Consider the following 144,179-nt stretch of genomic DNA (forward strand, 5'->3'; position numbering starts at 1 on the left):
CCGGGTCGTCCTCGGGCGCGTCTTCCGCCTCCTCATCTTCCATGTAATCTTCATCGGATGGAGGAGGGTTCGGGTCCGCGACGAAGGCGCCCTTGTCGACGAAGTCGGCGATGGCGCTGGCTCGGGCAAGACGGGCGGCCTTGAGTTCGGCTGGGAGCTTGTCCTCCACACCGGCTCGCCGGAACTCAAGCTGCCCCAGATCCACCTCGTTGTACCAAGAGAGGACGAAGGACAGCGCCATGTCGGCGCCAGCGCGAGTGGCCGACTCCTTCCAGTCGAGGAAGCGATCCGGCGCCCGCTCCATCAGGGAGGCGAGGCTGGAGATATCTTGCGGCACCGCCTCCTCAGGCCACAGCATCGGCGCCAGCTCCTCAACCGCCTTCCGGAGCTCCCAGCCGAGCTTGGTGATGGGCTCGACGCGGGCAGCCATGGACGCCATGTGATCCTCCATGGAGAAATACTCCGAGCTGCCCTCGCCGGTCTCCTGCCTCCTGGACTCGCGCGCAGCGCCAACGGCTGCCAAAGCCGCGTCCTGCGTCTCCGGGAAGGCCGCTGCAAGAAGAAGCAAGTCAGAAACCATCGAAGCCGAAATAAGCTGAAAAATGCAAATTTTCGAAGTCCTAAGCCAAAAGGAAAAGCCTGGCGGCAGCCGGCAAGAACCGACTGCCACCAGCCCGAAGATGGAGATAGCAAAGACATCAGAAGTTTCTGCTGCCGGCTGCCAACGAAAGCCGGCAGCCGACAGCCGAAAGCCGGCAAAGGGAAAGGAACATTAAGGTGCACTCACCCGCCAAGCCGCGATCAAGTGCGCCAATCTCATCCGTCCAGCGCTTGGCGGTAGCCTTCAGCTCCGTGGACTTGGCGGTGACCTCCTCTTGCAGCGCAAGCCGCTGCTTCTCCACCTCCGTTAGCCGCCGGCTCAGATCGTCCACCTTCTCCTTCTCCGCCATCCTAAGGGAGTTGAGCTCAGAGAGGTGGTTCTGCTCCAGCAGGCGCAGCCGTGCCAGCTCCTGCTCAGCTAGCTTGAGCTTGGCGGCTGAAGAACGGCCCGCCTCCTCGCTCTCGGCGCACTGGGCGCGAGCAGCCCGGAGATCTGACTCCAGCCGCGGGACCTTGGCAGCTTCAACTGCGAGGCAGCCGGAAAGAAACGTCAGCCAACAAAGATTCAAAAGAAAACAAGACATCGAGTCGAAAGAAGCAAGAGCTCACCCTTGGCGGTTTCCAGCTCGCGGGCCAAGTCGGCCCGGTCCAGCTTGGCCTTGTGGTAATGGGTAACGGCGCAATTGTACAAAGTGGTGCGCCGATCCATCACAGCCTAGGGAAAAGAGAAAGTCAGTCAGCTAGGCGAAACCCGGGCCGGCTCCAAGCAGCCGGCCCATGCCTCGGAGGGCTACCAGGATGATAACCAAATCAAAAAACAGATAAAGCTTACCTTGCCGGCTTCCTCCACCTTGGCAATGCTGGCCGCGGTCTCGGCAGCCCTGGCCTTGAGGTGGGCCTACAGGCTGGAGAAGAACATCTCCACCGATGCTTGGCCAGGGTTCCCCTCCCGGCTGGTCACCTCGTAGGAGTCGGCGCGGAGCCACGCCTGCTCCATGGTGGCAGCCGAGCCGAGGCTGGAGTCGGAGGCGGATGGCACCTGAAGAAGAAGTGCGCCCTTGGCCACATGCAGGCCCTGCTGCGACGCCGATGGGGTCTCCGTCCTCACCAGTGCGCGCGAGTCGGCGCCCTCCGTGCGCGCCGGCTCATCCCTTGCCGGCTCCCGCCTGGTTGGCTCACCCCTCGTCGGCTCTGGCGGCGGCGACGCTCCGGGCGCAGCAGATGGCCCAGCCGGCGCAGCTGTCTCCGGCGCTCGAGGTGCCCCCACCGGGCTCTCGTCCAGCTCCACCACGTTGGGCCTGGTGCCGGTTCCGGTCGCAGGCGGCGCAGCTCTGCCGGCTCCGGCTCCGGTCGCAGACGGTGCAGCCCTTCCGGCTCCGGCTCCGGGTGAAGGCGGCATGCCCTGGCCGGCCCCAGCAGCGGGGTCCAGAAGGCGAGTCCGGCGCGGGAACATGTCGTCCAGCGTCGGCCGCCGAGTCGGCTCGACCCGCGTGCCGCGATCAGGCGCTGAGGCCAGCGGCACGGCGAAGGAAGGTGCCCTGCGGAAGGCACGCACCCGCAGCGGCGGTGGCGTAGGAGCGCGCGACGAAGGCTGCGGCGTCGGCTCCCTCCTTTGGCGCAGCGGCGGCGACGCGACGCGCGGAGCTTGCCGGGAGCCGCCGCCCTGGGCAAACTTGATGGGAGCCCTAGCCGGACAAACAAAGAGAAGATAAGCATAAAAAAGTAAGGAAAGAAAAGGAATCAAACAAGAAAGAGAAAGAAAACTCACCCGGCCTGCTCCGGAACCTTCTTCGGCTGCTGCCGGCGGAGCTTCTTCGCCTTCGCCTCCAAGGCGGCAGTGGAGCGAGGCTCGCTGGCCCGCTTCTTCCCCTGGCGCGCCGAAGTCGCCGTGGTGCTTGGCGGCCTCACGCGCAGAGGCACGGCCGGGATCGGCCCCGTGCCGGATGTCGCCGGCTCCTCGTCCTCCTGCTGCTCTGGTGAGGGGGGCGGATTGTGCTCCCCCTGGCCGCCTAGATCAGGCACCTGCAGCAGGTCGTCATCGCCGGCCCGGTCGCCGGCTTGGTCAGCCGGATCGACGTGATCCGGCGTCCACCTCCTCGTCGCCAGGTCGCCGTCCTCGGTGTTCTGGCGCTCAAAGAGCTAGAAAGACAGAAAAAGCATGAGCAAACGACAAGCCAAAAATTGGCGGAAGCAAAAGGAAGTCGGCCTCGCAGCCGCAAGCCGGAAGCCGGCGAAAAACACAAGCTTACCTGCTCAGGTAGGTGGTCCCTGTCGTGGGGCGCCAGCCCGTAGCTCCAGTCGTCCGCCACGTTCGCCTTGGTGATGTTGTTCACCCGGCTGGCCACCTGGGCCTTGGTGAGCACCGCCCTGGACGTCCGGTTCGGGTCGAACCGGCCGGACATGTGCCCGATTTTGTGGGTGCGCCTCTGGAGCGGCAGCACCCGGCGCTCAGCGATGGTGCAGAGGAGATCCTCCGCAGTCAGCCCGCTCTCGACGGCTGCCCCCAAGAAGTCCCAGAGCTGGTTCACCTCGGCGTCCGGATCCGACGTGCGGGCGTTGTAGCTCCAGTTGATCCGGCCGACTGGAGGGGCCGGATTGTACTCCGGCAGGTTGATCCGGTCGACGAGCTGCCCCTCGTTGCGCACATAGAAGAACGACATCTGCCAGTTCTTCACCGAGTCAACGGTGGGGATCTTGGGGAAGGGCGTACCAGGCCGGGTGTAGATCGAGGCGGCGCCGCAGGCCCGCAGGCGGCCCTCGGTGGTTTGCGCCTTCAAGTAGAACAGCCGGCTCCAGAAGTCGATGTCTGGCCATAAGCCGGCGTAGGCCTCCATGAACACCACGAAGCAGCTGAGGAGGACGCACGCGTTGGCCGGCAGGTGGTGCGGCTGCAGGCCGAAGTTGTCCAGGAACTGCCGGAAGAAGGTTGAAGCCGGCAGGCCCAGCCCGCGATCCAGATGTGCGCCGAAGACGACGCGCTCGCCGGGCCACGGCTCGGGCTCCATCTCCTCGCCGGGCGCCCGCCAGACCACCGCCGACGGGATCCGGCGGAGGCGCACCAGCCGCTCGATGTCATCCTCCCGCATGTATGAGCCCCTCCACGATCCGCTGGGGGAGGCCATTGTCGACGAAGAGGAAGAAGTCCAGGAGAGGCGAAACGGCGACGAAGAGCCTTGCGACGGCGGCGGCTGAGGACGCTCCGTCGAGACGCGCGGCCCCGTGGCGCCGGATTGGTGGAGAGGCGGCGGCGGCCCGGCGGGAGAACGTCGGGGCAGCTGCTCGCCGGAGTTTGCCAGGAGTGTTGGCGTGCGACGGAGCGCTCGAGCGAAGAAAAGAAGAAGTTTGAGCGAAGAATGCGAGGAAGAAGAAGGGCGCCTCGGTACCGCTACCGGGGGCATTTATAGCCGCCTGGCGCGCCAGTTGCGCGGCCACGTGGCGATCGTGGGCCACGATCGGGATTTACTGCGCCGTAACTCCTCCCACGACCACGGCGGTTACCGAAAACGGCCACACCACGTCGCCCACTACCGCACCGGATCCGGAGGAACATTGATGTGACCAGACGAACCGACCGCAGCGCCAGGCGTCAGACCGGTCAAGTCGGGCGTGGGACCCGAGGCGGCGGAGGCTCCGGTGCGCTGCAAGCCGGAGCCGGACAATAAGTTCAACCCGGACTAAAAGTCGTCGACAAGGCGGAGACTCCACCAAAACTTGCGAGAAAGCGAAAGCTGTATAAGTGTAAAAAGCGGCCGGCCAAAAGCAGCCGGCAGGAACGAGCCGGATGAGGGCGCAGCCGGCTGAATGGAAATTCTCAGTCGGCCCCTCCAAGTGCCATCAAGTATATTCGAGAAGCCAGGAAAACCTGCCTAGGTCCTTCTAGACGCAGGACCTTGCCAGCTTCGGGGGCTAATGTCGGGGGGAAGACCCCGGATAGGGCAATGGACGCGGAGCAGCCGGCTGGCCACTGGCCAGCTCGCAGCAAAGGCCGGCTGAGGAGCAGCCGGCTGGCGCCGTGGCCGGCTGGTCCGGAAGCCGGCTGGCTCTAGGTCCTAGTCGGCCTGGCTACGGCCACCAATGCTGTAGCTGGGCCGGCTTCTACAAGCCATATCCGACTGGGGTTTGTACCTCAGACCGACTCGAGGCTGGCGAGTCTTGCACTGGAAGGAACCGGGTTGGTGATCCGGGTTCCTAAAGTCCACGCTGACTCCATCTTCCGTAAAGCGCGGGGCACTGTGGAGCAATAGTGCCGTGCGCCGGACAGGCCGTCAGGGCTTACGACGATCCGTACCGGCTACAGTGGCTGACGGCGACAGGGACACCTCCTCTCCATACCGCTGACCGTGGCAGCCGGATGGGACAGGCCACGATGCCTCAACTGCTCCTGACGTCACCGCCTCGGGAAGGAGCGGAAGCCGAAGCCGGCCAAGCCGGCCAGTAAACTATAGGGTCTTATATGTAAAGTGCCGGCGCCTATATAAGCCGCACTACCCCCTCTCGTGTAGGGGATCGATCGATCATTCTTACTTCACTCCACCCATAGAGCTGCCCAGAGAGAGAGACCATCGTCTCCCTTAGCCTCCCAGGAGCAGCCGGACACAGCTCTAGGAGCACCATTGTATTGTGTGATCATCATATACACTCATAGCAGGAGTAGAGGTTTTACCTCCATCGGAGGGCCTCGAACCTGGGTACATCGCCGTGTCGCTCGTGCCCATACCCGCATCCGGATACCGCCGTGAGATCCCGCAGGAACCACTTCGATTAGCCACCCTATGGCATATGCCGTGACCATACCACGACAATATTTGTGCTAGAGCTTTTATTTTGAAAACATAAAGAGAGCATAAAAATAAAGTTTTGAGAGGTGTATGTTGTTGTCAACGAATGGTAGCGGGTACTCTAACCCCCTTGCCAGACAAACCTTCAAAGAGCGGCTCCCATTTTATTTTATTTTTGGATGGCACTCCTTCCAACCTTTCTTTCACAAACCATTGCTAACCGAATCCTCGGGTGCCTGCCAACAATCTCATACCATGAAGGAGTGCCTTTTTATTTTAGTTTTATTATGATGACACTCCTCCCAACCTTTGCTTACACAAGCCATGGCTAACCGAATCCTTCGGGTGCCGTCCAACAATCACATACCATGGAGGAGTGTCTATTTTTGTTAATTAATTTGGGACTGGGAATTCCATTGCCAGCTCTTTTTGCAAAATTATTGGATAAGCGGATGAAGCCACTAGTCCATTGGTGAAAGTTGCCCAACAAGATTGAAAGATAAACACCACATACTTCCTCATGAGCTATAAAACATTGACACAAATCAGAGGTGATAAATTTTGAATTGTTTAAAGGTAGCACTCAAGCAATTTACTTTGGAATGGCAGGAAATACCATGTAGTAGGTAGGTATGGTGGACACAAATGGCATAGTGTTGTTTGGCTCAAGGATTTGGATGCATGAGAAGTATTCCCTCTCGATACAATGTTTAGGCTAGCAAGGTTGTTTGAAGCAAACACAAGCACGAACTAGTACAGCAAAACTCACATAAAAGACATATTACAAGCATTATAAGACTATACATCGTCTTCCTTGTTGTTCAAACACCTCACTAGAAAATATCTAGACTCTAGAGAAACCACTCATGCAAACCAAATTTTAACAAGCTCTATGTATTTCTTCACTAATAGGTGCAAAGTATATGATGCAAGAGCTTAAACAAGAGCACAACAATTGCCAAATATCAAGTTATTCAAGACATCATACCAATTACTACATGTAGCATTTTCCGTTTCCAACCATATAACAATTAACGAAGCAGTTTCAACCTTCGCCATGAAAATTAAAAGCTAAGAACACATGTGTTCATACGAACCAGCGGAGCGTGTCTCTCTCCCACACAAGCATTTATTCAAACAAAAACAAAAACAAAAGCACACAGACGCTCCAAGTAAAGCACATAAGATGTGACCGAATAAAAATATAGTTTCAAGAGAAGGAACCTGATAATTTGTCGATGAAGAAGGGGATGCCTTGGGCATCCCCAAGCTTAGATGCTTGAGTCTTCTTAAAATATGCAGGGATGAACCACCGGGGCATCCCCAAGCTTAGACTTTTCACTCTTCTTGATCGTAGTATATCATCCTCCTCTCTTGACCCTTGAAAACTTCCTCCACACCAAACTCAAAGCAAACTCATTAGAGGGTTAGTGCATAATCAAAAACTCACATGTTCAGAGGTGACACAATCATTCTTAACACTTCTGGACATTGCCCAAAGCTGCTGGAAGGTAATGGAACAAAGAAATCCACCCAACACAGCGAAAGAAGCAATGCGAAATAAAAGGCAGAATCTGTCAAAACAGAACAGTCCGTAAAGATGAATTTTAAAATGGCACCAGACTTGCTCAGATGAAAATGCTCAAATTGAATGAAAGTTGCGTACATATCTGAGGCTCACTCACGTAAATTGGCATAATTTTCTGAGTTACCTACAGAGAATTTTGCCCAGATTCGTGACAGCAAAGAAATCTGTTTCTGCGCAGTAATCCAAATCTAGTATGAACCTTACTATCAACGACTTTACTTGGCACAACAAAACACAAAACTAAGATAAGGAGAGGTTGCTACAGTAGTAAACAACTTCCAAGACACAAATATAAAACAAAGTACTGTAGCAAAATAACACATGGGTTATCTCCCAAGAAGTTCTTTCTTTATAGCCATTAAGATGGGCTCAGCAGTTTTAATGATCCACTCGTAGGAAATAGTATTTGAAGCAAAAGGAGAGCTTCAAGAGACAAATTCAAAACAAATTTAAGTCTAACATGCTTCCTATGAAGAGGAATCTTGTACACAAATGAATTCATGAAGAACAAAGTGACAAGTATAAGAGGATAAAACACGAGTAACTTCAAGATTCTCAACATAAAGAGGGGAAACTTAATATTATTAAGATGCATATAACCATATTTCCCTCTCTCATAATAACTTTCAGTAGCATCATTGATGAAATCCACAATATACCCATCACTTAAAACATTCTTATCATGGTTCATATGCATAGAAGTATCATTAAATTTGGCATAAGAAGAGTTATTCTCATTAATAGTAATTGGAGTAAGATTATTATCAAGAATTTGAACATGGTAAACAAGTTGCATATTAAGGGAATTGTTTTTGGTAACCCAATCATGACTATAACAAGTTTCATAAGGATAGTTAGAACCTATATCATAGCATTCTTTGTAATAATCATCAGAGATCGGAGGCACAGTGTCATCATAGGAAATAGAATAGTTATCTTTCACAGTCGGTTTATCTGTGTCCACACCATCATTGTTATTAGAAGGAGATGTATCAAGAACATAATGACCAGTAGCTAAAGGATTTTCAAACACCTCTTCCCCAAGCTTAGAGCTTTCTATATCATTATGGGAAGAAGCATGGATAGCACTGACACTATGGCAATTATTATCATCATCATTTTCAGAATTAATTTCCCAGAGATTTGCAATATCAAAAGTAGTGTGCACATTCAAATCATGATTGCTAATGTATGTAAAGGGCATAGGAAGATCATCGTATTCAGATTCATTATCACAATAATCGTTAGGAGCAACATACTTACGGTTACCTAGCGTTATCTCATTCACGTGGGGATACGCCGTTACCTCTTTCTTTTTATTCTCCTTCTTCTTCTTCTTCGTTCCTTTTTTCTTCTTCTTCTCTTCCTTCTCCTCGTTCCCTTCTTTAGGAGGAAGAGGCTTGAAGGGTGGCTTGTCCGCATAACCTGATTTACTTTCAGAAACAATAGAAGAAACTTGGGAGGATCCCTCCTTTTCATTAATTAGTTGAAAACACACAGCGGTCCTATCATATTTTGGCAAGGTGTCATCTTCTAAAATATTTTGTATGTAAGTATTTGTATGGCTATTATCAATGCAATAAGAAAAACACCCATGCAGGACATCATCAATATCAAGATCACTCATATGTAACAAAGAGATTTTTCTCGACAGTTCTTCACACCCCAAAAATAAAGTAAGTTCATCATGCTGATTAGGAGTAATTTCATCATCACAATACAAATTTGCAGCACTCATTGGGTTCAAATTATCATTGGAGGAGCATTGAAAATTAAAATGACCCACTTCATGGCAAACTTCACAAATAAAAGGATAGAGGGCACAAACTTTTTTACCAAGATCATCTAGAGCCCTAAACCACTTTCTAGTTTTTTCATTAGCATGATGGATACAATATTCATCTTTGATTTGATTAATTCCACAAGGTCTATGTATTCCACAAAAATTAACATGCTTATAGGAAATAGCATTCTTAGGAGTTTGAGCATGCTTATTGCAATAATTAACAACAATTTCATTCTTCATGCAAGCCTCTTTAAAAGGTTCGTGATATTTATCAAAATTCTTTTTAGGTAATTCAAAATGAGAAGCAAAGGCTTTATAAAGATTTGCAGCAACTTGAGAGTCAAGACCATAAGTAGCACTCATATTTCGAAATTTATCGGTATCCATAAAAGCTTCAATGCATTCATAATCATAATTTATACCTGACTCTTTACCTTTGTCGTTCTCCCATCCTTCGGTGTTCTCCTCAATTCGATCAAGAAGATCCCACCTAGCTTCAACCTCCTTGCTTGTGAAAGATCCCTCCGAACACGCGTCCAGATAGTCCTTGTGTTGTCCTGAAAGCCTCGCATAAAAATTATTAACAATAACATTACGGGGGAGCTCATGAATGGGACATTTGAGCATTAGTGATTTCAATCTCCCCCACGCTTGAGAAATACTCTCTCCATCACGAGGATAAAAGTTATAAATATAATTCCTATCAATATGCACTTCATGAGGAGGATAAAATTTAGAATAAAAGAGAGATGCAATTTCCTCCCAACCAAGAGAATGACTATTCTCCAACAATTTATACCAATGCGCCGCTTTACCGTGACAAATAAACAGAGAATAGCTTCTTCCTCACTTCATCCATAGAGATACCTGCACACTTGAATAACCCGCATAATTCATGCAAAAACAGTAAATGATCTCTAGGATGGACAGTTCCATCCCCTTTATAGTGGTTATCCATAACACGTTCAATAATTTTCATAGGTATTTTATACGGAATACTTTCAGTAGGTGCATTTAAAATATCACAAGCATCATTAGAGTTATTGCATATGGGAGATAAAGTATTATCAGAGCAAATTTTCTCCCCTAAAGATGGGAAGCTAAAAAGATCACAAAAACTAGCTTCCCCAAGCTTAGACTTCTCCATAGCATTAGCAGTAATTGCATTCATACTAATAACATCGCTACTAGCATGCAAATAAGGTTCCATAGGTTTTTAAATTTTCGCATCAAACAATTCTAAATCAGGAAAAAGATTAAAAAGCTCACCAAATTTTTTGTTGTTTTCCATTATGCCTAACTAGTGAAAATAAAAACAAGAAACAAAAAGATGCAATTGCAGAATCTAAAGGAGATAGCTTCGAGCACTCACACACCGGCAACAGTGCTAGGAAATAGCTTAGTAGTCGGAGGATGTGAATACCTTTTACCTTACCTCCCCGGCAACGGCGCCAGAAAAGTGCTTGATGTCTACGGGAGCCTTTATTCTTGTAGACAGTGTTGGGCCTCCAAGAGCAGAGGTTTGTAGAACAGCAGCAAGTTTCCCTTAAGTGGATCACCCAAGGTTTATCGATCTCAGGGAGGAAGAGGTCAAAGATATCCCTCTCAAGCAACCCTGCAGCCACAAAGCAAGAAGTCTCTTGTGTCCCCAACACACCTAATACAATAGGTGCACTAGTTCGGCGAAGAGATAGTGAGATACAAATAATATGGATGAGTATGAGTGATGATAGCAATCCGAGTAAAATATGGCAGCGAGTAAACATTCAACAAAACAGTAAACAAACAGAGATTCGATGCTTGGAAGCAAGGCCCAGGGATCCTGCTTTCACTAGTGGACACTCTCAACAATGGTCACATAATAGGACTACTCTACACCCTCTTGTTGGATGATGAACACCATTGTGTAGGATTACACGAACCCTCAATGCCGGAGTTAACAAGCTCCACAATATTCAATGTTCATATTTAAATAACCTTAGAGTGCAAGATAGATCAACACAACCAAACCAAGTACTAACATAGCATGCACACCGTAACCTTCACACTATGAAAGGAGGAATAGATTGCATCAATACCATCATAGTAATAGTTAACTTCATAATCTACAAGAGATCACAATCATAGCATAAACCAAGTACTTCATGATGCACACACTGCCAACATTACATCATGGAGGAGGAATAGACTACTTTAATAACATCACTAGAGTAGCACATAGATGAATTGTGATACAAAACTCATATGAATCTCAATCATGTAAGGCAGCTCATGAGATTATTGTATTGAGGTACATGGGAGAGAGATGAACCACATAGCTACAGCGGATCCCTCAGCCTCGGGGGTGGATTACTCCCTCCTCATCATGGAGGCAGCAATGGCGGTGAAGATGGCGGTGAAGACGGCGGTGGAGATGGCTCCGGGGGCAATTCCCCGTCCCGGCAGGGTGCCGAAACAGAGAGTTCTGTCCCCCGAATTGGACTTTCGCGATGGCGGCGGCTCTGGATGGTTTTCTCTGTTTTCGTCGAACTCGTCGATGTTTTTAGGTCAGGGACGAATATATAGGCAGAGAGGCGGCACAAGGAGGCGGCTGGGGCCCCCACACCATACGTTGGCGCGGCCAGGGGGCCACCCGCGCCGCCTTATGGTGTGGGCCCCCTGCTGCCCGCCTCCGACTCTCCTTCGGTGTTCCGGAAGCTTCCGGGAATTCTAAGACTTTCGGTGTTGATTTCGTCCGATTCCGAAAATATTTCCTTACTAGGATTTCTGAAACCAAAAACAGCAGAAAACAGCAACTGGCCTTTCGGCATCTCGTCAATAGGTTAGTTCCGGAAAACGCATAAATATGACATAAAATGTGAACAAAAATGTCGGTATTGTTATAAAACAAGCATGGAACATCAGAAATTATAGATACGTTGGAGACGTATCATGCATCATGTAGTACTTGGCGTAGGTTATGATTGTGATCTCTTGTAGATTATGAAGTTAACTATTACTATGCACTCTAGAGTTACTTTAATATGAACTCCGGATTCACTCTCCATGGTGTGACAGTGACAGTGTTTGCATCGTGTGTGATTCCTTTATGACGTTGTGGAGCTTGTTTACTCCGGCTTGAGGGTGCTCTCGTAGCCCTACACAATGAATGGTGTTTGTTATCCAACAATAGAGTCTTTGAAAGTAGTACAAAGGAAGAGAACTTATTTATTTATGTGATCATTGTTGAGAGTGTCCACTAGTGAAAGTATGATCCCTAGGCCTTGTTTCTAAGCATTGAAACATCGTTTCCAACAAGTTCTGTTACATGTTTGCTTGCTGCCATCTTTATTTCAGATTGCAATTACTACTTACAATCATCCATTATACTTGTATTTCACTATCTCTTCGCCGAACTAGTGCACCTATACATCTGACAAGTGTATTAGGTGTGTTGGGGACACAAGAGACTTCTTGTATCTTAATTGCAGGGTTGCTTGAGAGGGATATCTTTGACCTCTACCTCCCTGAGTTCGATCAACCTTGGGTGATTCACTTAAGGGAAACTTGCTGCTGTTCTACAAACCTCTGCTCTTGGAGGCCCAACACTGTCTACATGAATACAAGCGTGCGTAGACATCAAGCTATTTTCTGGTGCCATTGCCGGGGAGTTAAGGTAAAAGGTATTCACATCCTCCGACTACTAAGCTATTTCCTAGCACTGTTGCCGGTGTGTGAGTGCTCGAAGCTATTTCCTTTAGATCCTGCAATTATATCATTTTGTTTCTTGTTTTCACTAGTTAGGCTTAATGGAAAACAACAACAAAATGAGAGATCTTTATGAACTTTGTCTTGAATTAGGACATGATGTGTTTGAAGAGAGAATTAAAAAACCCATGGAACTTTATATGCATGCTAATGGGAATGTTATTAGTATGAATGCTTTGAACACCATTGTTGCTAATGCTATGGAAAATTCTAAGCTTGGAGAAGCTGGTTTTGATGAGCATGATATTTTTAGTCCCCCAAGTTTTGAGGAGAAAATTTTCTTTGATGATACTTTACCTCCTATTTATGATGATTATAATGATAGTGGTATTTTGGTGCCACCTACTATGGAGGATAAAGGTTATTATGATTATACCATGCCTGCAATTTATGATGATTACAATGATGGTTATGGTAGTTTTACTCCCACTATTACTAATAAAATTGATTATGCTTATGTGGAGAGTAACAATTTTATGCATGTAGCTCATGATAAGAATGTTTCATGTGATAGTTATTGATGCGCTTGAGACACACGTCCGTTGGGAACCCCAAGAGGAAGGTGTGATGTGCACAGCAGTAAGTTTTCCCTCAGAAACAAACCAAGGTTTATCGAACCAGTAGGAGCCAAGAAGCACGTTGAAGGTTGATGGCGGCGAAGTGTAGTGCGGCGCAACACCAGGGATTCCGGCGCCAACTGATGACCCACAAGTATAGGGGATCGCAACAGTCTTCGAGGGTAGTATAACCCAAATTTATTGATTCGACACAAGGGGAGGTAAAGAATACTGATAAGCCTTAATAACTGAGTTGTCAATTCAGCTGCACCTGGAAAAGCACTAGCAACAGGGGTGATGTGAAAGTAGCAGTAATATGAGAGCAATAGTAACAAAGAATACAGCAGCAGTAATAGCAATATGAGAGCAATGGCACCGGAAAATAGTTGATACTACTTCCAATGACATGTAGAACAAGTATATAATGATGAGAGATGGACCGGGGTTCCCAGCGATCTACACTAGTGGTAACTCTTTAATAATAAGTAACAAGTGTTGGGTGAACAAATTACAGTTGGGCAATTGATAGGAATCAAAGCATTAAGAAAGAACATCAGGCTTATTAATTATGTAGGCATGTTTTCCGTATATAGTCGTACGTGCTCGCAATGAGAAACTTGCACAACATCTTTTGTCCTACCAGCCGGTGGCAGCCGGGCCTCAAGGGAAACTACTGGATATTAAGGTACTCCTTTTAATAGAGTACCGGAGCAAAGCTGTAACAGAACCACTTTGTTAATCAAATAAATGTTGTTAGTTGCTCATAAGCATGCATGCATTTGCATTTAAAATTTGAGAAATCTTGCACTCAAATGCTTTGAAACATTGTTCCAAATGTTGTATTTTGCTCTAACAAAATTTTGTGCAAAAATCCCCTCCAAATTTGGGTCAAAATACCCCAAAAATCCCAAATTCTCTCTTATCTAAAAATTTCCAGGGGTTTCCCGAAAACCCAGGGGGGTTTTCAGAAAACCCCCTTTCTTCTTCCACGCAGGCAGGCAGCTGCCTGGCGCGCCCCTCGCCGTCGATGCTGCCGGCGGCCTGGATGGCCTCGCCGCCCCCTGGGCGCATATAAAGGTCACCGCCGACCAGGGGAGAACCCCCATTTCGCCACTTCTCTCCTCCCCTCCTCTCTGCGCGCTCGCCGGGCAAACCCTAGCCGGCTAGAGCTCGCCGTCGTCGCCGTTTGGCGCCTCCCCGCGCCCAGCCAACACCGCCACGAGCTCCGCCTCGCTCCCCTCGTCCTCCCCCTGCAGTGAATCGACCGGAGACGCCCCCAATCGCCGCCACCTCCCTATTCTTCTCCGCAGCCGGGAGGGATTTCGGCGACCACCACCGCCGCTACCGAGCTCCTCCGGCCACGCCGTCTTTGCCAACAGCTCCGCGGTGAGCTTCTGAGCGTCGTGGTACCCGCCGCTAGCCCTGGTTCGCCGTGTAGCACCGCCGCGTCGTGAGCCTGCCCGGCCCTCCGCGCGAGCTCGCCGGAGACGCCCCTCCGGCGACCATTGGAGGGCGGCGCCGCCCTCTTCTTGCTCGCGGGAGCAGCGCGCGTCTAACGCGCATGTTGGCGCAGGCCCTGGCGCCCCGCAGCATCGAGGCCGTGGCCAATCTGGCCGGCCATGGCCAGTGTGACGTCGTGCTGACGTCATGATGACATCAGCCGACTCTTTTATTTTCTGTTTTATTTAATAATTCAGAAAATGATGTATTATATATCAATTTGCTCAGAATTTAAAATCCTACATGTTTATGAGCATCTCATACATCATTACAACCTTTAAACTTGCAAATTTAGCAAAACCCTAATCGAACCCTCTCATATGTCGGGGTCCGATGCCGGAACCCCTTTAATCCGATGTTGCACCTAGGGTTGACCAAATTCTATTAACCTGACATGTCATTCATATTGTATGCGCACCGCATTATGCCATGTCGTGAATGTTTGTTTCCCTTTCCGGTATTTGGTTCTTCGTGATAGGATCTGAGCCGGAGTCCGACGTCAACGCCACCGAAGAACAGTACTCATCCGCTGAGGGACAAGGCAAGCCCTAACCTGGTTCATCTATGTTTTCGAAATGCTTTTATCTGTGGTTCCTACATATCGCATACGATTCAACTGTCTTTTATCGGTAGATAGAGTTACCCTATCTATTGCATGTCCGACCTTTGTAGCCTCGATACCCTGATCCACTGCTCCTAGCATAACTAGGTTTGGCATGTGTGCGTCGCGAGAGCCTTTATCTCTTATGCTTAGCCATGCTTAGTTTGTTACGCTACTACTCCGGTCTTCGGACTGGAGCTGTACAATGATATGAATCTAGCATGACAGGTTGATGTGGTAAGTATAGAGATGATGATGATAAACATGATTAAAGGCTCAGACGAGAGGCCACATTGGGATGTGGTGGGTTGTTTCGTTTCTGCCGACCCTAGGAACTGAGTTCTCGCCTCTTGAACCAAGACCGAGCGTACAACCACACGAGGCCCTATTATGGTACCCTCTTGACTCACTAACTTGCCTAGTAGATTCCATGAGTCACATAGTTTGCGCGTTACCTGGTCATATGCATTGCATTTTGCTTGGGGGTTAAAGGTACATAACAGGCAGGTAAGCATGGTCGTGGTGGCTGGGGGTTGCGGCCTCTGGGGAAACCCACCTCGGCTCACATCGTTAAGGACCGACTTCGGGACTTGACCCGTTACGGCGGAATAATCCTTAGCGCGTGACTCATGGTCTCGGCGACAGCAAGGTAAAGGTCGTGGTCGACCACCCTCTGCCGGCTTTCCACGGAAGAGAGCTAATATATTGGCATTAAGAGTCGGTTGGCACGTGTGGGTAAAGTTGTGCACCCCTGCAGGGTTATGAATCTTTTCGAAAAGCCGTGTCCATGGTTATGGACGACTTGGGAACGGACGTGGAGATCATAGAGAACATGAACCTAATCGTAAAACTTGGCAACCAATGTGTGCTTACAGACATCTTCTTCGGGTGTTGAGGGGGTGATCCGAGGATAGTGGTTCGAGATGATGACGTTTGGTGGATACAATATGATGATCAATAGAGATAGAGATGTCGCTCTCTTATCCCCTTTCAAAGGTTCTGAGTAGTCGAGCTTCTCTTCTCTCTTATCTTACAAAGGAAAACTGGCTTTACGCAAAAGAAGATCTACCAGAAAGCCCACATACCCGCTTTGCTAAAAGGTTGTACTAAGTCTTGCTGAGTCCCTGTACTCAGCTTTGCATGCTTTTGTTTCAGATGAAGTTGCTGCAGCCGAAGGTGGTTTCTACGTTAACATCGATGGTTAGTTTGGAGTTCCCAGGCAGCAGCCTGCGACTTATGGGCTGGGACGTCGCTTTATGTTATGGCTTCTTAAGCCCTTTGCTATCTTGTTATTTAGAATAACATAATTTGCTTCCGTTGCTTGTTGAATGTTGGGTCGTTGACCTCTCGCGTATAATAATTTGGATCTTACTCTGTTAAGAGTTGTAATATATTCTTTTGAGTCGTAGAGTCACTGTTGTGTTACCGATTCTCTCACTGTAGTCTCTCGAGCTCAAGGTTAGGCTTATGTCGGACGAAGATCTGGTATTTGTCTAACCCTGATCCCGGGGGTGCCACAGGTTTTGGTATCAGAGCAGGACTGCCTGTAGGAAACCCTTGTTCACTGGTCGATGTTGAGTCTAGTTGTTGCGAAAACTATTTGAAAGCTAAAGTTTATTTGCAAAACTCTGAATAGGATTCTTTTTACTCCTTACCTGGTGTCACTTTATGCTGAGTCATCTTATCTGGTTTTGATTGGAAAAAGGTTTCTCTTCTTTCCTATCAATTCAATATCTAGGATACACGGGTTTGGGTTATTTTTTCTCCAGTACTCCGTATCTGGTTGCTTGTCTCAGAGTTTCCAGAATGCCTCAGTTAATCTGAAGCATTGTTCCTTTATTCTTGCTCCGGGTGCTTAGCATCCAATTGTTTGTCTTTTTTCTCGACATGGTGATGGTATGTCATCTTTGCATTCCATCTTCATGGTTTGTGAGTCGGTTAGTAGTGTGTACATTTTGTATGCTTGTTTAACTACTATGATCGATACGATGATATATCTTCATATCACATGTCTTGTCCTTCAGCATGCACATTGCATTCGGTACATGCTATCCTTTTGTTAAATCTTTCCGGTGAATCCGTGTCTCATGGTTTTTGTCTTCTCCTCAGGATGTCAGGCGGTACTAGAAGTGGTGCTGGTCGTGGTCATGGTCGTGGTCATGGCCGTGGCAATGGCCGTGGAGATGGCCACGAGGAGAATCCTGACCTTCCTCCTCCTCCTTCTATGGTCCAACTTATGGCCATGTATGAAGCCAATCGCGCAGACAACATCAGGCTCCTTGAAAGGATTGAGCGGAACACAGCTCAGCGTCATGAGGAACAAGTGGGGATCCGAAGCTTCATCCGCCTCACCCCACCAGTGTTCAGTTATTCCACTGAGCCACTTGATGCTGACTACTGGCTCCGTACCATCGAGCGCAAGCTTGAGGTTGCCCACGCTGCTCAAGCAGATTGGGTGAACTTTGCCACCTACCATCTTGAAGGAGCTGCTGGTTCATGGTGGGAAAATTTCCTGTTGATGCAGTCTGCTGGTCATGTCGTAACTTGGCCAGAGTTCAAAGCTGCTTTCCGTGCATATCATATCCCAGGGTCCGATGGATGAGAAAAGAGAAGAGTTTCGAAGCCGACGCAGGCGGTGGTTCTATCTCGTGATTATCAAGGTAATTTCTATCGTCTTGCCTCGCTATGCTCCCCGAAGAAACTTCCACCGATGCCAAGAAGCAAGCCTTGTTCCGCAAGGGACTGGATCCTGATCTTCGTCGAGATCTTCATCTCCTGGATTTCCCAACCTGCCAAGATCTTGTCAACAAGGCTATGAAGGCAGAAAGAGGAAAGGTGGAGTATGAGGAAACTCGTAAGCGTCCTCGAGATACTTCTCGCCTTTCGGATCGTGCAATCAGCGCCGTCGTGTTTTCATTCCATACAGTGCTGTGCCTCGTGCTCCTAATGCACCGAAGTCTTCTGGTTATGCTCCTCGCCCACAAGCTCCATACAATGCCGGTGGAACCAACTATCGTCCCGCTATGGGTACTCCAGGCAGTGGTGCGTGCTTCACTTGTGGTCAACCTGGTCACTATATGAAAGAGTGCCCCCACAATACTTCTGTTCGTGGTGCTCCACCACCAAAGAAGTTTACCAAGCCCCAAGTTGCTGGTCATGGTCGTCTGACCCATGTCACTGCTGAAGAAGCTGAAGCAGATCCAAGCGTCATAATGGGTACGCTTCGAATCAACTCCATTATAGCTACAGTTCTGTTTGATTCTCGAGCATCGCATTCATTCATATCCCAAGAGTTTGCTCGGCTTGCATGGGATTCCTTTTAAAGATATGCCTACCCCTCTTATGGTTCATTCCCCTGGTTCTAATTGGTATACCAATATGGTTAGTCATGGGAATAAAATCGAGATTGGATATCTTCTTTTTCCGATTCCCCTCATTGTCCTCAAGTCAACCGACATTGATATCATTTTGGGCATGGATTGGCTAGCTAAATATCAGGCTGTCATTGATTGTGGAGTCAGGTCTCTTACTCTGACCGATCTTTCCGGAAGCTCCATTCTGTATTGGTCTTCGGCAGCAACATCTCCATCAGCAGTACATATTCCTGATGCTGAGTTGTATGCCCTTGATGTCTTACCTCCGCTTGAAATTTCTGATGTTCCGGTGGTTTGTGACTTCCACGATGTCTTTGGAAGAATTACTCGGCATGCCACCCGATCGAAGCGTGGAGTTTGTCATCGAGCTGGTTCCCGGAATCGCTCCTGTTTCTCGACGTCCTTATCGTATGCCTCGAGAAGAGTTGGTTGAATCGAAGAAGCGATTGGAAGAGTTAGAAGGGAAAAGATACATCCAACCTAGTACTTCTTCTTGGGGATGTCCCGCACTCTTTGTCAAGAAGAGGGATACCAATGTTCCGCGTCTCGGTTGTTGATTACCGGCCGCTCAACGCAAAGAACCATCAAGAACAAGTATCCTCTACCTCGAATCAATGATCTTTTTGATCAATTGAGTGGTGCCACAGTCTTTTCCAAGATGGATTTGAGATCAGGCTACCATCAAATCAAAATCCGAACGGAGGACATTCCAAAAACGGCGTTCATGACTCGTTATGGTCTTTACGAGTACACCGTCATGTCCTTTGGCCTCACAAATGCTCCAGCCACTTTTATGCGGCTCATGAACTCAGTGTTTATGGAGTATCTTGACAAATTCGTCATTATCTACATTGATGATATTCTGGTCTACTCCAAAACCGAAGAAGAACACACTGAACACTTGCGTTTGGTGCTGACAAAGCTTCGTGAACATCGTCTCTATGCCAAGTTTTCTAAGTGTGAGTTCTGGCTACAAGAGCTGATCTTTCTTGGCCATGTGGTCTCTGCAAAAGGTGTTGCAGTCATTCCAGATAAAGTTCAATCCGTTCTTGACTGGAAGACTCCTAAGTCAGCCAAAGAGATTCAGAGTTTTCTTGGATTGGCGGGTTATTACCGTCGATACATCGAGAATTTCTCCAAGATTGCCAAACCAATGACTGATCTTCTGAAGAAAGATAAGAAGTTTGAGTGGTCAGAAAAGGCTGAAGAAAGTTTTCAGACACTGAAAATAAAGCTGACTACCGCTCTGGTACTTGTCCTTCCAGACACAAGCAAAGACTTTGTCATCTTCTGTGATGCATCTCTTCAAGGGCTCGGATGTGTGTTGATGCAAGATGGCCATGTAGTGGCTTATGCCTCTCGACAATTGAAGCCACATGAGCTCAATTATCCAACTCATGATCTAGAGCTTGCAGCTGTGGTCCATGCTCTTAAGCAATGGCGACCTTACCTTTACGGTAATCGTTGCGAGTTATACTCGGATCATCAAAGCCTGAAGTATCTCTTTACCCAACCGGATCTGAATCTCAGGCAGACAAGATGGTTGGAACTCATCAAGGACTATGATTTGGGTCTTAACTATCAGCCCGGCAAAGCCAACGTCGTTGCTGACGCGCTAAGTCGGAAGTCATATTGCAACAATCTGATGCTCAAGCAGTGTCAACCTGCCCTCCATGAGGAATTTGCAAGACTCAGTCTTGAAGTTGTTCCTCAGGGATTCCTTGCCAACTTAGAGGTGAAATCCTCTCTTGAAGACCAGATCAAAGACGCTCAGAAGCGTGATTTGGGTATCACTAAGATCAAAGAGAACATTGCTAGCGGAGATGCTAAATGTTTCTCCGTCAACGATCAAGGTGTTGTCTACTTTGGTAACCGCTTGGTGGTGCCGAAGAAAAAGAATCTGAGAGAGCTTATCCTCCGAGAAGCTCATGAGTCTCCTCTTTCTATTCATCCTGGAAGTACAAAGATGTATCAGGATCTTCGCCAAAGGTTCTGGTGGACCCGGATGAAAAGAGAAATTGCTCGCTTCGTAGCTGAATGCAACGTTTGCCGTCGCGTGAAAGCTGAGCATCAAAGACCAGCTGGTACTCTTCAACCTATATCAACTCCTGAATGGAAATGGGATGAAATTGGCATGGATTTCATTACCGGACTTCCCAAAACTCCAAAGGGAAATGATTCCATATGGGTAGTGGTGGATCGTCTATCCAAGGTTGCTCATTTTCTTCCTGTTCGGGAAAGTATTCGTGCTAGTCAACTAGCAGATCTCTATATATCCCGGATAGTCTCTCTTCACGGTGTTCCGAAGAAGATCATCTCCGATCGTGGAAGCTTGTTTACCTCGAAATTCTGGGAAAGCCTTCAAAACTCCATGGGGACAAATCTTTCCTTCAGCACGGCCTATCATCCCCAAACCGGTGGTCAAACCGAAAGGGTGAATCAAATCCTTGAAGACATGCTCAGGGCCTGTGTTATATCCTTCGGCAAGAATTGGGAAAAGTGCCTTCCATTTGCTGAATTCTCCTATAACAACAGTTTCCAATCTAGCCTGGGCATGGCGCCTTTTGAAGCTCTTTATGGACGGAAATGTCGAACCCCTCTGAATTGGTCAGAAACCGGTGAAAGACAGTTCTTTGGATCGGACATGATCAAGGAAGCAGAAGATCAAGTTGGCATTGTCCGAGAACGTTTGAAAGCTGCTCAGTCTCGTCAAAAGAGCAATTATGATCGTCATCATCAAGAAGTTCGCTATGAAGTTGGCGAGCAAGCTTATCTTTGAGTCACTCCTTTAAGAGGTGTCCATCGTTTCGGTATAAAAGGCAAACTAGCTCCTCGCTACGTTGGTCCTTTCCGCATCCTTGCAAAACGAGGTACACTTGCCTACAAGTTGGAACTCCCTCCAACCTTTCCTGAAGTTCATGACGTCTTCCATGTCTCCCAACTCAAACGTTGTTTCAAAGATCCCATCCGTGGTGTTGATCACGAAACACTTGATCTCCAAGAGGATCTGACCTATCGAGAGTATCCTGTTCGTATCCTTGATGAAGCTGAGCGTAAAACTCGGCGTCAAACCATCAAATTCCTGAAAGTTCAGTGGTCTCATCACTCTGAGTCAGAAGCAACCTGGGAACGAGAGGATCGTCTCCGATCTGAGTACCCTACCTTCTTTTCTAAAACTTAGGAATCTCGGGGACGAGATTCTTCTAAGGGGGGTAGAGTTGTAACAGAACCACTTTGTTAATCAAATAAATGTTGTTAGTTGCTCATAAGCATGCATGCATTTGCATTTAAAATTTGAGAAATCTTGCACTCAAATGCTTTGAAACATTGTTCCAAATGTTGTATTTTGCTCTAACAAAATTTTGTGCAAAAATCCCCTCCAAATTTGGGTCAAAATACCCCAAAAATCCCAAATTCTCTCTTATCTAAAAATTTCCAGGGGTTTCCCAAAAACCCAGGGGGGTTTTCAGAAAACCCCCTTTCTTCTTCCACGCAGGCAGGCAGCTGCCTGGCGCGCCCCTCGCCGTCGATGCTGCCGGCGGCCTGGATGGCCTCGCCGCCCCCTGGCCGCATATAAAGGTCGCCGCCGACCAGGGGAGAACCCCCATTTCGCCACTTCTCTCCTCCCCTCCTCTCTGCGCGCTCGCCGGGCAAACACTAGCCGGCTAGAGCTCGCCGTCGCCGCCGTTTGGCGCCTCCCCGCACCCAGCCAACACCGCCACGAGCTCCGCCTCGCTCCCCTCGTCCTCCCCCTGCAGTGAATCGACCGGAGACGCCCCCAATCGCCGCCACCTCCCTCTTCTTCTCCGCAGCCGGGAGGGATTTCGGCGACCACCGCCGCCGCTACCGAGCTCCTCCGGCCACGCCGTCTTCGCCAACAGCTCCGCGGTGAGCTTCTGAGCGTCGTGGTACCCGCCGCTAGCCCTGGTTCGCCGTGTAGCGCCGCCGCGTCGTGAGCCTGCCCGGCCCTCCGCGCGAGCTCGCCGGAGACGCCCCTCCGGCGACCATTGGAGGGCGGCGCCGCCCTCTTCTGGCTCGCGGGAGCAGCGCGCGTCTAACGCGCATGTTGGCGCAGGCCCTGGCGCCCCGCAGCATCGAGGCCGTGGCCAATCTGGCCGGCCATGGCCAGTGTGACGTCGTGCTGACGTCATGATGATGTCAGCCGACTCTTTTTATTTTCTGTTTTATTTAATAATTCAGAAAATGATGTATTATATATCAATTTGCTCAGAATTTAAAATCCTACATGTTTATGAGCATCTCATACATCATTACAACCTTTAAACTTGCAAATTTAGCGAAACCCTAATCGAACCCTCTCATATGTCGGGGTCCGATGCCGGAACCCCTTTAATCCGATGTTGCACCTGGGGTTTACCAAATTCTATTAACCTGACATGTCATTCATATTGTATGCGCACCGCATTATGCCATGTCGTGAATGTTTGTTTCCCTTTCCGGTATTTGGTTCTTCGTGATAGGATCTGAGCCAGAGTCCGACGTCAACGCCACTGAAGAACAGTACTCATCCGCTGAGGGACAAGGCAAGCCCTAACCTGGTTCATCTATGTTTTCGAAATGCTTTTATCTGTGGTTCCTACATATCGCATACGATTCAACTGTCTTTTATCGGTAGATAGAGTTACCCTATCTATTGCATGTCCGACCTTTGTAGCCTCGATACCCTGATCCACTGCTCCTAGCATAACTAGGTTTGGCATGTGTGCGTCGCGAGAGCCTTTATCTCTTATGCTTAGCCATGCTTAGTTTGTTACGCTACTACTCCGGTCTTCGGACTGGAGCTGTACAATGATATGAATCTAGCATGACAGGTTGACGTGGTAAGTATAGAGATGATGATGATAAACATGATTAAAGGCTCAGACGAGAGGCCACATTGGGATGTGGTGGGTTGTTTCGTTTCTGCCGACCCTAGGAACTGAGTTCTCGCCTCTTGAACCAAGACCGAGTGTACAACCACACGAGGCCCTATTATGGTACCCTCTCGACTCACTAACTTGCCTAGTAGATTCCATGAGTCACATAGTTTGCGCGTTACCTGGTCATATGCATTGCATTTTGCTTGGGGGTTAAAGGTACATAACAGGCAGGTAAGCGTGGTCGTGGTGGCTGGGGGTTGCGGCCTCTGGGGAAACCCACCTCGGCTCACATCGTTAAGGACCGACTTCGGGACTTGACCCGTTACGGCGGAATAATCCTTAGCGCGTGACTCATGGTCTCGGCGACAGCAAGGTAAAGGTCGTGGTCGACCACCCTCTGCCAGCTTTCCACGGAAGAGAGCTAATATATTGGCATTAAGAGTCGGTTGGCACATGTGGGTAAAGTTGTGCACCCCTGCAGGGTTATGAATCTTTTCGAAAAGCCGTGTCCACGGTTATGGACGACTTGGGAACGGACGTGGAGATCATAGAGAACATGAACCTAATCGTAAAACTTGGCAACCAATGTGTGCTTACGGACATCTTCTTCGGGTGTTGAGGGGGTGATCCGAGGATAGTGGTTCGAGATGATGACGTTTGGTGGATACAATATGATGATCAATAGAGATAGAGATGTCGCTCTCTTATCCCCTTTCAAAGGTTCTGAGTAGTCGAGCTTCTCTTCTCTCTTATCTTACAAAGGAAAATTGGCTTTACGCAAAAGAAGATCTACCAGAAAGCCCACATACCCGCTTTGCTAAAAGGTTGTACTAAGTCTTGCTGAGTCCCTGTACTCAGCTTTGCATGCTTTTGTTTCAGATGAAGTTGCTGCAGCCGAAGGTGGTTTCTACGTTAACATCGATGGTTAGTTTGGAGTTCCCAGGCAGCAGCCTGCGACTTATGGGCTGGGACGTCGCTTTATGTTATGGCTTCTTAAGCCCTTTGCTATCTTGTTATTTAGAATAACATAATTTGCTTCCGTTGCTTGTTGAATGTTGGGTCAGTGACCTCTGCGTATAATAATTTGGATCTTACTCTGTTAAGAGTTGTAATATATTCTTTTGAGTCGTAGAGTCACTGTTGTGTTACCGATTCTCTCACTGTAGTCTCTCGAGCTCAAGGTTAGGCTTATGTCGGACGAAGATCTGGTATTTGTCTAACCCTGATCCCGGGGGTGCCACAAAAGCATTAACACACCGTGAAAACATGTGATCCTCACATCACCGCCATCCCCTCCGGTTGTCCCGATTCTTGTCACTTCGGGGCCTTTGGTTCCGGACAGTGACATGTGCATACAACTTGTAGATACAATCTAAGCAACAAGTATAGAGCTCAAATCTAAGATCATGCCACTCGGGCCCTAGTGACAAGCATTAAGAATAAAAAGATTGCAGCAACAATAACTTCACAAACTTTATAGATAGACTAATCATAATGTATCATCCATCGGATCCCAACAAACACAACACCGATTACATCAGATGAATCTCAATCATGTAAGGCAGCTCATGAGACCATTGTATTGAAGTACATGGGGGAGAGTATACCGACATAGCTACTGCTAGAACCCGTAGTCCATGGGGGAACTACTCACGGAGCATGGCGGAGGCGGTGGCGTTGATGGAGATGGCTTCCGGGGGCACTTCCCCGTCCCGGCAGGGTGCCGGGACAGAGTTCTGTCCCCCGAATTGGAGTTTCGCGACGGTGGCGGCGCCCCTGGAGTCTTTCTGGAGTTTCGTCAATTGGTACTGCGTTTTTAGGTCGAAAGGGATTTTATAGGCCAAGAGGCGGCGCAGGGGTGCACCTGGGGGCGCCACACCATAGGCCGGCGCGGCCAGGGTCTGGCCCGCGCCGCCATGTGGTGTGGTGGCCCCCTGGCCCCTCTCCGACTCTTCTTCGGTGTTCTGGAGCCTTCCGGGAAAAATAGGAGGTTTGGCGTTGATTTCGTCCAATTCCGAGAATATTGCCCGAACAGCCTTTCTGGAACCAAAAACAGCAGAAAACAGGAACTGGCACTGTGGCATCTCGTTAATAGGTTAGTTCCGGAAAATGCATGAAAACATCATAAAGTGCAAGCAAAACATGTAAGTATTGTCATAAAATAAGCATGGAACGACAGAAATTATGGATACGTCGGGGACGTATCAGCATCCCCAAGCTTAGTTCCTGCTCGTCCCGAGCAGGTAAACGATAAAAAGAATAATTTCTGTAGTGACATGCTACTTACATAACCTTGATCATACTATTACAAAGCATATGAAATGAATGAAGTGACTCAAGGCAATGATCTATAGTTGCTAACAAGTAGATAACATATAGCAAAACTTTTCATAAAGAGTACTTTCAAGACAAGCATCAAAAGATTGCACAAGAGTTAACTCATAAAGCAATAGATTCAAAGTAAAGGCATCGAAGCAACACAAAGGAAGATATAAGTTTCAGCGGTTTCTTTCAACTTCCAACATGCATATCTCATGGATATTGTCAACATAAAGTAATATGATGAATGCAAATATGCAAGTATGTAAGAATCAATGCACAGTTGACACAAGTGTTCGCTTCTAAGATGGAAGAAAGTAGGTATACTGACTCAACATAAAGTAAAAGAATGGCCCTTCGCAGAGGGAAGCATTGATTGCTATATTTGTGCTAGAGCTTTGGTTTTGAAAACATAAAGAGAGCACAAAAGTAAAGTTTTGAGAGGTGTTTGTTGTTGTCAACGAATGGTAGTGGGCACTCTAACCCCCTTGCCAGACAAACCTTCAAAGAGCGGCTCCCATTTTATTTTTATTTTTGGGTGGCACTCCTTCCAACCTTTCTTTCACAACCCATGGCTAACCGAATCCTCGGGTGCCTGCCAACAATCTCATACCATGAAGGAGTGCCTTTTTATTTTAGTTTTATTATGATGACACTCCTCCCAACCTTTGCTTACACAAGCCATGGCTAACCGAATCCTTCGGGTGCCGTCCAACAATCACATACCATGGAGGAGTGTCTATTTAGGTTAATTAATTTGGGACAGGGAATCCCATTGCCAGCTCTTTTTGCAAAATTATTGGATAAGCGGATGAAGCCACTAGTCCATTGGTGAAAGTTGCCCAACAAGAATGAAAGATAAACACCACATACTTCCTCATGAGCTATAAAACATTAACACAAATTGAGAAGCATTTTGAATTGTTTTAAGGTAGCACTCAAGCAATTTACTTTGGAATGGCAGGAAACACCACATAGTAGGTAGGTATGGTGGACACAATTGGCATAGTGGTTGGCTCAAGGATTTTGGATGCATGAGAAGTATTCCCTCTCGATACAAGGCTTAGGCTAGCAAGGTTGTTTGAAGCAAACACAAGTATGAACCGGTACAGCAAAACTTACATAAGAACATATCGCAAGCATTATAATACTCTACACTGTCTTCCTTGTTGCTCAAACACTTTACCAGAAAATATCTAGACCTTAAGAGAGATCAATTATGCAAACCAATTTCAACAAGCTCTACAGTAGTTCTCCACTAATAGGTTTAAACTACATGAAAACTTAATCTATTTGAGAGCTCAAAACAATTGCCAAGTGTCAAATTATCCAAGACATATGAGGCATTTTCTTCTTCCAACCAAATAATAATAAGTATTGTAGCTTCCAACTTTTATCATTGAACATTAAAAGTAAAACGAAGAACAAGTGTTCATATGAAAAAGCGGAGCGTGTCTCTCTCCCAAACAAGGATTGCTAGGATCCGAATTTATTCAAACATAAACAAAACGAAAATGAAAACACAGACGCTCCAAGTAAAGCACATATGGTGTGACCGAATAAAAATATAGTTTCAGGGGAGGAACCTGATAAGTTGATGAAGAAGGGATGCCTTGGGCATCCCCAAGCTTAGACGCTTGAGTCTTCTTGAAATATGCAGGGATGAACCACGGGGGCATCCCCAAGCTTAGACTTTTCACTCTTCTTGATCATATATCATCCTCCTCTCTTGACCCTTGAAAACTTCCTTCACACCAAACTTCTCATAAACTTCATTAGAGGGGTTAGTACTAAAAAAAATTTAATCCACCTTGGTCCTGTAGTGGCACATTGCAAGAACTCAATAAAACATCAGTTACAGCTCTCTACGTCTAGAAAACCTCGCTTAAAGTCCACAAGAGACAATGGAAAAAACAGAGACAGAATCTGCCAAAACAGAACATCCAGTAAAGACGAATTTTAATAAAATACTTCCGTTGCTCAAATCAGAAAACTCAAAACTAATGAAAGTTGCGTACATATCAGAGGAACACGCACGTAAATTGGCATAATTTTCTGAGTTTCCTACAGAGAATTAGACCCAGATTCGTGACAGATAGAAATCTGTTTCTGCGCAGAAATCCAAATCTAGCATCAACCTTCGATTAGAGGCTTCACTTGGCACAACAAAACACAAAACTAAGAAAAGGAGAGGTTGCTACAGTAGTAAACAACTTCCAAGACACAAATATAAAATAAAGTACTGTAGCAAAATAACACATGGGTTATCTCCCAAGAAGTTGCTTTCTTTATAGCCATTAAGATAGGCTCAGCAATTTTAATGATGCACTCGCAAGAAATAGTATTTGAAGAGAAAGAGAGCATCAAGAGGCAAATCCAAAACACATTTAAGTCTAACATGCTTCCTATGCAAAGGAATCTTGTAAATAAACAATTTCATGAAAAGCAAAGTAACAAGCATAGGGAGATAAAACAAGTGTAATTTCAACAATTTCAGCATATAGAGAGGTGTATTAGTACCATGAAAATTTCTACTACCATATTTTCCTCTCTCATAATAATTTTCAGTAGCTTCATGAACAAACTCAACAATATAACTATCACATGCAGCATGCTTCTCATGATTTCCAAACATATAATTTTTATCAAGTTCAAGAATAGTGGAATTAAAACTTTCAAACTTACTTTTATTAATAATATAACAAGGTAGTTGATCAATCTCAAGAGATATGGGACACATAGATAAAGTCAATAACTCTCCAATCCCATTTTCATTAGTAGTACAATTAATAGTATCAAGTAACATAGGACCATCATCTAGAGCTTTATCATAAATATTTGCTACGCAAAATTCTTTAGTACCATGCATTTCGACATCAGGCACAAACAAAGCATTATCATAAGATTTATCAAAGTAGCATGGATTATCATAAATAACAGTAGCATAATTATTCTCACAAGTTTTACTCGTAGGTACTATTTCAAGAGAATCCATAGGAACATAACATTCAACCTCTTCCGGTAAGCATGGAGGACAATCAAATAGTGTAAGAGATAAAGAGTTACTCTCATTAGAAGGTTGGCATGGGTAGCTAATCCATTCTTCCTCCTTTTGTTCGTCGCTCTCCTCTTCCTTTTCATCCAATGAGCTTTCAGGTTCATCAATTTCCTCCTCTTTTTCATCCAATGAGCTTTCAGGTTCATCAGTTTCTTCTTCCACCGGTTCCTGCAAATTGTGAGTGCATTCTTGTGCATTAATGTGTCTCTCTTTATAATCAAGGATATAAGGATTCCTACTGTAGCATTCTATACAAGAATTAAGGATAGTAGAGACATAATCTTTAAGGTCCTTACAAATAGCACAAGTTTCATAATTCTCAACCATGAAGGATTCTATCTCGGAGGATCCCATAAATAAGACAAATTGTTCTACCTCTTCAAACCCATAATGAATATAGCAATTCCGATTATAGCTCTTAATAAAATAGTCCTCACTAAAGCCACATTGAAATTTAAGATGTTTAGTATCTTGTTGAGAGCAACAGTTTATATCATGGCGTCTAAGCAAGATTCTAGCAATTGTATTTAATTTTTCTATCATAGCACTCATTACTTTACCAGTTCTTGATTCTCTATAACAATTATAACATTCCATAAGCTCCAAGTAGGTTGTAGGTTCTCCCATAACAGCAGTTTTTAATTTTTTTGTTTTTCAAATTTTTATGGATTTTTGGGTATATGAGACAAATAAAACAAGACAAAAATAAACTAAGCAAAAGTAAACTACGCAAACTAATACTAGACAGAAATAAACTAAGCACAAATAAACTAGGAAAAAGTAAACTAAGCAAAACAAAATAAAACAAAATAAAATAAAAAAACAGAGAGAGAGGTAGAGTGTACTCCCCAGGTGAACTTATGAGTAGAGCTATGCCTCCCCGGCAACGGCGCCAGAAAATAGTCTTGATGACCCACAAGTATAGGGGATCGCAACAGTCTTCGAGGGTAGTATAACCCAAATTTATTGATTCGACACAAGGGGAGGTAAAGAATACTGATAAGCCTTAACAACTGAGTTGTCAATTCAGCTGCACCTGGAAAAGCACTAGCAACAGGGGTGATGTGAAAGTAGCAGTAATATGAGAGCAATAGTAACAAGAATACGTTGCAGCAGTAATAGCAATATGAGAGCAATGGCACCGGAAAATAGTTGATACTACTTCCAATGACATGTAGAACAAGTATATAATGATGAGAGATGGACCGGGGTTCCCAGCGATCTACACTAGTGGTAACTCTCCAATAACAAGTAACAAGTGTTGGGTGAACAAATTACAGTTGGGCAATTGATAGGAATCAAAGCATTAAGAAAGAACATCAGGCTTATTAATTATGTAGGCATGTTTTCCGTATATAGTCGTACGTGCTCGCAATGAGAAACTTGCACAACATCTTTTGTCCTACCAGCCGGTGGCAGCCGGGCCTCAAGGGAAACTACTGGATATTAAGGTACTCCTTTTAATAGAGTACCGGAGCAAAGCATTAACACACCGTGAAAACATGTGATCCTCACATCACCGCCATCCCCTCCGGTTGTCCCGATTCTTGTCACTTCGGGGCCTTTGGTTCCGGACAGTGACATGTGCATACAACTTGTAGATACAATCTAAGCAACAAGTATAGAGCTCAAATCTAAGATCATGCCACTCGGGCCCTAGTGACAAGCATTAAGAATAACAAGATTGCAGCAACAATAACTTCACAAACTTTATAGATAGACTAATCATAATGTATCATCCATCGGATCCCAACAAACACAACACCGATTACATCAGATGAATCTCAATCATGTAAGGCAGCTCATGAGACCATTGTATTGAAGTACATGGGGGAGAGTATACCGACATAGCTACTGCTAGAACCCGTAGTCCATGGGGGAACTACTCACGGAGCTTGGCGGAGGCGGTGGCGTTGATGGAGATGGCTTCCGGGGGCACTTCCCCGTCCCGGCAGGGTGCCGGGACAGAGTTCTGTCCCCCGAATTGGAGTTTCGCGATGGTGGCGGCGCCCCTGGAGTCTTTCTGGAGTTTCGTCAATTGGTACTGCATTTTTAGGTCGAAAGGGATTTTATAGGCGAAGAGGCGGCGCAGGGGGCACCTGGGGGCGCCACACCATAGGCCGGCGCGGCCAGGGTCTGGCCCGCGCCGCCATGTGGTGTGGTGGCCCCCTGGCCCCTCTCCGACTCTTCTTCGGTGTTCTGGAGCCTTCCGGGAAAAATAGGAGGTTTGGCGTTGATTTCGTCCAATTCCGAGAATATTGCCCGAACAGCCTTTCTGGAACCAAAAACAGCAGAAAACAGGAACTAGCATTGTGGCATCTCGTTAATAGGTTAGTTCCAGAAAATGCATGAAAACATCATAAAGTGCAAGCAAAACATGTAAGTATTGTCATAAAACAAGCATGGAACGACAGAAATTATGGATACGTCGGGGACGTATCACCAACGTGGAACCTGCACAACACAACCAAAGTACTTTGCCCCAACGTAACAGTGAGGTTGTCAATCTCACTGGCTTGCTGTGAACAAAGGATTAACCGTATTGTGTGGAAAATGATTGTTTGCGAAGAACAGTAAAGAACAAGTATTGCAGTAGATTGTATTTCAGATGTAAAGAATAGGACCGGGGTCCACAATTCACTAGTGGTGTCTCTCCCATAAGATAAATAGCATGTTGGGTGAACGAATTACAGTTGGCAATTGACAAATAAAGAAGGCATAACAATGCACATACATATATCATGATGAGTGCTATGAAATTTAATCAGGGCATTACGACAAAGTACATAGACCGCCATCCAGCATGCATCTATGCCTAAAAAGTCCACTTTCAGGTTATCATCCGAACCCCTTCCGGTATTAAGTTGCAAGCAACAGACAATTGCATTAAGTATGGTGTGTAATGTCATCAACACAAATATCCTTAGACATAGCATCAATGTTTTATCCCTAGTGGCAACAGCACATCCACAACCTTAGAACTTTCTGTCACTGTCCCAGATTTAATGGAGGCATGAACCCACTATAGAGCATAAATACTCCCTCTTGGAGTCACAAGTATCAACTTGGCCAGAGCCTCTACTAGAAACGGAGAGCATGCAAGAACATAAACAACTCATATATGATAGATTGATAATCAACTTGACATAGTATTCAATATCCATCGGATCCCAACAAACACAACATGTAGGATTACAAATAAACGATCTTGATCATGATAGGCAGCTCACAAGATCGAACATGATAGCACAATGAGGAGAAGACGACCATCTAGCTACTGCTATGGACCCATGGTCCAGGGGTGAACTACTCACACATCGATCTGGAGGCGATCATGGCGATGAAGAGACCTCTGGGAGATGATTCCCCTCTCCGGCAGGGTGCCGGAGGCGATCTCCTGAATCCCCCGAGATGGGATTGGCGGCGGCTGCGTCTCTGGAAGGTTTTCCGTATCGTGGCTCTCGGTATTGGGGGTTTCGCGACGAAGACTATATGTAGGCGGAAGGGTAGGTCCGGATGAGTCACGAGGGGCCCACACAGTAGGCCAGCGCGGCCAGGGCTTGGGCCGCGCCGCCCTAGTGTGGCGTCGCCTCGTGGCCCCACTTCGTTTCCTCTTCGGACTTCTGGAAGCTTCGTGGAAAAATAGGCCCCTGGGCGTTGATTTCGTCCAATTCCGAGAATATTTCCTTACTAGGATTTCTAAAACCAAAAATAGCAGAAAACAACAACTGGCTCTTCGGCATCTCGTCAATAGGTTAGTGCCGGAAAATGCATAATAATGACATATAATGTGTATAAAACATGTGAGTATCATCATAAAAGTAGCATGGAACATAAGAAATTATAGATACGTTTGGGACGTATCAAGCATCCCCAAGCTTAGTTCCTACTCGCCCTCGAGTAGGTAAACGATAACAAAGATAATTTCTGAAGTGACATGCTATCATAATCTTGATCATACTATTGTAAAGCACATGAGATGAATGCAGCGATTCGAAGCAATGATGAAGATAATGAGTAAACAAATGAATCATATAGCAAAGACTTTTCATGAATAATACTTTCAAGACAAGCATCAATAAGACTTGCATAACAGTTAACTCATAAAGCAATAAATTCTAAGTAAAGGCATTGAAGCAACACAAAGGAAGATATAAGTTTTAGCGGTTGCTTTCAGCTTCAACATATTTATCTCATGGATAATTGTCAACACAAAGTAATATAACAAGTGCAATAGGTAAACATGTAAGAATCAATGCACACAGTTGATACAAGTGTTTGCTTCTAAGATAGAAAGAATAGGTAAACTGACTCAACAATAAAGTAAAAGATAGACCGTTCGCAGAGGGAAGCATGGATTACTATTTTTGTGCTAGAGCTTTTCATTTTGAAAACAAGAAACAATTTTGTCAACGGTAGTAATAAAGCATATGAGTTATGTATAAGACATCTTATAAGTTGCAAGCCTCATGCATAGTATACTAATAGTGCTCGCACCTTGTCCTAATTAGCTTGGGTTAACACGGATTATCATTGCATAACATATGTTTCAACCAAGTGTCACAAAGGGGTACCTCTATGCCGCCTGTACAAAGGTCTAAGGAGAAAGCTCGCATTGGATTTCTCGCTTTTGATTATTCTCAACTTAGACATCCATACCGGGACAACATAGACAACAGATAATGGACTCCTCTTTTAATGCTTAAGCATTCAACGACAGTTAATATTCTCATAAGAGATTGAGGTTTTATGTCCAAACTGAAACTTCCACCATGAATCATGGCTTTAGTTAGCGGCCCAATGTTCTTCTCTAACAATATGCATACTCAACCCATTTGATTGTGAAAACCGCCCTTACTTCAGACAAGACGAACATGCATAGCAACTCACATGATATTCAACAAAGGTAAAAGTTGATGGCGTCCCCAGAAAACATGGTTACCGCTCAACAAGCAACTTACTAAGAAATAAGACACATAAGTACATATTCTTCACCACGATAGTTTTTAAGCTATTTTGTCCCATGAGCTATGTATTGTAAAGGCAAAGAATAGAAATTTTAAAGGTAGCACTCAAGTAATGTACTTTGGAATGGCGGAGAAATACCATGTGGTAGGTAGGTATGGTGGACACAAATGGCATGGTTATTGGCTCAAGGATTTGGATGCACGAGAAGAATCCCTCTCAATACAAGGCTAGGCTAGCAAGGTTGTTTGAAGCAAACTCAAGTATGAAATGGTGCATCAATACTCACATATAAACATATTGTAAGCATTATAAGACTTTACATCGTCTCCTTGTTGTTCAAACACCTCAACCAGAAAATATCTAGACTTAGAGAGAACAATCATGCAAACCAAATTTTAACATGCTCTATGTAGTTATTCATTAATAGGTACAAGGTACATGATGCAAGAGCTTAAACAAGATCTATATGAGCACAACAATTGCCAAGTATCACATTATTCAAGACATTATACCATTTACCACATGCGGCATTTTCCGTTTCCAACCATATATCAATGAATGAAATAGTTCAACTTTCGCAATGAACATTAAAGATAAAGCTAAGAACACATGTGTTCATACGAAATAGCGGAGTGTAATATCTCCAATATAAAGGATTGTGGGATCCAATTTTATTCAAACAAAAACAAAAACTAAAGCAAACAGACGCTCCAAGTAAAGCACATAAGATGTGACGGAATAAAAATATAGTTTCACTAGAGGAACCTGATAAGTTGTCGATAAAGAAGGGATGCCTTGGGCATCCCCAAGCTTAGACGCTTGGGTCTTCTTAAAATATGCAGGGATGAACCACGGGGGCATCCCCAAGCTTTGACTTTTCACTCTTCTTAATCATATTGTATCATCCTCCTCTCTTGACCCTTGAAAACTTCCTCCACACCAAACTCGAAACAAACTCATTAGAGGGTCAGTGAATAATTCATATATTCAGAGGTGACATAATCATTCTTAACACTTCTGGAGATTGCACAAAGCTAATGAAAGTTAATGGAACAAAGAAATCCATAAAACATAGCAAAACATGCAATGCGAAATAAAAGACAGAATCTGTCAAAACAGAACAGTTCGTAAAGACGAATTTTAAAGTGGCACCAGACTTGCTCAGATGAAAATGCCCAAATTGAATGAAAGTTGCGTACATATCTGAGTATCACGCACGTAAATTGGCAGATTTTTTTAATTTTTCTACAGAGAATGCTTCCCAGATTCGTGACAGCAAGAAATCTGTTTCTGCGCAGTAATCCAAATCTAGTATTGGCTTTACTATCAAAGACTTTACTTGGCACAACAATGCAATAAAATAAAGATAAGGAGAGGTTGCTACAGTAGTAACAACTTCCAAGACTCAAATATAAAACAAAGTACTGTAGTAAAATCATGGGTTGTCTCCCATAAGCGCTTTTCTTTAACGCTTTTCAGCTAGGCGCAGAAAGTGTGTATCAAGTATTATCAAGAGATGAAGCATCAACATCATAATTTGTTCTAATAATAGAATCATAAGGTAACTTCATTCTCTTTCTAGGGAAGTGTTCCATACCTTTCTTGAGAGGAAATTGATATTTAATATTACCTTCCTTCATATCAATGGTAGCACCAACAGCTCGAAGAAAAGGTCTTCCCAATATAATGGAACAAGATGCATTGCATTCAATATCCAAGACAACAAAATCAACGGGGACAAGGTTATTGTTAACCATAATATGAACATTATCAATCCTCCCCAAAGGTTTCTTCATAGCATTATCAGCAAGATTAACATCCAAATAACAATTTTTCAATGGTGGCAAGTTAAGCATATCATAGATTTTCTTAGGCATAACAGAAATACTTGCACCAAGATCACATAAAGCATTACAATCAAAATCATTGACCCTCATCTTAATGATAGGCTCCCAACCATCTTCTAACTTTCTAGGAATAGAGGTTTCAAGTTTTAGTTTCTCTTCTCTAGCTTTTATGAGAGCATTTGTAATATGTTTTGTAAAGGCCAAATTTATAGCACTAGCATTGGGACTTTTAGCAAGCTTTTGTAAGAACTTTATAACTTCAGAGATGTGACAATCATCAAAGTCTAAATCATTATGACCTACAGCAATGGGATCATTGTCCCCAATGTTGGAAAAAATTTCAGCAGTTTTATCACAAGCAGTTTCAGCAGTTTTAGCAATTTCAGGTAATTTTGCACGCTTTGCACTAGGACTAGAAACATTGCCAACACCAATTATTTTACCATTGATAGTAGGAGGTGTAGCAACATGTGAATCATTATCATTACTAGTGGTGGTAATAGTCCAAACTTTAGCTACATTATCTTTAGCTAGTTTTTCATTTTCTTCTCTATCCCACCTAGCACGCAATTCAGCCATCAATCTTATATTCTCATTAATTCTAACTTGGATGTCATTTGCTGTAGTGACAATCCTATTTTCAATATCCTTATTAGGCATAACTTACAATTTTAAAAGATCAGCATCAGAGGCAAGTCTATCAACTCTAGAGGCAAAATATCGATTTTATCAAGCTTTTCCTCAACAGATTTGTTAAAAGCAGTTTGTGTACTAATAAATTCTTTAAGCATAGCTTCAAGACCAGGGGGTACACTCCTATTATTGTTGTAAGAATTCCCATAAGAATTACCATAACTATTACCATTAACAGCAGGATATGGCCTATAGTTGTTACCAGAATTATTCCTATAAGCATTGTTGTTGAAATTATTATTTTTAATGAAGTTCACATCAACATGTTCTTCTTGGGCAACCAATGAAGCTAAAGGAGCATTATTAGGATCAACATTAGATCTACCATTCACAAGCATAGACATAATAGCATCAATCTTATCACTCAAGGAAGAAGTTTCTTCAGCAGAATTTACCTTCTTACCTTGTGGAGCTCTTTCCGTGTGCCATTCAGAGTAATTTGTCATCATATCATCAAGAAGCTTTGTTGCCACCCCCAAAGTGATGGACATAAAGGTACCTCCAGCAGCTGAATCCAATAGGTTCCGCGAAGAAAAATTCAATCCTGCATAGAAGGTTTGGATGATCATCCAAGTAGTTAGTCCATGGGTTGGGCAATTCTTTACCAAAGATTTCATTCTCTCCCATGCTTGAGCAACATGTTCATTATCCAATTGCTTAAAATTCATTATGCTACTTCTCAAAGATATAATTTTAGCGGGAGGATAATATCTACCAATAAAAGCATCTTTACATTTAGTCCAAGAATCAATACTATTCTTAGGCAAAGATAGCAACCAATCTTTAGCTCTTCCTCTTAATGAGAAAGGAAACAATTTTAATTTTATAATATCACCATCTACATCCTTATACTTTTGCATTTCACATAGTTCAACAAAATTATTAAGATGGGCAGCAGCATCATTAGAAATAACACCAGAAAATTGCTCTCTCATAACACGATTCAGTAAAGCAGGTTTAATTTCAAAGAATTCTGCTGTAGTAGCAGGTGGAGCAATAGGTGTGCATAGGAAATCATTATTATTAGTGTTTGTGAAGTCACACAACTTAGTGTTTTCAGGAGTATTCATTTTAGCAATAGTAAATAAAACAAACTAGATAAAGTAAATGCAAGTAACTAATTTTTTTGTGTTTTTGATATAGAGAACAAGACAGTAAATAAAGTAAAGCTAGCAACTAATTTTTTTTTGTGTTTTGTTTAAGTGCAGCAAACAAAGTAGTAAATAAAATAAAGCAATACAAAAACAAAGTAAAGAGATTGGAAGTGGAGACTCCCCTTGCAGCATGTCTTGATCTCCCCGGCAACGGCGCCAGAAAACAGTCTTGATGCGCATGAGACACACGTCCGTTGGGAACCCCAAGAGGAAGGTGTGATGTGCACAGCAGTAAGTTTTCCCTCAGAAAGAAACCAAGGTTTATCGAACCAGTAGGAGCCAAGAAGCACTTTGAAGGTTGATGGCGGCGAAGTGTAGTGCGGCGCAACACCAGGGATTCCGGCGCCAACGTGGAACCTGCACAACACAACCAAAGTACTTTGCCCCAACGTAACAGTGAGGTTGTCAATCTCACCAGCTTGCTGTGAACAAAGGATTAACCGTATTGTGTGGAAGATGATTTTTTGCGAAGAACAGTAAAGAACAAGTATTGCAGTAGATTGTATTTTAGATGTAAAGAATAGGACCGGGGTCCACAGTTCACTAGTGGTGTCTCTCCCATAAGATAAATAGCATGTTGGGTGAACGAATTACAGTTGGCAATTGACAAATAAAGAAGGCATAACAATGCACATACATATATCATGATGAGTGCTATGAGATTTAATCAGGGCATTACGACAAAGTACATAGACCGCCATCCAGCATGCATCTATGCCTAAAAAGTCCACTTTCAGGTTATCATCCGAACCCCTTCCGGTATTAAGTTGCAAGCAACAGACAATTGCATTAAGTATGGTGCGTAATGTAATCAACACAAATATCCTTAGACATAGCATCAATGTTTTATCCCTAGTGGCAACAGCACATCCACAACCTTAGAACTTTCTGTCACTGTTCCAGATTTAATGGAGGCATGAACCCACTATCGAGCATAAATACTCCCTCTTGGAGTCACAAGTATCAACTTGGCCAGAGCCTCTACTAGCAACGGAGAGCATGCAAGAACATAAACAACTCATATATGATAGATTGATAATCAACTTGACATAGTATTCAATATCCATCGGATCCCAACAAACACAACATGTAGGATTACAAATAAGCGATCTTGATCATGATAGGCAGCTCACAAGATCGAACATGATAGCACAATGAGGAGAAGACGACCATCTAGCTACTGCTATGGACCCATGGTCCAGGGGTGAACTACTCACACATCGATCCGGAGGCGATCATGGCGATGAAGAGACCTCCGGGAGATGATTCCCCTCTCCGGCAGGGTGCCGGAGGCGATCTCCTGAATCCCCCGAGATGGGATTGGCGGCGGCTGCGTCTCTGGAAGGATTTCCGTATCGTGGCTCTCGGTACTGGGGGTTTCGCGACGAAGACTATATGTAGGCGGAAGGGTAGGTCAGGATGAGTCACGAGGGGCCCACACAGTAGGCCAGCGCGGCCAGGGCTTGGGCCGCGCCGCCCTAGTGTGGCGTCGCCTCGTGGGCCCACTTCGTTTCCTCTTCGGACTTCTGGAAGCTTCGTGGAAAAATAGGCACCTGGGCGTTGATTTCGTCCAATTCCGAGAATATTTCCTTACTAGGATTTCTGAAACCAAAAACAGCAGAAAACAGCAACTGGCTCTTCGGCATCTCGTCAATAGGTTAGTGCCGGAAAATGCATAATAATGACATATAATGTGTATAAAACATGTGAGTATCATCATAAAAGTAGCATGGAACATAAGAAATTATAGATACGTTTGGGACGTATCAGTTATATTGTTGAATTTGTTCATGATGCTACTGAAAGTTATTATGAGAGAGGGAAACATGGTTATATGCATCCTAATAATATTAAGTTTCCCCTCTTTATGTTGAGAATCTTGAAGTTGCGCTTGTGTTGCCTTTCTATGCTTGTTGCATTATGCTTACATGACTTGTTTATTTACAAGATTCCTTTTCATAGGAAGTGGGTTAGACTTAAAAGTGTTTCTTATTTGCTTTTGATGCTCTCTTTTGCTTCAACTCTTATTTCTTGCGCGAGCATCATTAAAATTACTGAGCCCATCTTAATGCCTATAAAGAAAGCACTTCTTGGGAGATAACCCATGTTTTTATTTTGCTACTGTTTTGTTGTGTCTTGGAAGTTGTTACTACTGTAGCAACCTCTCCTTATCTTTATTTTATTGCATTGTTGTGCCAAGTAAAGTCTTTGATAGTAGGGTTGATACTAGATTTGGATTACTGTGCAGAAACAGATTTCTTACTGTCACGAAATTGAGCAGCCCCGTCTGTAGGTAACTCAGAAAAATCTGCCAAATTACGTGCGTGATCCTCAGATATGTACGCAAGTTAATTCAATTTGAGCTTTTTCATCTGAGCAAGTTAAGTGCCCCTGAAAAATTCATCTTTACGGAATATTCTGTTTTGACAGATTCTGCCTTTTCTTTCGCATTGCCTCTTTTGCTATGTTGAATGGATTTCTTTGTTCCATTAACTTCCAGTAGCTTTGGGCAATGTCCAGAAGTGTTAAGAATGATTATGTCACCTCTGAACTTGTGAATTTTTGATTATGCACTAACCCTCTAATGAGTTTGTTTTGAGTTTGGTGTGGAGGAAGTTTTCAAGGATCAAGAGAGGAGGATGATACAATATGATCAAGAAGAGTGAAAAGTCTAAGCTTGGGGATGCCCCCGTGGTTCATCCCTGCATATTTCAAGAAGACTCAAGCATCTAAGCTTGGGGATGCCCAGGGCATCCCCTTCTTCATCGACAACTTATCAGGTCACCTCTAGTGAAACTATATTTTTATTCAGTCACATCTTATGTGCTTTACTTGGAGCGTCTGTTTGTTTTTATTTTTGTTTTTGTTTGAATAAAATCAAATCCTAGCATTCTTTGTGTGGGAGAGAGACACGCTCCGCTTTTTCATATGAACACTGGTGTTCTTAGTTCTATCTTTAATGTTCATGGCGGAGTTGAAACTGCTTCATTAATTGCTATTTGGTTGGAAACAGAAAATGCTTCATGTGGTAATTGGTATATGGTCTTGAATAATTTGATACTTGGCAATTGTTGTGCTCAAATATATCATGTTTAAGCTCTTGCATCATGTACTTTGCACCTATTAATGAAGAACTACCATAGAGCTTGTTGAAGTTTGGTTTGCATGATTGGTCTCTCTAAAGTCTAGATATTTTCTGGTGAAGTGTTTGAACAACAAGGAAGACAGTGTAGAGTCTTATAATGCTTGCAATATGTTCTTATGTAAGTTTTGACGTATCGGTTCATACTTGTGTTTGCTTCAAACAACCTTGCTAGCCAAAGCCTTGTACTGAGAGGAAATACTTCTCGTGCATCCAAAACCTTGAGCCAAAACCTATGCCATTTGTGTCCACTATACCTACCTACTACATGGTATTTCTCTGCCATTCCAAAGTAAATTACTTGAGTGCTACCTTTAAAATTTCATTCCTTGTCTTTGCAATACATAGCTCATGGGAAAATAGCCTTAAAAACTATTGTGGTATTGAATATGTTGCTATGTATCTTATTTCTTATAAGTTGCTTGTTGAGCGGTAACCATGTTTCTGGGGATGCCATCAACTTTTTACACCTTTGTTGAATATCATGTGAGTTTCTATGCATGTTCGTCTTGTCTGAAGTAAGGGTGATTTATCATGATCAAATGGTTTGAGTATGCATATTGTTAGAGAAGAACATTGGGCCGCTAACTAAAGCCATGAATCATGGTGGAAGTTTCAGTTTGGACACCAATCCTCAATCTCTTATGAGAATATTATCTATTGTTGAATGCTTATGCATTAAAGAGGAGTCCATTATCTGTTTTCTATGTTGTCCCGGTATGGATGTCCTTGGTTGAGATTTATCAAAAACGAGAAATCAAATGCGATATATCTCCTTGGACCTTTGTACAGGCAACATAGAGGTACCCCTTTGTGACACTTGGTTGAAACATATGTTATGCAATGATAATCCATGTAAATCCAAGCTAATTAGGACAAGGTGCGAGCACTATTGGTATTCTATGCATGAGGCTTGCAACTTATAGGATGTCTTATGCATAACACATATGAATTATTACTACCGTTGACAAAATTGTTTCTATGTTTTCAAAATAAAAGCTCTAGCACAAAAATAGTAATCCATGCTTTCCTCTGAGAAGGGCCTTTCTTTTACTTTATGTTGAGTCAGTTTACCTACTTCCTTCTATCTTAGAAGCAAACACTTGTGTCAACTGTGCATTGATTCTTACATGTTTACTTATTGCACTTGTTATATTGCTTTATGTTGACAACTATCCATGATATATACATGTTACAAGTTGAAAGCAATTGCTGAAACTTAATCATCCTTTGTGTTGCTTCAATGCCTTTTACTTTGAATCTATTTCTTTATGAGTTAACTCTTATGCAAGTCTTATTGATGCTTGTCTTGAAAGTACTATTCATGAAAAGTCTTTGCTATATGATTCAGTTGTTTAGTCATTATCTTTACCATTGCTTTGAATCACTTCATTCATTTCATATGCTTTACAATAGTATTGATCAAGATCATGTTGGTAGCATGTCACTTAAGAAATTATCCTTGTTATCGTTTACCTACTCGAGGGCGAGTAGGAACTAAGCTTGGGGATGCTTGATACGTCTCCAACGTATCTATAATTTCTTATGTTCCATGCTAGTTTTATGACAATACCTACATGTTTTATTCATACTTCACATCATTTATATGCATTTTCCGGAACTAACCTATTAACAAGATGCCGAAGTGCCAGTTCTTGTTTTCTGCTGTTTTTTGTTTCAGAAATCTTACACAGGAAATATTCTCGGAATTGGACAAAATTAATGCCCACGATCTTATATTTCACGGAAGCTTCCAGAGAGCCAGAGAGGGACCAGAGGGGAGCCCTGGGGGCCCCACCCCACATGGCGGTGCGGCCAAGGGGGGGGGGCGCCAGCCTATGGGGGGGCCACCCCCTGGCTCCTCCGAGGATGCCCTTCCGCCTATATATTCTCTCCGCCTCGAAAACCCTAAAAAGAGAAGCCACGGGACGAGAAAAGTTACGCAGCCGCCGCCATCGCAAAGCCAAGTTCGGGGGACAGAAGTCTCTGTTCCGGCACGCCGCCGGGACGGGGAATTGCCCCCGGAAGGCATCTCCATCGACACCACCGCCATCTTCATCGCCGTTGTTGTCTCCCATGATGAGGAGGGAGTAGTTCTCCCTCGAGGCTAAGGGATGTACCGGTAGCTATGTGGTTCATCTCTCTCCCCCATGTGATCTTTATGTGATCAAGAGCTTTGTATCACTATTAATCTATGTGCTACTCTAGTGATGTTATTAAAGTAGCCTATTCCTCCTTCATGATGTAATGTGGACAGTGTGTGCATCATGTAGTACTTGGCGTAGGTTATGATTGTGATCTCTTGTAGATTATGAAGTTAACTATTACTATGCACTCTAGAGTTACTTTAATATGAACTCCGGATTCACTCTCCATGGTGTGACAAAGGATGTTGTTTGCATCGTGTGTGATTCCTTTATGACGTTGTGGAGCTTGTTTACTCCGGCTTGAGGGTGCTCTCGTAGCCCTACACAATGAATGGTGTTTGTTATCCAACAATAGAGTCTTTGAAAGTAGTACAAAGGAAGAGAACTTATTTATTTATGTGATCATTGTTGAGAGTGTCCACTAGTGAAAGTATGATCCCTAGGCCTTGTTTCTAAGTATTGAAACACCATTTCCAACAAGTTTTGTTACATGTTTGCTTGCCGCCATCTTTATTTCAGATTGCAATTACTACTTACAATCATCCATTATACTTGTATTTCACTATCTCTTCGCCGAACTAGTGCACCTATACATCTGACAAGTGTATTAGGTGTGTTGGGGACACAAGAGACTTCTTGTATCTTAATTGCAGGGTTGCTTGAGAGGGATATCTTTGACCTCTACCTCCCTGAGTTCGATAAACCTTGGGTGATTCACTTAAGGGAAACTTGCTGCTGTTCTACAAACCTCTGCTCTTGGAGGCCCAACACTGTCTACATGAATACAAGCGTGCGTAGACATCAAGCTATTTTCTGGTGCCGTTGTCGGGGAGTTAAGGTAAAAGGTATTCACATCCTCCGACTACTAAGCTATTTCCTAGCACTGTTGCCGGTGTGTGAGTGCTCGAAGCTATTTCCTTTAGATCCTGCAATTATATCTTTTTGTTTCTTGTTTTCACTAGTTAGGCTTAATGGAAAACAACAACAAAATGAGAGATCTTTATGAACTTTATCTTGAATTAGGACATGATGTGTTTGAAGAGAGAATTAAAAAACCCATGGAACTTTATATGCATGCTAATGGGAATGTTATCAGTATGAATGCTTTGAACACCATTGTTGCTAATGTTATGGAAAATTCTAAGCTTGGAGAAGCTGGTTTTGATGAGCATGATATTTTTAGTCCCCCAAGTTTTGAGGAGAAAATTTTCTTTGATGATACTTTACCTCCTATTTATGATGATTATAATGATAGTGGTATTTTGGTGCCACCTACTATGGAGGATAAAGGTTATTATGATTATACCATGCCTGCAATTTATGATGATTACAATGATGGTTATGGTAGTTTTACTCCCACTATTACTAATAAAATTGATTATGCTTATGTGGAGAGTAACAATTTTATGCATGTAGCTCATGATAAGAATGTTTCATGTGATAGTTATATTGTTGAGTTTGTTCATGATGCTACTGAAAGTTATTATGAGAGAGGGAAACATGGTTATATGCATCCTAATAATATTAAGTTTCCCCTCTTTGTGTTGAGAATCTTGAAGTTGCGCTTGTGTTGCCTTTCTATGCTTGTTGCATTATGCTTACATGACTTGTTTATTTACAAGATTCCTTTTCATAGGAAGTGGGTTAGACTTAAAAGTGTTTCTTATTTGTTTTGATGCTCTCTTTTGCTTCAACTCTTATTTCTTGCGCGAGCATCATTAAAATTACTGAGCCCATCTTAATGGCTATAAAGAAAGCACTTCTTGGGAGATAACCCATGTTTTTATTTTGCTACTGTTTTGTTGTGTCTTGGAAGTTGTTACTACTGTAGCAACCTCTCCTTATCTTTATTTTATTGCATTGTTGTGCCAAGTAAAGTCTTTGATAGTAGGGTTGATACTAGATTTGGATTACTGCTCAGAAACAGATTTCTTACTGTCACGAAATTGAGCAGCCCCGTCTGTAGGTAACTCAGAAAAATCTGCCAAATTACGTGCGTGATCCTCAGATATGTATGCAACTTTCATTCAATTTGAGCTTTTTCATCTGAGCAAGTTAAGGGCCCCTGAAAAATTCATCTTTACGGACTGTTCTGTTTTGATAGATTCTGCCTTTTATTTCGCATTGCCTCTTTTGCTATGTTGAATGGATGTCTTTGTTCCATTAAATTCCAGTAGCTTTGGGCAATGTCCAGAAGTGTTAAGAATGATTATGTCACCTCTGAACATGTGAATTTTTGATTATGCACTAACCCTCTAATGAGTTTGTTTTGAGTTTGGTGTGGAGGAAGTTTTCAAGGATCAAGAGAGGAGGATGATACAATATGATCAAGAAGAGTGAAAAGTCTAAGCTTGGGGATGCTCCCGTGGTTCATCCCTGCATATTTCAAGAAGACTCAAGCATCTAAGCTTGGGGATTCCCAAGGCATCCCCTTCTTCATCGACAACTTATCAGGTCACCTCTAGTGAAACTATATTTTTATTCAGTCATATCTTATGTGCTTTACTTGGAGCGTCTGTTTGTTTTTTTTTTGTTTTTTTTTGAATAAAATCGGATCCTAGCATTCTTTGTGTGGGAGAGAGACATGCTCCGCTTTTTCATATGAACACTGGTGTTCTTAGTTCTATCTTTAATGTTCATGGCGGAGTTGAAACTGCTTCATTAATTGCTATTTGGTTGGAAACAGAAAATGCTTCATGTGGTAATTGGTATATGGTCTTGAATAATTTGATACTTGGCAATTGTTGTGCTCAAATATATCATGTTTAAGCTCTTGCATCATGTACTTTGCACCTATTAATGAAGAACTACCATAGAGCTTGTTGAAGTTTGGTTTGTATGATTGGTCTCTCTAAAGTCTAGATATTTTCTGGTGAAGTGTTTGAACAACAAGGAAGACAGTGTAGAGTCTTATAATGCTTGCAATATGTTCTTATGTAAGTTTTGTTGTACCGGTTCATACTTGTGTTTGCTTCAAACAACCTTGCTAGCCAAAGCCTTGTACTGAGAGGAAATACTTCTCGTGCATCCAAAACCTTGAGCCAAAACCTATGCCATTTGTGTCCACTATACCTACCTACTACATGGTATTTCTCTGCCATTCCAAAGTAAATTACTTGAGTGCTACCTTTAAAATTTCATTCCTTGTCTTTGCAATACATAGCTCATGGGAAAATAGCCTTAAAAACTATTGTGGTATTGAATATGTTGCTATGTATCTTATTTCTTATAAGTTGCTTGTTGAGCGGTAACCATGTTTCTGGGGACGCCATCAACTTTTTACACCTTTGTTGAATATCATGTGAGTTGCTATGCATGTTCGTCTTGTCTGAAGTAAGGGTGATTTATCATGATCAAATGGTTTGAGTATGCATATTGTTAGAGAAGAACATTGGGCCGCTAACTAAAGCCATGAATCATGGTGGAAGTTTCAGTTTGGACACCAATCCTCAATCTCTTATGAGAATATTATCTATTGTTGAATGCTTATGCATTAAAGAGGAGTCCATTATCTGTTTTCTATGTTTTCCCGGTATGGATGTCCTTGGTTGAGATTTATCAAAAACGAGAAATCAAATGCGATCTATCTCCTTGGACCTTTGTACAGGCAGCATAGAGGTACCCCTTTGTGACACTTGGTTGAAACATATGTTATGCAATGATAATCCATGTAAATCCAAGCTAATTAGGACAAGGTGCGAGCACTATTGGTATTCTATGCATGAGGCTTGCAACTTATAGGATGTCTTATGCATAACACATATGAATTATTACTACCGTTGACAAAATTGTTTCTATGTTTTCAAAATAAAAGCTCTAGCACAAAAATAGTAATCCATGCTTACCTCTGCGAAGGGCCTTTCTTTTACTTTATGTTGAGTCAGTTTACCTACTTCCTTCTATCTTAGAAGCAAACACTTGTGTCAACTGTGCATTGATTCTTACATGTTTACTTATTGCACTTGTTATATTGCTTTATGTTGACAACTATCCATGATATATACATGTTACAAGTTGAAAGCAATTGCTGAAACTTAATCATCCTTTGTGTTGCTTCAATGCCTTTTACTTTGAATCTATTGCTTTATGAGTTAACTCTTATGCAAGTCTTATTGATGCTTGTCTTGAAAGTACTATTCATGAAAAGTCTTTGCTATATGATTCAGTTGTTTAGTCATTATCTTTACCATTGCTTTGAATCACTTCATTCATTTCATATGCTTTACAATAGTATTGATCAAGATCATGTTGGTAGCATGTCACTTAAGAAATTATCCTTGTTATCGTTTACCTACTCGAGGGCGAGTAGGAACTAAGCTTGGGGATGCTTGATACGTCTCCAACGTATCTATAATTTCTTATGTTCCATGCTAGTTTTATGACAATACCTACATGTTTTATTCATACTTCACATCATTTATATGCATTTTCCGGAACTAACCTATTAACAAGATGCCGAAGTGCCAGTTCTTGTTTTCTGCTGTTTTTGGTTTCAGAAATCTTACACAGGAAATATTCTCGGAATTGGACAAAATTAATGCCCACGATCTTATATTTCATGGAAGCTTCCAGAGAGCCAGAGAGGGACCAGAGGGGAGCCCTGGGGGCCCCACCCCACATGGCGGTGCGGCCAAGGGGGGGGGCGCGCCAGCCTATGGGGGGGCCACCCCCTGGCTCCTCCGAGGCTGCCCTTCCGCCTATATATTCTCTCCGCCTCGAAAACCCTAAAAAGAGAAGCCACGGGACGAGAAAAGTTACGCAGCCGCCGCCATCGCAAAGCCAAGTTCAGGGGACAGAAGTCTCTGTTCCGGCACGCCGCCGGGATGGGGAATTGCCCCCGGAAGGCATCTCCATCGACACCGCCGCCATCTTCATCGCCGTTGTTGTCTCCCATGATGAGGAGGGAGTAGTTCTCCCTCGAGGCTAAGGGATGTACCGGTAGCTATGTGGTTCATCTCTCTCTCCCATGTGATCTTTATGTGATCATGAGCTTTGTATCACTATTAATCTATGTGCTACTCTAGTGATGTTATTAAAGTAGTCTATTCCTCCTTCATGATGTAATGTGGACAGTGTGTGCATCATGTAGTACTTGGCGTAGGTTATGATTGTGATCTCTTGTAGATTATGAAGTTAACTATTACTATGCACTCTAGAGTTACTTTAATATGAACTCCGGATTCACTCTCCATGGTGTGACAGTGACATTGTTTGCATCGTGTGTGATTCCTTTATGACGTTGTGGAGCTTGTTTACTCCGGCTTGAGGGTGCTCTCGTAGCCCTACACAATGAATGGTGTTTGTTATCCAACAATAGAGTCTTTGAAAGTAGTACAAAGGAAGAGAACTTATTTATTTATGTGATCATTGTTGAGAGTGTCCACTAGTGAAAGTATGATCCCTAGGCCTTGTTTCTAAGTATTGAAACACCATTTCCAACAAGTTTTGTTACATGTTTGCTTGCCGCCATCTTTATTTCAGATTGCAATTACTACTTACAATCATCCATTATACTTGTATTTCACTATCTCTTCGCCGAACTAGTGCACCTATACATCTGACAAGTGTATTAGGTGTGTTGGGGACACAAGAGACTTCTTGTATCTTAATTGCAGGGTTGCTTGAGAGGGATATATTTGACCTCTACCTCCATGAGTTCAATAAACCTTGGGTGATTCACTTAAGGGAAACTTGCTGCTGTTCTACAAACCTCTGCTCTTGGAGGCCTAACACTGTCTACATGAATACAAGCGTGCGTAGACATCAAACTATTTTCTGGTGCCGTTGCCGGGGAGTTAAGGTAAAAGGTATTCACATCCTCCGACTACTAAGCTATTTCCTAGCACTGTTGCCGGTGTGTGAGTGCTCGAAGCTATTTCCTTTAGATCCTGCAATTATATCTTTTTGTTTCTTGTTTTCACTAGTTAGGCTTAATGGAAAACAACAACAAAATGAGAGATCTTTATGAACTTTATCTTGAATTAGGACATGATGTGTTTGAAGAGAGAATTAAAAAACCCATGGAACTTTATATGCATGCTAATGGGAATGTTATTAGTATGAATGCTTTGAACACCATTGTTGCTAATGCTATGGAAAATTCTAAGCTTGGAGAAGCTGGTTTTGATGAGCATGATATTTTTAGTCCCCCAAGTTTTGAGGAGAAAATTTTCTTTGATGATACTTTACCTCCTATTTATGATGATTATAATGATAGTGGTATTTTGGTGCCACCTACTATGGAGGATAAAGGTTATTATGATTATACCATGCCTGCAATTTATGATGATTACAATGATGGTTATGGTAGTTTTACTCCCACTATTACTAATAAAATTGATTATGCTTATGTGGAGAGTAACAATTTTATGCATGTAGCTCATGATAAGAATGTTTCATGTGATAGTTATATTGTTGAGTTTGTTCATGATGCTACTGAAAGTTATTATGAGAGAGGGAAACATGGTTATATGCATCCTAATAATATTAAGTTTCCCCTCTTCGTGTTGAGAATCTTGAAGTTGTGCTTGTGTTGCCTTTCTATGCTTGTTGCATTATGCTTACATGACTTGTTTATTTACAAGATTCCTTTTCATAGGAAGTGGGTTAGACTTAAAAGTGTTTCTTATTTGCTTTTGATGCTCTCTTTTGCTTCAACTCTTATTTCTTGCGCGAGCATCATTAAAATTACTGAGCCCATCTTAATGGCTATAAAGAAAGCACTTCTTGGGAGATAACCCATGTTTTTATTTTACTACTGTTTTGTTGTGTCTTGGAAGTTGTTACTACTGTAGCAACCTCTCCTTATCTTTATTTTAATGCATTGTTGTGCCAAGTAAAGTCTTTGATAGTAGGGTTGATACTAGATTTGGAGAACTGCGCAGAAACAGATTTCTTACTGTCACAAAATTGAGCAGCCCCGTCTGTAGGTAACTCAGAAAAATCTTACGTGCGTGATCATAATCTTGATCATACTATTTGTAAAGCATATGTAGTGAATGCAGCGATCAAAACAATGTATATGACATGAGTAAACAAGTGAATCATATAGCAAAGACTTTTCATGAATAGCACTTCAAGACAAGCATCAATAAGTCTTGCATAAGAGTTAACTCATAAAGCAATAATTCAAAGTAAAAGTATTGAAGCAACACAATGGAAGATTAAGTTTCAGCGGTTGCTTTCAACTTGTAACATGTATATCTCAGGGATAGTTGTCAATGCAAAGCAATATAACAAGTGCAATAAGCAAGTATATAAGAATCAATGCACAGTTCACACAAATGTTTGCTTCTTGAGGTGGAGAGAGATAGGTGAACTGACTCAACAATAAAAGTAAAAGAATGGTCCTTCAAAGAGGAAAAGCATCGATTGCTATATTTGTGCTAGAGCTTTTATTTTGAAAACATGAAACAATTTTGTCAACAGTAGTAATAAAGCATATGTATCATGCAAATTATATCTTACAAGTTGCAAGCCTCATGCATAGTATACTAATAGTGTCCGCACCTTGTCCTAATTAGCTTGGACTACCGGATCATCACAATGCACATGTTTTAACCAAGTGTCACAAAGGGGTACCTCTATGCCGCCTGTACAAAGGTCTAAGGAGAAAACTCGCATTGGATTTCTCGCTATTGATTATTCTTCAACTTAGACATCCATACCGGGACAACATAGACAACAGATAATGGACTCCTCTTTTATGCATAAGCATGTAACAACAATTAATAATTTTCTCATTTGAGATTGAGGATATATGTCCAAAACTGAAACTTCCACCATGGATCATGGCTTTAGTTAGCGGCCCAATGTTCTTCTCTAACAATATGCATGCTTAACCATAAGGTGGTAGATCGCTCTTACTTCAGACAAGACGAACATGCATAGCAACTCACATGAAATTCAACAAAGAGTAGTTGATGGCGTCCCCAGTAAACATGGTTATCGCACAACAAGCAACTTAATAAGACATAAAGTGCATAATTACATATTCAATACCACAATAGTTTTTTAAGCTATTTGTCCCATGAGCTATATATTGCAAAGGTGAATGATGGAATTTTAAAGGTAGCACTCAAGCAATTTACTTTGGAATGGCGGAAAATACCATGTAGTAGGTAGGTATGGTGGACACAAATGGCATAGTGTTGTTTGGCTCAAGGATTTGGATGCATGAGAAGTATTCCCTCTCGATACAAGGTTTAGGCTAGCAAGGTTGTTTGAAGCAAACACAAGCATGAACTAGTACAGCAAAACTCACATAAAAGACATATTACAAGCATTATAAAACTATACATCGTCTTCCTTGTTGTTCAAACATCTTACTAGAAAATATCTAGACTCTAGAGAAACCACTCATGCAAGCCAAATTTTAACAAGCTCTATGTATTTCTTCACTAATGGGTGCAAGGTATATGATGCAAGAGCTTAAACAAGAGCACAACAATTGCCAAATATCAAGTTATTCAAGACATCATACCAATTACTACATGTAGCATTTTCTGTTTCCAACCATATAATAATTAACGAAGCAGTTTCAACCTTCGCCATGAAAATTAAAAGCTAAGAACACATGTGTTCATACGAACCAGCGGAGCATGTCTCTCTCCCACACAAGCATTTATTCAAACAAAAACAGAAACAAAAACAAACCGACGCTCCAAGCAAAGCACATAAGATGTGACTGAATAAAAATATAGTTTCAAGAGAAGGAACCTGATAATTTGTCGATGAAGAAGGGGATGCCTTGGGCATCCCCAAGATTAGATGCTTGAGTCTTCTTGAAATATGCAGGGATGAACCACCGGGGCATCCCCAAGCTTAGACTCTTCACTCTTCTTGATCATAGTATATCATCCTCCTCTCTTGACCCTTGAAAACTTCCTCCACACCAAACTCAAAGCACACTCATTAGAGGGTTAGTGCATAATCAAAAACTCACATGTTCAGAGGTGACACAATCATTCTTAACACTTCTGGACATTGCCCAAAGCTACTGGAAGGTAATGGAACAAAGAAATCCACCCAACACAGCGAAAGAAGCAATGCGAAATAAAAGGAAGAATCTGTCAAAACAGAACAGTCCGTAAAGACGAATTTTAAAAGGGCACCAGACTTGCTCAAATGAAAATGCCCAAATTTAATGAAAGTTGCGTACATATCTGAGGATCACTCACGTAAATTGGCATAATTTTCTGAGGTACCTACAGAGAATTAGGCCCAGATTCGTGACAGCAAGAAAACAGTTTCTGCGCAGTAATCCAAATCTAGTATTGACTTTACTATCAAAGACTTTACTTGGCACAACAAAACACAAAACTAAGATAAGGAGAGGTTGCTATAGTAGTAAACAACTTCCAAGACACAAAATAAAAACAAAGTACTGTAGGTAAAATAACACATGGGTTATCTCCCAAGAAGTTCTTTCTTTATAGCCATTAAGATGGGCTCAGCAGTTTTAATGATGCACTCATAAGAAATAGTAGTTGAAGCGAAAGAGAGCATCCAGAGGCAAATTAAAAACACATTTAAGTCTAACATGCTTCCTATGCATAGGAATCTTGTACATAAACAAGTTCATGAAAAGCAAAGTAACAAGCATAGGAAGATAAAACAAGTATAGCTTCAAAAATTTCAGCACATAGAGAGGTGTTTTAGTAACATGAAAATTTCTACAACCATATTTTCCTCTCTCATAATAACTTTCAGTAGCATCATGAGCAAACTCAACAATATAACTATCACATAAAGCATTCTTATCATGAGTCTCATGCATAAAATTATTACTCTCCACATAGTCATAATCAATTTTATTAGTTGTAGTGGGAGCAAATTCAACAAAGTAGCTATCATTATTATTCTCATCAAGTGTAGGAGGCATAGTATTATCATCATAAAAATTACTCTCCATAGTAGGCGGCAACAAAAGACTACTATCATTATAATCATCATAAATTGGAGGCAAAGTATCATCAAAGAAAATTTTCTCCTCAATGCTTGGGGGACTAAAAATATCATGCTCATCAAAGCCAGCTTCCCCAAGCTTAGAATTTTCCATATCATTAGCAACAATGGTGTTCAATGCGTTCATACTAATATCATTGCTACTAGCATGCAAATAAGGTTCCATAGGTTTTTTAATTTTTGCATTAAACCATTCATGTCTTGACTCAGGAAATAGTACAAAAAGCTCACAGATGTTTTCCATTATGCCTTACTAGTGTTTAACAAGAAACAAAAAGTTGCAATTGCAGGATCTAAAGGAAATAGCTTCGAGTACTTGCAATGGTGGAAAATAGCTTGGTAGCCGAGGTCCGGAGTGTGAGTACCTTTTACCTTTCCTCCCCGGCAACGGCGCCAGAAAATAGCTTGATGTCTACGTTCCCCCTCCTTTCCTGTAGACAGTGTTGGGCCTCCAAGAGCAGAGGTTTGTAGAACAGCAGCAAGTTTTCCCTTAAGTGGATCACCCAAGGTTTATCGAACTCAGGGAGGAAGAGGTCAAAGATATCCCTCTCATGCAACCCTGCAACCACAAAGCAAGAAGTCTCTTGTGTCCCCAACACACCAAATAGGTGCACTAGTTCGGCGAAGAGATAGTGAAATACAGGTGGTATGAATATATATGAGCAGTAGCAACGGTGCCAGAAAATAGCTTGCTGGCGTGTAGTTGATGGTGGTAGTATTGCAGCAGTAGTAACACAGTGAAACAGTAAACAAGCAGTAGTAACGCAGCAGTATTTAGGAACAAGGCCTAGGGATTAGACTTTCACTAGTGGACACTCTCAACATTGATCACATAACAGAATAGATAAATGCATACTCTACACTCTTGTTGGATGATGAACACATTGCGTAGGATTACACGAACCCTCAATGCCGGAGTTAACAAGCTCCACAATTAATGTTCATATTTTAGTAACCTTATAGTGTAAGATAGATCAAAAGACTAAACCAAGTACTAACATAGCATGCACACTGTCACCTTCATGCATATGTAGGAGGAATAGATCACATCAATACTATCATAGCAATAGTTAACTTCGCAATCTACAAGAGATCATGATCATAGCATAAACCAAGTACTAACACGGATGCACACACTATCACCATTACATCGTGCAGGAGGAATAGAACTACTTTAATAACATTGCTAGAGTAGCACATAGATAAATTGTGATACAAAATACATTGCAATCATAAAGAGATATAAATAAGCACCTCACTATGCCATTCATCAGTGAATAAGTATTCTGTGAAATATAGCCTAAGAGACCCACACGGTGCACACACTGTCACCTTTACACACGTGGGACAAGGAGTCTCCGGAGATCACATAAGTAAAACTCACTTGACTAGCATAACGACATCTAGATTACAAGCATCATCATATGAATCTCAATCATGTAAGGCAGCTCATGAGATTATTGTATTGAAGTACATAGGAGAGAGATGAACCACATAGCTACCGGTACAGCCCCGAGCCTCGATGGAGAACTACTCCCTCCTCATGGGAGCAGCAGCGGTGATGAAGATGGCGGTGGAGATGGCAGCGGTGTCGATGGAGAAGCCTTCCGGGGGCACTTCCCCGTTCCGGCAGCGTGCCGGAACAGAGACTCCTGTCCCCCAGATCTTGGCTTCGCGATGGCGGCGGCTCTGGAAGGTTTCTGTGGGTTTCGTCGAACGCATCAGGGTTTTCGCGACGGAGGCTTTATATAGGCGAAGAGGCGGCGCAGGAGGGTCGAAGGGGTGCCCACACCATATGGCGGCACGGCCAGGGCCTGGGCCGCACCGGCCTATGGTCTGGGCCCCCTGTGGGTCCACTCTGGCGACTCTCGGGTGTTCTGGATGCTTCCGGGCAAAATAGGAACCTGGGCGTTGATTTCGTCCAATTCCGAGAATATTTCGTTACTAGGATTTCTGAAACCAAAAACAGCAGAAAACAGGAACTGGCACTTCGGCATCTTGTTAATAGGTTAGTTCCAGAAAATGTACAAATATGACATAAAGTGTGCACAAAACATGTAGATAACATCAATAATGTGGCATGGAACATAAGAAATTATCGATACGTCGGAGATGTATCAGGGGACAGAAGTCTCTGTTCCGGCACGCCGCCGGGACGGGGAATTGCCCCCGGAAGGCATCTCCATCGACACCACCGCCATCTTCATCGCTGTTGTTGTCTCCCATGATGAGGAGCGATTAGTTCTCCCTCGAGGCTGAGGGCTGTACCGGTAGCTATGTGGTTCATCTCTCTCTCCCATGTGATCTTTATGTGATCATGAGCTTTGTATCACTATTAATCTATGTGCTACTCTAGTGATGTTATTAAAGTAGTCTATTCCTCCTTCATGATGTAATGTGGACAGTGTGTGCATCATGTAGTACTTGGCGTAGGTTATGATTGTGATCTCTTGTAGATTATGAAGTTAACTATTACTATGCACTCTAGAGTTACTTTAATATGAACTCCGGATTCACTCTCCATGTTGTGACAGTGACAGTGTTTGCATCGTGTGTGATTCCTTTATGACGTTGTGGAGCTTGTTTACTCCGGCTTGAGGGTGCTCTCGTAGCCCTACACAATGAATGGTGTTTGTTATCCAACAATAGAGTCTTTGAAAGTAGTACAAAGGAAGAGAACTTATTTATTTATGTGATCATTGTTGAGAGTGTCCACTAGTGAAAGTATGATCCCTAGGCCTTGTTTCTAAGTATTGAAAAATCATTTCCAACAAGTTCTGTTACATGTTTGCTTGCCGCCATCTTTATTTCAGATTGCAATTACTACTTACAATCATCCATTATACTTGTATTTCACTATCTCTTCGCCGAACTAGTGCACCTATACATCTGACAAGTGTATTTGGTGTGTTGGGGACACAAGAGACTTCTTGTATCTTAATTGCAGGGTTGCTTGAGAGGGATATCTTTGACCTCTACCTCCCCGAGTTCGATAAACCTTGGGTGATTCACTTAAGGGAAACTTGCTGCTGTTCTACAAACCTCTGCTCTTGGAGGCCCAACACTGTCTACAGGAATACAAGCGTGCGTAGACATCAGTGTTCCATTCCGAGACTTATTACAGAAGCTGGGGAGGTTTCTGAACAGGCGGATCTGGTGGACCATGTGTACCAGTTCTACCAGAACCTGATGGGCTCAGAGGGAGAGACGAGGGCGTTCTCTTTAGCGAACGATCTGTGGCTGGAAAATAAAAGGATCTTGGACCCGGAGAATGTGGAGTTGGAGGTGACCTTTACTCCAGAGGAGTTGGATGCGGTGCTGGCAGATATGAAGCCGGATTCAGCTCCGGGGCCTGACGGATTGCCGGTCTTATTCTTCAAGAAATTCTGGAGAATCTTGAAGGAACCAATTCTCGCAATCCGGAATGATTTCGCCCTAGGGAGGGTGGATGTAGCGAGGCTGAATTTTGGGATCATTTCCCTGATTCCTAAGGTGAAGGACGCGGACAACATCAGACAGTTCAGACCGATTGCCTTGATTAATGTTATCTTTAAGTTTTTGGCGAAAGCGTACACTATGAGGCTTGCTCCGATTGCCCACAGGACCATAGATAGGAGCCAGTCGGCTTTCATTAAGGGCCGGTGTTTGCATGAGGGGGTTCTCGCGCTTCACGAGATTGCTCACGAGCTGAGGGTTAAGAAGATGGGAGGTCTTTTGCTTAAGCTGGACTTTGAGAAGGCATACGACCGGGTCAGCTGGGATTTCCTGCGGGAGGTTTTGCTCAAGAAAGGGTTCTCGGCAATGGTGGTTCACCGCCTCTTGCAGCTAGTCTCCGGAGAGCAAACGGCGGTCAATGTCAATGGGGAGATTGGGGGTTTGATGGCGTGTAACTCACACGTTCGTTGGGAACCCCAAGAGGAAGGTATGATGCGCACAGCAGCAAATTTTCCCTCAGAAAGAAACCAAGGTTTATCGAACCAGGAGGAGCCAAGAAGCACGTTGAAGGTTGATGGCGGCGGGATGTAGTGCGGCGCAACACCAGGGATTCCGGCGCCAACGTGGAACCTGCACAACACAACCAAAGTACTTTGCCCCAACGAAACAGTGAGGTTGTCAATCTCACCGGCTTGCTGTAACAAAGGATTAACCGTATTGTGTGGAAGATGATTGTTTGCAGAAAACAGTAGAACAAGTATTGCAGTAGATTGTATTTCAGTAAAGAGAATTGGACCGGGGTCCACAGTTCACTAGAGGTGTCTCTCCCATAAGATAAACATCATGTTGGGTGAACAAATTACAGTTGGGCAATTGACAAATAGAGAGGGCATGACCATGCACATACATATTATGATGAGTATAGTGAGATTTAATTGGGCATTACGACAAAGTACATAGACCGCCATCCAACTGCATCTATGCCTAAAAAGTCCACCTTCAGGTTATCATCCGAACCCCCTCCAGTATTAAGTTGCGAAGCAACAGACAATTGCATTAAGTATGGTGCATAATGTAATCAACAACTACATCCTTAGACATAGCATCAATGTTTTATCCCTAGTGGCAACAGCACAACACAACCTTAGAACTTTCTCACATCGTCCTGTGTCAATGCAGGCATGAACCCACTATCGAGCATAAATACTCCCTCTTGGAGTTACAAGCATCTACTTGGCCAGAGCATCTACTAGTAACGGAGAGCATGCAAGATCATAAATAACACATAGATATAACTTTGATAATCAACATAACAAGTATTCTCTATTCATCGGATCCCAACAAACGCAACATATAGAATTACAGATAGATGATCTTGATCATGTTAGGCAGCTCACAAGATCCGACAATGATAGCACAATGGGGAGAAGACAACCATCTAGCTACTGCTATGGACCCATAGTCCAGGGGTAGACTACTCACACATCACACCGGAGGCGACCATGGCGGCGTAGAGTCCTCCGGGAGATGATTCCCCTCTCCGGCAGGGTGCCGGAGGCGATCTCCTGGATCCCCCGAGATGGGATCGGCGGCGGCGGCGTCTCAGTAAGGTTTTCCGTATCGTGGCTCTCGGTACTGGGGGTTTCGTCACGGAGGCTATTTGTAGGCGGAAGGGCAGGTCAAGAGGCGGCACGAGGGCCCCACACCGCAGGGCCGCGCGGCCAAGGGGGGGGGGCCACGCCGCCCTAGGGTGTGGCCCCCTCGTGGCCCCTCTTCGTCTCTCCTTCGGACTTCTGGAAGCTTCGTGGCAAAATAGGACCCTGGGCGTTGATTTCGTCCAATTCCGAGAATATTTTGTTACTAGGATTTCTGAAACCAAAAACAGCAGAAAACAAAGAATCGGCACTTCGGCATCTTGTTAATAGGTTAGTTCCAGAAAATGCACGAATATGACATAAAGTGTGCATAAAACATGTAGATAACATCAATAATGTGGCATGGAACATAAGAAATTATCGATACGTCGGAGACGTATCAGCATCCCCAAGCTTAGTTATGCTCGTCCCGAGAAGGTAAAACGATAACACAGATAATTTCTGGAGTGACATGCCATCATAATCTTGATCATACTATTTGTAAAGCATATGTAGTGAATGCAGCGATCAAAACAATGTATATGACATGAGTAAACAAGTGAATCATATAGCAAAGACTTTTCATGAATAGCACTTCAAGACAAGCATCAATAAGTCTTGCATAAGAGTTAACTCATAAAGCAATAATTCAAAGTAAAGGCATTGAAGCAACACAAAAGAAGATTAAGTTTCAGCGGTTGCTTTCAACTTGTAACATGTATATCTCCTGGATATTGTCAACATAGAGTAATATAATAAGTGCAATAAGCAAGTATGTAGGAATCAATGCACAGTTCACACAAGTGTTTGCTTCTTGAGGTGGAGAGAAATAGGTGAACTGACTCAACATTGAAAGTAAAAGAATGGTCCTCATAGAGGAAAAGCATCGATTGCTATATTTGTGCTAGAGCTTTGATTTTGAAAACATGAAACAATTTTGTCAACGGTAGTAATAAAGCATATGTATCATGTAAATTATATCTTATAAGTTGCAAGCTTCATGCATAGTGTACTAATAGTGCCCGCACCTTGTCCTAATTAGCTTGGACTACCGGATCATCACAATGCACATGTTTTGACCAAGTGTCACAAAGGGGTACCTCTATGCCGCCTGTACAAAGGTCTAAGGAGAAAGCTCGCATTGGATTTCTCGCTATTGATTATTCTTCAACTTAGACATCCATACCGGGACAACATAGACAACAGATAATGGACTCCTCTTTTATGCATAAGCATGTAACAACAATTAATAATTTTCTCATTTGAGATTGAGGATATATGTCCAAAACTGAAACTTCCACCATGGATCATGGCTTTAGTTAGCGGCCCAATGTTCTTCTCTAACAATATGCATGCTTAACCATAAGGTGGTAGATCTCTCTTACTTTAGACAAGACGAACATGCATAGCAACTCACATGAAATTCAACAATGAATAGTTGATGGCGTCCCCAGTGAACATGGTTATCGCACAATGAGCAACTTAATAAGAGATAAAGTGCATAAGTACATATTCAATACCACAATAGTTTTTAAGCTATTTGTCCCATGAGCTATATATTGCAAAGGTGAATGATGGAATTTTAAAGGTAGCACTCAAGCAATTTACTTTGGAATGGCGGAAAATACCATGTAGTAGGTAGGTATGGTGGACACAAATGGCATAGTGGTTGGCTCAAGTATTTTGGATGCATGAGAAGTATTCCCTCTCGATACAAGGTTTAGGCTAGCAAGGTTTATTTGAAACAAACACAAGGATGAACTGGTGCAGCAAAACTCACATAAAAGACATATTGAAAACATTATAAGACTCTACACCGTCTTCCTTGTTGTTCAAACTCAATACTAGAAATTATCTAGACCTTAGAGAAACCAAATATGCAAACCAAATTATAGCATGCTCTATGTATTTCTTCATTAATGGGTGCAAAGCATATGATGCAAGAGCTTAATCATGAGCACAACAATTGCCAAGTATCACATTACCCAAGACATTTATAGCAATTACTACATGTATCATTTTCCAATTCCAACCATATAACAATTTAACGAAGGAGAAACTTCGCCATGAATACTATGAGTAGAAACTAAGGACATACTTGTCCATATGCTACAGCGGAGCGTGTCTCTCTCCCATAAAGTGAATGCTAGGATCCATTTTATTCAAACAAAACAAAAAACAAAAACAAACCGACGCTCCAAGCAAAGCACATAAGATGTGATGGAATAAAAATATAGTTTCAGGGGAGGAACCTGATAATGTTGTCGATGAAGAAGGGGATGCCTTGGGCATCCCCAAGCTTAGACGCTTGAGTCTTCTTGATATATGCAGGGGTGAACCACCGGGGCATCCCCAAGCTTAGAGCTTTCACTCTCCTTGATCATGTTGCATCATACTCCTCTCTTGATCCTTGAAAACTTCCTCCACACCAAACTCGAAACAACTCATTAGAGGGTTAGTGCACAATAAAAATTAATATATTCAGAGGTGACACAATCATTCTTAACACTTCTGAACATTGCATAATGCTACTGGACATTAATGGATCAAAGAAATTCATCCAATCATAGCAAAAGAGGCAATGCGAAATAAAAGGCAGAATCTGTCAAAACAGAACAGTTCGTATTGACGAATTTTAAAATGGCACCAGCCTTGCTCAAATGAAAATGCCCAAATTGAATGAAAGTTGTGTACATATCTGAGGATCACACACGTAAATTGGCATAATTTTCTGAGTTACCTACAGGGGGATTTTGCCCAGATTCGTGACAGCAAAGAAATCTGTTTCTGCGCAGTAATCCAAATCTAGTATGAACTTTTCTATCAACGGCTTAACTTGGCACAACAAAACACAAAACTAAGATAAGGAGAGGCTGCTACAGTAGTAAACAACTTCCAAGACACAAAATAAAAACAAAGTACTGTAGGTAAAAACATGGGTTGTCTCCCATAAGCGCTTTTTTTTAACGCCTTTCAGCTAGGCGCAGAAAGTGTGTATCAAGTATTATCGAAAGGTGGTGCATTCTCAGCGGGGTGCGGAGTTTTCTCAACCAGGCATAGTATATTAGATACATAAGTTTTAGCATCTCCCTTTTCATTAGTCTTAGGCGTGCTACTCTCATCAAACAAATTTTCAGGAACAAGCCAAGCATAGTTATTTTCTAGTGCATCATTCATAGCTAGGAGCTTACATGGTATTGGTGCTTTGATCTCCCCACCATCATCAATATTATTAGTGTATCTTATTCTATCCATGTCCATCTTTTCAAGGAGACTAACAAAATTAGTATGAGAACCAAGCATATTAAATTTAGCAAAGACCTTTCTAGCTTCTCTTGCTAGACCTCCAAATTCTCTAAGAAGGGTTTCTAAAACAAAGTCTTTCTTTTCCCCTTCTTCCATATCACCAAGTGTGAGAACCATGTGTTGGATTATAGGATTAAGATTAACAAATTTAGTTTCCAACAGGCGAACTAAATGAGCAGCAGCAATTTCATAAGTAGGCGCAAGATCTACCAAGTGTCTATCTTCAAAATTTTCAATGGTACTAACATGATTGAAGAATTCTTCTATATTATTTCTCCCAACTATAGACCCACGTCCTACCGGTATGTCTTTTGTGGTAAAATTAAAAGGAAACATGATGAATCAAGTAAAGTAAATGCAAATAACTAATTTTTTTGTGTTTTTGATATAGCAAACAAGATAGCAAATAAAGTAAAACTAGCAACTAATTTTTTTGTATTTTGATTTAGTGCAGCAAACAAAGTAATAAATAAAACTAAGCAAGACAAAAACAAAGTAAAGAGATTGAGAAGTGGAGACTCCCCTTGCAGCGTGTCTTGATCTCCCCGGCAACGGCGCCAGAAAAAGAGCTTGATGGCGTGTAACTCACACGTTCGTTGGGAACCCCAAGAGGAAGGTATGATGCGCACAGCAGCAAATTTTCCCTCAGAAAGAAACCAAGGTTTATCGAACCAGGAGGAGCCAAGAAGCACGTTGAAGGTTGATGGCGGCGGGATGTAGTGCGGCGCAACACCAGGGATTCCGGCGCCAACGTGGAACCTGCACAACACAACCAAAGTACTTTGCCCCAATGAAACAGTGAGGTTGTCAATCTCACCGGCTTGCTGTAACAAAGGATTAACCGTATTGTGTGGAAGATGATTGTTTGCAGAAAACAGTAGAACAAGTATTGTAGTAGATTGTATTTCAGTAAAGAGAATTGGACCGGGGTCCACAGTTCACTAGAGGTGTCTCTCCCATAAGATAAACAGCATGTTGGGTGAACAAATTACAGTTGGGCAATTGACAAATAGAGAGGGCATGACCATGCACATACATATTATGATGAGTATAGTAAGATTTAATTGGGCATTACGAAAAAGTACATAGACCGCCATCCAACTGCATCTATGCCTAAAAAGTCCACCTTCAGGTTATCATCCGAACCCCCTCCAGTATTAAGTTGCAAAGCAACAGACAATTGCATTAAGTATGGTGCGTAATGTAATCAACAACTACATCCTTAGACATAGCATCAATGTTTTATCCCTAGTGGCAACAGCACAACACAACCTTAGAACTTTCTCATCCTGTCCCGGTGTCAATGCAGGCATGAACCCACTATCGAGCATAAATACTCCCTCTTGGAGTTACAAGCATCTACTTGGCCAGAGCATCTACTAGTAACGGAGAGCATGCAAGATCATAAACAACACATAGATATAACTTTGATAATCAACATAACAAGTATTCTCTATTCATCGGATCCCAACAAACGCAACATATAGAATTACAGATAGATGATCTTGATCATGTTAGGCAGCTCACAAGATCCGACAATGATAGCACAATGGGGAGAAGACAACCATCTAGCTACTGCTATGGACCCATAGTCCAGGGGTAGACTACTCACACATCACACCAGAGGCGACCATGGCGGCATAGAGTCCTCCGGGAGATGATTCCCCTCTCCGGCAGGGTGCCGGAGGCGATCTCCTGGATCCCCCGAGATGGGATCGGCGGCGGCGTCTCAGTAAGGTTTTCCGTATCGTGGCTCTCGGTACTGGGGGTTTCGTCACGGAGGCTATTTGTAGGCGGAAGGGCTGGTCAAGAGGCGGCACGAGGGCCCCACACCACAGGGCCGCGCGGCCAAGGGGGGGCCACGCCGCCCTAGGGTGTGGCCCCCTCGTGGCCCCTCTTCATCTCTCCTTCGGACTTCTGGAAGCTTCGTGGCAAAATAGGACCCTGGGCGTTGATTTCGTCCAATTCCGAGAATATTTCGTTACTAGGATTTCTGAAACCAAAAACAGCAGAAAACAGCAACTGGCACTTTGGCATCTTGTTAATAGGTTAGTTCCAGAAAATGCACGAATATGACATAAAGTGTGCATAAAACATGTAGATAACATCAATAATGTGGCATGGAACATAAGAAATTATCGATACGTCGGAGACGTATCAGGGTTTCTTCCGGAATGCACGGGGAGTGCGACAGGGTGAACCCCTATCTCCGATCCTGTTTGATTTCATGGTAGACTCGCTGGCGGCTATCCTTTCGAGGGCCAGGGAGTCGGGTCACATACAGGGTGTTGTGCCTCATCTCATACCAGGTGGTGTTACACACCTACAGTACGCAGACGATACCATGATCATGATCGAACCCTCTAGGGTGGGGGTGGCCAACCTCAAGCTCATCCTGCTATGTTTTGAGAACATGTCGGGACTCAAGATTAATTTCTTGAAGAGCGAGGCCATTGTAACAGGGGTTACAGAGGCGGAGCGGAGGTGGGTGGCCGATGGGCTTAACTGCAAATTGGGCTCTCTCCCAATGCAGTACTTGGGTCTGCCGGTGAGTGACAAATCTCTCTCGGCGGTAGACTGGGCCTTCCTGATTGAGAAGGTGGGTCATAGGGTTGACCCATGGCAAGGCCTCTTCCTGGCCTCGGTTGGTAGGCTCGAGATCACTAACTCCTGCTTATCTAGCCTGCCAATGTTTGCAATGAGCATGTACCTTCTCCATGACAGGACTCACGGAGCAATGAACAAAACTAGGGCTAGATTCTTTTGGGAAGGGGTCAACGCCAAACGGAAATACCATATGGTAGACTGGGAAACGGTGTGTAGACCAAAGGCATTTGGGGGTCTGGGGATCCTCAATACCAAGCGCATGAACATTGCGTTGATGGTCAAATGGATTTGGAAATTGTACCAGAATGAGGAGGGTCTGTGGGCAGACCTTCTTAGAGATAAGTACCTGGGCAACAATGACCTTTTCTCCCCCGAGGTTCCTACGAAGGGCTCCCAGTTTTGGAATGCCATTCACAAGATCAAATGGTACTTTAAGTTGGGAGCTAAACACCTTGTGCAGGATGGGAGGAAGACGTTCTTCTGGTTAGATTGGTGGACGGGCAGGGGTCCCCTCCGCGGCCTATTCCCGGGGCTATTCGCTTGCTGCGATAATCAGTTCGCGACGGTCGCCGGGGTTCGTTCTGAGATGGGATGGTGCATCCGCTTTAGGCGCAGCTTCACGCTGCCGGGACGAGTGGAATGGGAAAATCTGTGTCGGATCTTTGATCTGAACCCGATGAGGACGGGTGAGGACAAAGTGTCATGGGTGCTGGAGGGGTCGGGTTGCTACTCCACCAATTCCCTGTACCTCAAATTGTCGCACGGGGCGGCGATCACACACTTCAAGCAAGTGTGGAGGACTAGGGTTCCCCCGAAGATCAAGGTCTTCCTTTGGCAGTTGATCAGGGGGCGACTACCCTCGGGAAAGCAGTTGGCCAAGCGTCACGGCCCATCGAATGGGGACTGTGCGCTATGTGGGGAGTTTGAGGATTGTAATCATATTTTCTTCAACTGCCACTTGGCCAAGTTTATGTGGGCAGGGATTAGGGAGATCCTGTCGTGCGCTTGGAACCCAACAGGGGTTGGGGATTTTATCGCTATTGTCCAGGGTTTGTCGGGGCGCCTGTTATCACCAGAATTTGACCAAGTCAGAGGTGGGCCACGATCAAGATGGGCTTGGAGATTATATACGGAGAAAATACGTAGATCGGCCTTATATGCAAAGTTGGGCTAGATTGCCCTTATATCTGTAATATAGTAGATCGTATCTTAGATAGAGTTTTACCCGTGCACGGTTAGGTGCACGCCTAAATTAGAAAGTCCGCTGGACTATAAATATGTATCTAGGGTTTATGGAATAAACAACAACAAACGTTCAACCAAACAAATCAATCTCGGCGCATCGCCAACTCCTTCGTCTCGAGGGTTTCTATCGGTAAGCGACATGTTGCCTAGATCGCATCTTGCGATCTAGGCAGCACAAGCTCCACGTTGTTCATGCGTTGCTCGTACTGAAGCCTTGTTGATGGCGAGCAACGTAGTTATCATAGATATGTTAGGGTTAGCATAGTTCTTCGCGTAACATGCTATTGTAGTGCAACCCTTGCATGTCTAGCCGCCCTCACACCTATCTTAGGTGTGGGGGCGGCACCCCGCTTGATCGTTATTTAGTAGATCTGATCCGTTACGATTGCTCCTTGTTCTACAAGGATTAGTTTAATATCTGCAATAGTTAGGCCTTACAAAGGGGGGGAGGATCCAGCGGCACGTAGGGTGTCGTTCGCTAGTCCTAAACAGGATGTTCCGGGGATCAACTTCGTGTTGGTTTTTAGGCCTTGTTTAGGATCGGCTTACGATCACCGTGCGTGGCCGCGAGGCCCAACCTGGAGTAGGATGATCCGATTATGCGGTGAAAACCCTAAATCGTCGTAGATCTAATTAGCTTTATCTTGATCAAGCAGGACCACCATATATTCGTGCACCCCGTACGAATCATGGGTGGATCGGCTCCTTGAGCCGATTCACAGGATAACCTGAGAGCCGATCGAGGCTCGTATTTAATGTTTACATGTATGCCATGCAGGAAACTAAGCGAGGCATCTCCATCACCTTCCTGACCAGGTATAGGTCAGGTGGCACGCCCTTGCATCAGCATCGGACGTGTGACCAGAAGGCTTTGCGGGCCGTCGCTCGGAGGGACCTCAGCCAGCCGCAGCTCTAGGTTGTTCCCGGCTCTACGGTGTTGCCCGTCGCTGCCCGCCGGTGGGTTTCTGACGACAACACATTCTGGCACGCCCGGTGGGACAAGCTTCTACATCAACCACATCGCCATCTACATCTGAGATGGCGGACGGCACGCCAGTCACGTACGAGGATCTGACGGACGAGCTCAAGAAGAAGTATGACGAGATCAAAGTCATCCTCGAAGCCGACCTCATCGGCTCATATCACAGAACCCGTTCACATGGCATCAGGTGGAAGGGGTTCTCACCGGAAGGCGCACTCGATGGAGTGGACCTATCTGTCCCGTCGGAGGAACGCACCAGGGCTGTGCGCCAGGAGATTAGTGGCATGGTGACTCACTCGTTGCATCGCCATTCTGAGAGCCTGGTGAATACTCTGGAGCATGTCGCCGTTCGGATGATCAAGGAGGTCATGAAGAATCAGCGCTCTCTATTAGGACCAGCTCTCGGGACCTACCAAGGAAAAGTGCCACTTCAGTCCCGTCCACCGTCGTCATTCACATCGGCGGCACCAGAAGTGCCTAATTCACCGTCGTGCGCCGTTGACAGGGTTAACGACACTTACCCTGGGAGGTGCCAACCAGGATACTCGTTCAACATCAACATGATAGAACTGGGGCACCCCCCTGATGAGGATGGAGGCGAGGGCAACTGCTCTCATAACGAAGATAAGGAAGAAGCTGCTCCACGCGATCGGCTCCGACACTGCCGAAAGATCCTGGTGATGATCAAGATGGAAGCCGATTCTAGCGATCGGCCTGTATCATCCGTACCACCTGCTCTCCCGGTATATGGCGTCGACCTCACAGGGGACGGAAAGCTAGGGTATGGGTTTACATCGGCTGACGAGCTGGAGGAAGTCGACATTGGTCCTGGGGATAAGCCGCGACCGACTTTTATCAGCAAGAAGCTAGATCCACAGCTCAGGGGACAGATGATAGCCCTGTTAAAAGAATACCCAGATTGCTTTGCATGGGATTACACGGAGATGCCTGGGTTGGACAGGAGCATCATTGAACATCGGCTCCCCCTTAAGAAAGGATTTCGGCCGTTCCAACAACGAGCACGTCAGATGAGGGCCGAAATTCTCGAAGAAGTCAAGAAAGAGATCGAGAAAATGTTGGCCGCCGGATTCATCAGGCCATGCAGGTATGCTGAGTGGATCTCCAGTATCGTTCCTGTGGAAAAGAAGGACGGCCGATGGCGCGTGGCCATCGATTTCCGAGATCTTAACAGAGCCACTCCAAAGGACGAATATCCAATGCCCGTGGCAGAAACGTTGATAAACGCCGCTGCTGGCCACAAGGTGTTGAGCTTCATGGATGGCAACGCCGGTTATAACCAGATTTTCATGGCTCCGGAAGATATACACAAGACCGCATTCAGAGTACCAGGGGCAGTAGGCTTGTTCGAGTACGTGGTCATGACCTTTGGGTTGAAGAATGCTGGTGCAACGTACCAACGAGCCATGAATTATATATTTCATGATCTGATCGGCAAGTTGGTGGAGATCTATATCGACGACGTGGTCGTCAAATCAGTCTCCATGGAGGGACACTTGGACGATCTACGGCGCGTCCTAGACCGAACTCGGAAATTCGGGCTGAGAATGAATCCGAAGAAGTGTGCCTTTGGCGTGACGGCTGGTCAATTCCTAGGTTTTCTGGTTCATGAACGGGGAATTGAGATCGGCCTGAAAAGTCAGGAGGCGGTGCGTACCATGCAGCCGCCGACCACGAAAAAGGAGCTCCAACGCCTCATCGGCAAGATCAATTTTGTCCGGCGATTCATCTCTAATCTGTCAGGACGAATCGAGCCGTTCATGGCGCTGGTGAAGACTAAATCTGATGACGAGTTTCACTGGGGGGCAGAACAGCAACAGGCGTTTGATGAGATTAAGCGATATCTGACGACGCCGCCTGTGCTAGTTCCGCCCCAGCAAGACAGGCCGTTCTACATCTACCTGTCAGTAGCTGACACGTCCATCGCTTCGGTGGTGGTGCAACTCTACGATGGCGTTGAGAAAGTCGTTTTCTACCTCAGCAGAAGGATGCTGGACGCGGAGACAAGATATCCTGAGGTCGAGAAACTTTGCCTCCCGCTCGTTCTTTACCTGCACCAAGCTTCATCACATCCTTTTGACGGCAGAGATCATCGTCATATGCAAATCAGACGTTGTCAAGCACATGTTGTCGGCCCCTGTTTTGAAAGGCCGACTTGGTAAGTGGATGTTTGCGTTGTCAGAATTCGATCTCCGGTATCAGCCTGCGAAAGCAGTCAAGGGACAAGCGGCGGCGATCTTATCGCTGAACGGATCAGCACCAATATAGCAGCACTATCTATACGTGCATGGGCTATGTTCTTCGATGGATCGGTTTGTGACGATGGTTGTGGAATCGGCATTCTGCTCGTGTCGCCTCGGGGGGCAGAATACTCCTTCTCCATAAGATTATCTACCCCTTGCACCAACAACGTAGCAGAATATGAGGCAATACGTAAGGGAATGGAGTTGCTACTGGAAGCCGGAGCTGAAGCAGTAGAGCTTTTTGGAGACTCAAAGTTGGTGATTAACCAGCTCACGGAGGAGTATAAGTGCGAAAGTGAATCGCTTTTCCCATATTGGGTGGAATGCCGTGAGTTGATGACACAGTTTTGGTACATCAACTTTAATTGGGTCCCAAGATCCCAAAATACCGACTCCAACAATCTGCAAGCACAAATGGCGTCGAGGCTATATGGATATATCGACGGATCAGAGGTTCAGGTACAATTCCTGGAACAGGATGATTGGAGAGCCGAAATCTTCAACTATTTAAAAGATTCGGCTCGGGGGGCACCTAAACGGATAAGGTACAAAGCCATGAAGTATGTCCTCATAGGAGACGATATGTTCTACAGGACGTTGGAAGGGTTACTACTTAAGTGCCTGGGGCCAACTGAGTCTAATCGGCTCTTACATGAGGTGCATGAAGGCGCCTGTGGAACTCATCAATCGGCTCATAAGATGAAGTGGTTAATCAGGCGATCAGGGTTTTATTGGCCCACCATGCTTGAAGACTGCTTCAATTATTACAAGGGGTGCCAAGCGTGTCAGATGTTCGGGAAGATTCAGGTGGTACCAGCATCAGCGATGAACCCCATCATCAAGCCTTGGCCGTTTCGGGGGTGGGGCATGGATATGATCGGCAAAATCCATCCGGCGTCGAGCAAAAAACATGAATGGATTTTGGTTATCACAGATTACTTCACCAAGTGGGTGGAAGCCGTCCCTATGAAAAAGGTTAAATCAGAAGATGTGATCAAGTTTGTGAAAGAACACGTCATTCATAGGTTCGGGATTCCCCAAACTATCACGACCGATGGAGGTTCGGTCTTTATTTCTAAGGAATTTAGGAAGTTCTGCGATGACATGGGGATTAAACTGATCCGATCATCCCCGTACTACGCTCAAGCTAATGGGCAGGCTGAGGCGTCCAATCAGAGTCTGATCAAACTGATCAAGAGGAAAATTGACGAGAACCCTAGGGATTGGCATGAGAAGTTGTCAGAAGCATTATGGGCCTACCGCATGTCGTGCCATGGAGCTATAAAGACTTCGCCATACCAGCTCGTCTATGGACAGGAAGCCGTATTGCCTTGGGAAATTACGGCTGGATCAAGACGTGTCACGTTTCAGAATGATTTGACAGCTGAAGAATATGCAGCTTTGATGAGCGACACCATTGAGGACGCAACAGAACTTAGGCTTTGGTCGTTGGAGAAGATTAAGGAAAACAAAGCCAGGGTGGCTCGTGCTTACAATAAAAAGGTTAGGCCAAAGGAGTTCCAAGTTGGTGATCTAGTATGGGAAGCTGTGTTGCCATTAGGAACCAGGGACAAGGCATATGGCAAATGGTCTCCTAATTGGCACGGTCCGTACAAAGTTGTCCAGGCCTTGAAGGGTAATGCATACATGCTGGAAGAGTTGAGCGGTGAAAAGTTCCCGGTGGCTGTCAATGGTCAACACCTCAAGAAATATTTCCCAAGCATGTGGGACGATGGGCAGTAAGATGTGGGGGCCGATTTAAGAATCGGCCAGTAAAAAAAAATCACAGCCGATGCGCAGACATCGACTTGAGAAAACGTATGGAGATAACAGTATGCAATTGCAGCCGATGCACGGGCATCGACTTCAGAAAAACAGAGCCGATATACTGATATCGATTCTAGAGGAATAAGATCAGATTAACAAGTTAATGGAATCGGTTCAAGCCAGAAATCATGATATGAGAGACGAATCTCCTAATGGTTGCTGAGGGATTCAATTTGATGGTTTGGACGAGAATTAGGCCTGTTGAGGTGTTTAGGTAACAGCTTGGCCTCGGATAGCAATATGAGCCGATGTTCTGCTATCGGCTCCCTGTACGACAGCGCCATTCGATAATCGGCAAGGTTAACAAGGAAAAGAAATTAATTAAGGGATTTTTCTTCATTAATAGGGGGATTCCTTACAAGGAAAAAGCCGATTGCTCAAGGGAGAAGAGGGCAAAAGCCAGCTACTACTACTGGTCCCTAATCTAGGGGCCGTTGCTGCCCTCATCGTCGCTGCCTCCGGCGCAGCTGCTGAGAGGCTCCTCATCGGAGCTTCCGTAGCCTTCTGCGGGAGCCTCATCTTCTTCGTCGTCGTCCTCGCTGTCGTCATCCCACCAGGTGCGGAGGCGCTTCGCTGGTGGGTAGCCTTCAAGGGAGTCGTCGTCATCCTCGTCTTCCTCCGCCTCTTCCTCGGAAGAGGTGAAATCATCCCAGGAGAAGCGGTCGTCTTCGCTCTCCGTCTCCTCTTCCCCTTCGACGAGGAATTGAAGGTCGCCCTCACCGTCGGTCAGGGATTCGTCATCCTCAGACCAGATGGAGGAATCGTGTTCCTCCTTGTCCCACGTCGTCGGGGCGAGAATGTCGTGCGCCGCCAACGAGCCCCACTCTGGCGTCGGCTCGCGGGAGGGGGAGGAGTCATAAAAGACCGACGAGGAAGAGGAGGAAGAGGAAGACATGGCTATGGGAGATTGGGGGTTTTTTGGGTGCCGATGGCCAGAACAGAGCAGGATGATGGAGTGGCAAACTGCTCAGAGCGGTTAAATAAAGGGGCTATGGTGAAAAAATTCAATGCCACAGCAGTTTCCGAGGAGGCGGTGCCCAAAGACAACGGTCAAATCACGCGGAATAGTTGAGAAGACAGGGCATCATGATGAAGAATGCTGCGACGGTTCTGCTTTGCCATGACATGACCCGACGAAGAAAAAACGGAGTGATTTTGGAATTGATAATTCTAAAACCAGGGGGGCATGTGTTATCACCAGAATTTGACCAAGTCAGAGGTGGGCCACGATCAAGATGGGCTTGGAGATTATATACGGAGAAAATACGTAGATCGGCCTTATATGCAAAGTTGGGCTAGATTGCCCTTATATCTGTAATATAGTAGATCGTATCTTAGATAGAGTTTTACCCGTGCACGGTTAGGTGCACGCCTAAATTAGAAAGTCCGCTGGACTATAAATATGTATCTAGGGTTTATGGAATAAACAACAACAAACGTTCAACCAAACAAATCAATCTCGGCGCATCGCCAACTCCTTCGTCTCGAGGGTTTCTATCGGTAAGCGACATGCTGCCTAGATCGCATCTTGCGATCTAGGCAGCACAAGCTCCACGTTGTTCATGCGTTGCTCGTACTGAAGCCTTGTTGATGGCGAGCAACGTAGTTATCATAGATATGTTAGGGTTAGCATAGTTCTTCGCGTAACATGCTATCGTAGTGCAACCCTTGCATGTCTAGCCGCCCTCACACCTATCTTAGGTGTGGGGGCGGCACCCCGCTTGATCGTTATTTAGTAGATCTGATCCGTTACGATTGCTCCTTGTTCTACAAGGATTAGTTTAATATCTGCAATAGTTAGGCCTTACAAAGGGGGGGAGGATCCAGCGGCACGTAGGGTGTCGTTCGCTAGTCCTAAACAGGATGTTCCGGGGATCAACTTCGTGTTGGTTTTTAGGCCTTGTTTAGGATCGGCTTACGATCACCGTGCGTGGCCGCGAGGCCCAACCTGGAGTAGGATGATCCGATTATGCGGTGAAAACCCTAAATCGTCGTAGATCTAATTAGCTTTATCTTGATCAAGCAGGACCACCATATATTCGTGCACCCCGTACGAATCATGGGTGGATCGGCTCCTTGAGCCGATTCACAGGATAACCTGAGAGCCGATCGAGGCTCGTATTTAATGTTTACGTGTATGCCATGCAGGAAACTAAGCGAGGCATCTCCATCACCTTCCTGACCAGGTATAGGTCAGGTGGCACGCCCTTGCATCAGCATCGGACGTGTGACCAGAAGGCTTTGCGGGCCGTCGCTCGGAGGGACCTCAGCCAGCCGCAGCTCTAGGTTGTTCCCGGCTCTACGGTGTTGCCCGTCGCTGCCCGCCGGTGGGTTTCTGATGACAACAGCGCCTCCGTAGATTAGCTTGGTTTACCTTTGCGGCTCAATGCTGGACGATTTGGAATGTTCGCAATAAGCTAGCTATAGAAGGAAAGGTCCTTGGCAGCCCGGCTGATGCTATGTTCAAAATGGCTATTCATATGCAGTGATGGAGGGTTCTGGTCAGACAGACGGACCGGAGACTCTTGGACGTGGCGACGGACGAGGTTAGGCGGCTCCATGGGGTGACGAGGACATGAGCTTCGGGCGGTGCAGCGCTACTCGGCAGTGCCCATCGTCGTCGGCGTGTGATAGCGCGTGTGTGGATCCTGTTATGTGTTGGTACACTATGTTGTGCGGTGTCCCAGAACCTATGTTGGTGCTTGTATGACTTGAGGTACCAGACGTGGTGGTGAGTGCGTTGTATCGTCGAATCTGTGATGTGGGGCTATATATATATGGCCGGGCCTTTGGCCTTATGTTTAAAAAAGGGGTGGGAATAAAGGCTGAGTTTGTGCTTCTTTCGTTCCACGATAACCCTTTCAGATAACTTGCCAGTGGTAGTGTATGTAAATTAGATGAAATTCAGGGTAATAAAAAACAGACTAACAAGAAACCCTTTTGCTTTTATTATTAGGTATAGATTTACATTGCCACTTATAACAAGGTAAACATTTGTTAGTGTACGGGGTACATGACAATACTAGAAGTTCAAGAAAAGAAGTCTCATGTTTTCTCTGTTTTGGATGTTCTGCAATGTATATTTTGTGTTTTAAAGTGTCAAATTGTTTTGTTTCAAATTGTTCTGTTTAACACGTGCACCATCGATGACAATTGTCGACAGAATTTTTGATAAATTAAAAGAATGTGTTTCAAAGTTATATCAGAGAACCATCGTGAAAAATCTGGATTTTTGGTACCACAAATAGTAAATTGTGACGTACCTGGCCAAGCTCAGAGATAGAGCTACGATATGCTAATTGTCCTAGCCAAGCCTAGAGATAGGGATATGATTTGCTAATTGTATTAAATTAATTGCAACATACATGGTCAGTATTTATGTAGAAAAGTACAAGATCTACATGATGTTGGCTGCATTTGTTACTGGTTATGTTGCACCATACTCCCCCTATCCTCAAATAAGTGGACATCTAGCTCTAAACTTTATCTATAAAAGAGTGGACATCTAGCTCTAAACTTTATCTATAAAAGATTGTACTCCTATCTTTTCAATGCACTTTAATTGCTTCTATCTCATCGCGCGAAAATTAAACCCAATAATATTAACCACATATTCTTCTTTTTTCTACATGCACTTAGTTTATTGAAGGTGAAAGAATTAAAGAGGAAAGATGCATGTTTTCAATATTTTTTTTACTCCACTTGATAATTTGTCTTGAAAAACCCGCATGTACACTTATTTGTAGATGGAGGGAGTATACATACTCTGTAGTAGGTAGAAAGATCATGTCCCATCGTACTATATATTTACTCACACACATTTCATTTATCATCATGATATCATTTTGTATCTATAAATCTATATATTAATTGTAGATATTAAAGCGCCAACCGACGGCCTTTATCCACCAAATCCAAATCGCAACCTATTGCTTTTATTTTTGGCTATTTTGTGGAAAGGCTATGATCATACGTTCTTAATTATCTATCCATATGCAGATCAAGTGTTTATGTTCTTTAATTCTAAAACAAATCTCGATCTTCCATTTTCTCCTATTTGAAAGTCTATAAAAGAGACTATTATAGGAGTATCCACCTTGACATGCCATTGGAACGTGGCTATAAAAAAAATGGACGGAAGGTTTGCTGGTGTATGTTTTCTCTTGGCGCTACTGTTGTTGGGAAGTCATGTTTGTGCTGGTATGCTTTTTTTTCTTCTCAGTACGACATTGCCATTGCAGTACTATACAAGATATTTGTAAAGTTTTTTGCATGGAGAATGCCTTCGCCATTTCTTTCTAGATTACTCTTTTTTTGGTAAATTTGCTATTTGAGATTTAGGATGCACAACAAGCTCTCTTTTGGTAATATTTGAGTTCTTTAAGCTCTGTGCTATGTCCATAAAAAATGTCTTAGAAGGGAGGAATGAATAGGGCACCAAGTAAACTAAGACATCAAGGAAAATAAGACTTGAGGATGGAAGTTATAAACTTGGATGAATGTAGATACATCTAAATTTAGATAACTTTAAGACATTCTTTTATGAACAGAGGGTGTACATGAAATCCATTTTTAGTCATGCTCTTTGTCTAATATCGACTGATCACATATACACATGTTTTCATGGCACAGATCATTGCAATACAGAGAGCCAATGGCTCTACTTATGCATAAAGCAAACATGCGAGATACCTTGCAAGCGTATCTTTGACGAAGACCATGCCCTTAGCTGGTACTCCTGGTGCTCTGGTGGGGTCTTGGATGGTACTTGCAATTGCAAGATTTGCTATAAAAATTAACCTCAGTTTATAGTGTTCGATGTACTAATAAGATAGACTCATGATACTGCAAAGGGAACAAATGTTACAATTTGTGAAGCTATCTCGTGCTTGAAGGCAGAGGCTAGGTTTTCTCTACCCATTTCAGATAAAAAGATCTGATGCTTGATGTTCTTTGGGTGCTTATGTCCTGATGTTGTCTCCCAGGTGTAGTACTGAGTTTGTTTGTTTCACTATAAAAATGTGCGTTGTCCTGAAGGTTATAAACATCAAGGCGCACGCCTAAACTATGTTATGGCACTAAAGCGGCACTTAAAAGATGTCAAGGATAACTGCAACGTGAAAAGTGAACGCGGGTCTTTTTTTCGCTCGATACGTACGATCTGCCGCGAGTTCAAATCCATGGCAAACGAACAATGTGCCTCGGTACATTTATAAACCACACAACATTTAGTGACATGTGAGGATAATGTGCGGCACAATGGTACACCTTTTTGGGGCACAATGTTAATCAAAAACAATGCTAATAAATTAGTTTCTTCATCCTTTTTATATTGTAATTCATAACTACTCAATTTTTCTTATACAATTGATTAAAAATAACTATAAAAGAGAAGGCCGCCAAAAGAGAATAAGAGCTCCTCTCTATCGACCAAATCAAAATTTAAAATTAGAGGTACACTCCTACCAAAGTGTACCCCTAACCAGGAAAAATCTCATAGTTGTTGATGGAGTTCCGGAGCGCCTCCCTGTTCTCAAGGATTGTCGAATCGCATCACATGTCAAATATATGTGCAGCGCCGACGACCTCCCCACGGATATGTGCTTCATCCACACCGAGACTTAATTTGACGATCTTAACGCAGATCTAAGAAAATATAAGAGTAATTAAGGAGAGAAATGAGGAACAAGATCAAACACTGTATATATTTATGTTGCAGAACATACCCGTGGGTCGGGAATGAAGGTGGTGGAACCTGGCACGGTTTTGAGAAGCCAAGACACGCCGAATCGTGGGTTATCACCTGGCGAGGACAATCTGCACGTCTTCAGTCTGTGGGGGTCAGAAGGATAAGTAGAGAGTACACCTAGTAGCAGGGGAGGGGAGTGGAGCGATCTAGGGTTTAATTGAGAGTTACAGTAAGGAGTGCTATGACGTGAGATAGTTGGAGTAGGAGGCAAGGATTTCCTTTTGGTATCTTCTTTATTACTACCTCCAATTCAAGGAATAAGGCGCCCTCGTTTTATGTGCTTTTCGTTTGACCAAAAATTATTTCAAATATATAAAGATTGTTTGTATGAAATTAGCATCATTAGAAGTGTTTTTCAATACGAATCCAATGATACTAATTACATATAATATAATCAAGATTTTGTTCCTCAATTTTTATGGTTAAAGTTCGTCTTTGAATACGCGTGCGCCTTATTCCTTGGGACGGAGGTAGTACTATACTAGCTACATGCCCATGCATGTGTTGCAACAGGATATTAGAAGTTATAGTTACATGCTCTTGTGTTGTAACGAGATATTAAAAGATATTTTAGATCAAAATTTTGACCCAATGCATGTGTTGTAACGAAAAATTTTGATCAAAAATTCTACATGTATATCTCCACAATATATGTGGATTTGTCAAGTTTCGCGAAAAAACGATATTTTTTGGGGTTTATGTAAAAGAGAAAAATTATATTGTGGAAAATCTTATTTTTGCACCAAATTTTATCCATTTTACACACGCCACACAACAAGTTGACTTTCCATGAAACGATATTGTGGATGCGTAGCACGTGAAGATGTAGTGTGAAACTTTCGTTTCAAATATTTTAATATTTCAAATTGTATCTAAGATGCATTTTAAAATAAAGGGAGCATATACTCCCATGAGCCAAAACATGACTCCATTTAGAAGCATCTATAAAATGGTTTCCATATTGTACGGACATTCATATTAACAGTGACCTACATGGCCCTAAATTATGAACAATATCAAGTGCTTGATATTTCTTCTCAGATTTCTTTAGTGATCAGTGTAATATTATTCATTTTTTGCATGGCTGATATATAACAAGATGAAAGAATTGAGACAGGGACAAAACACCCTAAATGTACTACTATTTTACTATTACGTGTCCACCATACACTCTCACAAAATGCCTAGGAGCATGTGCTAGAGCTAGCTCTTGCATGAGAGCACACTCTTTTTCTTCTCTTTCCTCTTCTCTCTCCTCCAACTAAGAAGTACTCCCTCTGTCCTCAAATAAATAGACGTTTAGAGCATCTCCATCCACGTCCCCCAAAGGGATTTGGGGCGCGTCGAACAAAAAAAGTGTTCCCAGTCGCGTGTCCCAAAGCCTCTTTTTGTCTGGCGCGGTCTGATATGGTGTCCGGCGCCGCGAGCCCGTTCCCACTACACAGGGGACGCTCTGGGCAGACCGGACACAACAAGAAGTGAGGGTATAAGTGGCGGGACCGACGCGTCAGCTACACATTGAAGTTTGGGCTTTCTATTTTCGTGCCCTCGGGTCCTTACTTGTACTCAGTTTTCCCCAGCTCCTTAGTTTTTCTTCAGTTTTTCCCAAGCCCTTGTTTGAAACCCGCAGAAGGAGCTCAGACGGGAGGATTCCCATTTAGTTGGCCATTCCGTGCTGACGTGTGGGGCCGCATCGTGTGGGGCCGCGTCGCGTGGGGCTGGTAGAAAGGGACCGTGTGGGACAGGACGAGACCGCGTTTGGTTGTACGTGAGCAGTAGCTGGGTTCTATCTCTCTCGGCCCAAATTGACATTTTAAGAGCACTTTTCCCCCTCTTTCTCTCTATCTTTTTTCACCAAATTAGTATCAAATCTAGAGAAGCTTGCATTTCTGTCTTTCTTCAATTATTTGTGTCTTTCGGCCCTCGTTGTTTGCCCAATATGGCAGCAATCTAGTACTCTCTCTGGTCCATATGTATGTAGTTAAATCTAGAAGAAAATCTCCAGGGTAATGTATGATAAATTCACACAGTCATAGTAAATGGAGAAAACAAAGTAGGACCAACAAAATATAGTAGAATAGGGATAGATAATAGGGATCCCTCCCTAGATAATAAGCTGCATACAGCAGCCAACATAGTAACAGGTTTGAGGTTCTTCACAGTACCATCATACTAACAACATAACAGCAAGGGATCCCTAGCCAACAACAAAATAGAAGCTGCATTGCAGCAGCACACGTCCAGGACTCCGCCTACCCCATCTGGCTCTGCCTCCACTTGTTGCTCCCCTTGGGCACCTTGGGCTTGATCGGAGGCATGTGCCCGGCAGAGATCTCCACCCGCTGCAAGTTGCGGAGGTGAATGCCGAGCGCCTTGTGCTTGGCGCGAAAGGAGTAGACATTCACTGTCGCGCCAACCTTGGGGAAGGTCTTTCCGATGTCCTCGGCATGCGTGAGGAGGCAGTTGAAGTCGGTGCCGCCGAGTCTCCTAGTGCAGAAGGGGCACCTGCCGACCTGCAACCTCCGCAGCACCTGCCGAGTCTTGGTGTGCTGGTCCTCGTCGTCGCTGCTGACGTCACTGCCAAACACCTGATCCATATCAAACGGAAATTATGAGTGAATGAGTTGCAACGATGACTAACGTGCATGATAACAAAGTTAGGAAAAACAGAGACAACCTCAGTTAGAGTGGACACGATTATATATCTACAGGCACGGTGTTAGCGAACCAAAGCTTGTGCACAACAGATTTGTACACAGCAATGGTTCGTTGAACCGTCCCTGTAAAAATTTGTGCCCAACGATTCATCATAGGCAAAGAAACAGATTCCAGATCTAAATTTGAACACATTCCAGATTATTTGCAAAATTAAACGGTTGATATCTTTTGATTCATGCATAAAATAACTGATTGAGATCCCATGATTACTTGCATAAATTAACTGATTGAGATCCCATTATTACTTACATAAATTATCCGAACGGCCGAACCCCAAATCTTAACGAAATCAAGAAGGATCAAAACAAAATAGAATAAAATCGGCGCAAATATTAACCCAATACTCATCCATCTATAGATCGGCACTAATAGTTACTAGGGAACCAGCAAAAATAGGGTTCAAACAAGAATGGGGAACAAAAAATGGAGCAAACCATAGTTACCTCATTCCATGGGTTGTCCATGCAGGTGTCGTAGGGGTTCGAGGCCGAACCGTATAGCTCCATCAAAAAGAACCTCACCATGGTGCCAGTATAATTTTTAGTTACAAACTTTCGTATTTTACCTAACCTTCAACATGAAACTTGTTTCAAATTCATTTTGGCGTACAAGAAACAAATCCTACCTTGATTCGAGCACCACAACCTCCAAACGATGCCGATGTCGGTATGATCAGAACGGCTATGCTCGCTGCCACTGCTACGTCACCGTCGGGATGCACCCTCAATCCTGTCCCCTCATTCGATCACTAACAGGCCAGAGATACCGCTAAGGCCAATGCTGAACGTACATGCTGATGCCAATGCCGAACATGCACGCCGATGTGGGCATGGCCACGCCGCCCCGTGATACGTCTCAAACGTTTCTATAATTTCTTAAGTTCCATGCTAGTTTTATGACAATACCTACATGTTTTGTTCACACTTTATATCGTTTTGATGCGTTTTCCGGAACTAACCTATTGACGAGATGCCGAAGTGCCAGTTCCTGTTTTCTGCTGTTTTTGTTTTCAGAAATCCTAGTAAGGAAATATTCTCGGAATCGGACGAAATCAATGCCCAGCATCCTATTTTTCCACGAAGCTTCCAGAACACCCGAGAGCCAGCAGAGGGGGGCCACATGGCCACCAGATGATAGGGCGGCGCGGCCAGGGCCTGGGTCGCGCCCCCCTATTGTGTCACCGCCTCGCAGCCCTCCGACTCCGCCTCTTCGCCTATTTAAGCCTCCTCGACCTAAAACCTCGATACGGAAAAGCCACGGTACGAGAAACCTTCCAGAGCCGCCGCCATCGCGAAGCCAAGATCTGGGGGACAGGAGTCTCTGTTCCGGCACACCGCCGGGACGGGGAAGTGCCCCCGGAAGGCTTCTCCATCGACACCACCGCCATCTTCATCAACGCTGCTGTCTCCCATGAGGAGGGAGTAGTTCTTCATCGAGGCTAAGGGCTGTACCGGTGGCTATGTGGTTAATCTCTCTCTCTGTACCCCAATACAATGATCTCATGAATTGCTTTGCATGATTGAGATCCATATGATGAGCTTTGTATCACTATTAGTCTATGTGCTACTCTTGTGATGTTATTAAAGTAGTCTATTCCTCCTTCACGGTGTAATGGTGACAGTGTGTGCATCGTGTAGTACTTGGCGTAGGTTATGATCATAATCTCTTGTAGGTTATGGAGTTAATTATTACTATGATAGTATTGATGTGATTTATTCCCCCTTCATAGTGTAAAGGTGACAGTGTGTATGCTATGTTAGTACTCGGTTTAAATTGCAAAGATCTATTATGCTCTAAAGGTTACTTAAATATGAATGCCGAATGTTGTGGAGCTTGTTAACTCCGGCATTGAGGTGCTCTTGTAGACCTACACAACGAATGGTGTTCATTATCAAACAAGAGTATATGTAGCACAAAGGAAGAGAACTTATTTATTATGTGATCAATGTTGAGAGTGTCCACTAGTGAAAGTATGATCCCTAGGCCTTGTTTCCAAATACTGCAATCATCGCTTGTTTACTGTTTTACTGCATCTTTACTTCCTGCAATATTACTACCATCAACTGCACGCCAGCAAGCACTTTTCTGGCGCTGTTACTACTGCTCATTGATACGTCTCCAACGTACCTATAATTTCTGATGTTCCATGCTTGTTTTATGACAATACTTACATGTTTTGCTTGCACTTTATAATGTTTTTATGCATTTTCCGGAACTAACCTATTAACGAGATGCCGAAGGGCCAGTTGCTGTTTTCTGTTGTTTTTGGTTCCAGAAAGGCTGTTTGGGCAATATTCTCGGAATTCGACGAAATCAACGCCCAGAACCTTATTTTTCCCGGAACCTTCCAGAAAGTCAGAGGGGGACCAGAGGGGAGCCCTGGGGGCCTCACACAACAGGGCCGCGCGGGCTCCACCCTGGCCGCGCGGGCCTAGTGTGAGGAGGCCCCGTGGCCCCTCCGACTCCGACTCTTCGCCTATTTAAGCCATCCTGACCTAAAACATCGATACCGATTGACGAAACTCCAGAAAGACTCCAGGGGCGCCGCCACCATCGCGAAACTCCAATTCGGGGGACAGACGTCTCTGTTCCGGCACCCTGCCGGGACGGGGAAGTGCCCCCGGAAGCCATCTCCATCGACGCCACCGCCTCCATCTTGCTCCGTGAGTAGTTCCCCCATGGACTACGGGTTCTAGCTGTAGCTAGTTGGTACTCTCTCCCCCATGTACTTCAATACAATGATCTCATGACCTGCCTTACATGATTGAGATTCATCTGATGTAATCGGTGTTGTGTTTGTTGGGATCCGATGGATTGTTACATTATGATTAGTCTATCTATAAAGTTTGTGAAGTTATTGTTGCTACAATCTTGTTGTGTTTAATGCTTATCACTAGGGCCCGAGTGGCATGATCTTAGATTTAAGCTCTATACTTATTGCTTAGATTGTATCTACAAGTTGTATGCACATGTCTATGTCCGGAACCAAAGGCCCCAAAGTGACAGAAATTGGGACAACTGGAGGGGAAGGCTTAGATATGAGGATCACATGTTTTCACGGAGTGTTAATGCTTTGCTCCGGTGCTCTATTAAAAGGAGTACCTTAATTTCCAGTAGATTCCCTAGAGGCCCGGCTGCCACCGGCTGGTAGGACAAAAGATGTTATGCAAGTTTCTCATTGCGAGCACGTATGACTATATATGGAAAACATGCCTACATGATTAATAATCTTGATGTTCTGTCTTAATGCTATTTCAATCCTATCAATTGCCCAACTATAATTTGTTCACCCAACACTTGTAATTGGAGAGTTACCACTAGTGTAGATAGCTGGGAACCCCGGTCCATCTTTCATCATCATATACTTGTTCTACATGTCATTGGAAGTAGTATCAACTATTTTCTGGTGCCATTGCTCTCATATTACTGCTACTGCTACTGTGTTACTGTTACTACTGCTCTTATATTACTGCTGCTTTCACATCACCCCTGTTACTAGTGCTTTTCCAGGTGCAGCTGAATTGACAACTCAGTTGTTAAGGCTTATAAGTATTCTTTACCTCCCCTTGTGTCGAATCAATAAATTTGGGTTTTACTTCCCTCGAAGACTGTTGCGATCCCCTATACTTGTGGGTTATCAAGACTATTTTCTGGCGCCGTTGCCGGGGAGGCATAGCTCTACTCATAAGTTCACCTGGGGAGTACACTCCACCTCTCTCTCTGTTTTATTTTATTTTGTTTTGCTTAGTTTACTTTTCTCTAGTTTATTTGTGCTTAGTTTATTTCTGTCTAGTATTATTTTGCCTAGTTTACTTTTGTCTAGTTTCTTTTTGTCTTGTTTTATTTTCCCTATATACCCGAAAATCCATAAAAATTTGAAAAACCTAAAAATTGAAAAACTGCTATTATGGGAGAACCTACAACCTATTTGGAGCTTATAGAATTATATAATAATTATAGAGAATCAAGAACGGGAAAAGTTATGAGTGCTGTGATAGAAAAACTGAATACAATTGCTAAAATCTTGCTTAAACGGCATGATATAAATTGTTGCTCTAAACAGGATACTAAACATCTTAAATTTCAATGTGGCTTTAGTGAGGAAGTTTTAATTAAGAACTATAATTGGAATAACTATATTCATTTTGGGTTCGAAGAGGTAGAACAATTTGTCATATTTATGGGAGCCTCTGAGATAGAATCCTTCATTGCTAAAATTATGAAACTTGTGTTGTTTGTAAGGACCTTAAAGATTATGTCTCTTCTATCCTTATTTTTTGCATAGAAAGCTACAGAGATAACCCTTATATCATTGATTATAAAGAGAGACTCATTAATGCACAAGAATGCACTCACAATTTGCAGGAACCAGTGGAAGAAGAAATTGATGAACATGAAAGCTCATTGGATGAAAAAGAGGAGGAAATTGATGAACCTGAAAGCTCATTGGATGAAAAAGAAGAAGAGAGTGATGAACAAAAGGAGGAAGAATGGATTAGCTACCCATGCCAACCTTCTAATGAGAGTAACTCTTTATCTCTTACACTATTTGATTGTCCTCCATGCTTACCGAAAGAGGATGAATGTTATGTTCCTGTGGATTCTCTTGAAATATTCCCTATGAGTAAAACTTGTGAGAATAATTATGCTACTGTTATCTATGATAAGCCATGCTACTTTGATAAATCTTATGATAATGCTTTGTTTGTACCTGATGGCGAAATGCAAGGTACTAAAGAGTTTTGTGTAGCAAATGTTTATGATAAATCTCTAGATGATGGTCCTATGTTACTTGATAATATTAATTGTACTACTAATGAAAATGGGATTGGAGAAGTCTTGACTTTATCTATGAGTCCCATATCTCTTGAGATTGATCGATCATCTTGTTATATTATTGATAAAAGTGGGTTTGAAAGTTTTAATCCTACTATTTTTGAGCTTGATAAAAATTATGTGTTTGTAGATCATGGAAAGTATGTTGCATGTGATAGTTATATTGTTGAGTTTGTTCATGAAGCTACTGAAAATTATTATGAGAGAGGAAAATATGGTTGTAGAAATTTGCATGGTACTAAAACACCTCTCTATATGCTGAAAATTCTGAAGTTACTCTTGTTTTATCTTCTTATGCTTGTCACTTTGTTCTTCATGAATTTATTTGTGTACAAGATTCCTATGCATAGAAACTGGGTTAGACTTAAATGTGTTTTGAATTTTCTTTTTGATGCTCTCTTTTGCTTCAACTCTTATTTCTTGTGAGTGCATCATTAAAACTGCTGAGCCCATCTTAATGGCTATAAAGAAAGAACTTCTTGGGAGATAACCCATGTCTTTATTTTGCTACTGTTTTGTTGTGTTTTGGAAGTTGTTACTACTGTAGCAACCTCTCCTTATGTTTATTTTATTGCAATGTTGTGCCAAGTGAAGTCTCTAATAGAAGTTTGATGCTAGATTTGGATTTCAGCACAGAAACAGATTTCTTGCTGTCACGAATCTGGGTATGATTCTCTGTAGGTAACTCAGAAAAATCTGCCAATTTACGTGAGTGATCCTCAGATATGTACGCAACTTTCGTTAGTTTTGAGTTTTCTGATTTGAGTAACGGAAGTACCTCTTAAAAATTCGTGTTTACTGGCTGTTCTGTTTTGACAGATTCTGTTTCAGTTTTTTACATTGTCTCTTGTGGACTTTAAGTGAGACTTTCTAGACGTGGAGAGCTGTAGCTAATGTTTTATTGAGTTCTTGCAATGTGTCACTACAGGGCTAAAGTGGATTAAAGTTTTTTGAGTACTAACCCCTCTAATGAAGTTTATGAGAAGTTTGGTGTGAAGGAAGTTTTCAAGGGTCAAGAGAGGAGGATGATATATGATCAAGAAGAGTGAAAAGTCTAAGCTTGGGGATGCCTGATGGCGTGTAACACACACGTTCGTTGGGAACCCCAAGAGGAAGGTATGATGCACACAGTAGCAAGTTTTCCCTCAGAAAGAAACCAAGGTTTATTGAACCAGGAGGAGCCAAGAAGCACGTTGAAGGTTGTTGGTGGCGGGATGTAGTGCGGCGCACCACCAGGGATTCTGGCACCAACGTGGAACCTGCACAACACAACCAAAGTACTTTCCCACAACGAAACAGTGAGGTTGTCAATCTCACCGGCTTGCTGTAACAAAGGATTAGATGTATAGTGTCGATGATGATTGTTTGCAGAAAACAGTAGAACAAGTATTGCAGTAGATTGTATTTAATGTAAAAGAATGGACCGGGGTCCACAGTTCACTAGAGGTGTCTCTCCCATAAGATAAATAGCATGTTGGGTGAACAAATTACAGTCGGGCAATTGACAAATAGAGAGAGCATGACAATGCACATACATGATATGATAAGTATAGTGAGATTTAATTGGGCATTACGACAAAGTACATAGACCGCTATCCAGCATGCATCTATGCCTAAAAAGTCCACCTTCAGGTTATCATCCGAACCCCTTCCAGTATTAAGTTGCAAACAACAGACAATTGCATTAAGTATGGTGCGTAATGTAATCAATAACTACATCCTCGGACATAGCATCAATGTTTTATCCCTAGTGGCAACAGCACATCCACAACCTTAGAACTTTCTCACATGTCCCGCATTTAATGGAGGCATGAACCCACTATCGAGCATAAATACTCCCTCTTGGAGTTAAGAGCAAAAACTTGGCCAGAGCCTCTACTAATAACGGAGAGCATGCAAGATCATAAACAACACATAGGTAATAGATTGATAATCAACATAACATAATATTCTCTATCCATCGGATCCCGACAAACACAACATATAGCATTACAGATAGATGATCTTGATCATGTTAGGCAGCTCACAAGATCCAACAATGAAGCACATAAGGAGAAGACGACCATCTAGCTACTGCTATGGACCCATAGTCCAGGGGTGAACTACTCACTCATCACTCCGGAGGCGACCATGGCGGTGAAGAGTCCTCCGGGAGATGATTCCCCTCTCCGGCAGGGTGCCGGAGGCGATCTCCTGAATCCCCCGAGATGGGATTGGCGGCGGCGGCGCCTCAGTAAGGTTTTCCGTATCGTGGCTCTCGGTACTGGGGGTTTCGCGACGGAGGCTTTAAGTAGGCGAAAGGGCAGGTCAAAGGGCGTCACGGGGGACCCACACAGCAGGGCCACGCGGCAAGGGCCCAGGCCGCGCCGCCCTGGCGTGTCGTCGCCCCGTGGCCCCACTTCGTCTTCTCTTCGGTCTTCTGGAAGCTTCGTGGCAAAATAGGACCCTGGGCGTTGATTTCGTCCAATTCCGAGAATATTTCCTTTGTAGGATTTCTGAAACCAAAAACAGCAGAAAACAGCAACTGGCTCTTCGGCATCTCGTTAATAGGTTAGTTCCGGAAAATGCATAAATACGACATAAAGTATGCATAAAACATGTAGATATTATCAATAATGTGGCATGGAACATAAGAAATTAACGATACGTCGGAGACGTATCAGCATCCCCAAGCTTAGTTCCTGCTCATCCCGAGCAGGTAAACGATAACAAAGATAATTTCTGGAGTGACATGCCATCATAACCTTGATCATACTATTGTAAGCATATGTAATGAATGTAGTGATCAAAACAATGGTAATGACATGAGTAAACAAATGAATCATAAAGCAAAGACTTTTCATGAATAATACTTCAAGACAAGCATCAATAAGTCTTGCATAAGAGTTAACTCATAAAGCAATAAATCAAAGTAAAGGTATTGAAGCAACACAAAGGAAGATTAAGTTTCAGCGGTTGCTTTCAACTTATAACATGTATATCTCATGGATAGTGTCAATGTAAAGTAATATAACAAGTGCAATATGCAAGTATGTAGGAATCAATGCACAGTTCACACAAGTGTTTGCTTCTTGAGGTGGAGAGAAATAGGTGAACTGACTCAACATAAAAGTAAAAGAAAGGCCCTTCGCAGAGGGAAGCATTGATTGCTATATTTGTGCTAGAGCTTTGGCTTTGAAAACATGAAACAATTTTGTCAACGGTAGTAATAAAGCATATGTATCATGTAAATTATATCTTACAAGTTGCAAGCCTCATGCATAGTGTACTAATAGTGCCCGCACCTTGTCCTAATTAGCTTGGATTAACAGGGATTATCATTGCATAACATATGTTTCAACCAAGTGTCACAAAGGGGTACCTCTATGCCGCCTGTACAAGGGTCTAAGGAGAAAGTTCGCATACCGGGACAACATAGACAGCAGATAATGGACTCCTCTTTTAATGCTTAAGCATTCAACAACAGTTAATATTCTCATAAGAGATTGAGGTTTTATGTCCAAACTGAAACTTCCACCATGATTCATGGCTTTAGTTAGCGGCCCAATGTTCTTCTCTAACAGTATGCATACTCAAACCATTTGATTGTGAAAACCTCCCTTACTTTAGACAAGACGAACATGCATAGCAACTCACATGATATTCAACAAAGAGTTGATGGCGTCCCCAGGAGCATGGTTATCGCACAACAAGCAACTTAATAAGAGATAAAGTGCATAAGTACATATTCAATACCACAATAGTTTTTAAGGCTATTTTGTACCATGAGCTATATATTGCAAAGGCGAAAGATGGAAATTTAAAGGTAGCACTCAAGCAATTTACTTTGGAATGGCGGAGAAATACCATGTAGTAGGTAGGTATGGTGGACACAAATGGCATAGTGGTTGGCTCAAGGATTTTGGATGCATGAGAAGTATTCCCTCTCGATACAAGGTTTAGGCTAGCAAGGTTATTTGAAACAAACACAAGGATGAACCGATGCAGCAAAACTTACATAAAAGACATATTGTAAACATTATAAGACTCTACACCGTCTTCCTTGTTGTTCAAAACTCAATACTAGAAATTATCTAGACTTTAGAGAGACCAAATATGCAAACCAAATTTTAGCAAGCTCTATGTATTTCTTCATTAATGGGTGCAAAGTATATGATGCAAGAGCTTAAACATGAGCACAACAATTGCCAAGTATCAAATTATTCAAGACATTTTAGAATTACTACATGTAGCATTTCCCGATTCCAACCATATAACAATTTAACGAAGAAGATTCAACCTTCGCCATGAATACTATGAGTAAAGCCTAAGGACATATTTGTCCATATGCAACAGCGGAGCGTGTCTCTCTCCCACACAATGAATTCTAGGATCCATTTTATTCAAACAAAAACACAAACAAAAGCAAACAGACGCTCCAAGTAAAGTACATAAGATGTGATGGAATAAAAATATAGTTTCAGGGGAGGAACCTGATAATGTTGTCGATGAAGAAGGGGATGCCTTGGGCATCCCCAAGCTTAGACGCTTGAGTCTTCTTAAAATATGCAGGGGTGAACCACCGGGGCATCCCCAAGCTTAGAGCTTTCACTCTTCTTGATCATATTGCATCATTTCCCTCTCTTGATCTTTGAAAACTTCCTCCACACCAAACTCAAAACAACTCATTAGAGGGTTAGTGCACAATAAAAGTTTACATGTTCAGAGGTGACATAATCATTCTTAACACTTCTGGACATTGCACAAAGCTACTGGACATTAATGGATCAAAGAAATTCATCCAACATAGCAAAAGAGGCAATGCGAAATAAAAGGCAGAATCTGTCAAAACAGAACAGTTCGTAAAGACGAATTTTAAAGTGGCACCAGACTTGCTCAGATGAAAATGCCCAAATTGAATGAAAGTTGCGTACATATCTGAGGATCACTCACATAAATTGGAATAATTTTCTGAGTTACCTACAGAGAATTAGACCCAGATTCGTGACAGCAAAGAAATCTGTTTCTGCGCAGTAATCCAAATCTAGTATGAACCTTACTATCAACGACTTTACTTGGCACAACAATGCACAAAACTAAGATAAGGAGAGGTTGCTACAGTAGTAAACAACTTCCAAGACTCAAATATAAAATAAAGTACTGTAGTAAAAACATGGGTTGTCTCCCATAAGCGCTTTTCTTTAACGCCTTTCAGCTAGGCGCAGAAAGTGTGAATCAAGTATTATCGAGAGATGAAGCATCAACATTACCTTGGGCTTTACCCTTACCTTTCTTGTTCTTTTTCTTACTCTTTGATTTAGGGAATATATGTCTACCCCCGGGTGTAGAGGTGAATTTTAGGGTGCCTTCTCCCATATCTATGACGGCTCCCAATAGTTTCAGCAGGGATCTTCCGAGTGTGATTTGTCCTGTTCCTGCACATTCAATAACAAGATAATCAATGGATATTGTTCTCCAAAGAACGGTTGTATGCACACCCGCAGCTATTCCTTTAGGAATTATAACAGAGTTATCAACAAGAGTTATTCCTTCTCCCCCTTCAACGAATCCCCAAAGTTTCAAAGATTCATGAATACTCTTAGGCATTAAGCAAAATTCAGACATAATATCACAATTGGCATGAAGAGTTTGGTCACCGATAACAATTTTAATAGTAGGATCCCATAATGAAGGTTCAGAGTTCACTAAAACTTGATCAAGACGGTTATGAACATATCTATAATTTTCATTCAAGCGAGATGCACTTGTCTCAAGAGTGTTTAATCTATTATAAATGCTAATAAGGGCTGAATCAAAGTTATTAGCTGAATCATGTGATGCAACCAACTTCTTTATGGCATTAAAAGCTTGATCCCCATTGCAATGAAGGAAATCTCCTCCCACTACAGCATTCAAGGCATATCTATAGCGAATCATAAGACCAAAATAAAAATTACTAAGGAGCAAACTTAGAGTCATTTGAGGTTCAGCTTTACGATAAGAAGTAAAAATTCTGGACCAAGCATCTTTAAAACTCTCCTCATCCCCTTGTTTAAAAGTGAAGACTAATTCCTTAGGTGAAGAAGTAACCAGTGCAGAACTAGACATGGTAGCAAAAGTAAAATGCAAGTAACTAAATTTTTTTTTGTGTGTTTTTGATATGGAAAACAAGACAGTATATAAAGTAAAGCTAGCAACTAATTTTTTTGTGTTTTGATATAATGCAACAAAGAAGAAAGTAAATAAAATAAAGCAAGACAAAAACAAAGTAAAGAGATTGGATGGTGGAGACTCCCCTTGCAGCGTGTCTTGATCTCCCCGGCAATGGCGCCAGAAAATATGCTTGTTGCTGTGGGAGGCAATTCTTTGTGGTGTAACTTTTCTTCAGATCCCCGGCAACGGCACCAGAAAATATGCTTGATGGCGTGTAACACACACGTTCGTTGGGAACCCCAAGAGGAAGGTATGATGCACACAGTAGCAAGTTTTCCCTCAGAAAGAAACCAAGGTTTATCGAATCAGGAGGAGCCAAGAAGCACGTTGAAGGTTGTTGGTGGCGGGATGTAGTGCGGCGCAACACCAGGGATTCCGGCGCCAACGTGGAACCTGCACAACACAACCAAAGTACTTTGCCCCAACGAAACAGTGAGGTTGTCAATCTCACTGGCTTGCTGTAACAAAGGATTAGATGTATAGTGTGGATGATGATTGTTTGCAGAAAACAGTAGAACAAGTATTGCAGTAGATTGTATTTAATGTAAAAGAATGGACCGGGGTCCACAGTTCACTAGAGGTGTCTCTCCCATAAGATAAATAGCATGTTGGGTGAACAAATTACAGTCGGGCAATTGACAAATAGAGAGAGCATGACAATGCACATACATGATATGATAAGTATAGTGAGATTTAATTGGGCATTACGACAAAGTACATAGACCGCTATCCAGCATGCATCTATGCCTAAAAAGTTCACCTTCAGCTTATCATCCGAACCCCTTCCAGTATTAAGTTGCAAACAACAGACAATTGCATTAAGTATGGTGCGTAATGTAATCAATAACTACATCCTCGGACATAGCATCAATGTTTTATCCCTAGTGGCAACAGCACATCCACAACCTTAGAACTTTCTGTCACTGTCCCAGATTTAATGGAGGCATGAACCCACTATCGAGCATAAATACTCCCTCTTGGAGTTAAGAGCAAAAACTTGGCCAGAGCCTCTACTAATAACGGAGAGCATGCAAGATCATAAACAACACATAGGTAATAGATTGATAATCAACATAACATAATATTCTCTATCCATCGGATCCCGACAAACACAACATATAGCATTACAGATAGATGATCTTGATCATGTTAGGCAGCTCACAAGATCCAACAATGAAGCACATAAGGAGAAGACGACCATCTAGCTACTGCTATGGACCCATAGTCCAGGGGTGAACTACTCACTCATCACTCCGGAGGCGACCATGGCGGTGAAGAGTCCTCCGGGAGATGATTCCCCTCTCCGGCAGGGTGCCGGAGGCGATCTCCTAAATCCCCCGAGATGGGATTGGCGGCGGCGGTGTCAACACCCGGATTTTTTAGTCCGAATGCCTATTATGCCATACATCGCAATCCCAGGAATATTGTTGTTGCGAGACATAATAGTTGAATATCATAGAGTCATCATTTATTACAACACATAATCATCATACAAAGGTAGATCACATGATCCAATATTACAATAGTAGTTGATCTATTGATCAACGAACATCACAAATAGCGGAAGCGAAGTAGAAGTGGCTATCTAATCCACAGGCCAACGCTTGACGTCAGGAGTAGTCCTAGTTGTCGTAGACGTCCTGCTGTCCATCTTCCTCGTACTGCTGTTCACCTTCATAGTCTGGCCATTTGAATAGCCAGGGACAAAGCCATGAGTACTTTTAAAGTACTCGCAAACTAATACTAGTGTAAGCACTATCAATTTTTAGTAAGGGGATACTAAGCTCTAGGTTTATTTGCATAAAGCCAAGTTTATTTCATAAACATTTAGAAAAGACTCTTCATTTGCTAAACTAATTCAAGTGGGAACATTAGTGTCATTCCCACAACTCTGTTGTGATTCAATTCAAAGTCCCCATTCACCTTTTAAATTCAAGTCCCAAGTCATATGTCACATTTTTAAAAAAAAAAATCCTGATGACGGAACAGTATGGCCTTTCCAACCGTCCATAACCGTGGACGCGGCTATTCGAATAGTTCTACACTCTGCAGAGGTCGTACACTTGTGCCACAACATTTGCAATAATCCGTCAGGGTTAACTGGCCCTGATTTACCATACTCCGTATGCGGACTACCAACCATAACCTTTCACTTACATACTCTAGTATGAGCACCTCTCCCCATGAGCTTGGCCTCCCGGTGAAAACCGCAGTCAACCCGGGAACTGCACAGGGCTTGGGCCGTACATTCACCTCATATTAACATCATTTCTCATCAGTTCTTTTGTTGTAGAGGCAGCCTCCAGCCTAACCCCGATGACGCTTGTTTAGAGGGAACCCATACTAAAGCACATAAATTTCTAGTTAAGCCCTTACCCATATTGGGTATTGTGGGGGTACTTTCAAATTGGAATGGTATCGCATCCGAACCAAACCATCAGTTTTTCGTAAAATTCACCAAGTCATTCACCAGTCATATTCACCTTCAAAATCTTTCAATAGAATGAATCATCATTCCAAGGTTTTCAAAGTCATTGGTTTTCACAAGTTCCCATCTCTAGTAGTCAATTTTAGTTTAGCACTAGCAACTACTTATGAGGGATGCTAAGTATCTTGGATTGCTCTAGGCTAAGTTTGATACTCTTGCACTACTCCATAACTAGACTAAGTGAGTCAGGAAAAAAGATACTTTGATAAACAAAATTTAGTAAAGCTTGTAAAGTAAAAACTTGGGATAGGAGCATTAAGCATAAAATAAAAATAATGGTGCCTTGCTCTTGTAGAGCTTTGCACAAGGGAACCTTGCAAGAGTGTTAGCTTGCCTTGATTGGTGAGGTGATCAAAGTTTTCTGGCTCTTCCTCTTGGTAGAATACCTCTTCCTCTTGATAGTCTCCGGTACTAGCGTCTATAAATGAATACGAGGTACACAATCACCAAACAATACTTACATGCTAGACTAAAACACACAAAAGGGTTCACACAACTTATTCTAACATCAATTCAAGCATGGTATGGTGAGTTACTTGGTTTGTTCTTATTTAAGAGAAAAATAATTTCCTTTCATTAGGAGCATTTATTTGATTTGCTATTTAAGTCTTTGGAGAAAATAATTTCCTCTCATTAAATCCTATCAAGATTTAATCTCCACAAATAATAATAAGGTATGAAATATAAGTTGACCCAGGTCAACCTTTCATATCTATTATGAGGGAGTAATAATTTAAATGAGGTGCTACACCTCATATAATTTAAAACTAACATCTAAATGATTTAAAATCTCTAAGTAACCAAGCATGAGGCTTATTAGACCAAGGTCAGTACCTCTATTTGAATTACTTAGGATCACAATTTAAATGAGAGAGAAGCTCCCATACTATTTAAATAAGTTTATGTGTATGTGTTAAATGGACTAGAAATGGCTCCATAGCCTTTATTTGAATCTAGTCCATGATCATGCAAAACAACTATGCTATATTTTTGCATAAACAATTAGATTATGTCAAATGTGAATTATTAGAGTTGGAATCAACTCAAAATCATTTATAGATAATTTTTAGTATTTATTTGAAGTTAGAAAAGGCCCTGCCTTGTTATTTTTATCATTTGAATTTAATTACGAATTTGGACATGAGGCCAGTGGCATTATTTATATAATTTCATGAGCTTTCCAAATATATAAAATTGGTTAAATTTGGTGTAGTAGATTTCAAACTATTCAAATTTGATGTGGACAGCAGTATTGGATTTGAACCAAATAGATTAAAACTTATTTGAATTACTGGGCCACGCGGGAAACGGTAACGGGCCAGAATGAATTTAAATAGGGTAGCACGGCCCAGCAACACAGCCCGTGTGCGCGGGCCGCCTGACAAGCTGGGGCCCAGGCGTCAGCGTGTTATAACGCCGAAGCGGTACCTTTCAACTGGAACCGTGCGATTAGAAGGGGATCCGACGGTGGGGCTTCGTCGTCGTCGACGGTGGAGAGGAACGTGCTGCTCCGGTGAGGTAGGGGGTCGGCGGCGTGACGGAGGTTCCCGCGGGGCTGGCGCGGAGGCTAGGCGACGTTGTCGATGACGAGACGTCGACTGGTACCGGCGGCGAGGCTTGAGGTGGTCTAATTGGACGGCGGTGCGGAGCTACTGTGGCGGGGATCAGTGATGAAATTGGAGCTCTCTGTGGGGTAATCCGCGGGGAGAAGAGGTGGAGGAGGTCGAGGAGAGGTAGGGGAGCAGATGGTGTGAAGGAAGAAGGGGCGGGGGAGCTCTATTTATAGGAGGGTGAGGAGGCCGGCAGGTGCTGTGAAGGGGCAGGCATGGCGCGGCGTCTCCAGCGATCGAAGGGGCAAGCTAGGGGGCACGCGAGGTAGGCGATGACTAGGAGGTGCTAGAGCGCTTGAAGGGACGACAGAGGAAGGACGGGAGCGTGCTGGCCATCGTCGAGTGCTCTCAGTACGGGTGCGGCAGAGCATTGATGATGGCGACGGTGTCCGGGCGAGCGCGAGCTAGTGAGGATGTCTAGGGGGTAGCCGTAGGCGTGGTGATCATGTGTGCCAAGTGGGAGAGGGAGAGAAGGACGAGAGCGTCCAGGCGACGGTGTGTCCTGGCGCGTCCAGGGTGGTGCTGGTGCACGCTCACCGCGTGCCTGGCACGCCGTGGCGAGGTACTGGGCACGCGAAGTTTGGCCAAGCGTTGGTGTCTCTTTGCTTATGGAAGGTACTAGCATGCTCGGTGGGGTACGGAGAGGCTAGTCGGCAAGGTGAGATGGGTAGGGGAGGACCAGAGAGAAAGTGAGGAGAGTGGCCGGCATGGTACTTGACATGGAGGATATTTGATCTTGGCACCACTTTAACCAGTGCCAAATGGCTTTGTTTGATGCAGAGGAGGTACAGGAGTGATGATCATGCATGATCATGCAAGATTTAGGCCAAAATCTGTTGTGTAAAAGCATGTCTCTCATTTGCCAATTGATGCCTGCAAGGTATTCGACATAATGGCCGCATGAAAATTCTTTTCAAATTTTGAAATTCTTTTTGGTGCAACTCAATTATATAAATAAAGTGAAAGATTGGTGGTGGTGGTGTTCATTTTAGAGTTGTTTTGCAAAGATTTCAAAATGTGGTCATCTTCACATAGTTTCAACATCACCACTTGTCAAAACTATACTGGTCAACCTGGTCAACATTTGCACTGATGGTCAACATGAGAGTTGCTCACTTTGACATGGTCTTGGATGACATGGCTTTGGTTGACCAAGGTTGGTTGAGGAATCAGAAGATAAATTGGTGCAAAGTGGTGAAGAAAATAAAATTGGGACATATGACCATTATCACATGTATGTGAGTTTTGAATTTTCCTTTGATTTTAATCTGGTTTCTTTTATGCATTTGTGTTTTTTTTTGTTATATATGAGTTTTAGAATCCATAGGGCAAGCAATGGTGGCCTCATATGAAGATTTGTAAAATTGCCCTTAGTGTATGTGAGAGAAATGGGGATTTTCTCCCTATTTGATTTCCCTCCAATTGATTTGACTTTTATTGACTCTAATGTGATTCTTATTAGTTTAGAAACATTTCCAAACCATTGAATCCATTTAAAAAGGTCTTGTTCAAAGATTTGCAAAAATGGCCATAACACATAAAAGATGATGTGTCAAATTTCATTAAACTTGTAAATTGTTGATCTTGCTTTACTTGGACATGGGTTAGGGTCAATTTAGTGTTATATTAGGTTGAGAGATGGTTTCACATCATTTGGTCAAGATTTAAAGTCATAGGGCAAAATTTGGTGAAATGACTATGTGCCACATATGCCTCTATGCATATGTTGCATTTGAATTTTAATTTGACTTGGATTGGCCCAATTGGTGTTTTTGAGTGTTGAAATGGTATATGGAAGTGATCCAACCATTCACAACAAGTATTAGGGTCAAGGTTCTTAAATTCACATATTTGCTATTTTACTCACATATGCCTCTATGGCATTTTTAGTTTCTTTTTATTTTCTTTGGAAACAACTTGAATTAGGTTTGATAAGTACTAGGTAAGGTGTGTGAAGGTTTTCCAAACCTCTAAACAAAGTGGAAAGGTCTAGGGTAAAGATTTATAATTATAGCCATAGGCACATATGCTTTTTTCTTATTTAATTTCCTTTTATTTTATTTTTACTAGGATGGTGAGAAGAGGGGTGAGGTTTAGGGTTTAAGATTATTTCAAACTATTATAACAAGCAATCATGGCAATAGCACAAGAATTAAGCAAGATCAATATGCCTCAAACTTATTTTAATAAAAGTTTTTGTTGGTTCCAAAATTTGGAACTTGGGAAATTCATTTGTTTTGTTGTGAAATTTTTGGGATGTTACAAACCCTTCCCCCTTAAACAAATCTCGTCCCGAGATTTTAAGAAAAGTTAGGTTCCTAAGAGAGATTGAACATTTTATTAACAGGAAGACATACTTGGCATGGTCTGGGGTGCTTCCTGAGCTTCAGTGGCAGTCATGTGGTAGAGGCGGCCGTTGTTGTTGTTCCGGTTCCTTCTACCGGCGAAGCGACACTATTGCTGGGCAGGTGCAGTGGTGTTGGCGGCAATCTTGGCAAGCTTCTTGGGGCACTCATTGGAGTAGTGGCCCACAACTCCACATTCATAGCAGTTGATCGTGGATTTGTCCTTCGGGGTGACGGGGATGGCATTGCTTCCAGTCCTCGGGCCAGTGTTGGTGTTGTTGTTGTTCCCATTGTTGCTGTTGCTGTTGGGGTTGTTGTTGTTGTGGTGGCTGTTGTTGTTGTTACCTCCGGGCTTCGGGGGTCCTCCGTTGTTGTTGGCGTAGTTGGGGCGATAAGTCTGAGCAGGTGGCCTGTTGTTTCTGGGGGTAAATCCTCCAGAGTGGTTGTTGCGGTGTTTCTGGGCATTGTGGGGCCCATTCTGGTTCATCATTCTGCGCTTGCGGTTCTCATTGGCCTGATGCAGCTTTCCTTCCATCTGTATGGCTGAGTCTACGAGGGCTTTGAGGTCAGCGAACGGAATATTCACTAACACAGTTTGCATCTCGTCATGCAGTCCGTTCAGAAATCTTTCCTTTCTCTTCTCATTGGTGTCGGTCTCATCCGGGGCGTACCTTGACAGAGTGAGAAACCTGTCGCGGTATTCCACCACCGACATCCTTCCTTGCTTGAGTTCACGAAACTCGTCTCTCATCTTTTTGATCAGTCCTTGGGGCACATGGTACTTGCTGAACTTCAGCTTGAAGTCTTCCCAGGTCATCATTTGTCCCGCATTCATTGCGCGGGCACTTGTCCACCAGGCTCTGGCAGGTCCTGACAGGTGGTGGGTGGCAAACAGTACTTTTTCTGCGTCTTCTACTCCCGCAACTTCGAGGTTGTTCTCCATGGTCTGGAGCCAGTCATCAGCATCGAGGGGCTCTTCAGTTTTGTTGAATACCGGAGGGTTGGTGTGCTGAAAGTTCTTCAGCTTCGATCCAGGGTGATCGTGGTTTCCATGGCCTTGATTGTTCTGAGCTATCTGTTGCAGTGCGACAAGGTTTGCTTGGTGTTCAGCTCTCTCGGCTTCTCGGTCTGCCATCATCATCTGCAGCAGTTGCATCATGGTATCTTGGGTGGCGTTGCGGGTTGGTGGGGCCATCTGAACATTGAGGTAGCTGATAAGATAAGAGGGAAATTTCTAGGGTTTGTTTTGTTAAAATTTAAAAAGTTCATAAATTGAAAACTTGAGTAGTGTTGCGGGGGTAAAAACCAACAACACTTTTTCATTCATACCAAACATCACATAGTACAAAGCTAACACACCGTTGGTTTGAAGAACCATTCATTCGCTCTACGATACAAGGGGATCCTGATACAACTCACACCTACTCAAGTGACTTAGTAGTACTATTCTTCATTCGTCATGGTGGTTTCTTCTTCTTCACGGGTAATGTGCTTGGCGAGAGGCGAGGGCGTTGTCCAAATCCCGGTGGGTTTTGTACATCTTGAAGTCCTGGTGTGCTACATAGGGGTTCATCTCCGTACGTGGTGGCATGGTCATCGGTCTTCCCATGGAATCCTGTCTTGGGTAGTAGATGAAGCGAGTGTTCTTGATCTTGTCCTCATTTTGTCCGCACAGACGGAAAATTGCTTCTTGCATAGCTCTGACTAGTCCTTCCTTCCAAGTGTTGCCCGTTACAGAAAACCAGATGGTTTCCCATACCGGGGCTCCAAACTTTCTTCGTAGATCAGTAGAAACTTCCCACCGAGGTGGTTCTCCGGAGTGGTTTTTGAGGGGTATTCCGAAGAACTCGGGATACGGGTGTCCTAGATATTCCACTAGTTGCTTCAAATCCTTTTCGAACCCTAGGTCGCCTCCGTGACCAAGCTGATAGAACTCCCATTGGTACTCCATCTGTGAGCAATGAGGATGAGTAGGTTAATGAAGTGATCAAGTGTGCAAAATTTTATGTACAATTACAAAGAAAAGTAGAGCATGGATTTATTCTTTTGAAAAGATCTTAAGATAAGGGTGAGAATAAGTTTTCAGAAATATTCACTTTCTTTGTTTTGAAACTAAGTTTTTCGGACGTCCATTCTAACTAGGGTCTCCTAAGGTCAAACAATGGCTCTGATACCAACTTGTCAACACCCGGATTTTTTAGTCCGAATGCCTATTATGCCATACATCGCAATCCCAGGAATATTGTTGTTGCGAGACATAATAGTTGAATATCATAGAGTCATCATTTATTACAACACATAATCATCATACAAAGGTAGATCACATGATCCATTATTACAATAGTAGTTGATCTATTGATCAACGAACATCACAAATAGCGGAAGCGAAGTAGAAGTGGCTATCTAATCCACAGGCCAACGCTTGACGTCAGGAGTAGTCCTAGTTGTCGTAGACGTCCTGCTGTCCATCTTCCTCGTACTGCTGTTCACCTTCATAGTCTGGCCATTTGAATAGCCAGGGACAAAGCCATGAGTACTTTTAAAGTACTCACAAACTAATACTAGTGTAAGCACTATCAATTTTTAGTAAGGGGATACTAAGCTCTAGGTTTATTTGCATAAAGCCAAGTTTATTTCATAAACATTTAGAAAAGACTCTTCATTTGCTAAACTAATTCAAGTGGGAACATTAGTGTCATTCCCACAACTCTGTTGTGATTCAATTCAAAGTCCCCATTCACCTTTTAAATTCAAGTCCCAAGTCATATGTCACATTTTTTTAAAAAAAAAAATCCTGATGACGGAACATTATGGCCTTTCCAACCGTCCATAACCGTGGACGCGGCTATTCGAATAGTTCTACACTCTGCAGAGGTCGTACACTTGTGCCACAACATTTGCAATAATCCGTCAGGGTTAACTGGCCCTGATTTACCATACTCCGTATGCGGACTACCAACCATAACCTTTCACTTACATACTCTAGTATGAGCACCTCTCCCCATGAGCTTGGCCTCCCGGTGAAAACCGCAGTCAACCCGGGAACTGCACAGGGCTTGGGCCGTACATTCACCTCATATTAACATCATTTCTCATCAGTTCTTTTGTTGTAGAGGCAGCCTCCAGCCTAACCCCGATGACGCTTGTTTAGAGGGAACCCATACTAAAGCACATAAATTTCTAGTTAAGCCCTTACCCATATTGGGTATTGTGGGGGTACTTTCAAATTGGAATGGTATCGCATCCGAACCCAACCATCAGTTTTTCGTAAAATTCACCAAGTCATTCACCAGTCATATTCACCTTCAAAATCTTTCAATAGAATGAATCATCATTCCAAGGTTTTCAAAGTCATTGGTTTTCACAAGTTCCCATCTCTAGTAGTCAATTTTAGTTTAGCACTAGCAACTACTTATGAGGGATGCTAAGTATCTTGGATTGCTCTAGGCTAAGTTTGATACTCTTGCACTACTCCATAACTAGACTAAGTGAGTCAGGAAAAAAGATACTTTGATAAACAAAATTTAGTAAAGCTTGTAAAGTAAAAACTTGGGATAGGAGCATTAAGCATAAAATAAAAATAATGGTGCCTTGCTCTTGTAGAGCTTTGCACAAGGGAACCTTGCAAGAGTGTTAGCTTGCCTTGATTGGTGAGGTGATCAAAGTTTTCTGGCTCTTCCTCTTGGTAGAATACCTCTTCCTATTGATAGTCTCCGGTACTAGCGTCTATAAATGAATACGAGGTACACAATCACCAAACAATACTTACATGCTAGACTAAAACACACAAAAGGGTTCACACAACTTATTCTAACATCAATTCAAGCATGGTATGGTGAGTTACTTGGTTTGTTCTTATTTAAGAGAAAAATAATTTCCTTTCATTAGGAGCATTTATTTGATTTACTATTTAAGTCTTTGGAGAAAATAATTTCCTCTCATTAAATCCTATCAAGATTTAATCTCCACAAATAATAATAAGGTATGAAATATAAGTTGACCCAGGTCAACCTTTCATATCTATTATGAGGGAGTAATAATTTAAATGAGGTGCTACACCTCATATAATTTAAAACTAACATCTAAATGATTTAAAATCTCTAAGTAACCAAGCATGAGGCTTATTAGACCAAGGTCAGTACCTCTATTTGAATTACTTAGGATCACAATTTAAATGAGAGAGAAGCTCCCATACTATTTAAATAAGTTTATGTGTATGTGTTAAATGGACTAGAAATGGCTCCATAGCCTTTATTTGAATCTAGTCCATGATCATGCAAAACAACTATGCTATATTTTTGCATAAACAATTAGATTATATCAAATGTGAATTATTAGAGTTGGAATCAACTCAAAATCATTTATAGATAATTTTAGTATTTATTTGAAGTTAGAAAAGGCCCTGCATTGTTATTTTTATCATTTGAATTTAATTACGAATTTGGACATGAGGCCAGTGGCATTATTTAGATAATTTCATGAGCTTTCCAAATATATAAAATTGGTTAAATTTGGTGTAGTAGATTTCAAACTATTCAAATTTGATGTGGGCAGCAGTATTGGATTTGAACCAAATAGATTAAAACTTATTTGAATTACTGGGCCACGCGGGAAACGGTAACGGGCCAGAATGAATTTAAACAGGGTAGCACGGCCCAGCAACACAGCCCGTGTGCGCGGGCCGCCTGACAAGCTGGGGCCCAGGCGTCAGCGCGTTATAACGCCGAAGCGGTACCTTTCAACTGGAACCGTGCGATTAGAAGGGGATCCGACGGTGGGGCTTCGTCGTCGTCGACGGTGGAGAGGAACGTGCTGCTCCGGCGAGGTAGGGGGTTGGCGGCGTGACGGAGGTTCCCGCGGGGCTGGCGCGGAGGTTAGGCGACGTTGTCGATGACGAGATGTCGACTGGTACCGGCGGCGAGGCTTGAGGTGGTCTAATTGGACGGCGGTGCGGAGCTACTGTGGCGGGGATCGGTGATGAAATTGGAGCTCTCTGTGGGGTAATCCGTGGGGAGAAGAGGTGGAGGAGGTCGAGGAGAGGTAGGGGAGCAGATGGTGTGAAGGAAGAAGGGGCGAGGGAGCTCTATTTATAGGAGGGTGAGGAGGCCGGCAGGTGCTGTGAAGGGGCAGGCATGGCGCTGCGTCTCCAGCGATCGAAGGGGCAAGCTAGGGGGCGCGCGAGGTAGGCGATGACTAGGAGGTGCTAGAGCGCTTGAAGGGACGACAGAGGAAGGACGGGAGCGTGCTGGCCATCGTCGAGTGCTCTCAGTACGGGTGCGGCAGAGCGTTGATGATGGCAACGGTGTCCGGGCGAGCGCAAGCTAGTGAGGATGTCTAGGGGGTAGCCGTAGGCGTGGTGATCATGTGTGCCAAGTGGGAGAGGGAGAGAAGGACGAGAGCGTCCAGGCGACGGTGTGTCCTGGCGCGTCCAGGGTGGTGCTGGTGCACGCTCACCGCGTGCCTGGCACGCCGTGGCGAGGTACTGGGCACGCGAAGTTTGGCCAAGCGTTGGTGTCTCTTTGCTTAGGGAAGGTACTAGCATGCTCGGTGGGGTACGGAGAGGCTAGTCGGCAAGGTGAGATGGGTAGGGGAGGACCAGAGAGAAAGTGAGGAGAGTGGCCGGCATGGTACTTGACATGGAGGATATTTGATCATGGCACCACTTTAACCAGTGCCAAATGGCTTTGTTTGATGCAGAGGAGGTACAGGAGTGATGATCATGCATGATCATGCAAGATTTAGGCCAAAATCTGTTGTGTAAAAGCATGTCTCTCATTTGCCAATTGATGCCTGCAAGGTATTCGACATAATGGCCGCATGAAAATTCTTTTTGGTGCAACTCAATTATATAAATAAAGTGAAAGATTGGTGGTGGTGGTGTTCATTTTAGAGTTGTTTTGCAAAGATTTCAAAATGTGGTCATCTTCACATAGTTTCAACATCACCACTTGTCAAAACTATACTGGTCAACCTGGTCAACATTTGCACTGATGGTCAACATGAGAGTTGCTCACTTTGACATGGTCTTGGATGACATGGCTTTGGTTGACCAAGGTTGGTTGAGGAATCAGAAGATAAATTGGTGCAAAGTGGTGAAGAAAATAAAATTGGGACATATGACCATTATCACATGTATGTGAGTTTTGAATTTTCCTTTGATTTTAATCTGGTTTCTTTTATGCATTTGTGTTTTTTTTTGTTATATATGAGTTTTAGAATCCATAGGGCAAGCAATGGTGGCCTCATATGAAGATTTGTAAAATTGCCCTTAGTGTATGTGAGAGAAATGGGGATTTTCTCCCTATTTGATTTCCCTCCAAATGATTTGACTTTTATTGACTCTAATGTGATTCTTATTAGTTTAGAAACATTTCCAAACCATTGAATCCATTTAAAAAGTTCTATTCAAAGATTTGCAAAAATGGCCATAACACATAAAAGATGATGTGTCAAATTTCATTAAACTTGTAAATTGTTGATCTTGCTTTACTTGGACATGGGTTAGGGTCAATTTAGTGTTATATTAGGTTGAGAGATGGTTTCACATCATTTGGTCAAGATTTAAAGTCATAGGGCAAAATTTGGTGAAATGACTATGTGCCACATATGCCTCTATGCATATGTTGCATTTGAATTTTAATTTGAGTTGGATTGGCCCAATTGGTGTTGTTGAGTGTTGAAATGGTATATGGAAGTGATCCAACCATTCACAACAAGTATTAGGGTCAAGGTTCTTAAATTCACATATTTGCTATTTTACTCACATATGCCTCTATGGCATTTTTAGTTTCTTTTTATTTTCTTTGGAAACAACTTGAATTAGGTTTGATAAGTACTAGGTAAGGTATGTGAAGGTTTTCCAAACCTCTAAACAAAGTGGAAAGGTCTAGGGTAAAGATTTATAATTATAGCTATAGGCACATATGCCTTTTTCTTATTTAATTTCCTTTTATTTTATTTTAACTAGGATGGTGAGAAGAGGGGTGAGGTTTAGGGTTTAAGATTATTTCAAACTATTATAACAAGCAATCATGGCAATAGCACAAGAATTAAGCAAGATCAATATGCCTCAAACTTATTTTAATAAAAGTTTTTGTTGGTTCCAAAATTTGGAACTAGGGAAATTCATTTGTTTTGTTGTGAAATTTTTGGGATGTTACAGGCGGCGCCTCAGTAAGGTTTTCCGTATCGTGGCTCTCGGTACTGGGGGTTTCGCGACGGAGGCTTTAAGTAGGCGGAAGGGCAGGTCAAAGAGCGTCACGGGGGACCCACACAGCAGGGCCGCGCGGCCAGGGCCCAGGCCGCGCCGCCCTGGCGTGTCGTCGCCCCGTGGCCCCACTTCGTCTTCTCTTCGGTCTTCTGGAAGCTTCGTGGCAAAATAGGACCCTTGGCGTTGATTTTGTCCAATTCCGAGAATATTTCCTTTGTAGGATTTCTGAAACCAAAAACAGCAGAAAACAGCAACTGGCTCTTCGGCATCTCGTTAATAGGTTAGTGCCGAAAAATGCATAAATACGACATAAAGTATGCATAAAACATGTAGATATTATCAATAATGTGGCATGGAACATAAGAAATTATCGATACGTCGGAGACGTATCAATGCCCCCGTGGTTCATCCCTGCATATTTCAAGAAGACTCAAGCGTCTAAGCTTGGGGATGCCCAAGGCATCCCCTTCTTCATAAACTTATCAGGTTTCTTCTATTGAAACTATATTTTTATTCGGTCACATCATATGTTCTTTACTTGGAGCGTCTGTTTGTTTTTATTTTTGTTTATGTTTGAATAAATTCGGATCCTAGCAATCCTTGTGTGGGAGAGATACACGCTCCGCTTTTTCATATGAAAAATTGTGTTCTTCGCTCTTACTTTTAATGTTCAATGATAAAAGTTGGAAGCTATTGCACTTATCGTTATTTGGTTGGAAACAGAAAATGCCTCATATTGTCTTGAATAATTTGATAATTGGCAATTGTTTTGAGCTCTCAAGTAGATCATGATTAAGCTCTTGCATCATGTAGTTTAAACCTATTAGTGGAGAAATACCGTAGAGCTTGTTGAAACTGGTTTGCATGATTGGTCTCTCTAAGGTCTAGATATTTTCTGGTAGAAGTGTTTGGGCAACAAGGAAGACAGTGTAGAGTTTTATAATGCTTGCAATATGTTCTTATGTAAGTTTTGCTGTACCGGTTCATACTTGTGTTTGCTTCAAACAACCTTGCTAGCCAAAGCCTTGTACTGAGAGGGAATGCTTCTCGTGCATCCAAAACCTTGAGCCAAAACCTATGCCATTTGTGTCCACCATATCTACCTACTATGTGGTATTTCCTGCCATTCCAAGCAAATACTTCATGTGCTACCTTTAAACCTTCAAAATGCTTCTCAATTTGTGTTGATGTTTTATAGCTCATGAGGAAGTATGTGGTGTTTATCTTTCAATCTTGTCATTTACTACTGACAGACTTTCATAATGGACTAGTGGCTGATGACCCACAAGTATAGGGGGTGTATCGTAGTATCTTCGATAAGTAAGAATGTCGATCCCAACGAGGAGCAGAAGGTGTTGACAAGCAGTTTCGATGAAGGATTCACTGTAAATGCTCACAGACAAGTATTCAGGGGGTTTTGATGTAACAGATGAATAAAGTACGAGTAAGTAAAGTGCGAGAGTAATAATTGCAGCGAGTGGCCCAATCCTTTTTAGCACAAAGGACAAGCCGGTTTGTTTACTTATAATAACCAAACGTTCTCGAGGACACACGGGATTTTAGTCTAGTGCTTTCGCTACATACGGCTAATTAATCTTCATTGTTTTGATAAGTGTTGTGTGGGTGAACCTATGCTAATGTACCGCCCTTTGATACGTCTCCAACGTATCGATAATTTCTTATGTTCCATGCCACATTATTGATGTTATCTACATGTTTTATGCACACTTTATATCATATTCGTGCATTTTCTGGAACTAACCTATTAACAAGATGCCGAAGTGCCGTTCTTTGTTTTGCTGTTTTTGGTTTTAGAAATCCTAGTAACGAAATATTCTCGGAATTGGACGAAATCAATGCCCAGGGTCCTATTTTGCCACGAAGCTTCCAGAAGTCCGAAGAGGAGACGAAGTGGGGCCACGAGGTGGCGACACCATAGGGCGGCGCGGCCCAAGCCCTGGCCGCGCCGACCTAGGGTGTGGGCCCCTCGTGCCCCATCCTGACCTGCCCTTCCGCCTACAAATAGCCTCCGTGATGAAACCCCCAGTACCGAGAGCCACGATACGGAAAACCTTACTGAGACGCCGCCGCCGCCGATCCCATCTCGGGGGATCCAGGAGATCGCCTCCGGCACCCTGCCGGAGAGGGGATTCATCTCCCGGAGGACTCTACGCCGCCATGGTCGCCTCCGGAGTGATGTGTGAGTAGTCTACCCCTGGACTATGGGTCCATAGCAGTAGCTAGATGGTTGTCTTCTCCCCATTGTGCTATCATTATCGGATCTTGTGAGCTGCCTATCATGATCAAGATCATCTATCTGTAATTCTATATGTTGCGTTTGTTGGGATCCGATGAATAGAGAATACTTGTTATGTTGATTATCAAAGTTATATCTATGTGTTGTTTATGATCTTGCATGCTCTCCGTTACTAGTAGATGCTCTGGCCAAGTAGATGCTTGTAACTCCAAGAGGGAGTATTTATGCTCGATAGTGGGTTCATGCCTGCATTGACACAGGACGATGTGAGAAAGTTCTAAGGTTGTGTTGTGCTGTTGCCACTAGGGATAAAACATTGATGCTATGTCTAAGGATGTAGTTGTTGATTACATTACGCACCATACTTAATGCAATTGTCTGTTGCTTTGCAACTTAATGCGGAGGGGTTCGGATGATAACCTGAAGGTGGACTTTTTAGGCATAGATGCAGTTGGATGGCGGTCTATGTACTTTGTCGTAATGCCCAATTAAATCTCACTATACTCATCATGATATGTATGTGCATTGTCATGCTCTCTTTATTTGTCAATTGCCCAACTGTAATTTGTTCACCCAACATGCTGTTTATCTTATGGGAGAGACACCTCTAGTGAACTGTGGACCCCGGTCCAATTCTCTTACTGAAATACAATCTACTGCAATACTTGTTCTACTGTTTTCTGCAAACAATCATCTTCCACACAATACGGTTAATCCTTTGTTATAGCAAGCCGGTGAGATTGACAACCTCACTGTTTCGTTGGGGCAAAGTACTTTGGTTGTGTTGTGCAGGTTCCACGTTGGCGCCGGAATCCCTGGTGTTGCGCCGCACGACATCCCGCCGCCATCAACCTTCAACGTGCTTCTTGGCTCCTCCTGGTTCGATAAACCTTGGTTTCTTTCTGAGGGAAAACTTGCTGCTGTGTGCATCATACCTTCCTCTTGGGGTTCCCAACGAACGTGTGAGTTACACGCCATCAAGCATATTTTCTGGCGCCGTTGCCGGGGAACGAAGAAAAGTTACACCACAAAGATTTTCAACTCCCACGTCAACAGCTATATTTTCTGGCGCCGTTGCCGGGGAGATCAAGACACGCTGCAAGGGGAGTCTCCACTTCTCAATCTCTTTACTTTGTTTTTGTCTTGCTTAGTTTTATTTACTACTTTGTTTGCTGCACTAAATCAAAATACAAAAAAATTAGTTGCTAGTTTTACTTTATTTGCTATCTTGTTTGCTATATCGAAAACACAAAAAGAAAAATTTAGTTACTTGCATTTACTTTACTTATTTCATCATGTTTCCTTTTAATTTCACCACAAAAGACATACCGGTAGGACGCGGGTCTATAGTTGGGAGAAATAATATAGAAGAATTTTTCAATCATGTTAGTACCATTGAAAATTTTGAAGATAGACATTTGGTAGACCTTGCGCCTACTTATGAAATTGCTGCTGCGCATTTAGTTCGCCTGTTGGAAACTAAATTTGTTAATCTTAATCCTATAATCCAGCACATGTTTCTCACACTTGGTGATATGGAAGAAGGAGAAAAGAAAGATTTGTTTTAGAAACCCTTCTTAGAGAATTTGGTGGTCTAGCAAGAGAAGCTAGAAAGGTCTTTGCTAAATTTAATATGCTTGGCTCTCATACTAATTTTGTTAGTCTCCTTGAAAAGATGGACATGGATAGAATAAGATACACTAATAATATTGATGATGGTGGGGAGACCAAAGCACCAATACCATGTAAACTCCTAGCTATGAATGATGCACTAGAAAATAACTATGCTTGGCTTGTTCCTGAAAACCTGTTTGATGAGAGTAGCACGCCTAAGACTAATGAAAAGGGAGATGCTAAAACTTATGTATCTAATATACTATGCCTGGTTGAGAAAAATCCGCACCCCGCTGAGAATGCACCACCCTTCGATAATACTTGATACACACTTTCTGCGCCTAGCTGAAAGGCGTTAAAGAAAAGCGCTTATGGGAGACAACCCATGTTTTTACCTACAGTACTTTGTTTTTATTTTGTGTCTTGGAAGTTGTTTACTACTGTAGCAACCTCTCCTTATCTTAGTTTTGTGTTTTGTTGTGCCAAGTTAAGCCGTTGATAGAAAAGTAAGTACTAGATTTGGATTACTGTGCAGTTCCAGATTTCTTTGCTGTCACGAATCTGGGAAAAATCCCCCTGTAGGTAACTCAGAAAATTATGCCAATATACGTGAGTGATCCTCAGATATGTACGCAACTTTCATTAAATTTGGGCATTTTCATTTGAGCAAGTCTGGTGCCATTTTAAAATTCATCAATACGAACTGTTCTGTTTTGACAGATTCTGCCTTTTATTTCGCATTGCCTCTTTTGCTATGTTGGATGAATTTCTTTGATCCACTAATGTCCAGTAGCATTATGCAATGTCCAGAAGTGTTAAGAATGATTGTGTCACCTCTGAATATGTTAATTTTTATTATGCACTAACCCTCTATTGAGTTGTTTCGAGTTTGGTGTGGAGGAAGTTTTCAAGGATCAAGAGAGGAGTATGATGCAACATGATCAAGGAGAGTGAAAGCTCTAAGCTTGGGGATGCCCCGGTGGTTCACCCCTGCATATATTAAGAAGACTCAAGCGTCTAAGCTTGGGGATGCCCAAGGCATCCCCTTCTTCATCGACAACATTATCAGGTTCCTCCCCTGAAACTATATTTTTATTCCATCACATCTTATGTGCTTTGCTTGGAGCGTCGGTTTGTTTTTATTTTTTGTTTTATTTGAATAAAATGGATCCTAGCATTCACTTTATGGGAGAGAGACACGCTCCGCTGTAGCATATGGACAAGTATGTCCTTAGTTTCTACTCATAGTATTCATGGCGAAGTTTCTTCTTCGTTAAATTGTTATATGGTTGGAATTGGAAAATGATACATGTAGTAATTGCTATAAATGTCTTGGGTAATGTGATACTTGGCAATTGTTGTGCTCATGATTAAGCTCTTGCATCATATGCTTTGCACCCATTAATGAAGAAATACATAGAGCATGCTATAATTTGGTTTGCATATTTGGTTTCTCTAAGGTCTAGATAATTTCTAGTATTGAGTTTGAACAACAAGGAAGACGGTGTAGAGTCTTATAATGTTTTCAATATGTCTTTTATGTGAGTTTTGCTGCACCGGTTCATCCTTGTGTTTGTTTCAAATAAGCCTTGCTAGCCTAAACCTTGTATCGAGAGGGAATACTTCTCATGCATCCAAAATACTTGAGCCAACCACTATGCCATTTGTGTCCACCATACCTACCTACTACATGGTATTTTCCGCCATTCCAAAGTAAATTGCTTGAGTGCTACCTTTAAAACTCCATCATTCGCTTTGCAATATATAGCTCATGGGACAAATAGCTTAAAAACTATTGTGGTATTGAATATGTAATTATGCACTTTATCTCTTATTAAGTTGCTTGTTGTGCGATAACCATGTTCACTGGGGACGCCATCAACTATTCATTGTTGAATTTCATGTGAGTTGCTATGCATGTTCGTCTTGTCTAAAGTAAGAGCGATCTACCACCTTATGGTTAAGCATGCATATTGTTAGAGAAGAACATTGGGCCGCTAACTAAAGCCATGATCCATGGTGGAAGTTTCAGTTTTGGACATATATCCTCAATCTCAAATGAGAAAATTATTAATTGTTGCTACATGCTTATGCATAAAAGAGGAGTCCATTATCTGTTGTCTATGTTGTCCCGGTATGGATGTCTAAGTTGAAGAATAATCAATAGCGAGAAATCCAATGCGAGCTTTCTCCTTAGACCTTTGTACAGGCGGCATAGAGGTACCCCATTGTGACACTTGGTCAAAACATGTGCATTGTGATGATCCGGTAGTCCAAGCTAGTTAGGACAAGGTGCGGGCACTATTAGTACACTATGCATGAGGCTTGCAACTTGTAAGATATAATTTACATGATACATATGCTTTATTACTACCGTTGACAAAATTGTTTCATGTTTCCAAAATCAAAGCTCTAGCACAAATATAGCAATCGATGCTTTTCCTCTTTGAAGGACCATTCTTTTACTTCAATGTTGAGTCAGTTCACCTATTTCTCTCCACCTCAAGAAGCAAACACTTGTGTGAACTGTGCATTGATTCCTACATACTTGCTTATTGCACTTATTATATTACTCTATGTTGACAATATCCATGAGATATGCATGTTACAAGTTGAAAGCAACCGCTGAAACTTAATCTTCTTTTGTGTTGCTTCAATGCTTTTACTTTGAATTATTGCTTTATGAGTTAACTCTTATGCAAGACTTATTGATGCTTGTCTTGAAGTGCTATTCATGAAAAGTCTTTGCTATATGATTCACTTGTTTACTCATGTCATATACATTGTTTTGATCGCTGCATTCACTACATATGCTTTACAAATAGTATGATCAAGATTATGATGGCATGTCACTCCAGAAATTATCTGTGTTATCGTTTTACCTGCTCGGGACGAGCAGAACTAAGCTTGGGGATGCTGATACGTCTCCGACGTATCGATAATTTCTTATGTTCCATGCCACATTATTGATGTTATCTACATGTTTTATGCACACTTTATATCATATTCGTGCATTTTCTGGAACAAACCTATTAACAAGATGCCGAAGTGCCGATTCTTTGTTTCTGCTGTTTTTGGTTTCAGAAATCCTAGTAACGAAATATTCTCGGAATTGGACGAAATCAACGCCCAGGGTCCTATTTTGCCACGAAGCTTCCAGAAGTCCGAAGAGGAGACGAAGTGGGGCCACGAGGTGGCGACACCATAGGGCGGCGCGGCCCAAGCCCTGGCCGCGCCGACCTAGGGTGTGGGCCCCTCATGCCCCATCCTGACCTGCCCTTCCGCCTACAAATAGCCTCCGTGACGAAACCCCCAGTACCGAGAGCCACGATACGGAAAACCTTACTGAGACGCCGCCGCCGCCGATCCCATCTCGGGGGATCCAGGAGATCGCCTCCGGCACCCTGCCGGAGAGGGGATTCATCTCCCGGAGGACTCTACGCCGCCATGGTCGCCTCCGAAGTGATGTGTGAGTAGTCTACCCCTGGACTATGGGTCCATAGCAGTAGCTAGATGGTTGTCTTCTCCCCATTGTGCTATCATTGTCGGATCTTGTGAGCTGCCTATCATGATCAAGATCATCTATCTGTAATTCTATATGTTGCGTTTGTTGGGATCCGATGAATAGAGAATACTTGTTATGTTGATTATCAAAGTTATATCTATGTGTTGTTTATGATCTTGCATGCTCTCCGTTACTAGTAGATGCTCTGGCCAAGTAGATGCTTGTAACTCCAAGAGGGAGTATTTATGCTCGATAGTGGGTTCATGCCTGCATTGACACATGGGACAGTGATGAAAGTTCTAAGGTTGTGTTGTGCTGTTGCCACTAGGGATAAAACATTGATGCTATGTCTAAGGATGTAGTTGTTGATTACATTACGCACCATACTTAATGCAATTGTCTGTTGCTTTGCAACTTAATACTGGAGGGGGTTCGGATGATAACCTGAAGGTGGACTTTTTAGGCATAGATGCAGTTGGATGGCGGTCTATGTACTTTGTCGTAATGCCCAATTAAATCTCACTATACTCATCATGATATGTATGTGCATTTTCATGCTCTCTTTATTTGTCAATTGCCCAACTGTAATTTGTTCACCCAACATGATGTTTATCTTATGGGAGAGACACCTCTAGTGAACTGTGGACCCCGGTCCAATTCTCTTTACTGAAATACAATCTACTGCAATACTTGTTCTACTGTTTTCTGCAAACAATCATCTTCCACACAATACGGTTAATCCTTTGTTACAGCAAGCCGGTGAGATTGACAACCTCAGCATTCGTTGGGGCAAAGTACTTTGGTTGTGTTGTGCAGGTTCCACGTTGGCGCCGGAATCCCTGGTGTTGCGCCGCACTACATCCCGCCGCCATCAACCTTCAACGTGCTTCTTGGCTCCTCCTGGTTCGATAAACCTTGGTTTCTTTCTGAGGGAAAACTTGCTGCTGTGCGCATCATACCTTCCTCTTGGGGTTCCCAACGAACGTGTGAGTTACACGCCATCACCCTTCCTAGGACTAATACATACTTGTGATTATACCCCTTGCAAGCATCCGCAACTACAAGAAGGTAATTAAGATAAATCTAACCACAGCCTTAAACTCTGAGATCCTGCTATCCCTCCTGCATCGATATACCAACGGGGGCTCAGGTTTCTGTCACTCCGGCAACCCCGCAATTGGCAAACGAGTACAAGATGCATTCCCCTAGGCCCATAAAGGTGAAGTGTCGTGTAGTCGACGTTCACACGACACCACTAGAAGAATAACACCACAACTTAAATATCATAACATTGAATATTACTCAACCATACTTCACTACTAACATTTAGACTTCACCCATGTCCTCAAGAACTAAACGAACTACTCACGGGACATCATATGGAACATGATCAGAGGTGATATGATGATGAATAACAATCTGAACATAAACCTTGGTTCAATGGTTTCACTCAATAGCATCAATAACAAGTAGAAATCAACACCGGGAGAGTTTCTCCTATCAAACAATCAAGATCAAATCCAAATTGTTACAGCGGTGACGGCGTGCAGTGGTGGAGACGGCGGTGATGATGATGAAGATGATGATGATGGTGATGGAGATGATGTCCAGCTCGATGACGGTGACGATGGCGTCGATTTCCCCCTCCGGGAGGGAATTTCCCCGGCGGATCTCAGCCTACTGGAGAGTTCTTTTCTCTCTGGTGTTCTCCGCCCCGCAGAGGCGGCTGTGGCTCTTCGCGATGTACCCCTCGAGCTTAGGTTTTCGGGACGAAGGCGTACGCGAAGAAAAGGAGGCGAGAGGGGCCTGTGGGCCCCCTCCTCACAAGGCGGCGCGACCAGGCCTTGGGCCGCGCCGGCCTATGGGGTGGGCCCACCTCGGGTCCCCTCGGCTCCCCCTTCTGGCTCCCTTCGTCTTCTGGAAAAATAGGATTTTTCATATAATTTCCGTCAACTATTGATCTTCCGAAATATTGCATTCTGACGGCGCTTTTTCCAGCAGAATCCTGACTCCGGTGCGCGATCCTCCAATAATCATGAAACATGCAAAATAGATGAAATAACATAAGTATTATCTCCAAATATGAAATATATCAATGAATAACAGCAAATTATGATATAAAATAGTGATGCAAATTGGACGTATCAACTCCCCCCAAGCTTAGACTTCGCTTGTCCCCAAGCGAAAGCAGAACCTGCATTAAACAGGACCACATGTTTATGGAGTGAAGAGTCGATAAATCAAATATGGACAAGAAGCATCATATTCATTCACACAAGACATTCTAGTGAACAACTTCCTGATATAACTCAACTTGAAACAAGTATAAGGTAATCACAAATAAAGGTGCATAAGAAATCATAGTTGGTGATGGCAAACTTCGTTCTTGGTCAGAGAACAATTAACAGGTTTTCTTATCTATCGAGCAACGCTCTCATGTTAAAGTTTATATGGCTCATCTTGCATACTCAATCATAATGATCATTGATAACTTTCAAAACTATATTCATTCAGATAAAACTTGTACTAAACAAGGAAGAGTAAAAGACATGATGAAGTAAATCACAATATAATGGTTTGATCACAACAACTCAAATGCTTGCTTGAGATGGAGGGAAATAGGTTTACTGACTCAACATAAAGTAAAAGACAGGCCCTTCGCAGAGGGAAGCAGGGATTAAATCATGTGCTAGAGCTTTTTCAGTTTTGAAATCATATAAAGAGAATAAAACTAATATTTTGAGAAGTGTTTGTTGTTGTCAACGACTGGTAGCGGGTACTCTAACCCCCTTGCCAGACAAACTCTCGAAGAGCGGCTCCCATTAAGACATTTTCATTTTGGGTGGCACCCCTTCCAACCTTACTTTCACAAACCATGGCTAACCGAATCCTCGGGTGCCTGCCAACAATCTCATACCATGAAGGAGTGCCTTTTTATTTTAGTTTTATTTAGATGACTCTCCTCCCAACCTTTGCTTTCTCAAACCATGGCTAACCGAATCCTCGGGTGCCGTCCAACAATCACATACCATGGAGGAGTGTCTATTTGTAGTATCATGAAAGTTAATTAATCGGGGCTGGGAACCCCATTGCCAGCTCTTTTTGCAAAATTATTGGATAAGTGGATGAAGCCACTAGTCCATTGGTGAAAGTTGCCCAACAAGATTGAAAGATAAAACACCACATACTTCCTCATGAGCCATAAAACATTGACACAAATAATAGATGATAAATTTTGAATTGTTTAAAGGTAGCACACGAAGTATTTACTTGGGATGGCCGGAAATACCATGAAGTAGGTAGATATGGTGGACACAAATGGCATAGGTTTGGGTTGAGGTTTGGATGCACGAGAAGCATTCCCTCTCAGTACAGGTCTTTGGCTAGCAAGGTTAATTAGCAAGCACAAAAGTTGAGGGAAACAAACGAATATACATGTGATAGAAACAATCATGCATCTTTCTTGTAAGCACAAACAATTTTAACTTCAGAATAATAAGCTATGAGCTAACAAGAAAGGAAGACAATGAAACAACTATATATATTCTCTTTTCTATTTAAACCTCAAGGTGTTGTTGCTATTGACCAATGCTAAGTTTGCCAAAACCAAATAGATTTACTCAATGCTCCCAAAGTGGTACCAATACTAAAATCAAGATCAATCATATAATAGAAATTGCAAACTAAAATAAGGTGTGCAATATGTAAATGATAAGACTTCTCATTAATATTTCATAACGATAACTCACACCAAGGGATACATAGACAACCGACTAAAGGAGAGATACTTCCACACTGCAACCCATCTTATATGATAACTTCCCTACTCATGATATGACACTACTTGATAGTAAAAAGTAAAAGGTAGTGATGATGTGATACCGCGGCACTCCCCCAAGCTTGGAACAAACCAAGGGAATGCCAATACCGATGATGAATTACTCCTTTGGCGATGGTGGTGATGAATTCCCGACAAGCTTCTCCACAAGCTCCTGAAGCTCATCAATCTTGTACATGAGGTTGCGGATCATCTCCGAATTGTGCTCGACGCGATTAAGAAGTATGTCCGACGGCAAGTCCCAATTCTTGGAGTTATTTCCCCACCCTTCAGCTTCAGGCTTCGTCCTTCATGCAGTGTTAGAACGATCTATATCCCAATTGCTAGGCAATGCTGCCTTGGGAGTCCTTTCAATTTGATTATTGTAGATTAGATTGCGGAAGGGATGGTAAGTGCCTGAAGAAGATGTCTTTGGAGCTAGGTAATGATGTGGAACCCTTCCTCCGGTGCGAATTCTTGCACTCTTGTTTGCACTAAAATGGTTATCCACCACTTTGATGCTTGCGACGGTAGCACGCGGGTATGCGCGCGAGTCTTCCTCCACTTCTTCTTCATCTTCTTTCTTGACGCTCTCGTCCACCTCTTTCCACTCGGGATCTTGAATATCTTCATCCAAAAGCCCCTTGCCCTTATTGTTGGAGGCCATGGTGCTCCTAGATTGAAAATAGATCCTGGCAGAAACAGCTCGAAACAAAACATGTCGAGAAAACGATATACGGACCTCCAGGGGTCCGAGGGATTATATAGCAGGAATTTTTATGTCATAAGGAAAGTACCAGGTCGAACCGGAGTCAGAAAGGGGTGACGAGGCGGCCAGCTCATAGGGCGGCGCGGGCCAAGGCCTGGCCGCGCCGGCCTATGGGGGCACGCCCTCGTGCGTCTCCTCCACTCCGTTTCGATCTCGTAATTTTTCATATTTTCCAAAAACAGCAAAAACATTGTTCGGAAAGTAAATCGCGAACTTTTATTACCTGTACTGTTACCTATTCAAAGTCGAGTTCTGGCGAACTGTCAATTTGACCTTTGATGAAAGCCTCTGGTGTTTCCACTCGAATAACATCAACATCTACATTATAAGAATCACCTGAGATATAATGCTTGAGTCTTTGTCCATTCACCACTTGCGTGGCATTGCCTTGGAGAGAACTAATTTTAATTGCTCCTGAACGATACACCTCCTCAACAACATATGGTCCTTCCCATTTTGAGAGTAATTTCCCTGCAAAGAATCTGAGACGAGACCGATACAATAGGACTTTATCCCCAATATTAAACTCTCTTTTGATAATCCTTCTATCATGCCATTTCTTAACTTTCTCTTTAAAGAGTTTAGCATTTTCATAAGCTTCACTTCTCCATTCATCTAGAGAACTTAATTGCAGCAACCTCTTATTACCGGCTAGTTTGGGATCTTTGTTTAGTTCTCTAACAGCCCAATAAGCTTTGTGCTCTAGTTCTAAAGGTAAATGACAAGCTTTTCCATAAACCATTTTATAAGGGGACATTCCCATGGGGTTTTTATAAGCAGTTCTATAAGCCCATAGTGCTTCCTTCAATTTACTAGCCCAATTCTTTCTAGTTTTATTAACAGTCTTTTGCAAGATAGATTTAATTTCTCTATTTGATAGTTCTACTTGCCCACTAGTTTGAGGATGATAAGCGGAAGCAATTCTATGATTAATACCATATTTAGCAAGAGTTTTTCTAAAACCACCATGAATAAAATGAGAACCTCCATCTGTCATAATATATCTAGGAACTCCAAATCTAGGAAAAATAATGTCTAAAAGCATTCTTAAAGAGGTCTCACCATCAGCACTTTTTGTAGGTATGGCTTCCACCCATTTAGTAACATAATCAACAGCAACAAGTATATGAGTGTTACCTTCTGAAGAGGGAAAAGGTCCCATGAAGTCAAATCCCCAACAATCAAATGGTTCAATAACAAGAGTATAATTCATAGGCATTTCATTGCGTCTGGAGATATTACCAACCCTTTGACATTCATCACAAGATAAAATAAACTTCCTTGCATCTTTGAAGAGAGTTGGCCAATAAAAACCTGATTGTAGAACCTTTTGCGCGGTTCTATCTCCGGCGTGATGTCCTCCATAAGCACTACCATGACATTTACTCAATATCTCTTGTTGCTCATATTCGGGAATACATCTTCGCAGAATACCATCCACTCCTTCTTTATATAAGTGTGGGTCATCCCAAAAATAATGCATCAAGTCATAAAAGAATTTCCTCCTTTGCTGAGCTGAAAAGGTTGGAGGCAAGTACTTGGAAACAATAAAGTTAGCATAATCAGCATACCAAGGAATGTCTCGCGAGCTCACCTTTATTACAGCCAATTGTTCATTTGGAAAACTATCATTAACAGGAACAGGATCATAAGCAATATTTTCCAATCTAGACAAATTATCAGCAACAGGATTATCAGCACCTTTCCTATCTACAATATGTAAATCAAATTCTTGCAACAGAAGCACCCATCTAATAAGCCTTGGCTTAGCATCTTTCTTTTGCATAAGGTATCTGATTGCACTATGATCAATATGAATAGTAACTTTTGAATCAACGATATAAGATCTAAACTTATCACAAGCAAAGACTACAGCTAACAATTCTTTTTCAGTAGTAGCATAATTTCTTTGAGCAGCATCAAGAGTTTTACTAGCATAATGAATAACATTCAGTTTTTTATCTACTCGTTGTCCAAGAACAGCGCCTACAGCAAAATCACTAGCATCACACATAATTTCAAATGGTAAGTTCCAATCAGGAGGTTCAACTATAGGGGCAGTTGTTAAAGCTTTCTTTAGAGTTTCAAAAGCTTCCTTACAATCATCATCAAAAACAAAAGGTACATCTTTTTGAAGAAGATTAGTAAGAGGCTTTGAAATCTTGGAGAAGTCTTTAATAAACCTCCTATAAAACCCAGCATGACCAAGAACACTACGAATACCTTTAACATCCCTAGGATAGGGCATCTTCTCAATGGCTTCAACTTTAGCTCTATCAACTTCAATACCTCTTTCGGAAATTTTATGTCCCAATACAATTCCTTCATTAACCATAAAGTGGCATTTCTCCCAATTAAGAACAAGGTTAGTTTCTTCACATCTCTGCAAAACTTTATCAAGGTTCCGCAAGCAATTATCAAAAGAATTTCCATAGACGGAAAAATCGTCCATGAATACCTCTACAATACTCTCACAAAAGCCATGAAAAATAGCAGACATGCATCTTTGAAAAGTAGCAGGAGCATTACATAAACCAAAAGGCATACGCCTATAAGCATAAGTTCCATAGGGACAAGTGAAAGTGGTTTTCTCTTGATCTTTAGTTTTAACAGCAATTTGTGAAAACCCAGAATAACCATCAAGAAAGCAAAAAATGAGTATTTTTAGATAACATTTCTAACATTTGATCAATAAAAGGCAAAGGGTAATGATCTTTCTTAGTAACCTTATTAACTTTTCGATAATCAATGCACATTCTATACCCTACAACTACTCTCTGAGGTATGAGCTCATCATTATCATTAGGCACAACAGTCATTCCTCCTTTCTTAGGAACACAATGCACAGGACTAACCCATCTACTATCAGCAATAGGATATATAATACCAGCTTCAAGGAGTCTTAATACCTCATTTCTTACCACATCCTTCATCTTAGGAATTAGACGACGCTGAGGTTCAACAATAGGCTTCGCATCATCTTCCATATTAATGGCATGTTGGCAAATAGAGGGAGAAATCCCCTTCAAGTCATCAAGAGTGTAGCCAATAGCACCTCGGTGTTTCTTCAGTATTTCCAATAACCTTTCTTCTTCAAACTACAAAGCTTAGAACTAATAATAATAGGATATATTTTCTTATCATCAATATGAGCATATTTAAGATTATCAGGCAATGGTTTTAAATCAAAGACAGGATCTTCCTTTGGTGGTGGTGTTCTACCCAGATCTTCCACCGGTAAATCATGCTTAAGAATAGGTTGACGAAGGAAAATTTCATCAAGCTCATCTCTTTCTTCCCTAAAAGCTTCACTCTCACTATTCTCCAAATGTTGCTGCAAAGGATTACTAGGAGCAAGAGCAATAGATGCACACTGTTCAACTTTAAAATCACTATTAGGCGAATCAATTTTATAAGGAGTTTTGGTAAATTTAGAGAAGTTAAACTCATAAGATTCACCAGCAAATTTAGTCAAAATTTTCTCTTTCTTGCAATCTATAATAGCTCCACAAGTATTTAAAAAAGGTCTACCAAAAATGATAGGACAATATTTACTAGCAGCAGAACCAAGTACCAAAAAGTCAGCAGGATATTTAATCTTACCACATAGAACTTCCACATCTCGAACGATACCAATTGGAGAGATAGTTTCTCTATTAGCCAGCCGAATAACCACATCAATATCTTCAAGTTCACAAGAACCAATTTCGTGCATAATCTCCGTGTAAAGCTCATAAGGAATAGCACTAATACTTGCACCAATATCACATAAACCATAATAACAATGATCACCAATTCTAACAGATAGCATAGGAACACTAGCTTGCTTGGACTTATTAGGATGTGAAACAATATTAGAGGCATCTTCACAGAAAATAATATGACCATCCTCCACATTTTCAGTCACAAGATCTTTAATAATTGCAACAACAGTTTCAACTTTTATTTGTTCTTCAGTTTCTATAGGTTTCTTTTCACTTTTATGAACCGCACTATTTATAATAGAGTACTCCTTCATTTTAGCAGGGAAAGGAGTTTTTTCAATATAAGCTTCAGGAATAACACGATCAACAGTTTCCACTACAACACATTTATTTATAGACGAATCAATTTTATCTTTATACGGTTCATGATACTTATCAAAGTTCTTCTTAGGAAATTCATAATGAGAAGCAAAAGCTTTATAAAGATTTGCAGCAACTCGAGAATCAAGACCATAAGTAGCACTCATATTACGAAATTTATCAGTATCCATAAAAGCTTCAATGCATTTATAATCATAATTTATACCTGATTCTCTATCCTTGTCGTTCTCCCATCCTTCAGTATTTTCTTGGATCCGATTAAGAAGGTCCCTTTTAAACTCTTCCTTGTTGCGTGTAAATGATCCAGAACAAGAAGTATCCAGCAAGGTCTTGTCTTGAAAAGAAAGTCTTGCATAGAAATTATCAATAATAATATTACCAGGAAGCTCATGAATGGGGCATTTGAGCATTAAAGACTTCAATCTCCCCCACGCTTGGGCAAAACTCTCTCCTTCATGAGGCCAAAAATTATATATGCGATTCCGATCATTGTGAATCTCACTTGGAGGATAGAACTTAGAATAAAACCGGGGCACAATATCATTCCATTCAAGAGAATCCCCATTATCCAGTAATTTATACCAATGCGCCGCTTTACCAGACAGCGATATAGAGAATAGTTTCTTCCTCACTTCATCCATAGCAATACCTGCACACAATAGCGCTTCACTCCCCGGCAACGGCGCCAGAAAATAGTCTTGATGACCCACAAGTATAGGGGGTGTATCATAGTATCTTCGATAAGTAAGAATGTCGATCCCAACGAGGAGCAGAAGGTGTTGACAAGCAGTTTCGATGAAGGATTCACTGTAAATGCTCACAGACAAGTATTCAGGGGGTTTTGATGTAATAGATGAATAAAGTACGAGTAAGTAAAGTGCGAGAGTAATAATTGCAGCGAGTGGCCCAATCCTTTTTAGCACAAAGGACAAGCCGGTTTGTTTACTTACAATAACCAAACGTTCTCGAGGACACACGGGATTTTAGTCTAGTGCTTTCGCTACATACGGCTAATTAATCTTCATTGTTTTGATAAGTGTTGTGTGGGTGAACCTATGCTAATGTACTGCCCTTCCTAGGACTAATACATACTTGTGATTATACCCCTTGCAAGCATCCGCTACTACAAGAAGGTAATTAAGATAAATCTAACCACAGCCTTAAACTCTGAGATCCTGCTATCCCTCCTGCATCGATATACCAACGGGGGCTCAGGTTTCTGTCACTCCGGCAACCCCGCAATTGGCAAACGAGTACAAGATGCATTCCCCTAGGCCCCTAAAGGTGAAGTGTCGTGTAGTTGACGTTCACACGACACCACTAGAAGAATAACACCACAACTTAAATATCATAACATTGAATATTACTCAACCATACTTCACTACTAACATTTAGACTTCACCCATGTCCTCAAGAACTAAACGAACTACTCACGAGACATCATACGGAACATGATCAGAGGTGATATGATGATGAATAACAATCTGAACATAAACCTTGGTTCAATGGTTTCACTCAATAGCATCAATAACAAGTAGAAATCAACACCGGGAGAGTTTCCCCTATCAAACAATCAAGATCAAACCCAAATTGTTACAGCGGTGATGGCGTGCAGCGGTGGAGACGGTGGTGATGATGATGAAGATGATGATGATGGTGATGGAGATGATGTCCAGCTCGATGACGGTGACGATGGCGTCGATTTCCCCCTCCGGGAGGGAATTTCCCCGGCGGATCTCAGCCTGCCGGAGAGTTCTTTTCTCTCTGGTGTTCTCCGCCCCGCAGAGGCGGCTGTGGCTCTTCGCGATGTACCCTTCGATCTTAGGTTTTCGGGACGAAGGCGTACGCGAAGAAAAGGAGGCGAGAGGGGGCTGTGGGCCCCCTCCTCACAGGGCGGCGCGGCCAGGCCTTGGGCCGCGCCGGCCTATGGGGTGGGCCCACCTCGGGTCCCCTCGGCTCCCCCTTCTGGCTCCCTTCGTCTTCTGGAAAAATAGGATTTTTCATATAATTTCCGTCAACTGTTGATCTTCCGAAATATTGCATTCTAACGGCGCTTTTTCCAGCAGAATCCTGACTCCGGTGCGCGATCCTCCAATAATCATGAAACATGCAAAATAGATGAAATAACATAAGTATTATCTCCAAATATGAAATATATCAATGAATAACAGCAAATTATGATATAAAATAGTGATGCAAATTGGACGTATCAGTGGCACATCCGCTTATCCAATAATTTTGCAAAAAGAGCTGGCGCGGGGTTCCCGGCCCCCAATTAATCAACCTTCATTAATAATTCTCTTCACATGTTTTGCTCTGATTCATCAGTAAGCAACTTAATTTTGCAAATAGACACTCCTTCATGGTATGTGAATGTTGGAAGGCACCCGAGGATTCGGTTAGCCATGGCTTGTGAAAGCAAAAGGTGGGAGGAGTGTCAACCATAAATGAAACTAAAGTACATGTGTAAACAAAAGAGAAGAGGGATGATCTACCTTGCTGGTAGAGATAACGTCCTTCATGGGAGCCGCTCTTGAAAGTCTGGTTGATAAGGTAGTTAGAGTACCCATTACCATTCGTTGACAACAACAAACACCTCTCAAAACTTTATTTGTATGCTCTCTATATGATTTCAAAACTCAAAAAGCTCTAGCACATGATTTAATCCCTGCTTCCCTCTGCGAAGGGCCTATCGTTTACTTTATGTTGAGTCAGTTTACCTACTTCCTTCCATCTTAGAAGCAAACACTTGTGTCAACTGTGCATTGATCCTTACATACTTGCTTATTTGCATTCATCATATTACTTTGTGTTGACAATTATCCATGAGATATGCATGTTGAAAGTTGAAAGCAACTGCTGAAACTTAAATCTTCCTCTGTGTTGCTTCAATGCCTTTACTTTGAATTTATTGCTTTATGAGTTAACTCTTATGCAAGACTTTTGACGCTTGTCTTGAAAGTACTATTCATGAAAAGTTTTGCTATATGTTATCTATCTGTTAGCAACTATAGATCATTGCCTTGAGTCACTGCATTCATCTCATATGCTTTATAATAGGATGATCAAGATTATGTAAGTAGCATGTCACTACAGAAATTACTCTTTTTATCGTTTACCTACTCGAGGGCGAGCAGGAACTAAGCTTGGGGATGCTGATACGTCTCCAACGTACCTATAATTTCTGATGTTCCATGCTTGTTTTATGACAATACTTACATGTTTTGCTTGCACTTTATAATGTTTTTATGCATTTTCCGGAACTAACCTATTAACGAGATGCCGAAGGGCCAGTTATTGTTTTCTGTTGTTTTTGGTTCCAGAAAGGCTGTTCGGGCAATATTCTCGGAATTCGACGAAATCAACGCCCAGAACCTTATTTTTCCCGGAACCTTCCAGAAAGTTAGAGGAGGACCAGAGGGGAGCCCTGGGGGCCCCACACAACAGGGCCGCGCCGGCCTAGTGTGAGGAGGCCCCGTGGCCCCTCCGACTCCGACTCTTCGCCTATTTAAGCCGTCCTGACCTAAAACATCGATACCGATTGACGAAACTCCAGAAAGACTCCAGGGGCGCCGCCACCATCGCGAAACTCCAATTCGGGGGACAGAAGTCTCTGTTCCGGCACCCTGCCGGGATGGGGAAGTGCCCCCGGAAGCCATCTCCATCGACGCCACCGCCTCCATCATGCTCCGTGAGTAGTTCCCCCATGGACTACGGGTTCTAGCTGTAGCTAGTTGGTACTCTCTCCCCCATGTACTTCAATACAATGATCTCATGAGCTGCCTTACATGATTGAGATTCATCTGATGTAATCGGTGTTGTGTTTGTTGGGATCCGATGGATTGTTACATTATGATTAGTCTATCTATAAAGTTTGTGAAGTTATTGTTGCTGCAATCTTGTTGTGTTTAATGCTTGTCACTAGGGCCCGAGTGGCATGATCTTAGATTTAAGCTCTATACTTATTGCTTAGATTGTATCTACAAGTTGTATGCACATGTCTATGTCCGGAACCAAAGGCCCCAAAGTGACAGAAATTGGGACAACTGGAGGGGAAGGCTTAGATATGAGGATCACATGTTTTCACGGAGTGTTAATGCTTTGCTCCGGTGCTCTATTAAAAGGAGTACCTTAATTTCCAGTAGATTCCCTAGAGGCCGGCTGCCACCGGCTGGTAGGACAAAAGATGTTATGCAAGTTTCTCATTGCGAGCACGTATGACTATATATGGAAAACATGCCTACATGATTAATAATCTTGATGTTCTGTCTTAATGCTATTTCAATCCTATCAATTGCCCAACTATAATTTGTTCACCCAACACTTGTAATTGGAGAGTTACCACTAGTGTAGATAGCTGGGAACCCCGGTCCATCTTTCATCATCATATACTTGTTCTACATGTCATTGGAAGTAGTATCAACTATTTTCTGGTGCCATTGCTCTCATATTACTCACTCTGCTTTCTTTGTATTCTTGTTACATTACTGCTCTCATATTACTGCTGCTTTCACATCACCCCTGTTACTAGTGCTTTTCCAGGTGCAGCTGAATTGACAACTCAGTTGTTAAGGCTTATAAGTATTCTTTACCTCCCCTTGTGTCGAATCAATAAATTTGGGTTTTACTTCCCTCGAAGACTGTTGCGATCCCCTATACTTGTGGGTTATCACTCATATTCATTCATACCACTTGTATTTCACTATCTCTTCGCCGAACTAGTGCACCTATACATCTGACAAGTGTATTAGGTGTGTTGGGGACACAAGAGACTTCTTGTATCGTGATTGCAGGGTTGCTTGAGAGGGATATCTTTGACCTCTTCCTCCCTGAGTTCGATAAACCTTGGGTGATCCACTTAAGGGAAACTTGTTGCTGTTCTACAAACCTCTGCTCTTGGAGGCCCAACACTGTCTACAAGAATAGAAGCACCCGTAGACATCAAGCACTTTTCTGGCGCCGTTGCCGGGGAGGAAAGGTAAATGGCACTCATACTCCAGTCCCAGGTAACTAAGTACTTTTCTGTTGCCATTGTGTGTGTGCTCGAAGCTATTTCCTTTAGATCCTGCAATTGCATCTTTTGGTTTCTTGTTTACACTAGTTAGGCATAATGGAAGACAACAACAAAATGAGAGATCTTTATGAACTTTATCTTGAATTAGGACATGATGTGTTTGAAGAGAAAATTAAAAAACCCATGGAACTTATGCATGCTAATGGGAATGTTATTAGTATGAATGCTTTGAACACCATTGTTGCTAATGCTATGGAAGAAATTAAGCTTGGGGAGGTCGGTTTTGATGAAAATGATCTCTTTAGCCCTCCGGGTATTGAGGAGAAAGTTTATGTTGATTATGATATGCCTCCTATTTATGATGATTATAATGATAGTGGTCTTTTGGTGCCGCCTACTATGGAGGATAAGTTTAATTATGATTACAATATACCTCCTATATTTGATGATGAGAATAATAATGATAGCTACTTTGTTGAATTTGCTCCCACTACAACTAATAAAATTGATTATGCTTATGTGGAGAGTAATGATACTTTTATGCATGTGAATAAGAATGCTTTATGTGATACTTATATTGTTGAGTTTGTTCATGATGCCTCTGAAAGTTATTATGAGAGAGGAAAATATGGTTGTAGAAATTTTCATGTTACTAAAACACCTCTCTATATGCTGAAATTTTTGAAGTTACACTGGTTTTATCTTCCTATGCTTGTTACTTTGCTCTTCATGAACTTGTTTATTTACAAGATTCCTATGCATAGGAAGCATGTTAGACTTAAATGTGTTTTGAATTTGCTTCTTGATGCTCTCTTTTGCTTCAACACTTATTTCTTGCAAGTGCATCATTAAAATTACTGAGCCCATCTTAATGGCTATAAAGAAAGCACTTCTTGGGAGATAACCCATGTGTTTATTTTACTACATTACTTTTGTTTTATATTTGAGTCTTGGAAGTTGTTACTACTGTAGCAACCACTCCTTATCTTTATTTTATTGCATTGTTGTGCCAAGTAAAGTCTTTGATAGTAGGGTTGATACTAGATTTGGATTACTGCGCAGAAATAGATTTCTTGCTGTCACGAATTTGGGCAGGGTTCTCTGTAGGTAACTCAGAAAAATCTGCCAATTTACGTGCGTGATCCTCAAATATGTACGCAACTTTCATTCAATTTGAGCTTTTTCATCTGAGCAAGTCTGGTGCCACTTTAAAATTCGTCTTTACGGACTGTTCTGTTTTGACAGATTCTGCCTTTTATTTCGCATTGCCTCTTTTGCTATGTTGGATGGATTTCTTTGTTCCATTAACTTCCAGTAGCTTTGGGCAATGTCCAGAAGTGTTAAGAATGATTGTGTTATCTCTGAATATGTGAATTTTTGATTATGCACTAACCCTCTAATGAGTTTGTTTCGAGTTTGGTGTGGAGGAAGTTTTCAAGGGTCAAGAGAGGAGGATGATATACTATGATCAAGAAGAGTGAAAAGTCTAAGCTTGGGGATGCCCCCGTGGTTCATCCCTGCATATTTCAAGAAGACCCAAGCATCTAAGCTTGGGGATGCCCAAGGCATCCCCTTCTTCATCGACAACTTATCAGGTTTCTTCTCTTGAAACTATATTTTTATTCGGTCACATCTTATGTACTTTACTTGGAGCGTCTGTTTGTTTTTGTTTATGTTTGAATAAGTTAATCCTTGTGTGGGAGAGAGACACGCTCCGCTGGTTCGTATGAACACATGTGTTCTTAGCTTTTAATGTTCATGGCGAAGGTTGAAACTGCTTCGTTCATTGCTATTTGGTTGGAAACAGAAAATGCTTCATGTGGTAATTGGTATAATGTCTTGAATAATTTGATACTTTGTACCCATTAATGAAGAACTACATAGAGCATGTTAAAATTTGGTTTGCATGATTGTTCTCTAGAGTCTAGATATTTTCTGGTTAAGGTGTTTGAACAACAAGGAAGACGATGTAAAGTCTTATAATGATTACAATATGTTCATATGTGAGTCTTGTTGCACCGTTTTATACTTGAGTTTGCTTCAAACAACCTTGCTAGCCTAGCCTTGTATTGAGAGGAATTCTTCTCGTGCATCCAAATCCTTGAGCCAAAAACTATGCCATTTGTGTCCACCATACCTACCTACTACATGGTATTTCCTGCCATTCCAAGCAAATACTTCATGTGCTACCTGTTGGAGATATGCCCAAGAGGCAATAATAAAATGGTTATTATAATATATCTTTGTGTTTATGACAATGTTTACATACCATGCTATAATTGTATTAACCGAAACATTGATACATGTGTGTTATGTGAACAACAAGGAGTCCCTAGTAAGCCTCTTGTATAACTAGCTTGTTGATTAATAGATGATCATAGTTTCATGATCATGAACATTGGATGTTATTAATAACAAGGTTATGTCATTATGTGAATGATGTAATGGACACACCCAATTAAGCGTAGCATAAGATCACGTCATTAAGTTATTTGCTATAAGCTTTTCGATACATAGTTACCTAGTCCTTTCGACCATGAGATCATGTAAATCACTTATACCGGAAAGTTACTTTGATTACATCAAACGCCACTGCGTAAATGGGTGGTTATAAAGGTGGGATTAAGTATGCGGAAAGTATGAGTTGAGGCATATGGATCAACAGTGGGATTTGTCCATCCCGATGACGGATAGATATACTCTGGGCCCTCTCGGTGGAATGTCATCTAATGTCTTGCAAGCATATGAATAAGTTTATAAGAGACCACATACCACGGTACGAGTAAAGAGTACTTGTCAGGAGGCGAGGTTGAACAAGGTATAGAGTGATACCGATGATCAAACCTCGGACAAGTAAAATATCGCGTGACAAAGGGAATTGGTATCGTATGTGAATGGTTCATTCGATCACTAAAGTCATCGTTGAATATGTGGGAGCCATTATGGATCTCCAGATCCCGCTATTGGTTATTGGTCGGAGAGAGGTCTCAACCATGTCTACATAGTTCGCGAACCGTAGGGTGACACACTTAAGGTTTGATGTCGTTTAAGTAGATATGGAATATGGAATGGAGTTCGAAGTTTTGTTCGGAGTCTCGGATGGGATCCAGGACATCACGAGGAGTTCCAGAATGGTCCGGAGAATAAGATTCATATATAGGAAGTCACTTTCCAAGTTTGGAAAATGATCCGGTGAATTTATGGAAGTTGGTTTCTAGAATTATCCGGAATAAATCACTATGGAAGGAGGAGTCCCGGAGGGACTCCACAAACCCTAACCAGCCAACCAAGTGGGAGGGTGGAGTCCATGGTGGACTCCACCTCCTTGGCCGGCCAAGTAAAGGGGGAAGGGGAGAGTCCCTGTCCCTCTAGGTTTCGTCCATAAGGCAGTTTTTCTGTTGGGGTCTTATTCGAAGACTTTGGGCAAACCCTTGGGGTTCCACCTATATAATGAGGAGGAGAGGGAGGGGGCTGCCATGGCTTGGCCGCACCACCCCTGCCCCCTTGAGGCCGGCGCCCATAGCACCCCCTCTCCCCAAACCCTAGCGCCCCTCCTCCAATACTTCTCCCGCATATGCTTAGCGAAGCTCCGCCAGAGATCTCCATCGACACCGCCACCACGCCGTCGTGCTGCCGGGATTCCGAGGAGGATCTACTACTTCCGCTGCCCGCTGGAACGGGGAGAAGGACGTCGTCATCAACACCGAACGTGTGACCGAGTACGGAGGTGCTGCCCGATTGTGGCACCGTCAAGATCTTCTACGCGCTTTTGAAAGCGGCAAGTGATCGTCTACCGCAGCAACGAGAGCCTCCTCTTGTAGGCTTTGGAAATCTTCAAGGGTTAGTCTCGTTCATTCCCTCGTTGCTCCCATCTTCTAGATTGCATCTTGGCTTGGATTGCGTTCTCGCGGTAGGAAATTTTTTTGTTTTCTATGCAACGCATCCCTTCAGTGGTATCAGAGCCGTGTCTATGCATAGATGGTTGCACGAGTAGAACACAATTGTTTTGTGGGCGTTGATGCTTATGTTGTCTTTATTTGAGTACTTTGCATCTTTGTGGCATAGTGGGATGAAGCGGCTCGGGCTAACTTTACATGACCGCGTTCATGAGATTTGCTCCACGCTCGACATGCAACTTGTATTGCATAAGTGGCTTTGCGGGTGTCTGTCTCTCCTACTATAGTGAAGATTCAATTTACTCTTCTATTGACAACACTAGTATCACCGTTGTGGTTCATGTTCGTAGGTAGATTAGATCTCACTCGAAAACCCTAAACCACGTAAAATATGCAAACCAAATTAGAGACGTCTAACTTGTTTTTGCAGGGTTTGGTGATGTGATATGGCCATAATGTGATGATGAATATATATGAGATGATCATTATTGTATTGTGGCAACCGTCAGGAGCCTTATGGTTGTATTTAAATTTCATGTTGAGTAGTATTTCAAGGTAGTTGTAATAGTTGCTACATGAGGTGAACAACCATGAAGACGGCGCCATGGACCTTGACGCTACGCCAATGATGATGGAGATCATGCCCGTTGATGATGGAGATCATGTCCGTGCTTTGGAGATGAAGATCGAAGGCACAAAGACTAAAGGGCCATATCATATCACATATGAATTGCATGTGATGTTAATCCTTTATGCATCTTATTTTGCTTAGAACGCGACGGTAGCATTATAAGATGATCCCTCACATTAATATCAAGATAATAAAGTGTTCTCCCCTCGTATGCACCGTTGATATAGTTCGTTGTTTCGAAGCATCTCGTGATGATCGGATGTGATAGACTCAACGTTCACATACAACGGGTGTAAGCCATGTTGCACACGCGGAATACTTGGGTTTGCTTGACGAGCCTAGCATGTACAGACATGGCCTCGGGACAACGGAAACCGAAAGGTTGAACACGAGTCATATGGATGATATGATCAACATGTTGATGTTCACCATTGAAGCTACATCATCTCACGTGATGATCGGTTTTGGTGTAGTGGATGTGGATCGTGTACCACTTAACAACTATGAGGGATGTTGTATTAAGTGGGAGTTCATTAGTAATTAGATTAAAACATGAACTAATTATCATAAACATAGTCTGAGTAGTATTTTGAATTAATTTTGTAGTATTGGCATCCGTATTCTACCATGCGCTAGTCTTGTAATTGAGATAGAAATACTGTTAAAAACTGACAAGAAACTTTACGGACTGGTACCGTATTGTTAAAGAATCAAGAAATGATTAAGTCCTATTGCAAACTTTTAGTAAACCTCACATTGTTGATTCAAAGAGCTATGGTTTCAATTAGTAGCTAAAGTTATCTTGTCTCCGTGAAACTTGAAGTTCAAATCTGTTTGAAAAGTAAGGAGCTGAAAATTTAGTTTTCAGAAATAATCAAGGTATGAGATATATGTGATATCTAAGACCTTATTGCAAGATGATAGAATATAATTTGGTGAGACTACATAAACTCATAAGTTTTATGGGAATGTACAAAGGTTGAAGACGCAAGGCGTCCTAATCCTCCAACTATTGGGGCACTAACGATATTCGCATATTCATGAATTCATCGTCCTTAGTATGCACCGTTGCTAAGAGTCGTCGTTTCGAAGCATCACGTGATGATCGGGTGTGATAGATTCTACGTGTGCATACAACGGGTGCAAGCCAGATTTGCACATGCGAATACTGAGGTTAAACTTTAAACGAGCCTAGCATGTACAGACATGGTCTCGGTAAGTCATCATGAAACAATGGATAAAATTATGAGTGAAATTGTTCATCATATTACTAGGTTACTAATAGTGAAATTCGGAACACTTGTCATATGATGATCAACTTCAAAGTAAGAACCTCAAGGTTATTGGTATTTGACCAACAAACCTAGAAGTTATTGAAGGTGAAGTGTTTTCTGAGAATGAGGAAAGCTAAAAGAGAAACAACAAAAGATATTTTGGCAGAAAGAAAGAAAATACTAGAAAGTCTAGCTCAGGTGTATATAAATGATATACATGTTATGGATATATTCCTCGTTTGGTCACACAATGAAATTCTTGGGTATTTGTACCATACTGGTTGGTATGAAGTGTCATACAAAACAACGCAATACAAGAATACAATGGCCTAAGTGACTGACAAGGAATATGATAGGAATGCACGTCTGGAACAAAAATAAAGTGTTATTATGTTCGTCGTTGGCATTCTATCTAGCCCTTAGAATTTATAATAAAGAACTTAATAATTGTTATTTTGCTCTGGTCAAATAAAAACAATGAGTTGTTCAAATTATGACATTACTCCATGTACGATGGATAAGTTATTATAAATCTTAATGGTGAAACACACATACATAACCCTGACGCTAAAATGCCATAAGGCAAATGATTCGAATTACACTTATTTGTGGAACCGCCATTTAGGTCATGTTAGAAAGGAACGCATGAAGGAACTCCATGCAAATGGATTTTTGGAGTCATTCGATTTTTGAATCATTTGGCGCTTGCAAATCTTTTCTAAAGAGAATGACTGAAATACCGTTCATAGGCCAAGAGTTGAACGGGCAACTAACTTAGTGGAAAAATACATGATGATGTATGTGGTTCACTGGGCATAGGTGTGTGCGGGAGATTCTTCTACTTCATGAAAACTTCCAACAATGAATTGAATATATATGTGGATATATTTGATAAGGAAGAAGTTTGAAACATTTGAATGGATTCAAATAAATTTCAGCATGAAGTGGAAATCATCGTAATAGAAAAGTCAAATATCTATGATTGGATCATGAGGGAAATATTTGAATTACGAGTTTTAGCGAACATCTAAGAGAGTTATGAAATTGTTCTACAACTCACGTTTCTTGGAGTATCATAATGATGATGGAGTATCCGAGAGATGTATCCAAACCTTGTTGGATCAATGATGAGATAAAATATTGATGCCATTATATTTTTGTGGATTATGCTTTAGAGACTACCGCTTTTACACTGAATAGAGCATCATCATGATCCGTTGAAATGACACCATACGAGTTATGGCATGGGTATGAACCCTAATAGTCCTTTCTTAAATTTTGGAATGCATAGTATAAAGAATAAGTTTACAACCAAAATCGGATGAATGTCTTTGTTGGTTATCCCACATAATTGATTGGGAATTCTTTCCACTATGGAGACAAAGACAAAAGTGTTTGTCGATGTTTCTTACTTATTTCCAAGAAATTGTTTTTAGCGAAGTATTTGAGTGGGAGGACAATAGAACTTGATAAGGTTTATGAACCTGAGCATAATGATCAGAGTAGCGCAGCATCGGAAATTGATTCCGGAAGCGGCCACGACGATCATGGCTTCCATGAATACAAAGTGTTTTAGCCATGGAGATCGAAGTACTTATTGAACCTTGTAGGTGTGGTTTACTTTGTGATCAAATAAATGATTTGTGAACAAAGGATTGTTTTTGAACAATGATAAACCAACTACATACAAAGAAGTTATGATGGGCTCTGACTCCGTTAAAATGGCTATACGCCATGAAATCCAAGATAGATGAATACTTTTTGAAAGTAAATGGATCTATAAAATTGATGGACTTGGATGGAATATCCTTGAATAAGCTCGACTTGTCGAAAAGTTGTTTACGACAAAGTTCAAAGAGTTGACTACGATAAGATTAGATCTTCCGTAGCAATGCTTATAGTCTATGTGGATTATTCTAGTAATCGCTACATATTTCTTTCATGAGATATGATAGTAGGATGGCAAAATACATTACTTAACAGAAGTGTGTATTAAAGGTGTATACAAGATACAACCAATTGTTTTGCTAGTCCGTGGAATACTAGATAGGTATACGAACTTCAATTGGATGAAGTGAGTATTACGGAGTTGGAATCTTCACCGGATGAAATGATCAAAGAGTTATGATTTCATCAGAAACGATGAAGAGGATTGCATTTGCAAGAAATTAAGTGGGAGCGCTGAGACATATTTATAATACTTTATGTAAATACATATAGTTGGTTATAAATGATGTAATTATATACTTGATTATAAAAGGTTTCATTGAGAATTAACTTCAATGAAAGGATATGGACTGAAACATATTTAGTGTCAAGATCTATGAAGATAGATTGAAACACATAATAAGTTTAAGTCAAAGTACATAGAAAGGATATTGAAGTAGTTCAATATAGAAATATTAAGAAAATGTTCTTGTCATGTGAAGTTTTAACAAAACTTGAGTGTATCTGACACTCAATGAGTAAAAACACATGAGTGATTTAGATCACAATTAATATGTACACAATCAGATGTCCTGTGCTCTAAAATGTTAGGAGCATATACCAGAATGATTCATGTGATGATCATTGGACAAACAGTAAGAATATCCCAGTGTACTTAGAAGAACCAAGGATATATAAATAGTTTTGTATGGAGAAATGACAAACAAATCGTTGTAAGGTGTTGCACCGATATTGGTTTTGTCACATATAAAAATAAAATTTCAATCTCAAAATTAGGCTAAGTGTTGTTTAAAAGGTAGCACAATACTAGATTTAGAAGAGTTCTAAATGTTGTGACGGATTCTACAAACGAAGGCAGATATGTCATTGTTTTGACAATGACTGAGGATGTTAAGTCAAGAGGTTCTTTGAGAACTTGGTGTAGTTCCGATAGTGTCAAAACTTTGAAGCTATATTGTGTATGACAATATTAGTGACATATTTCAGACCGCGGAATTAAGGTTCCACCAGAAGACCAAACATATTTAATGCCGACTCATTTAGAAAATGAGTGATGCGTTGAGACGCAAATGAATTGCAAAATGCATACGTTTCTGAGCATGTCAGATCCGTTGACTAAAACTTCTCCCGTGAGCAAAACATGATAAAGCACCAGAAGGCCAATGTGTTATATCTTTACAAATGTAAACTAGATTATTGACTCTAGTGCAAGTGGGAGACTGTTGGAGATATGCCCAAGAGGCAATAATAAAATGGTTATTATAATATATCTTTGTGTTTATGATAATGTTTACATACCATGCTATAATTGTATTAACCGAAACATTGATACATGTGTGTTATGTGAACAACAAGGAGTCCCTAGTAAGCCTCTTGTATAACTAGCTTGTTGATTAATAGATGATCATAGTTTCATGATCATGAACATTGGATGTTATTAATAACAAGGTGAGAGAGGATTTGGTGACTAGGTGTATACGTGAGCACCCTCTAGATGCCACACGATCTGTGTTGAGATCCGGTTCTCGTCAATTGGATCTGTTGCCTTGACGCTGTCTTATCCATCCCTAAACGTACTTGGTGTGGGCTGCAGGTCCCGCGTTTCAATGATTGGTACTATTTGAGTTCAAAAAAGGTGGGGCGTACGTGATTTCGAAGTGTTGCTAGTGCTGATGTGGTTTGCTAACCCAACAATGATGGTAACAGAGGATTGCTAGATGTGACACGTGTCAATCAACAGATGCATGCTCACGTATACACCCGGTCACCAGGCTTCTTTTGATAACAAGGTTATGTCATTATGTGAATGATGTAATGGACACACCCAATTAAGCGTAGCATAAGATCACGTCATTAAGTTATTTGCTATAAGCTTTTCGATACATAGTTACCTAGTCCTTTCGACCATGAGATCATGTAAATCACTTATACCGGAAAGGTACTTTGATTACATCAAACGCCACTGCGTAAATGGGTGGTTATAAAGGTGGGATTAAGTATCCGGAAAGTATGAGTTGAGGCATATAGATCAACAGTGGGATTTGTCCATCCCGATGATGGATAGATATACTCTGGGCCCTCTCGGTGGAATGTCGTCTAATGTCTTGCAAGCATATGAATAAGTTCATAAGAGACCACATACCACGGTACGAGTAAAGAGTACTTGTCAGGAGACGAGGTTGAACAAGGTATAGAGTGATACTGATGATCAAACCTCGGACAAGTAAAATATCGCGTGACAAAGGGAATTGGTATCGTATGTGAATGGTTCATTCGATCACTAAAGTCATCGTTGAATATGTGGGAGCCATTATGGATCTCCAGATCCCGCTATTGGTTATTGGTCGGAGAGAGGTCTCAACCATGCCTACATAGTTCGCGAACTGTAGGGTGACACACTTAAGGTTTGATGTCGTTTAAGTAGATATGGAATATGGAATGGAGTTCGAAGTTTTGTTCGGAGTCTCGGATGGGATCCAGGACATCACGAGGAGTTCCGGAATGGTCCGGAGAATAAGATTCATATATAGGAAATCACTTTCCAAGTTTGGAAAATGATCCGGTGAATTTATGGAAGGTGGTTTCTAGAATTATCCGGAATAAATCACTATGGAAGGAGGAGTCCCGGAGGGACTCCACAAACCCTAACCAGCCAACCAAGTGGGAGGGTGGAGTCCATGGTGGACTCCACCTCCTTGGCCGGCCAAGTAAAGGGGGAAGGGGAGATTCCCTGTCCCTCTAGGTTTCGTCCATAAGGCAGTTTTTCTGTTGAGGTCTTATTCGAAGACTTTGGGCAAACCCTTGGGGTTCCACCTATATAATGAGGAGGAGAGGGAGGGGGCTGCCCATGGCTTGGCCGCACCACCCCTGCCACCTTGAGGCCAGCGCCCATAGCACCCCCTCTCCCCAAACCCTAGCGCCCCTCCTCCAATACTTCTCCCGCATATGCTTAGCGAAGCTCCGCCGGAGATCTCCATCGACACCGCCACCACGCCGTCGTACTGCCGGGATTCCGAGGAGGATCTACTACTTCTGCTGCCCGCTGGAACGGGGAGAAGGACGTCGTCATCAACACCGAACGTGTGACCGAGTACGGAGGTGCTGCCCGATTGTGGCACCGTCAAGATCTTCTACGCGCTTTTGAAAGCGGCAAGTGATCGTCTACCGCAGCAACGAGAGCCTCCTCTTGTAGGCTTTGGAAATCTTCAAGGGTTAGTCTCATTCATCCCCTCGTTGCTCCCATCTTCTAGATTGCATCTTGGCTTGGATTGCGTTCTCGCGGTAGGAAATTTTTTTGTTTTCTATGCAACGCATCCCTTCACTACCTTTAAACAATTCAAAAGCTATTATCTCTTATTTGTGTCAATGTTTTATAGCTCATGAGGAAGTATGTGGTGTTTATCTTTCGATCTTGTCATTTACTTCGGACAGACTTTCACAATGGACTAGTGGCTCATCCGCTTATCCAATAACTTTGCAAAAAGAGCTGGCAATGGGGTTCTCAGCCCCAATTAATTAACTTTCATTAATAATTCTCTTCACATGTTTTGCTCTGATTCATCAGTAAGCAACTTAATTTTGTAAATAGACACTCCTCTATGGTATGCGATTGTTGGAAGGCACCCGAGGATTCGGTTAGCCATGGCTTGAGAAAGCAAAGGTTGGGAGGAGTGTCATCTAAAAAATAAAAAATAAAAACTAAACTAAAGTACATGTGTAAACAAAGAGAAGAGGGATGATCTACCTTGCTGGTAGAGATAACGTCCTTCATGGGAGCCGCTCTTGAAAGTCTGGTTGATGAGGTAGTTAGAGTACCCGCTACCATTCGTTGACAACAACAAACACCTCTCAAAACTTTACTTTTATGCTCTCTATATGATTTCAAAACTTAAAAAAGCTCTAGCACATGATTTAATCCCTGCTTCCCTCTGCGAAGGGCCATTATTTTACTTTATGTTGAGTCAGTTTACCTATCTATTATATTATTAAAACAACAAACAGCCAATGGTTTAGATTAGCTGGCCGCAAGGAAAACAAAAATAATGGCCAAGATTAACTTCCTAACGCGCTCCAGGTGTTCGGTTTGGATATGCGCATAAAGTGTCTTCCTACCTACATCTACGGTCAATCTCAAAAAGAAACCCTACGTCTACGGTCTACCCAGTCTAAACGATCCGCTCCAATTTTGATCTGCCGCCGCCTATCCTACAGCCGCCAGCCCTCTATTGCCGCCGCTCTGCATGGCTCCGTCGCCTCTCTTTCTACTCTCTGTCTCCGGCTGCTGTGCACCCTCCAGTTCCCTACCTCCAGGGCATAATGTCCGTGTTGTGCAGATTGTTTACCATGGCGCCATCTATGCAAAAAGAGTTAAGTCCATTTTAAACCTTGTACTTGTCGGCCATAGCTAAACCAAACCCCAAACTTACAATCCCTGAAGTTAGCACACTAAAGTTAGCAATCCCAGTCTAGTTCCAACCTTTGGTCCATTCCAAACGCGGATTGACTATATGAAAAAAATTGTTGCTGGGATCGGTTAGTTTGAGGCTTTGGTTAAGTGCCTTTCGTTCTTTTGTTGGGCCGGCCCAGTCCTAGCAGACCAGTACGTAAGGAGGTTGTGCCTTGGTTTTCCTCTGCTCACGCGACTCAGCCGTGACGGCCATGGCGATGACCAGATGAACGCTGCCGCCGGCGATGATCGTGACGACAAGAAGAAAAACGAAGGAAAGGTAATGCCTCCGGCCTGATCCTCCTCCGTCGCCCGTTGTTTGTCTATTTTGACGCCATTAGGTTTAGCTTTTTGAGCTGCGATACTTTTCAGGAAGAGAAAGTTAGGTTTTTGATCGAGTTTGGGGTGATTGGTTCGGATTTGCATTCTTATGTGTTATTCCATTGCATTGTAGGAATTTTGTTCTGAACCATGGACCCGACAAAGATACTCAACGTGCGATTTCACTTTGGCGGCGAGTTCGTCCGCATTGGCCGTAGTATGGACTACGTGGGTGGAGATCAAGCGATTTCAGAGATAGAGAGGGACAAGTTGTCACTGCAGGAGGTTAAAGGATTTCTTAAAGATCATTTAGAAGTGAAGGATTCAATGAAAATGTATTTCCATGTTCCAGGGACTGAACTTGCTGAAGGTTTGGTTTTTCTACATGATGACATTGGTTGTGTGCATATGGCAGAGTATGTATGTGTTGATGGAGTTGCAGATGTGTTTGTGGAATATCATGGGGAGGAGGAGAATGTTTACAATAGCAGTGGAAGTGATTTTGAGGATGATTATGTGAATCTGTTTGGAGAAAAACCTGATGAAATAATTAGTGCTGAAGTTGTTAAATCTGATGAAGAGATTGAAGCGGTGGTATCACAAGTGTGCAATCCTAGTCAGGTTCCTTCGCAAAGGCCATCTTTTGAAATGCAAGAACCCCATGTGTTACCTGAAACTGAAGACAGTGGTGATAGTTCAGATTCTAGTGATGACAATGAGTACATGCCACACAGTGAAGATAGTGGTGAAGATTCAGAAGTAGTTGAATTGAGGAAACATGCTAGGAAATTTAAGAAGAGAATGAAGGATTCAAAAAGCTGGATTAATTCAGATAGTCCAGTTCCAGTAAATCTGATTGCTAATATGGAAGAACAAATAGGAGATGAGGAGAAGGACTGGAATTTTGAGTCATCTGATGAAGACTACAGCTATGATGAGGATTCAGATGGAGAGATTAAGAGGAGGAAAAGCAAATATCTCAGATTTAACCCTAAAGCAGATATTCCTCACTTTGCATTAGAAATGGTATTTAGAAGCAAAAACCAGGTGTGCAAAGCTTTGAGGAGGTATGGAATAGTTACCAAAAGGAGCATAGTGTTCATCAAATCAGAAGTGGATAGGGTTAGGGCCAAGTGTGGGTGGCCAGGCTGTCCTTGGCTCATTTATGTTGCAAAATCAACAAGATGTTCCAGATTTCAGGTGATAACATATGAAGATGAACACAGGTGTGCAAATAACAGAGACAACAAGCTTGTCACTGCCAAGGTTATTGCACAAAGATATGAACACTTTATCTTAGCAAATCCTATGTGGAAAATTGAAAGCATGCAATCAACTGTGTTGCAAGATATGTGTGCTGATGTGTCAACTTCTAAGTGCAAACATGCCAAGAAACTAGTGATGGACAGACTCATGTGTGGACTGAAAAACGAGTACACTAGAGTGTTTGATTATCAGTTGGAATTACTTAGGAGCAACCCTGGTAGTACTGTGGCAGTTTGCTTGGATCCAACCAACATGCACCAAAATATTTTCCAGAGTTTCTATGTTTGCTTTGATGCACTGAAGAAAGGTTTCAAGGCTGGTTGCAGGAGAGTGATTGGACTGGATGGATGCTTCTTCAAAGGTGCAGTAAAGGGTGAACTTTTGTGTGCGATTGGCAGGGATGCCAACAACCAGATGTACCCAGTGGCATGGGCAGTAGTTGAGCAGGAAACAAATGAAACTTGGGCATGGTTTATTGGCCTTCTCATCAAGGATCTGGATATTCATAGTAATGGAGCAGGGTGGGTGTTCATTTCTGATCAACAGAAGGGTTTGATCAAAGCTATGAAAGATTATCTTCCAGGTGCAGAACATAGGATGTGCGCTAGACACATTTATGCAAACTGGAGAAAGAAGTACAGAGCACATGAGTGGCAGAAAAAGTTCTGGGCAGTTGCCAAAGCAGCAAACAAACAAGATTTTAATTATTACAAGGCCAAACTTGCACAAGAAACACCAGATGGGGTAAAGGATATGATGAGAACACAACCAGAGCATTGGGCGAGATCATTTTTCTCACTGGGAAGCCACTGTGAGTCAATTGACAACAATATGTGTGAATCATTTAATCATGCAATTGTTGAAGCAAGATTTTATCCAATAATTTCCATGCAAGAGAAAATCAGGAAAAAAATCTTTGTTAGAATTCAGGAACAAAGGAAGAAAGCTGAAAAGTTCCATGGGAAAATTTGTCCAAGCATATTTAATAAGTTGAAGGCCAGCATTGCAAGGACACAATTCATGGAGGTTCTATGGAATGGTAAAGATGGATTTGAAGTAAAGTTGTTAACTGGGAGAAGAAGACAGTATACTGTCAGTCTTGACAAAAGGAGTTGCTCTTGTGGATACTTCCAGTTGTCAGGCATTCCTTGTTCCCACGCAATAACAGCCATCTATAAGTGCGGGAAATTAGTGGAAGATTACATTGCTCCTTGCTACTCCATTGATGTGTTCAAGAAGATTTATGAGCACTGCTTGCAGCCTGTAGAAGGTGAGGAGATGTGGCCTATTTCAGAAAAGCCTAGACCCCAAGCTCCAGGATATGTGAGAATGCCAGGGAGGCCTAAGAAAAATAACAGGAGGAGGGAAGAGCAAGAGAAACCAAAAACAAAGAAAATGAGCAAACATGGCATTGTGATTGTTTGTTCTTTATGTGGCAATCCTGGACACAACAAATCTGGATGCAAGAATAATCCAGAGAGGGGCAAAAAGAAGTATGCACACCTTGTGAAGACTAGCAGAAAAACAAAGACAACAGAGGTATTATTTCTGTGAATTTTGGTGATTTGCTCTAGCATTTAGGATTTGGTCAAATTAAGGTGGGTAATAACAGTATCCATAGACATTAAAAATGCATTTTGCATAGGCATATCTCATAAAATATGAATCCATTATCCAACGATAAAAAATAAACTTCAAAGAATAATTTTGGAAATATATAGAGTAGATCCCTATATTAATTTTACTAAAATGCATCTGTACAAATGAACGATGTTGATAAGAAAAAACAGCAAATGAGACATGACTGACTACGCCTTCCATTTTACGATATACAGAAAAAACATTAGATGATAAATAGTTGCAAAATAATAGAACATCAGAAGCCCATCGAGGACCCATAGTACCTAGGGAAATGCTTATTTCCAGTGAATTCAGATTTGGTCTCTAGCAGGGTATGCACGGTTCTATTTTACATGTGTCGGGCGAATCTAGGACGCACTTGTCTTTACGGCCAATGTTTTTATTTTTCCTGCTCATCTGCAAGTTCTAAAGATAAAATCAATTCCTGAGCAAACATAAGACCAACACAGCCTTTTGCAAACTGACACCGAAAGAACATTATTCCATTGCATTTACTTTACTTACTGATTGTAGTTGAATAATTGTCAGTTTACTTGATTTTATTGCATTTGTAGGCCCCGCAAGCTTCTTCACCTTCGCAGCCTGCTGCACAAACTCAACCAGCTGCACCTGCAGCAAGATCTGAAGCAACTGCACCTACTTCAAGATTTAAACCTCCCAGGAAGAGTTCTGGAACTGTAGAAACCGGTGCATCTGCAAGTGCACAAGCTGGACCTTCTGGAAATGCACAAACTGGAGCAAGAAGAGGGAGGAAGAGAGCTGCATCTTCAGTTCCTAGCTATTGCTACTTCACATGTAGTGGCAACTAGTAAATTTGCTTGCCATTTGTGTGCTTTTGATGATCATGCACTACACTCTGTGCTTGTCATGATCGTGGATCAAGTAGTACTAATTCCGAGTTTGTATGTCGTGTTGCACTGGTTGTCATGGATCAAAGTAGTAGTTATTCCCAACAATTCCTAGCTATTGACGATTAAGGTTGTTCTTATCTTATTCATTTCAAAAAAATTAATACAAAATAGGAAGATCAGTAGCACTTAAAAGCTGTTGAAATTGCATACCAAATGATATCATATATCAATACCACAATCTCTCCATTACATAGATCAGCATACATTATTCAAGTTGCATACATCACTTCACTAGTAGCACTAACCACATTTTTAGACACCATCATATCACTTCTCTCAGTTCTTATCTTAAGAGCTGCAATTTTTGCAATCTGTGCAAGCTGAGCTTGCATTGCATTGATCCTCTATTCCTCTGTGCTGATGAACTCAAACCTGGGAAAAAATTGTAGCGAACAAGCTCTGTAGATCATGCCTCACGTGCAGCCTGTGGAAGCCCGTCCTTGGCAAGCAGCTTCTCCATCGCATCAGGGGAGCACAACTAGTACTGCACCTCCCCAGTGCCCGGCTGCAGGAACACCTCGCCAGCTCCAGCTTCTCGGCCGTCCTGTGGAGTCCATGGTCTTGCTGAGGACCTTGAGAGTGAGGGCAACAACATCCTCGCGGGTGATGTTGTCGTGGTAGTCAAGCCCGTAACGCTGGGCGCGAAGGCGGGCGCTATTGACGACAACCACGCCGTCCGCCACGAGGATGCCGATCGAGGATCGAGCCGACGATACCGATCGCCTCCATCACGTACTCCACCTGGCGTAGACGGCCCTCCGGCCGCCGTCGTCGGCCGCCGCCGCCGGCCGCTCTCCTCTGCTCTGATGAATCCTCTTTCCCCAAATTAGTCAATCCAACTCGAACCCTATTTCCTCAGCGAGATGGTGGAGTCCAACCTAGCAGTGGGCCAGCTCAAGTCAACAATCCCAGGGTTTGACTTGCCACGTCTACAGATTTCTACTAAAACGAACCAAAGGTTAGAAATAGACTGGGATTACAAAGTTGAGTGTGCTAACTTCCGGGATTGTAAGTTTGGGGTTTGATTTAGCTATGGCTTATAAGTACAAGGTTTAAAACGGACTTAACTCATGCAAAAATCTAGGAGATGAGTCCAACTCCTATGATGTATTTTAATTCTAACTGAAACGGATTTGCCTCCACAGAAACCGCACGACACGCCGGCCGAACCGTTCGAACCCTCCCAGCCGGCACCGGCGCAGCAGCAACAACCGCCAGAGGCCGTCGGGTTCCGGTGGACAAGTTCGAGTCGCCTCATAAGCAGCATGAGGACTCCATGTCTGACCTCCATCATCTCATGGTAACTGTCATCCGTCCATCCATCTTGGACCGTCGTCCAACACAGCTGGAAAAGTTCGGGATTGAGCCGGTTGATGATGGAAGTCTGATCCACTAGAGCAACATATTTTTATACATACATGTGGCCAGATCGATTAATTAGTGTTCAGCCCTTGACAGCTGAGTTGCTCAGGAGCTTCCACGAGCAAGCCATCCACAAGATATGTACAAAGGTAAACCATGTCCGCTTAGATTGATCAAAGGCTGCAGCGATCGATCTACCCATGAACATCGTCCATGATCGGCTAATTAACTGCAGGTGGATGTGATGCGTAACACCCATAGTATGCAGTATACGCCGGCAACTCCCAGGCGTTCAAACGCACGCGCAGACGTCCTGCAAAATGAAGGCACGGCAACACCGTTAACCTTGGGTAATATCTCCCTGCACTTCATGTGTGTTTGAGTATTTTAATCACACTTCTGTAGATCATGGTATACGTAAAATATATTATATATTGACATGACTGTTGAAACTATACTGATATTGGTCTGTCAAGCATACTTCGTTTCCTGCAACTCCAACTGTAGTAAAAAACTGCAATATAAAGGCAACTATAGATTTTTAGTACCCTTTGAGCTATATATTATTTATCACTAGATGTATTCCATGTCATACGAGTATTAGTCTCCAAAAAGCGTCGGTGTGGTGGCCGGGTTTCGAGAACCGTAGAGTTTTGGTAATTACCTGCATTGCTGGACAAGTAGAGAACATGTCAGCTCTAAGAGCAAGGCCTGATGCCAAGGCGAAGGGCTGCGGCGACATGGCATGGTGTTCTGATCGGCTTCTACATGTGACACATATGAGTAGTTTAGGTTTGATTTCTAGCTTTCGGTTGGTTTCAGCAGGTCTAGCACTTCTAGGACTGTTGATGAAATTGGTTATCCCATGATATAGTGGTTTTGTTATATGACAATGTTGTGGACTGACTATTGTGCCTGATGTGTAGGCAATGTTTTGCTACAACGAAGCGCCGACAAGACAAAGCGTCGCGATCTCGGGTCCTAGACTTGGTGAAGGCATCGGACACCTTGGAGCACTCGACCAGGCGATGGTTATGGCCTATAGGCCACAAAGGAATCAGAAAATAATAGTTGTACGGGCAGCGGACGACACAAAGACTTCAGCTCTTGGCTCTATTCGCAGGTGGTGGTGCTCCCTTGCAGGTGTGGATTCGTTGTTTTTATATACTGATAATGATGTATTGAAAATTCACATACCTGTCTTTCACGTTCCAGATTGAGTTGCTAATTTTTATCTTGATTTGCGTTGTATGAGATGATTTTAACAATTTATACACATATCAAATCAGTATGAGATGATTTGCGTTGTATTGAGTTGCTAATTTTTATCTTGATTATGAGTTCTCTATCGTATGACAGGAAATGAGGCTCAGGACGATGCTCTTTTTCATATGACATGAGGACGATGCTCTACACCATTATTTTAGGAATTGGCGGAGTGATCAGGAGGTACAATCTGGACTTTGACCAAAATAAAAGATAAGTAGAGCCGGCCATGGTAATACTATTAGTGTGCTCGAAATATTTATGATCCAACATTTGTTCAGAAGTATAAAATTAGTTTGATTTAGGAAAAATATGAGCTTACAAAGTACTTTGACTACGTATGAACCACCAATTGTTCGAAAGTATAAATCACTTTAGGAAAAATATGAGCTTACAAAATAATTTGACTTGGTGCACCAATGTAGTTTTTCCCTAGATTAGTGAATGGAAGCGACCAGCACTAACATTCTTTTTTCTTTTCTAAACTGGTTTCTAAAGCGAGAGTAAGCTAGGGAGGTTCTCAGCTACACGCGTTACAAAAATTGTTTTTCATAAATTAAGGAAGTGGTCGCATGTACGCTCTGTGGTATTAATGTTTGAAGTTCTTAATATCGTTTAGGGAGTATACTCATGTGGCAGTCTTAGGAGTGTTCCAACAAATTGGCTACACATGATCCCTACAGAAGTTGGGCAAGACATGTCTATTGCGCTTTAGTGATCTTCAATAAATCACAGTTAGTCGGAAAAGATATAACGTTTATAGTGAGGTGCGAGGGTGTGGCTTTACTAACATTGCGCAGGATCAGCAGCCCTAAAGGGCATTGGTTCTTCATATATCTTTTAATTTTCGTTACTAACTTTATGAAAAAAATCTCATTTTATTTACATGCCTTCCGAAGCATCTATTATGCATGCATGGTTATCTAATCCTTTCCCCGTAAATAACAACACTGGTTTTGATTTCCCACATAGTGTTAGTAAACAACTCGAGTTATTATTCTTTCTC

General features: G+C 42.7%; 1 protein-coding gene and 1 long non-coding RNA gene across 2 annotated transcripts in view; both read left to right on the forward strand.

The window, feature by feature from the left end:
- The first annotated feature begins 136,606 nt into the window (after positions 1-136,606).
- Positions 136,607-141,113, forward strand: LOC139832418 (uncharacterized). Its single transcript, XM_071822175.1, has 4 exons — positions 136,607-136,686; positions 136,861-139,532; positions 140,189-140,429; positions 140,935-141,113. Exons 2-4 carry the CDS (start codon positions 136,878-136,880, stop codon positions 141,111-141,113), a joined length of 3,075 nt encoding a protein of 1,024 aa, XP_071678276.1. The 5' UTR covers positions 136,607-136,686; positions 136,861-136,877.
- Positions 141,114-142,053: 940 nt separating this feature from the next.
- Positions 142,054-144,179, forward strand: part of LOC127309570 (uncharacterized) — a 2,585-nt gene continuing 459 nt past the window's right edge. The window contains exons 1-3 of the long non-coding RNA XR_007857222.2: positions 142,054-142,257; positions 142,834-143,050; positions 143,267-143,356. This is a non-coding gene — a long non-coding RNA (uncharacterized lncRNA). The remainder of the gene's footprint in view (positions 142,258-142,833; positions 143,051-143,266; positions 143,357-144,179) is intronic.

This window comes from Lolium perenne, chromosome 6 (genome assembly GCF_019359855.2).
Source record: "Lolium perenne isolate Kyuss_39 chromosome 6, Kyuss_2.0, whole genome shotgun sequence".
NCBI lineage: Eukaryota > Viridiplantae > Streptophyta > Magnoliopsida > Poales > Poaceae > Lolium > Lolium perenne.

Bases quoted from the DNA above. Each gene is read 5' to 3' on its own strand.
- LOC139832418 (XM_071822175.1), top strand. From the start codon at position 136,878: ATGGACCCGACAAAGATACTCAACGTGCGATTTCACTTTGGCGGCGAG. The intron at 139,533-140,188 runs GTATTATTTCTG...TTGCATTTGTAG, and splicing joins GAAAAACAAAGACAACAGAG to GCCCCGCAAGCTTCTTCACC. The intron at 140,430-140,934 runs GTAGTGGCAACT...AAAAAATTGTAG, and splicing joins TAGCTATTGCTACTTCACAT to CGAACAAGCTCTGTAGATCA.